Source organism: Lynx canadensis, chromosome C2, assembly GCF_007474595.2.
Source record: "Lynx canadensis isolate LIC74 chromosome C2, mLynCan4.pri.v2, whole genome shotgun sequence".
Classification (NCBI taxonomy): domain Eukaryota; kingdom Metazoa; phylum Chordata; class Mammalia; order Carnivora; family Felidae; genus Lynx; species Lynx canadensis.
Window position 1 is genome coordinate 41,215,315 of NC_044311.2, and position 144,179 is coordinate 41,359,493.

Here is a 144,179-nt window from a genome sequence, read left to right on the forward strand (position 1 = left end):
CGTTACATATCCACATGAATAAAAGCAGGATGTTACCAAAAGATGGCAGAGTAGTAGAGGGACCCAATGCTTGCCTCATCCCTCAAACCCACAGCTAGATGAATATCACATCATTCTGAACACCCAATAAATTGATCTGAGGATTGAGAGGACAAACTGCACAACGATAGCGAGAAAAGAGGGCACATCATGGAAGGTAGGAGGTGAGGAAATGTGATTTGGGGAGAAAGGAATCACAAGCGTGCGGGAGGGGAGGGGAAACTCGGTCACGGAGAGAAGAGAGAGAGGGAGACAGAGCATTGTGCAGAGGACTGCACACGAAAACCCCTCCCCAAACCATTGACTACAAAACCAGAGGGGCTGATTATCACAAGTTTTTATAAGCAGCAGTGCGCACAGTCTGAAGTTTTAGAAGTCTGCGCCATCACTGGGGTGGAGCTTGGCAGGCACAGCAGTGCTCCTGTGAAGACCGAGGACAGGAGCGTACAAGACACTCTGAGGATCCCCTGGGTCACACTGGGAGAGACAGTTCCCTTTCCTGGAGTGCATTTGGGAGATATAGCACTGGTTCTTGGGACAAAAAAGCTTGTGGGTGCCACTAAGCTGCCTGGTTCATTCGCACAGGGGCAGAGGCATGTGCTGAGGGCACTTAGCCAGGACACTGGCTTTTTGCTGCATTTTACTCCAAACTCCGAGCCCTTGTACATTCATGCAACTGCCCTTCTGGGACAAAGCAGCACCAGCCACAGTGCAACAAGACCCTCCCCCAAAGGATCACCATAGATCTTCTCCGTGCCGGGTCCCTAAAATTTGGAGTTTTGATACCAGATGGTACTCCTGAAATTAAAACACAGGAGCACTGTGCAGCTGGGTGGGCAGATGGTTCAGATAGACAGGGTGAGGGCGGGGAACCGAGGGATCCCTGGAATACACAAGCGGAGATTGGTCGCTTTTCTGTGAGGGCTTCCTGAACAGTGGCAGGTGCAAACTTCCCTCTCTAGGGACAAGAGTGGGCTGACACCATTTTTCCTCCTATCCATCAACATGGAGGGGCTTCAGTGGGCATCGCAGAGCCCAGAGTGGAAGTCTGAGCTGCTTACACGAAGCCGCACCCCACTGTATTCTGCAGGTGCTTCTGCACCAAAGCAAGTTGCCTGAGAGCCAGAGCAGCAGTGGGTCACTCCCCCAGAGACCAGTACAAACCCCCCACCCCCGCACACACCAAGTCCACTGACCATGGAGTGCTGCAAAAGTTCAACTCTAGTGTAAATTGGGTCTAGCCTCTTTTAACAAGCAGACAAAACACAGCTAGTTACAACTTGTCACACACTGGACAAGGTCAAAATACTCCCCACTGCAGTCGAGGAGAAACTCTGAAGAGGACTGACCTGAGGGAAAAAGTGGTCCAACACAACAGCAGAGTGCACACAACATACACCAGAGACACTTACTAAAGTGTCAGGCCCTGGTCAGCATATGACCTCTTCTTAATATAGCCATTACTCTCAGAAGCAGGAAACATAATAGGCTCCTAACACAAAGAAGAGAGAGACCTAGGCAAAATGCCAAAATGGAGGAATTCATCCCAAAAGAAAGAACAAGAAAAGGTCATGGCCAGGGATCTATTCAAAACAGATATAAGTAATAGGCCTGTACCACAATTTAAAACAGCAAACATAAGGATACTAGCTGGGCTTCAGAGAAGCATAGATGACACCAGGGAGTCCCTTAATGTGGAGATAAAAAACCTAAAAGTAGCCAGGCCATAAAAATATGCTATAACTGAGATGTAAAACCACTTAGATGTAATGACCACAGGGATGGAAGAAGCAGAAGAATAAGTGCAATAGAAGATAAAATATAGAAAATAATGAAGCTGAAAATAATGGGAAAGAAAAATATTGGATCACAAGGGTAGACTTAGGAACTGAGCAACTCCATAAAGTATAATAGCATTCATATCATAGGAGTCTCACAAAAAGAAGAGAGGGAAAAGGAGGCAGAAGATTTATTTGAGCAAATTATAGCTGAAAGCATCCCTAATCTGGGAAAAGAAACAAATATCCAAATCCAGGAGGCACAGAGAACTCCAATAATCAACAAAAGGAGTCCAACCAAGTCATATTGTAGTAAAATTTGCCAAATACAGAGATAAGGAAAACATCCTGAGAGCAGCGAGGTAAAAGAAATTCCTAACTTACAAGGGAAGACAAATCAGGTGAGCAGCAGACTTATCAACAGAAACTTGGCAGGCCAGAAGGGAGTGGTATGATATATTCAATTTGATGAAGGGAAACATATGGAAGCAAGAATACTTTATCTAGTAAGGCTGTCATTCAGAATAGAAAGAGATAAAGAGTTTCCCAGATAAACAAAAATGAAAGGAGTTCTGATTACTAAACTAGCCCTGCAAGAAATACTAAAGGGGACTCTTTGAGTGGGAAAGTAAGGCCAAAAGCAACAAAGAGGAGAAAGGAACAGAGAAAATCTTCAGAAACAACAACTTTACAGGTAATACAATGGCATTAAATTCATATCTTTCAATAATCACTCTGAATGTCAATGGACTAAATGCTCCAATCAAAATAAATAAAGTATCAAGATGGGTAAAAAACAAGACCCATCTATATGCTGCCTACAAGAGACTTTAAACCTAAAGGCACTTACAGAATGAAAGTGAAGGGATGGGGAAACTTTATCATGCTAATGATGGACGTCAAATGAAAGCTGGAGTAGCCATACTTATACCAGACAAGCTAGATTTTAAACCAAAGTCTGTAAAAAGAGACGAAGAAGGGCACTATATCAATATAAAGGAGTCTATCAAACAAGATCTAACAATTGCAAATATTTATGGCCCCAACTTGAAATACCCAAATATATAAATCAATAGATAACACACATAAAGAAACTCATTGATAATAATACAATACATAGTAGGGGACTTTAACATAAATGAACAGATAATCTAAACAGAAAATCAACAAAGAAGTAATAACTTTGAATGACACACTGGATCAGATGGACTTAACAGATATATTCAAAATGTTTCATCCTAAAGCAGCAAAATACACATTCTTTTTGAGTGCACACGGAACATTCCCCAGAATAGATCACATACAGGGTCACAAATCAGCCCTCAACAGATACAAAAAGATTGAGATCATATCATGCATATTTTCAGATTACGATGCTATGAAATTTGAAGCCAACCACAAGAAAAAAATTGAAAAGACCACAAATACATGGAGGTTAAAGAACATCCTACTAAGTAATGAATGGATTAACAAGGAAAGTAATGGATAAATGAAGAAATACATGGAAACAAATGAAAAGGAAAACACAACAGTCCAAAACTTTTGGGATGCAGCAAAAGCAGTCATAAAAAGGAAGCATATACAATTACAGGCCTACCTCAAGAAGCAAAAAAAGTCTCAAATACACAACCTAACCTTACACCTAAGGGGCCTAGAAAAGGAACAGCAAATAAAACCTAAAGCCAGCAGCAGAAGGGAAATAATAAAGATCAGAGGAGAAATAAATGATATAGAAACAAAACAAAACAAACAAACAAAAAAACCAGCAGAATAGATCAATAAAACCAGGAGCTGAGTTTTCAAAAAAATTAATAAAATTGATAAACCTCTAGCCAGACTTATCAAAGAGAAAAGAGAAAGGACCCAAATAAATAAAATCACGAATGAAAGAGGAGAGATCACAACCAACACCACAGAAATACCAACAATTATAAGAGAATATTATGAAAAGTTATATTCCAACTAACTGAGCAATCTGGAAAAAAAGGGATAAATTCCTAGAAACATATAAACTACCAAAACTGAAACAGGTAGAAATGAAAAATTTTAACAGACCCATAACCAGCCAAGAAATTGAATCAGAGTCCATGGCCAGATGGTTTCCAAGGGGAATTCTACCAGATATTCAGAGAAGAGTTAATACTTATTCTTTTTAAACAATTCCAAAAATAGATATGGATGGAAAACTTCCAAACTCCTTCTATGAGGCCAGCATTACCTTGATTCCAAAATAAGACTAACACCCCACCAAAAAGGAGAATCACAGGCCAATATCCCTGATGAAAATGGATGCAAAAGTTCTCAACAAATTACTAGCAGATCTGATCCAATAGTACATCAAAAGACTTATTCACCTTAATCAAGTGGGATTTATTCTTGGGCTGCACGAGTGATTCAATTTTGCAACTCAATCGAGATTGACGACATTAATAAAAGAAAGTGTAAGAACCATATGATCCTGTCAATAGATGTAGAAAAAGCATTTGACAAAACACAGCATTCATTCTGGATAAAAATCAAAGTAGGTATAGGAGGAACATAGCACAACATCATAAAGGGACCCATAGCTAATATCATCCTCAACGGGGAAAAACTGGGAGCTTTCCTCCTAAGGTCAGGAACACAACAGGGATGTCCGCTCTCACCACTGTTGTTCAGTGCAGTAAGTTCTAGCCTTAGCAATCAGACAACAAAAAGAAATAAAAGCCAACCAAATCAGCAAAGAAGTCAAACTTTCACTATTTGTAGATGACATGATGCTTTATGTAGAAAACCTGGAGGACTCCACCAAAAAAACTGCTAGAACTGATACACAAATTCAGCGAAGTCACAGGATATAAAATCAATGTACAGAAATCCGTTGCATTTATACACATCAATAATGAAGCAGCAGAAAGAGAAATCAAGGAATTGATCCCACTTACAATTTCATCAAAACCCATAAGATACCTGGGAATAAATCTAACCAAAAAGATAAAAGATCTTACTCTGAAAACTATAGAATACCTATGAAAGAAATTGAAGAAGACACAAAGAAATGGAAAAACATTCCATGCTCATGGATTAGAAGAACAAATATTGTTAAAATGCCTATGCTATCTAAAACAATCTGCACATTTAATGCAACCCCTATCAAAATACCACCAGCATTTTTCACAGAGCTAGGACAAACAATTCTAAAATTTGTATGGAACCAGAAAAGACCCCAGATAGCCAAAGCAATCTTGAAAAAAAAAACCAAAACAGGAGGCATCACAATCGCGGACTTCAAGCTATACTACAAACCTGTAATCATGAAGACAGTATGGTACTGGCACAAAAACAGACACATAGATCAATGGAACAGCATAGAAAACCCAGAAATGAACCCACAACTAGATGGCCAACCAATCTTCAACAAAGCAGGAAGAATATCCTATGGAAAAAAGACAGTCTCTTCAACAAATGGTGTTGGGAAAACTGGACAGCAGCATGTAGAAGAATGAAACTGGACCATTCTCTTGCACCATACCCAAAAATAAATTCAAAATGGATAAAAAACCTAAATGTGATACAGGAAACAATCAAAATCCTAGAGAAAAACACAGGCAGAAACCTCTCTGACCTCAACTGGAGCCACTTCTTACCAGATACACCGCCAGGGGCAAGGGAAATAAAAGCAAAAACTGAACTGTTGGAACCTCATCAAGATTAAAACCTTCTGCACAGTGAAGGAAACAATCAACAAATCTAAAAGGCAACCTATGGAATGGGAGAAGATAGTTGTAAATGAAATATCTGGTAAAGGTTAGTATCCAAAATCTATAAAGAACTCATCAAACTCCACACCCAAAAAACAAATAATCCAGTAAAGAAATGGGCAAAAGACATGAATAGACATTTTTCCAAAAAAGACATCCAGATGGCTAACAGACACATGAAAAGATTATCAATATCATTCATCATCAGGGAAATACATATCAAAACCATGATGAAATGTGACCTCACACCTATCCAAACAGCCAAAATTAACAACACAAGAAACAATAGATGTTGGCAAGGATGCGGAGAAAGGGGGACCCTCTTACACTTTGGTGACAATGCAAAGTGGTGTAGCGACTCCGGAAAAGAGTATGGAGGTTCCTCAGAAAGTTAAAAATAGTACTGAGCAATTGCACTACTAGGTATTTATCCAAAGGATACAAAAATGCTGATTCAAGGGGGCACATGCACCCCAATATTTATAGCAGCGCTATTAACAATAGCTAAATTATGGAAAGAGCCTAAATGTCCATCTATGGATGAATGGATAAAGAAGATCTGGTGTATATATACAGTGGAACATCACTAGGCCATTAAAAGAATGAAATCTTGCCATTCGTGAGAATGTGGATGGAGCTAGAGTGTATTATACTGAGCAAAATAAGTCACTCAGAGAAAGACAAATACCATAGGATTTCACTCATACGTGCAATTTAAGAAACAAAACATGAACACAGGTAAAGGAAAAAAAAAGAGAGGGAGGCCAACCATAAGAGACTCTTAACTATAGCGGACATGCTGCAGGGTATGTTGGTGGGGGCTTGGGCCAAATGGTGATGGGTAGTCAGGAGGGCACTTGTTGTGATGAGCACTGGATGTTATATGCATATGATAAATCACTAAATAATAACTCCTGAAACTAATATTACACTATATGTTAACTACACTAAAATTTAAATAAAAACTTGAAATACTAAAAAAAGAGCAGGATGATACCTTAACAAAAAGTCTTAAAAGTGCACACATACACACACACACACACACACACACACACACACAAGCCAATACAACTGCACATTTTCTTTGTTTAGAATCTTTTCTGTGTAGTTCAGAAAAAAAAAGATAAGCAAATCTTAAAGTAGGTTGGTTTAGTTGGCTGAAAGGAGGAAGGATTAAGGGTGGAGAGGGGTGGAGGAGTTATTTGCTTATTTATTGAGTTGAGTAGGGGAAATCAGCAAAGGAATTGAGCCAGTTGTTATAAAATTTAGGAATATTGGGGAAGAGAGATAAGTACTGTAAACTTTTAGATCCATTTCCTGAGCATTAGCAAGGTGATCTCTCTTCACTTCTTCCTCAAGTATTCAAACTTTTTAAAACTCCTTTACATACAGAGAAGATCTATATTGCTCAGTGAGTTCTGGAGTACCATTTTGGAGTATTTTGTTTCACAAATGAAAATACAGGAAGCCCAGTTAATTGTGCTTTTCATACAAGCAATGAAAATTTTTTTTTCTGTGTGTAAGTGTCAGATATTGCCTGGGACAATCTTTTACTAAAAATGGATGTCCTCAATTTGAATTTAACCAGGCATCCTGTATTTCATCTAGCAACCATATCCATCTGGCTAAGACAGAGATAAAACAAAAAGTTTATTTTCTCGGATTACTTGCAAATTGGAGGAAAGTTTTCCAGAGGTTTTCGGGAAGTAACAGCTGTTCCCAAACTTGGCTGTCCGTTGGAACCAGATTCTGGTGGTGTTGCTCTGAGATTCAGCCAGGACATGGAATTTTTCCAAGCATTCCAGGGGACACTAATGTGCCACAGTGAGGAGCTGGTGACTGATGTCCATGGTTCTCATCCTGCACAACACAAAACAGACCTAAGGATTTTTTTAAAAGTACCCATAGCCAGATCCCACCCCAGAGCAAATAAATCAGTGTGTGTATGGGAGCGGGGGAGGAGCAGGCCCCTTACACTGCAATTTAGGAAAAGCTCCCAGTAAATGCTAATGTTCCTTTAAAAGCTGGAAGCCCTAAATTATAGCTTAAACTATGGCATCCTAAGGAGGGCCATCTATAGGAAAGTTTTAAAAGTTTATCTTTCGGGGCACCTGGCTGGTTCAGTCAGCTAAGTGTCCATCTTTGGCCTAGATCATGATCTCACCGTTCCCAGGTTCAAGCCCCGCTTCAGGCTCCGTGCTGACAGCTCAGAGCCTAGAGACTGTTTCAGATTCTGTGTCTCCCTCCGTCTCTCTCTCTCTCTCTCTCTCTCTCTGCCTCTCCCCCACTCACACTTTGCCTCTCTCTCTCTCTCAAAAATAAACATTTAAAAAAATTTTTAAAAATAAAATAAAAAACGTTTATCATTAATATTTTAAACTAAGAAATTAATATTTATTATAATCAATTCAAGCCATAGAAAAGTACCTAGGGGCACCTGGGTGGCTCAGTTGGCTAAGTGTCCGACTTCGGCTTAGGTCATTATCTTGTGGTTTGTGAGTTTGAGTCCTGCATCGGGCTCCGTGCTGACAGCTCAGAGCCTAGGGACTGTTTCAGATTCTGTGTCTCCCTCTATCTCTGCCCTTCCCCCACGTGTGCTCTGTCTCTCTCTCTATCAAAAATAAATAAATCTAAACTATGAAATATTTATTATAATCAATTCAAGCCATAAAAAATATCTAAAATAAAGATGAGTCTCCCAGTTCTACTTTCCAGAGGTATCCACCCTCAAAATCTTGATCTGTTTTTCTTACACCAGGCATATAGGGAGGAGGAGAGAATCAATGAGAGGCACATGATATGTGTTAGTTATCTTTTGAAGAAGTTGCCACACTTCATTTTTTTTAACTTTTTAAATGTTTATTTTTGAGAGAGAGAAAGAGTGTGAGCAGGGGAGGGGCAGAGAGAGAGGGAGACACAGAATCTGAAGCAGGCTCTAGGCTCCCAGCAGTCAGCACAGAGCCTGATGCGGGGCTTGAACTCATGAACCCCGAGACCATGACCTGAGCCAAAATTGGATGCTCAGCCGACTGAGCCACCCGGGAGCCCCCCAAAGTTGCCACACTTCACTTTTAATGTACCAGAACTTTGTCGTGTCACCACTTCAAGGAAATAGTGTGTTTATTCCAGGCTTCACTGTGAACCAGTGAAATCAGGAGCTATAGAAGGGGAGAGGGAGGGGAGTCTTGAGGAGACAAAACAACCTCTACCACAATCATTTTCCACTCCTGATATTTGGGAGCATTCCTGGCCATCCTCTGCCCCCTCATGTACTTGCCTCGGGGAGCGGGGATGAGTTACCCAGCTAGCAAGTTTGGAAAAGGAACTGGGCATAAGTGGCTCAATCCATCCTTTTTGTGTCCCTGTGTGGGGGCAGCTTGTCTGCAGAAAGCACACGTTCCTCGCTCCTCTGTGGGTAAGTTTACAGGGGCAAGCCTCCACCAGGGAGCCTTCTGGTTTTCCAGCTCTACCTGAGACAGAGAGGGCAATTGTGATTCTACACCATTCTGTAAACCTATTGTTGCCAGAGAACATCACGTGTCCTTAAAACAGCCTTATCAGAATAAAAGTAATTTGTTTCCTTCCTGTATCCACCTTACAAATGAATTCATTCACAAAGTAATCTCTCAAAACACCAGTAATATAAACATAGTTTCCCTTTGAAAGTTATAGAGCTATCAGTGAACAAAATAGCGTAAGTTTTCCCTGATTTCCATTTCCACAAAGCCATATAGAATGGGGAGAGATACACAAAGACACAAAACACGGAGGAAAATAGAATTTTTTTTTTTTTTTTTTTTTTTTTTTTTTTACTGATAGAGACAATAATAGCGAAGCAATTGAAGGGGATAAAATAGACACTGAGCACTACCAGGAATACAGCTGACTGTCATCCCATAAGCCTGATTCTTGAATAAAATATTCCCCATCCAGCTATGTCATCTGTATGTCACCTGCCAGGCCAACGGGCAGACTAGGTCACATCTAGGCAAGAGTGTGCTCAGTTGCTTATTAGCTTTATTACCTTTCCCGACTTAAGGTAATGGCCTGATTGTCTTTACTCAACTGATACTCCTTTTGAACCAACAATTACATTGTTGGTTTGTAACAAACAACAAATAAGCATATATTTATATATAATGTATAAAAATATATAAGCATACTTATATACTTATATACTTACATATATATATATATACACTTATATACTTATATAAGTATATATAAACTATATATATACACACACTATATATATATATATATATATACACACACACACACTATATATATATACACTATATATATGTAAGTATAGTGTATATAAATATAAAGAAACTGAACTCAGATGTAATTGGTGACTACAGAAGATATTGTATCGGTGGATGAATGGATGACTATAAAAACTTTTATGGGACTCATGAGATAAACATTTGAAATGTTTTTGCTGTTGTAACATACTAATCCAGTTTCTTCTTTCTAGTTAGGAGACCTCTGAGAAATTACTCTGCTTTCCTGAGGTAGACTCTGTAAGTATGCGCTTAAAATGATTTAAAACATTGGAACACAGAAGGCGGCGCCGCCAGACGCGGACCACGACTCCGAGTCCGCCGCTCCCCCTGCTGCCAGGGCTCCTGGCGCTGGGCCTGGGGCGCGTCTGCTGGGCTCCGGGAGCAGGTGCGAGCCACCAGCCTCGGGGACGCTCCCGCGATGTGGACCTCGACAAGTGCAGGGACTGCACGTTGTGCCCCCAGCGACTTCACAGTGGCTTCTGCGTGGGCTGCTCCCCAGATCCTCCAGCCTCCCGCCCCTTGCTGCGGCCCATCCTGAGGGGCGCCCTGAGCCGAGCCCTTGTGCCGGGACTGCTTTCTGGCTTCCTGGACTGGAGCCCGTGCTGCAGGGTAGAGAAGTTGACGACTCCCGTGGAGGGGTCTGGAGGGAAGTGCTGTCCTGAAATGACGCTGATCTAGGGACAGCCCACTCACCTGCCAGCAGGAGGCCCCACCCACTCATCATTCATTCATTCATTCATTAATCCATTCATCTGGAGCCAGCCCCTGTCCCCCGAACTCACCACCCCCACAGATAGCCCCACAGACAGCCAGAGCCAGATGCTACCAAACACAGAGGTGTGGACGGAGAAGGGAGGAACGAAGCACCTCTCCAGGCCTGGGCCTCGGCATCAGAGGAGCCTCACAAGGTGTCTGATCACCCCGACTCTGGCGCCGGGATAGAAAAGGAGACCTGTGCTGGCTCACACCAGACAGGTGACACCAAGGAACCTCGGCATTTACACAGGCCGCCCACTCTAACTCCCCCCCCCTCCCCCCGTGGCCCCGGGGACCAGGCTGACCTAAGGGACAAACACAACACCAGGTCCCACCCGCCAGGTGTACTCAGCCTGGGAGGTTAGGAACCTGTTCCTAACACTAGGGGGCTGGCCCCAAGACACTGCTCCCCGACTCTCAAACGAGCGGGTATTTCTTTATTTTGGGGAGAAAGTGTGGAGAGAAGAGAAAATTTATTAATAAAATAGTCTTTAACTTAAAAAAAAGACTAGATTTAGAACAGCAGTGTGTTTTTTTGTTCTGTTTTTTGTTGCTTACAATTCCAATGTTATGAAAGATGTTGCATCACAATGTTTTAACTCGCTGTTAAATTTGGGGGGGGGGTGGAAGGACACTGGAATAACAAATGGAGGTGTGTGCTTTTACTTCTGGTTCTACTCCTAATTCCTGATGTAACTGTGGGGAGTACATGAGCCTCTCTCTGTTCCCTCATTTCTATAGTAGGATGTAGAGCACATAGTCCTTAGTGCCCCTTCTAACTCTAGCAGCCTTGGATTCTTTCATTAAAACTTCTAGATTAGTACCAATATCCTCTTGGCTGAAGAAAAAAAAACATGAGCCTAGTTTAGTGAGAAGCCCATGGGCCAGTGCTGCCCCCTGCAGTGGACTGACAAGGGCGGGGGGGGGGGGGGGCTGCTAGCTAGATCAACATTTCATCATTCCAATTGCCCTCTCAGTCACTCTCCATGGGCGTATTCTTGCATAATCAAGAGTTTTAAAAACGAATTTGTTTGTTTTTATCAGTTATAATGAAAACAATTAAAACCCACATAAGGTATGTTTAATAGCTATTAGCTAAGATAATTTGAGTAAACATGTCGTTAAAACTACTCAAGGAACGGACTCTTTTCCATAATTTTCCAAAATTCATATATCTAAGCCTGGATTACAGAAGAGCTGGTTCCATTTTAGACGAACCTTTTTGATCTAACATTATTAGAGACATTCAACATAATGTTGAATGTGAAGAGAATGTGAAGAGGAGAATCTGGAATGCAATCCTATGATGATAGATAATACACTTCAAATAGAAAATAAAAAAATTAGTTGTAAATTAAGTCTAACACATAGTAGTAATATAAAAGTTCAAACTTATTTTAAGTTTTGTCTTTGTGTTAAAGCATTATCCCATGAGTACTTTATAATAAAATTGTGTGTTGTTAAAAAAGAAAAATAGATCACTGGGGTGCCTGAGTGGCTCAGCTGGTTATGCGACCACCTCTCAATTGCGGCTCAGGCCACGATCTTGGGGTTGGTTAGATGGAGCCCCAAGTAGGGCTCTGCACTGACAGCACAGATTCTCTCTCCCCCTCTCTGCCCCTCCCTTGCTTGTGCATATACACACGCACACTCCACTCTCTCTCAAAAATAAATAAGCTTCAGAAAAAAGGCAAAAAAGAAAAAAGAAAAATAGACCAGTTCCATTACTGCCAATGTTGCAAAGATCATCTTAAAACCCTTTTGCCATAGAATGCCTAGAAAGCCTAAAGTATAACCCAAAGCTATGTAAATGCAAAGTGTAACTCCTAAGAGAGTAAGAGGATTTAGTAAAGGTCAAGATCATGAACAATCTGAAATATCTATTAAACACAGACTGATACTTTCTCTGTAGCCCACAGAAAAGAGTTACCAGTCTTTATTGGCCAGGGGCTTAGATTTCATCTATCAAGACGAGACAGGAGATGAGCCATGGGCTTAAAGCGAAGGTGTGGCATGGGGCGCCTGGGTGGCATAGTCGGTTAAGCGTCCGACTTCAGCCAGGTCACGATCTCGCGGTCCGTGAGTTCGAGCCCCGCGTCAGGCTCTGGGCTGATGGCTCGGAGCCTGGAGCCTGTTTCCGATTCTGTGTCTCCCTCTCTCTCTGCCCCTCCCCCGTTCATGCTCTGTCTCTCTCTGTCCCAAAAATAAATAAACGTTGAAAAAAAAAAATTTAAAAAAAAAGCTAAGGTGTGGCAGAAAACAGAGACTACCACTAAAATGGGAACTTTCAAAGAGACACATTACATTGTAAAGGAACTAGAAAAAAATTCACCTACTGGCAAACAGAGATCAGGGAAAGCTTGGCTGTTTTGGCTTGTACACCGTAGGTATAGAAAAAATTGTTCCCTAAGAATTTGTAACCAAGATTTATGCTCACTGTTTTGGTTTTCATATTTAAAATAAATACATGAGTTGGGAAGCACTAAACTAACAGAATAACATAAAAGTGGTCTTTGGTTGGACACACCACCGGCATACCAGCAGAATCAAAAGCACATCTCTAGGAGAGAACCAGACAAAACCCCTCAGAGCCTCATGGGCTTTCCCTCCATCATCCTAAACTTGAGAGAACCATTTTCCTCTATTTCTGTTTCCCTGTATTTCTGAGTCAACATACAAAGAAACCACATATCGCACAACAGAGGAAAGAAGCATCGGGGACAGTATATTGCATGTAGCCTTTGGAGTCACCTGCAAATAATCGTTCTACGGACATAAGCTAGCTGGGTCACCTTATGCAAGATACCCAAATCTCCATTTTCTGATCTGTAAAATGGGAATTATTATAGTACCCTATTTTACAGGGTTTGAATTGAATGAGTTAGTCTATAGAAAGTCCGTACAACCAGAATGCTGTCTGGAATATAGGAAGAACTAGAAAGAGATCCTATTATCATCACCATCAGTCATTAGTTGGTTACATTACACCCCCTGTCTCGTGATTGGGCTGGTTTTCCTCTATGTGTGCCCAGACGCATATTTGTCTACCCTGCAATTATATCTTGAGGTGAACCCAGCAACTACACATCTCAACAGTATATGAGTTCATATGACTGGCTCTCTTATTGAGAAGCAGCAGCAGAACTAAGAATTGCAAGAAAATTTAATGGGCCATCATGAAGCTAGCTGATTACAGAATGTTTTTAGAATACACTATTTACTTTGTTTAAAATTTTTTAAATGTTTATTTTTGAGAAAGAGAGAGACAGAACGGGAGCAGAAGAGGGGCAAGACAGAGGGAGACACAGAATCCAAAGCAGGCTCCAGGCTCCGAGCTGCCAGCACACAGCCTGATGTGGGGCTTGAACCCACGAACCATGATATCATAGCTGAGCTGAAGTCTGATGCTTAACTGACTGAGCCACCCAGGTGCCCCTACTTTTTTAGTTATTACATGAAGAGGCACCACCACCACCCCAACCTTAGCACCCACCCCACCTCTGTCACCACCACCACCCCAACCCCCCCAGTGAACACTCACCACCCACCCATTCTGGACAACTGGGAAGGAGGATGAGGAGAGAAGGCTGCCTGACCAAATTTCTAGTTGGACCTCAAGACTGGGCAGCTCTACAAGCCCTTGCATTGAATACCACCTGCTGTGCTCTCCCCCTTCCAGGGGCTGTTATGTTTCTCACCTTTTATACATTCAATTTTCCTTCATTACAATTACAACTGGAGAGCATGGAGATTCAGTGGCGTCCAATCTCTTTCTATTACCTCTTGACGAAGTTTGTTTCTTCCTCTGAAAAAGGGGTATTGGATGTTTATCTCATGATGCGGTTGTGAGAATCAAGTAATATACATTTTCAGAAAAAAATTATTTTATGCAATAATTCTTTAAACGTGTGCTGCAATTGCACACTTCCTTGCTTTATCCTTGCTGAGGGATAGAGGACTACCTTTGCATTTCTGTCTCCTTGAACGCCTAACAGTGCCATACACACATTAGAACTATTTTCACTCACTCAACAAATATTTGTTGAGCATCACAGAGGTACCACTCTCTTGGGCTCTGTGTTTACTGTAATAAAAAAAAATCAACCCTGGTTTTGTGTGATGAAAATGTGCTAAATTGACCTTTTCGATTGTATTCACCGTGTACTCAGCTGGCAGACAAGACCGTAAAATGTAAAATCTCACCTCCAGCAGGGCCAGGAAGTGTACTTTGGCAAATGACACAACCTGCCCATCTAAACTATCTGATTAAATGGGACAGAAAGAATTAAATGGCACCTGAGATGTTACTAGTGACATGGCCTCTACTGAATGTGCCAACATCCCATTGAACACAGGTCCATGGTCCTCAAAGATGTGTATGTAGTTTTGAAAAGTCTGTCTCCTCAGTTAGCCTGTGAACCCTGAGGATGGTAATTATGTATTTTTATCTTTGCATTTCCCTCTGCCTTCAGGAATAAACCAGTGCCTGGATTTAGCAGATGCTCACTAAGGTTAAGTATTAGTGCAATGAAATACTGGAGAGGAGGGTATATATTTTGAATGGTCAACCTTTTTACTGGCTACTATAGTAAATATTCCAAAAATAAATCCACTGATTGTGTTGTTATTCATTAGGCAGATCCTGAGTGAATGCCTATCACGTGCTATTATTAACCATGCTAAATGTTATCATGTAGCATTCTAAGCTGCCTCACTCGACTACACTTGAAATGTATCATTTTGTTTTTCTCTATTCTGGGATTTACAATTTAAGATGCCTAGAGGCAAATAAATGGGAAACAGACTCTGAAGGTCAACCAAATTATGGGAAAAGATCCATGTTCAATATTAGTTATCACTAGTCGAAGAGTTGAATTTGGTATTAGTTTATTAAATCCAGACCTATGGGTTTTCCAAGTTTGCATCTTTCAATATAAGTTAAATTAAACTTATATGGCAGGTACTGAAAAGTAGCCAGTTGTCCCAGCACCAGGATGCCATTCTCTGAAATCACTGTTTATTCTAGACTTGAACTTAATTTAACATCTAGTTGGTTGAAAAATTCAGCTAGCAAATTAGTCTGGTAACCAGTTTTTGTGTAATTTCTGGTAAATCTGATTGTTAAAATTGTTTTAAAATGCATCCTTCACTGACAGCGATAAATTCTAGCAGCTTTCCTGCATAATATACTCCTATTGATACCATACTTAAAATTTAAATATGCTTTGAGTAAGGTATAAGAAATAAGCATTTATAAATAACTTCGTTATATCACAAAGCTAGTTACTACTATAAAACATTACAAAAATGACTTTATTAGAATTAAACCTATATAAGAAAACAAGGACCCTGAATGCAAACCTGACTGATAATTAATAAGAAATTACTTCACAAATTCCTTTGAAGTATTAAAAAAACTGTTTTAGTCCATTTTGACTGCTGTAACAAAAATCCCATAGAGTGGGTGGCTCATAAACCACAGAAATTTATTTCCTGCAGTTCTAAAAGTCCAAGCTCAAGGGCCCAGCAGATGCTGTATCTGGTAAGAGTCCACTTCCCAGTTCATGATGGTGGTCTTTTCACTGTGCCCCCACGTGGTAGAGGGGCCAAGGAGCTCCTTGCCTTTCTTTTATAAAGGTACTAATCCATGGGGCACCTGGGTGGACCTGTTGGTTAGGCTTTCGACTCTTGATTTCAGCTTAGGTCATGGTCCCAGGGTGGTGGAATCAAGCCCCCTGTTAGGCTCCATGTTGAATGTGGAGCCTGCTTTTGAGATTCTCTCTCTCTCTCTCCTTTTGCCCCCTCCCCTGCTCACACACAATCTCTCAAATAAATTTTTTAAAAAGTATATAAAGGTACTAGTCCATTCATAAGGGTTCCACCCTTCACCCTCACGTTCTAATCATCCCCCAAAGTCTCACCTCCAAATACATCTCATTAGGGGATTAAATTTCAACATATGAATTTTCGGGGACACAAACATTCAGTCTATAGGATTCCATCCAGGTCAGGACAAAATTTCATTTCCTTCTCACATGCAAAATACATTCATTTCATCTAAACAGCCAAAAAGTCTTAACTTGCTCCAGCATCAACTCAAAAGTCTGAAAGTCCAAAGTCGCATCTAAATAAGATATGGATGAGACTCAAGTATGACTTATCCTGAGGCAAAGTCCTCTTCTTCTGTGAACCTGCAAAAACAAACAATTAAGTGCTTCCAAGATACAATGGTGGGGCAGGCATAGGATAGACATTCTCATTCCCAAAGAGAGAAATAGGAAAGAAGAAAGGAGTGACAGGCCCCAGGTAAGTCTGAGACCAAACAGCACAAACAACATTAAACCTTAAGGCTCAAGAATAATCTTTGACTCAGTGCTTTGTCTTCTGGGCCCTTTGGGGTGGCCGTGGTACCCACAGGGATTGGCAGAATGGCCTTCCCTGCAAAGACTCACCGCCTGGGCCCTGTGGATCTCCAGGGCTGGGGTACCAAGCCCAAGGCTCTCCCAGATGGCCCTGTCCCTAGAAATCTAGGTGAAGGTAGCCATGCTCCCTTGGCTTGTACACTATGAGCATAAACAGAAATGGGGCCATATGCGCCCGCACCTTCTGCCTACACCCTCTGGACACGTGGCCACTGAATCTCATGCCATACCAGGGCCCAGCAGAGCCACATCTGGGGTGGCGGAGAAGCATGGTGAAAGAGTGCGGAGAGCAGAGCCCCCCATGTAAGGTAGTGTCAGGTAGTGTGCAGAAAGGTCCCACAGGTGCTGCAGGCCCCTCCTTTGGATCACTCAGCCTCCTCAGCCCTTGTCATCGGGGTCTGTAATGACAGCAGCAGCTCTGTGGATCACTGAATCGCCTTCAGGGTCATTCTTACATTGTCTTGGAGAATAGTTTCCTAGCTTCTGTTCAGAAGGCTCAACCATATTAATTTCTTTATCAGTACCTTGGCCACATCCTCAATGTTCTCATTTTTTGCTATATGGATAGGCTGCAAATCTTCTAAGTCTTTAAGTTCTACTTCCTTTTGTTTAACAATTCTGCTTTTAGGTTACTTCTCTCTGCTTGCATTTGACTGTAAGAAGTCAGGGGGACCTAACTGCACCTTCAACACTCTGCTTAGAACTCTCTTCAGCTAAACCTCTAGTTTTATCACTTGCAAGTTCTATGTTCCACAAAACACTAGAACATGAACACAATTCTGCCAAGTTCTTTGCCCCTTTGTAATAAACAGGGCCTCTCCTCAAGTTTCCAACAACATGTTCCTCATTTCCATCTGAGACCTCATCAGAATGCTCTTTACCAATTCATGTTTCTACCAACATTCTGTTCAGGATTAGTTAGCTATTCTCTAAGAATACTGAGGCTTTCTCTATATCTATCTTTTCTTTCCAAGCTCCCATCAGCATCGCCTTTAAAGTTCTGTTAAAATATCTAGGCTTTTTCTAGAATGCATCTCAAAATCCAGCTTCTGCCTATTACCCAGTTCCAATGCTGCTTCCACATTTGTGTGTTATAGCAGCACGCTCACTTCTCAGTACCAATTTCCGTCATAATCCATTTGGGCAACTGTACAGTACTGGAGACCAGGTGGCTTACAAAACAAATATTTATCTTTCACATTCTGGAAGCTGGGAAACCCAAGATCAAGGTACTGACAGATTACAAGGACACTAATCCCATTCATGAGGGCTCCACCAAGCATGTCCTATCACCTCCTAAAGTCTCCATCTCCAAACACCATCACATTGGGGTAATTCATAAATCTGGGGGGAAATACAAGCATTCAGTCTATAGCAAAGACTCAATCACAAGTCAAAAAATAAAACAGTATTTCACTATAAACCATATTATATTTATTTAAAAGCCAAAAACAATATGATGAAGCATTAAAATACAAAGAAAGTAGCTTTTTTTTAGTGACTCTGATCAATTTTACACAATGAAATACCATTAAGAAATATAGAAACTATAATATGAACCATAGTTCATATAAAAAAATAAGACACATAGTATTACTTTTAAAGAAAGAGGGATAATAACTGTAAGAGACAACTTAATGCCATGAAAACTTTGAACAGAAACTTAAAATGTCATATGTTAAATAATCTTTTCTTAGCATTATGCAGCAGGTCTTGGGATGTAGGGATGCGGGCAAGTAAAAATGAAGTTTGTACAGATAAACTTTCTCAATATTATTGTCTCATTTCCTATATAAAATGTCAGATATTATTATAAGAAATAATATATATGTCTAAGACTGCAATCATATTTTCAAATATAAGGTAATTGTACTTTTTAGACAAGCAGCAGTTTAACATTTTAAAAAAAAGCTAGCAGTAGCACCTAAATATAGAAATTACAAGAAACTGAATAAAACAACTTTACCATGAAAAGATAAATATAATTGTAAAATGAAGCACCTTTCTTTGACTTCAACAGGAATTGTGGGCAAAGGCTGTCATCCCCGAGTAATCCCATCAGAGAACACTTAGAGTTGCTTTATTTAACAAGGAGAAGAATACATTTCATTCTACATACTGGCTGTGTTGAAAAAACACAGTCCATGTCCAGATAGGAAGGTAGAGTACAAAAGACACAGGTTGATTCATCAGCAACTATTCACCAATACACTGTGCTCTTAACTAGCTAATAACGCTTATACTGTAACTATGTTGATTCTACAGAATTTTACTGTTAAGCTATAGTTCACAGAGAAGTTTTATTATCTTCTTTGCACAGGCAGATTTATCTATCATCTAAATAAAAAGCAGCTAAGAAATATTTAAAAACGTCAAAATTCGTAGTTTTGCTTTTACGAAGTGCTACACAGAATGCCACATTTCAAAATTTAGAAACCCAACTTCAACTCCTGCAGTTAGAAAAACATGGTGATTATCAGTGATCTTGAAAGAAAGAAAAATAAAAACTATCTCCTCTGTGTCACACCCCATGAGATACGAAAGTTCAATAGGCAACCTTTGAGATTTGGCCAAAATATTTCATATGTAAGGCATCTGTGGCCAAGAGAGATTAAACAGATTAAACACAAACTCCTCATAAGGACACTGATGTCTCTGAGTTGCTCAGAGATCTAGACAAGCTGTGGCCCTTGTCACCTCTTTTCCTGATAGGATGACCCCGACTCCATGTCCAGGCAGGTCCTGATAGACCACGCTAGTGAATGAGGGAATAGGTATGGAAAATAGAACCTTATGATTTTTTTTTTTTTTTTTAATTTTTTTTTTTTTTTCAACGTTTATTTATTTTTGGGACAGAGAGAGAGACAGAGCATGAACGGGGGAGGGGCAGAGAGAGAGGGAGACACAGAATCGGAAACAGGCTCCAGGCTCTGAGCCATCAGCCCAGAGCCCGACGCGGGGCTCGAACTCACAGACCGCGAGATCGTGACCTGGCTGAAGTCGGACGCTTAACCGACTGCGCCACCCAGGCGCCCTAGAACCTTATGATTTTTAAAAAAATGTTTTGTTTGGTAATAAAATCAAATTTTCCACTGAAACTTATAAACTTTCAGAACAAGGTTTGATACATATGCACAAATAAATTTTTCCTTGTACAATAACACACAGTATTTCTGCCTACCTTCCTTTTTGTTTTAAAGGTCAAGAGTATTATTCTTTTCACTTAGAATCAAATTTATCTTCGGTAACAGGACAAGTTGATGGAGAGGACAGGTTGGAGAGGGTTGGGGATAAAAGCTGTTTTATTCTATCTCAAAGACTGCTCTAAAAAGCTTGCCATTTCATGACCCATTAATGTGAGAGCCCTGGGATTCATTTTCCCTTATCTCAGCGTAAGTAAAGTGTTTTCAAGCTCATTGTATTATGTTTACTTGGTTAATGAGTTATAGCTTTTTCAAGGTGAACTCCTAGTCTACCATGTAGACAGAGAGACAATCAATTAAAACACATGGTTCAATCAATTAAAACACGTGTTCTTGCCCTTACACTCAGCCTACCTGTCAGAGCTAATACCCAGTAAAAATGATCTGCAAAAGCAGATACATATATTTGCAAATAATTCAGGGGATTATAAGCCCAATCCAACTTCTCTAATTTTTTTTAATTAACCATAATTGTTGATTTGCTGTGTCCATCTATCTTGATGAACGTCGTGGTGATCTTTCAAAATACATGAAGTCCTGAAATTAGAAAAAAAAATACATATATATATATATATATATATATAATATATACATATATATATTAGAGAGAAAAAAGAGACAACTGTATGTATACAGATGGATACATAATTAGATGCAATGCATAAAATATTATCCTTTATAATTTATCAGGCAATCCTCTTTCTAGTTAAGAATAAATAAATCTAATGAAATCTTTATGAAGAGGACCTAATATGAAGAGCAGCAATTAAAAACTTGGAACTATTGGTAGCCAACAACCTTTCCATTTGGGGGTACCAGTTAACTAAATTTTCATTGTTAAAAAGATGAAAAACTTGACAATCAAAATTAAATGTTAAATATACCAATTGCAGTACATTAACTACATTTTTAAGGTAAATATTTTCCATTTCATTTCTATGCTTTACTTATGAATATTAGCCATTAATCAGCCAGTAATACAGCAAGGGAACTGTGCCTACTAAATCTAAGGAAGATACAACTCCAAGGAGTACAATGACAGACAGGCAATAAGGTGGAGGGAAAGGAAATCAGCTCTGGAGTTATTTTATTTTCTCAAGAAGTCAAAGGACAGGCATCTTTAAGTAATGAGAAAGACAAATAACATGCTGTGATGACAATCACACCCACTGGATGTCTAATATTCTTCAAGCACTCTTCTGGCCCCTGTACTCAGATGATAGCTAATGTTCATCACCCTGAAAAAATCTAAGTATTTCTATCTCCATTTTACAGATAAAAAGAATGAGGCCGGGAAGTGTTCAACACTTTGCAAAACATGTCACTAGTAAGTGGTAGAGACAGGCACTGGCCTAGTTGCAAATGTTATTGCCTTTCTATTACACTACACTGCATCTCATTGGAAAGAATAACTCACTCAAGACAAGTCAAAAGTAAAAGGCTTACAATGAGGAAGCAGGCTCCAAAAATCATGGCTTTCATCTTCACATCCATATCTAAAGGGAAGTGAATTTCAAACTGGTCAGCATCGCCCATTGCTGATAACAGACCGTTCCACTTCCTAATAATACTGCCGATGTTGGATACACCATCAAGGGATTTGACCTAGAAAGAGAAGCATGTGACTTAATGATGATTAAAAAGTACTATACGTTTCATTCTTCTACTTAGAAGCACTTTACACTGAGATAAGCATAAATACAGTACAGGAAATTAATAACAGTAATAACATAATTTCAAATAGGGAATTATGGCCAAGATGGGTTAGGTGCCTTGCAACTGGTTAATAACTGAGCTGGGATCAACAATAGCCAGGTTAGCCAGGGAGCCCACCTGTCCATCAACTGATGAAAGGATAAAGATGTGGTACATACACACACACACACACACACACACACACACACACACACACAATGGAATACTACTCAGCAACGAAAAAGAATGAAATCTTGCCATTTGCAACAACATGGATGGAACTAGATGGTATTACGCTAAGTGAAACAAGTCAGAGAAAGACAGATATCATATGATTTCACTCATATGTAGAATTTGAGAAACTCAACAGATGAATATAGGGGAAGGGAAGGAAAAATAAGATGAAAACAGAGAAGGAGGCAAACCATAAGAAACTTTTAAAGACAGAGAACTGAGGGTTGCTGGAGGGGAGGTGGGTCAGGGATGGATTAAATGGGTGATAGGCATTAAGGAGCGTACTTTTTGGGATGAGCACTGAACATCATATGTAAGAGAGAACTCACTGAGTTCTACTCCTGAAACCAAGCCTACACTGTATGTTAACTGACTTGAATTAAATCAAACAAAAAATCCAAAAACCAGAACTGGGGCATATCTGACAGTTCTCAGGCCAATGCTCTTGTTTTCAAGAGCAAATGAGGTATGATTTGAGGGAGGTATGATTTGAATTGATTTTGAAATTCTTCTTCATATAGTAAAGGGTGGGAATTGGGGATTGGGAGGGAGTCTCTACAGTCTAGAGAAACACATGAACAAAAGTAAGGAAGCATAATTCTACATACTTCACAAACTTCATATAATCAGTCAAGTTTTTGTGGGTCAAATCCACCCTGTTGTATGTCAGAATTCCGAAGAGCTTTGGCTTCTCAAAGGGGGACTCAGGCACTTGCTAACTTTTGGCGATCAGAATGATCCTATATACTCTGCCCCTGAAATGTGGCTACATTTTCTATTTCTCTACAGTGGTCTTTTAAAAAATAAGCAATGCCTGAAGAACTAAAAAGGTTTATTGGGTGTCATAGAAAATACTTGAATGAGCAACTTTAGATAAAGAGCCTTGCTGAATTGCAAGACATCTTCTAAGAAGCTCAGGAAATATTTCTAAGAATCTCCTTTGTCAAATTCATAGGATAATAAGCAATCATTTTGTAGTCAGTGAAATAAAGGCAAAACAGGAGGATTTTTCATTTTTCTGAGAAAATGTTATAATCTATTATGAGTTTTATCTATGTTATCAGTGTTATCCTGTCTCTTGAGGACACAGACAGACTTCCACCATGCAGATAGACGATTTGCACAATCTCGGGGTGATCCATATGTTCTGTGATCTGTTGGGCACTTTCATTGCTCAGGACCTGTATCCCAATCCTGCAAATCTTTGGTAAAAATGGTTAATTAAATACAACCAAGAACAAAATAAATGGAATCTACTGGGCTATTTTCTTTCAGGTTTAGTGTTTTACATGGGTCCTTCTCATCTTCATCAAACACTGAAATCATAAACAAAGTAGCTCACATTTTGGGAAACATTAAGCAATCCACCAACAATAATTTGCAATGATTTGATGTCAACCGATAACTCTTTCCTCCTTCTACTTTATTCATTCATGTGAAAAAATAATCTAAAACCAAACAATTCTAAGGTCTGTCTGTACATGTTGAAAAAATACTAATAATGTTATTTTTACATTTACCTCAAAAACAGAATCTGAACCACAGCCATAGGTTGAACATGGCCCACGTACTCGCATCACATTTTCTTTCTTCTCATTCTGGATGCTGTAAACTGCCCTGCACAGGTTCCAGTGTTCTGCAACAAAGCCAATGGTGACACCAGGAGGACACTGCACCTCCAGCTGCAAAGAAGCAGTGACAGAGGGAAGGATGCTACATATATACCCGTATGCACACACACCGTACGTTCTTCCCTCATGCAAGGACTGGAAAAAATGTTAATGGTACAGACTCCTCCATTGTACCCCAGGCTATTTCTTAGGGGTGTGTGTCAGTGAAAGGCCTTGAGAGGTGAGGTCACATTTCCCTTTGGGACAGACTTACTGCTTGTTATACAATGATCGTTTCTCCAAGCTCAGTGTTTCTCAGCTGTATGCACACCCGCCCGCTCCTCTGAGTTAACCCCAGAGAACTTGGGCGCAAGGGGTCTATACCAACATCCGGCTCCTGACGCTGGTACTGCTTCCTGTGCTGTAATAAGGTTCTCTGTCTCTGCTCTAGGTGCCTCATGTCTTCTGGCACGGTCCGTGACAAAGTAACAAGGTAACTTCCTAGACTTAAATCCCAGACATGACAATTGTAATAGAAAAGAGAAAGACAAAAGAGGCATTCTGTAAACTGTATACTGTGGAAACAAAGGATGTGTGTATGAATATATAAAGCCATTTTTACAAGTTTTAAAATTGTCCAGTACCCTGTTTTAACTAATCATCTTTATAATATTCCTTTGTGAAGAACTAAGATCTTCATATTTAATAATAACATGAGCCATAAAATTAAATTATTTAGTAAAAGCTCAGAGTTGATGGCTCTTCTGGTGTCATTTATACTTTTCTAACAGTTTTGAGTCCACTGGGTCTCAAGGGCAGGACTACATAGCTTCACAAACTGCCAAATCAAGGCATTATTTAAAAAAAAAGTTATTATTGTTCACATATATACATTCAAACATATACATAAGCATATAAATTTGATAACTTCCTAGGATTAAGATCTCATATAAGTTTAAGCCTAAGGGGGGAAAAAACTGTAAACAGGTAAATTAAAAAAAATTCATTTGAGAAGAAGAAACCCAACTCATCAATACGAAGAATTCCTTGTATCGTCAAAAGGGTTGAGGATTAAAGGTGAAGATTCATCTCAAATTTAAGGCTATTATAGGGCGCCTGGGTGGCTCAGTCGGTTAAGCGGCTGACTTCGGCTCAGGTCATGATCTCGCGGTCCGTGAGTTCGAGCCCCGCGTCGGGCTCTGTGCTGACAGCTCAGAGCCTGGAGCCTGTTTCAGATACTGTGTCTCCCTCTCTCTGACCCTCCCCTATTCATGCTCTGTCCCACTCTCTTTCTTAAAAATAAATAAACATTAAAACAATTTAAAAGAGAAAAAAAAAAAGAAGTGTGGTAAATTGTATACCTTTTGTTTCAGATTCTGTGTCTCCCTCTCTCTGACCCTCCCCTGTTCATGCTCTCTCTCTCCAAAATAAATAAACGTTAAAAAAAAAATTTAAGGCTGTTATTACAAACACAGTAGTGAGAGAGAAGATATCTGGGAACAACAACTAACATTCTCTGAGCACTGTACTACCTGCCAGGTACTGTAATGACAGTTAACATACATTTACTATTTAATCCTCAAAGCAATCCTGCGTGATGGTACCATTATTATCTCCATGTTATAGGACATCAAAACACAGAAAGGCTTGTAAATAAACTAACATTCAGGAAGTGCTGGTACTGAACATAATCTGTCTTTATATATCCCAGTAATCCCATGGGATATTATGCATAGTTATGTACGGAAGTACTGAGGCCCAACGAAGTTAAATAAATTATACCAACATAAATAGAAGGCATATCTAGAATTCAAAATTCTGGTTGACCTCTGTCTAAAGCTGCGTCTTTTCCCTGCAGCAAACAACCTTCCTAGAGCCTCACAGGTTGTAGAAGAGGAACCCAGCTGTAACTCAGAACATCTGCTTTCCAGTTCCAGTGCTTGGTGGAGCGTAACACGCTCATCAGGTGCTTAATTTTCTGAGCCACCCTTTCTTTACCTGTGGCAAGGTGTGGATTGGGATGGACAGTGTACAGTTATCTGAAGTCTCTTCCAGTTCTAGGGGCGCCTGGGTGGTTCAGTCGGTTAAGCGTCAGTCTTCAGCTCAGGTCATGCTCTCGTGGTTCGTGAGTTTGAGCCTCTCATCGGGCTCTGTGCTGACAGCTCAGAGCCTGGAGCCTGCTTTGGATTCTGTGTCTCCCTTTCTCTCAGCCCACCCCTGCTCACACTCAGTCTCTCTCTCAAAAATAAACATTAAAAAAAGAAGTTTTTAAGTCTCTTCCAATTCTGAAAGTATACAATTATGTCTAGGGACACCTTATCTGGGGTTATGTTGGTGCATTTAGACAAATGTGTGTGACTTCTGTTCTAGGTAACAGATACATTTCTAACTCAGTAGACACAACCGACAGAACTGTGGTCACCAAATAATCCTGATTTGAGCCTGAGCCCCAACTAGCACCAGAAGACAAGAACCCACAAGAAAAAAAACCTCTGTGATTTTCCTCAGGTGAGACAATTTGGCGGCCCTCCTCCCCATCCCCCTTCACCCCCTCGGCTCTCTTCTTTCAGTCTGACCAGCAGAGCCAGTGAAAACCCCCTCATGTGTCATTCTGGAAGGAGCACAGCGATGCTGTCAAGAGTTGGATCAGGAAGAGACAAGGAATTAGACTTGTGTTCTCTGACCTCTTGCCTGGTGGAGGGACAACAGAAGCAACAGCAGGTGCATCTGAAAGGCCTCTGCATGGTCATGATTTCTCGGCCCATAAAGTCAGTGACCCGGAGGATGAAGGGCCTTAGTGTCCGATAAGCATTTCTGGTAAAGTCGTCTGTGTCTTCATTTACGATGTAAACCATCTGGTCCAGGTTGTTTTTAATATCATATCCATTATTAGTTTCAAAAGATGTGATCACTAAAAAATAGAATGAGAAAGCCACTTTAAATTAGAAGCAGTTAAAATGGGCCTCAAGAAGTCCTTTTGTAGTATTCCTTAGGTGCTTAAAGCAAAATAGCTTTTTAAAATTTTGAAGTGAACTATATTCAATTGATTAGGACACCAAATAATTCACTTGCCCAAAAAGTATTCAGTAATTTTGAAAATTTTAAATGAAGGTCAGTATAAAACGATTTAAAAAATTTTTCCACATAAAAGCAAAGACTGAAACTATACTCCTGGTATATCTGAATTCAGAAAGCTTTCATTAAAAAGGCATTTAAATAAAAGTATACTTTTTACCATAAATGAATCTGCTCATGAAATATACTGAGATGACTAGGGTCATTACCAATTGCAATAAAGAAAGTCAGAGACTGTATGTGGTGGTCAAATGAATGTGTGGAACTGGGGATAAAGTGAAGGTTAATAATCAAGTGAGGATGAACTGAGACCAGGCATTATGTTGACTGTGATTCCTTTTTCTTCCAAAGCAAGGGCACTGGACTAGAACTTCGCAGATTTAGATTCTATGTCCAGCGCTACCACTCATTAGCTGACTGTGGTGCCTCTGGCGAACTCATTTAGTGTCCTTGCTCCTTCTTTTCCTCTTCCATTAAAGATGAATATGTAGAATATGGTATGGGGGTTGACCAGATAAAATGTAAGTCTTTTTCAAGTCTACGAATGTATGTATCATGTATACATAGGTGAAATTATACAAAATAATTCCCTTTCTTACTTTTCTGAAAGGGTAAAAGAAGACAGTCTTTTCACTTCGAACCACTAAGAAATGACCAATATAAATAAAGAACAAGATATTGGGTAATGCAAATTTCCACCTGATTCAAATTTCCACCTGCTGAACACTAACAAAATTATACATACTTTCCAGAGGCTCAAAATGCTGAAGGACGTGAATGGTGTCCAGCTGTTGGGATAGAACAAAGCAATTAGGAAAAAATAATCACAGAATTAAATCAATGTTAGAAAAGGAACTGATGAGATGGGTATAAAAAGGTTATCAATTGATACCAAAATATCTTTTCAGCATTGAATGGAATAAAAAAAAAAAATTAGTGAAAGTAGCCTGTCTGCACCTGTTCCGCAGAGGAACACAGGAAAACCAGTGTTCTCCAGTTCTATGTTAAAAGACAAACAGTTGCCTGGTATATCAGAAAATCATTTTCCTGCTGCAGTCACAGCATCCAGAAGAAGCTGTGTGGACGTAGATTGTTTCTAGCTCAGTCCCAACTCACTGGTCTTATCGACACGTCACTCACAGACTGGAGTTGCTGGGGAAGTTCAAGACAGTTTAACGTGGACCAACCACACAGTAGGCTATTTTCTCAGTGGCTTACAGAGAGCAACTCAGCCAGGGACCTCACACAGGAGTATCTAGTTTTATCTTATTTTCACAGGTACCTCTGGAAGATGTTCACACACTGACTTCCAATCATTTGAGCTACTAATGCCAGGGTCTTCCCTAGGTGCAGGCTTTAATTAAAGGAGAGGGTCCACAAGGGCTGGAAGCATGTGATTATATTAGGGCAAAGGGGAGGAAACATTCTGGGATGGGATCTCTTGAAAAGGGAGCTGGGAAAACAACTAGATAAACTTCTACCTTAATGTCACATAGGAATCACCCTAAAGTCAGACAGTTTGTTGGGCTCATTACCTGATAGAGTTGAGAATATTCTAGCAGAAAAGAAGAAACTTCTTTGAAGACAGAGTAATCACATCTATATAATTTTATTTTTAATTTTTTAATGTTTACTTATTTTTGAGAGAGAGAGAGAGAGAGCGTGTGTGTGTGTGCATGAGCGAGCTGGGGAGGGGAAGAGAGAGGGAGACAGAGGATCCGAAGCATTTTCAATGCAGAGCCCAATGCAGGGCTTGAACTCACTGTGAGATCATGACCTGAGCCAAAGTTGGGACACTTGACTGAGCCACCCAGACCCCCCTCTATATAATTTTAGATATATAGATCATTCCTAATCCCTGAGACCAGCATATCACCTGAAATGTCATATTTCTCCAAGTATTCATTGAATACAATGGCTAATAAAAGAATACGTGAATGTGGTAATAAAGGAAGTTAAAAATAACCAGACATAAATGTTTTGTGGTGTTTAACTGATTACAGAGGGTATGGAGAGGATACAACCCTTCCTTCATTAAAAAAATTTTTCTGATATAAAAACACAATCCGGTGAGGGGGTGTAAACACATCTTATAAAATACCAAAAGTGGTCACTAAGATGGTTTATAGTTCCTTTAAAAATCCAGAATTAAAAGTCAAAATACTGCTGATAAAAAGCATCCACTGCTGAGTACAATATTCTAAAGAAATAATGCCTGTTAATATAAAAGAAGTTTGTCCAGAAGACACTATGGCTGTTAAGGAGCAGTTCTCTAACAAATTGGGGGAGTCACTGGCCACGCCAACCCTCTAGAAAGAATATAATCCTGCTACTTTGGATGCTCCAGAGTATTGAGAGTCCCGATAATGATTCATGGAATCCGCACAGGACACTGCAAAAAGGATAGGATAAGGAAAATGATAAACCAATGAAGGGCTGTTTGCATACAAAGTGTTTCCACTAATAACATCCACACAGCTACCACCTGTTGGATGGACCCTGTGTGCCAAAAATAATAAGCACAGTATAAAGCTTTCCTTCTTAAAAATTCTCCTAACAACCCAATAAGGTATGTATTGCTAGTACTATTTTATTGATGATGAAATTCAAGCACCAACAGGTTACAGAAGTTACTGAAGGCTGTAGAGTGAGGAGGGACGACAGCTAGAATTTAAAACCAGGTTGGTCTGTCTCTAAACCTGTTTTGTTTCCTTTCTCACTTATTTTTTTTTTATTCAAAACAAACCTGAACAAAGAAACAGAATTCATAAAATGTGTTAACTTCTGTCAGAATAGAAGAAATTAAGAAACTGTTTTTTAATATTTAGATGAACAAAATTAAAGTTATACATTTAAAAAAAGAGAAATGACTGCAGATCTTGGATTTCTAAGGACAATTTCTATACTTATCATCTAGTTTAAAAAAGGAACTTTTAAAACGTGATTAACTATAAAGCATTTTTTAAGCTTCTGAAATAACGTAGGGGTTTACTCTACCACTGTACTTGAATGGTGCTGTAGTTTGTCAATATTTTGCCAAAACAAAAACTGAATACAATTTTTGGCTCATGTGAAATCTCAGTTTTTGTGATCCAACTGTTTCGACTTTGAAATATCAACACTATAACACTGTACCTATGGTTCTCAATGCACAGGATTCAGAAGGTCCCTGTCAATATATAAAATGGAAAAGAGAAACACATCAACTCCAAGGAGTATTTGGTTGGTTATGTGGGGAGACATGTGTTGAACTGGCAAGTCCCTTGCTTATAAAGTATTTCATAATGTCTTTACTTATTTATTTTTAATTTGCATCCAAGTTAGTTAGCACATAGTGTATTAATGATTTCAGGAGTAGATTCCAGGGATTCATCCCCTACATATAACACCCAGTTCTCATCCCAACAAGTGTCTTCCTTAATGCCCCCTCCCCATTTAGCGCATCTTCCCACCCACAGCCCCTCCAGCAACCCTGTTTGTTCTCTGTGTTTAAGAGTCTCTTCTGTTTTGTTCCCCTCCCTCTTTATGTATTATTTTTGCTTCCCTTCCCTTATGTTCATCTTTTTTGTATCTTAAATTCCACATATGAGTGAAGTTATATGTCTTTTTTTTTTAAGTTTATTTATTTATTTTTGAGAGAGAGACAGAGAGAGAGTGCACAAGTGAGGGAAGGGCCGAGAGAGACAGAGAGAGAGAATCCCAAGCAGGTTCCGCATCGTCAGTGCAGAACCTGATGTGGGGCTCGAACCCATGTACTAGGAGACCATGACCTGAGCTGAGATCAAGAGTCAGATGCTTAACAGACTGAGCGGCCAGGCGCCCTTCCTTTTTCTAAAATCAAACATGATTCAATAGGTTCTAAGTTATTTCCAATACTAGCTTTATCTTATTTTCATTAAGCAATATTTTTGAGTTTCTGACACGTGGTTTTAAAAACACCATCTGGAACACTGATTTGACGTACTGCCCCAGTTTCTGATCTGGATACCCTGGTGCCTCCAGAATGTGCATAGAGGTGGAAAATAAGAATTCACTGTGTTGTGGGAAGAGATCCTCTGGAACTTGGCCTGAAGCAAAACCCTTGGTAGGTCTCCTCTTTTGATTTACATTTTATGTTTGGAGGGTGGCAGGGAGTGGCTAATGAAAATCAGGGGTAATGAGAAAAAAGGATGGGCAGAGACCCCCAGTGATTCACTCACGGTCTGTTCTGTTCTCTCTGATGTTGTTTTTCCTGGTGTTAACTCTTCACTTCTATGCAAATGAGAATTGGCATCTTTGATAGTTTTTCCTCTAGTCCTGTTTTTGAAACCGCCTTCAACAGGACACCTTGCAAATCTTAAAATTCAACATACATCCTTCAGAAAACCGTGCCGATCCCACCAAATACATTCCTGTATTCCTCATTTCCCCTTCACATTTCTGAAATGAGTACCACAACTCCCATGGTCTCACAAACTGGACCTCTGTCATCACTGACCTGTCACTTTCATCTACTCTATCTAGCTTTGTATCTCTTCTTGTCGGATCCCCAGTCATACTTCATAAGATCATCATTTGGATTTGTGAGGACTACCTGGGTTAAGTATTCCAGACCAGGAGGACAGTTTGGTATAGGAGGAGGCCCTGGCATCCATGTTACTGAAACAGGCTGATTTGACATATGGTATTTGCCAGGCTGGTACCGGATAGGATGGGCACCACCAGCTGGCTGGTACGAGAAGAAGGTACCGGGCTGCTGTGGGCTGTTGTATCCCATAGGCAAGCCTCCTGCGTAGCCTGCAGGTGCAGGGACAGCTGGTCCAGGGGGTCCTGTATCCAAAAACAAATGGAAGTGTTATACACTATTAACACTATAACACAGCAGAAGTTAGAATGACCTTTTCCATAACAAAGACAGGTATCCCACAACATCCACTTAAGAATAAAACATGATCCATTTTCTGAATGTGTACCATGTACCAACAATGTACTCAGGGGCTTCACATATTACCTCATTTAATCCTCTTAAACCTTAGAAGACAATTATGCTACACAAAGGTACAGAAATAAGATCTGAAACATCAAGTAACGTGTTGGCCTCTCTCTGTATTAGGTTCCTCCTTTGGAGACATCAATAATATACCTACTTCATTAGGTTATAGTGGGCTTAGCCCAAGACCTAGTACATAATTGGTATTGTACACTGATGTTATTAAGGTCATTGAGATAGTAACTCAAAGGGGTGCTTTTTTTTTTTTTTTAATTTTTTTTTCAACGTTTATTTATTTTTGGGACAGAGAGAGACAGAGCATGAACAGGGGAGGGGCAGAGAGAGAGGGAGACACAGAATTGGAAACAGGCTCCAGGCTCTGAGCCATCAGCCCAGAGCCTGACGCGGGGCTCGAACTCACGGACCGCGAGATCGTGACCTGGCTGAAGTCGGACGCTTAACCGACTGCGCCACCCAGGCGCCCCAAAGGGGTGCTTTTAATGATGGCTCTATCATTCCAGAACAGTTTCATCACCCCACAAAGAAAATCTATACCCATTAGCAGTCATTCCCTATCTTGTGCCCCAGCCCACGGAAACCACTGTCACTACCAATTTGCCTAATCTGGACATGTCATATAAATGAAATAACGTAACATATAGCCTCTGTGTCAGGTCTCCTTCACTTTGCACAATGTTTTCAAGGTTCAAGTGACCATGTGGTAGCATGGACTAGTACTTGATTCCTTTTATCGCCGAGTAATATTCCATTGCATGCACATAGCACATTTTATGTATCCATTAATCAGCCAATGGACATTTGGGTCATTTCTACTTTTTGGCTTTTGTAAATAACGCTGCTGTGAAATTAGTGTACAAGTTTTGGTGTGAACCTAAGTTTTCAATTCTTGAGTATATACCTAGGAGCGAGAAACTAGCCTTAACTTTTAGAAGAAACGGCCACCCTGTTTTCCAAAGTGGAAATTCACTGGTTAATACTCCTACTGCTGAACTCATTTATTAGTGCTAATTGTGTGTGCGTGTGTGTGTGTATTCCTTATGATTTTCTATATATAAGATCATGTCATCTGCAAACAGAAATAGGTTTGCTTCTTCCTTTCCAATGTGCATGACTTTTATTACCTTTCCTTGCCAAACTGTCCTGGCTAAAACCTCCATACAATGTTGAACAGAAGTGGCATGAAGAGATATCGTCTTGCTCTTGACCTTAGGAGAAACACTTTCAGCTTTTGCTATTAAGCATGATGTTAAGCTGTGGGTTTTTCATAGATGACTTTTATCAGGTTGAGGAAGTTCCCTCCTATCCCTAGTTTGTTGAGTGTTTTTTGTCACGCAGGATGTTTCATTTTGTCAAATGCTTTTTCTCTATCTACTGATATGATATGATTTTTGTAGTAATATTCCATTAATATGGTACATACACGGGCTGATTTTCATATGACAAACCAACTTTATCTCATATTTGGGATAAGCGGCACTTGGCCATGGTAATAATTCCTACCACATATTGTTAGATTTGGTTACTACATTGTTAGTATTTTGTGGAGCATTTTTACATCTATATTTATAAGGAATATTAGTCTATGGTTTTCTATAGTCTTCTTCTGATTTTGCTAATAGGGAAATACTGACCTCACAGAATGAATTGGGAAGTGTTCACTGTTCTGTGTCTTGTAAAGGACTGGTATTAAAATCTTCATTAAGCATTTGGTAGAATTCACTAATGAAGCTGTCCAGGCCTAGGCTTTGTCAGAATTTTTTTTTAAATATTTATTTTGAGAGAGAGAGAGAGAGAGTGTACATGCGTGCACATGTACAAGGGGGAGGAAGGGCACAGAGAGCAGGAGAGAGAGAGAGAGAGAGAGAGAGAGAGAGAGAGAGAGAGAGAGAGACACCCCCAAGCAGGCTCCACACTGTCAGCAGAGAGCCCTATGTGGGGCTTGAACTCATGAACAGTAAGATCATGACCTGAGCTGTGATCAAGAGTCTGTTGCTTAACTGACAGAGCCACCCAGGCGCCCCTATCAGAAATTTTTAAATGACTAATTCAATCTCTTTACTTGCTATATAGCTCCATTCAGGTTTTCTATTTCTTCTCGGAGCCACTTTCAGTTGTTCGTATATTTCTAGGAATCTATTTCTTCAGGTTTTCTAGTTTGTTGGTATACAATTGTTCATAGTATTCTTTTACAATACATTTACATTTTTGTAAGCTTTTTAGTAATGTCTCCATTTTCATTCTTGATTTTAATATTTTGAATCTATGTTTTTTCTTGGTCAGTCTGGCTTAAGATTTCTATTTGTTGATATTTTCAAAGATCCAACTTTTGGTTTTGTCCATGTGGCCCACTGCTTTTCTTTTTCACTATTTTATTTACCTCTACTTTAAATTCTATTATTACCTCCTACTTAAGGTTTGGCTTCTTTTTTTTTTTTTTTAATTTTTTTTTTTAACGTTTATTTATTTTTGAGACAGAGAGAGACAGAGCATGAACGGGGGAGGGGCAGAGAGAGAGGAAGACACAGAATCGGAAGCAGGCTCCAGGCTCTGAGCCATCAGCCCAGAGCCCGACGCGGGGCTCGAACTCACGGACCGCGAGATCGTGACCTGAGCCGAAGTCGGACGCTTAACCGACTGAGCCACCCAGGCGCCCCGGTCTGGCTTCTTTCTAAGGTGCAAAGTTGGGTTGGTGATTTGAGATCTTTTTTTAAAAAAAAGTTTTCTAATGTTTATTTATTTTTGAAAGAGAAAGAGATAAAGTATGAGTGGGTGAGGGGCAGAGAGAGAGGGAGACACAGAATCTGAAACAGGATCCAGGCTCTGAGCTGTCAGCACAGAGCCCGATGCAGGGCTGGAACTCACGAACTGTGAGATCATGACCTGAGCCAAAGTCGAACTTGCTTAACCAAGTGAGCCACCTAGGTGCCCCTCCTCCTTTTTAATGTAGATGTTGATAGCTACAAATTTCTAAGCTGTTTTAGTTATATCCCATAAGCTTTGGTATATTGTGGTTTCATTTATCTCAAAGTATCTTCCAATTTCTCCTGTGATTTTTTTTTTTTTTTTTTTTGTCCTTGGTCATTTAAGGGTGTGTCAATTTCCTCAGATTTCCCAAATTTCCTTCTATTTTTATTGATTACTAACTTTAGTCCATTGTGAAGTCTGTATGATTTCAGTTGTTTTAAACGTATTGGGATTTGTTTTATGGCTTAATCAGTAGCTCTATCCTAGAGAATGTCCTATGTGCACTCGAGAAGAATGTATATTCTATTGCTGTTGGGTAGACAGTTCTATATATGTCTATGTTTAGTTCGCTTTATAATATTGTTTACAGCCTCTAGTTCCTCTTTCATCTGCTGCTTAGTTGTTCTATCCATGACTGTAAGTGGGGTACTGCAGTCTCCAACTGGTATTTATTGAATTGTCTATTTTGCCATTTAATTATGTCAATTTTTGCTTCATACATTCTGGAGCTCTGTTTTCAGATGTATACAATCGTTATGTCTTCTTGATGGACTGACACTTCTGTTATAAAATGTTCTTAAACTCTATTAACAATTATTGCCTTAAGGTATATTTTCTCTTATGTAGGTATAGCTATTTCATTAATTCTTAACAACTGAGAAACATTGTTTTAATACAGCATTTTACAATCTGTATGTACATTACTGGGCTGTAAAATCAATTTAATGATTCACAATTGCAATTTTTAAAATAAGATTTACTACATTAGAATGAAGTAAAAAAGAAAAAAATCAAACTGTATTGCCTGTATGCTGTATACTCACTGAACTGAGTGCTGCTTGGTGAAATGTTATATATAGCATATATATAATAAATATTATATAAATATTGTTACATATATACGTGTGTGTATATTTATATATATATATATTTATATATTTACATATATATTTATATATATTTACTGTGGGTCATAGTAGGTTGTCATCCAGAATGCTTGAGGGGGCACTCGGATGATTCAGTCAGTACAGCATAGGACTCTTGATCTTGGGGTTGTGAGTTTGAGCCCCACATTGGGTGTAGACATTACTTTAAAAAGAAAGAAAAGAAATTTTAAAAAAAAGCATGTTCGAAAGCCAGTGATTTAAAGACCCTTTTGTTTAACCAATGTAAAGAAAGAAAAGATTCTATTCTAGAATGGAAAAGATGGAGACGTTACAAAACTATGATGCATAGAAGTTTGTTTTCACCATGGTTAGAAATAGTTTTGTGGATACTCTCCTCAAAGGCAAAAAACAAATCTTATCTAAATATAGGTTAAACTAAGTGTCTCTCTGAAAATTGCTATTTATTAAATTACTGCTTATAATGTGTATATATGCATGTATCTGTGTTTTCTTATACATGTGCTCAAAAATTACTAGATGTTGGTACAAAAGACAGCAAGGAGTGTTAGAAGGCAGGATTCACCTCATGTCTAAGTAAGTATGCTAAAGGGAACAAAATGAAGATAGTTAAGCTTGGGCTGTGATGTTGAAGCCCCCCCCACTGATGGTGTCCTATTTCCCAAAGTAACCCAGGCGTTGGGCACTGTGGGTCTACAGACTGGGGAACTGGTATCTTTTTGTTATCAAAAAGCAATGCCACACAGCTGTGTAGGGCAGGGACTGATTTTCCTTAAAAATGGAAACAGTCCCTTAGTAGCTGTTCTTTGAAAAGCTCACTCTTACAGAATTAAAAGATTTGAAAGATCAGGTTAAGGTGGAGAGTACTCTCTCTCAGAGAGCCCAGAGAACCAGGTACTGAACACCATGCACCCTAGGAAGGAACTCCTGTTAGAGGAAACTATGTTTACTATTTTTATAAGAGGGAGAATAGTTAATACTTACTGAGCTTTATTATGTTCCAGGCACTGTTCTAACTACTTGACATCACCCTTCTATGGTAGGGACTATTATGATCCTGAATTTACAGAGGAAGAAATTGAGGCATAAGGAGGTTAAGTAACTTCCTAAAGAATCAATGGTGTCAATATGTGACAGAGTCAGAATTAAAACTCAAGCATTCTGACTGCAGATGCCCCCTTAATTAAAATACTCCCTTTAGATCAAAGGCTAGGTAGAGGCTAGGAACATCCAAAACAGGACTCTATGGATGGCCTTGGCACTATAGACTGGAAGAGCAACTCTAGCTGGCGGCTGTTTTTTTTTAGGCCTTAAGTTCTGTACACACACACACACACACACACACACACACACACACACACCTCTCCTGTGGGATGTCATGGTACAGGAAAAAACAGCTTAGCTAGCAGAAAGCTGGCTTCAGAAAGGGTAAGAGGTGACCAGCATAGAGGCAAAGCTGTGGTCTGGGGTCTGCCAATGCTGACGAGACCAACCACTACCAGGAAGGGACACTCCCCCAAACTTCCAGAAGTTGTTTGGGATGAGAAATAAAGAAAGGTGACACTTTCTGAGCAAGGCAAATTGGACAGAGGGTCAGAATCTGGTGAGCTGGGCATTAAAGGGGAGAGTGGCTTCTGAAGCTCATGAAGTCTGGGACATTTTGGTTACTCACAAAAACCCCACTCATGAGCATCATGAATTGTAGAACTATTTCTTCCAATACTCACTGAGAACAAGGCTATGAAATAAATCAAGCATTCCTTTATTTGGGAAACATGCCACAAGCCCATTTCAAGGATGTGCTGCTGTGCCTGCTGCTAGAAACAGAAAGAGGTAGAAAGACACGTCTGTCTTCAAGGACGTTCAGTTCTGTGTTAAATACACAGATTAAAAAATAAAAAGTGAATGGTTATCATGAAGCAAGTAACTTGTGCGATCAGACGTGGATTCACGGTGTGCGAAGAGATTATAGAGGAGCAGTGCCTAGCCTAGGCAGAGGAGGTACCCTGTGGGGCTAGTGCTGACAGGTTAGACCCAGCCGGCACCTCCACAATGGGCAAAGGTTTTATGCAGGGAGTAGGTGCGAAATGAACAGCTGCACAGGGGAAACCTATAATTGCAGGGGGGCAAGGTTATATATGGAGACTGAGCAGACAAGGCTAGAAAGGAAGGAGGGAGTGATGATTATGAAGGATCTATACGCTGTTCAAAGAACCTAAACCATACGCCAATAAAAGAGAAAGTGAAGTGATCAGACTTACACTTGGACCTTTGTGGATGAGGTTAGGTTAGGCAGGAGGTGCCTGCTGCGGGAGGGCCAAAAGAAGGCAATGTAGGAAGTCTAATAAGCAACACTGAATGGACAGTCCCATCTCAGTAACAGACTGGATATGAGGAAAGATTCTCACATTCTGACATGGGTCCCTGTGGCCTCCAGAAGAGAGAAAGAATACAGGGAATGTGTTCCGGAGCAAGACGCCCAAGCTTTATTGCAGATCACTTAGCTTGAGATCTGGGGTCCTTCCAGGGATAGTGGTCTACAGGCAGGTGGAAATGCAAGTTCAGACCACAGGAGACTGATATGGGTGGGGGCTAAGGGAGGCTTAAAGTCAAAGGAATTAAGGGCATTAAAGACAAATACTTTATAGTAGTTCAAGTTCCTTCATGTTAATTACAGGGATCTAATTTGCATCTGTCATCATAGATTAAGTACATAATTCAGCCACTAGGTGGCGATCACAATGAATTTTTGTTACTATATTTCATAACTGAAAATTCAGTTGTATACTCTACTAGATAATGTTTTTCAATTTATCTAGTCATTTGATTTAAATGACATATCCTACTCTCTTGCTAATTTTTTTTTTGATACAGAGGAAAAGACACTTTCTCAGATGAGCAGAACATGGTTACAATCAATGTTACTTAAAAATGGTAGAGGGATGCCTGGGTGGCTCAGTCAGTTAAGCGTCCGACTTTTGGTTTCAGCTCAAGTCATGGTCTCACAGTTTGTGGATTCCAGCCCTACATCAGGCTCTGAGCTGACAATGCAGAGCCTGCTTGGGATTTTCTCTCTCCCTCTCTCTCTCTCTCTGCCTCTCCCCTGCTCAAGCTCTCTCAAAGATAGATTATGTAGATCATGTTGACAGTCACTGAAGTAAATTTAGAGAAATGGTCAGATATAGCATGATTATAATTTAGGACTGTCAACATTGTGGACTTAGGAGTTGAGCTAGTAATGAGGGGTTATATTGGACCAGATCTACACAACATGCATATTTATGAGGGAAAGGGGAAAAGGAAACCCTGCTGTTTTCAGAAAACACCTCAAGGTTTAACTGAGCTCCATGGATCTTGTGTCTAGAGCCAAAACAACATTTTACCATGATCCTGTGGGTACTGAAGTTTCTTCTCCTCTCTCACAGACTAACTCAATGGTTTCCACCTCTAAATATACACTTAAATATATATTTAGAGAAATATTGCAGGCTGCCTGGGTGGCTCTGTCGGTTAAGTGTCCTACTTCGTCTCAGGTCATGATCTCACAGTCTGTGAGTTCGAGCCCCGCATCGGGCTCCCTGCTGACAGCTCAGAGCCTAGGGCCTGCTTCAGATTCTGTGTCTCCCTCTCTCTCTGCCTCTCCCCTTGTCTCTCGTTCTCAAAAATAAAGATTTAAAAAAATTTAAAAAAAGAAATATTGCTACACTTCATCATTTTCTAAGTCATTAAAATGTATTTATGTAGAATCCTATTTCCTTCCTTACTTCAAAAGTAAGTGTATTTCTAATTTAAAAAATTTTACATTGCCCAATTACTTTCTTTTTTAAAGTTTATTTATTTTTGAGACAGACTGATAGAGTGCAAGCAGGGGAGGGGCAGAGACAGAGAATCCCAAGCAGGCCCCATGCTGTTAGCACAGAGCCTGGTGCAAGGCTCGAACTCACAAACCACGAGATCAAGACCTGACCTGAAACCAGTCAGTTTGATGCTTAACCAAATGAGCCACCCAGGTGCCCCACTTTCTAAAAAGACTATAATAACTCAAATTTCTACTAATATTATGAGCATCCATTTCACTGAGTCACCAACAAGTAAATTCAAACTTCTAAAGATATTAGTATAACTCCTTAGCACCCAAGGCCATTTACCTCCATTTCTCTTGCATTTGATCCATGCATGTCTCATACCGGACCTTCATAACCTCATGCTTTTGTACAGATAGTTCTTTTTTTTTTTTTAATTTACATCCAAGTTAGTTAGCTTAGTTAGCATATAATACAATAATGTTTTCAGGAGTAGATTCCAGTGATTCATCCCCTATGTATAACACCCAGTGCTCATCCCAACAAGTGTCTTCCTTAATGTCCCTTGCCCATTTAGCCCACCCCCCCATAGCCCCTCCAGCAACCCTGTTTGTTCTCTGTATTTAAGAGTCTCTTATGTTTTTGTCCCCCGCCCTGTTTTTATATTATTTTTGCTTCCCTTCCCTTATGTTCATCTGTTTTGTATCTTAAAGTCCTCGTATGAGTGAAGTCATATATTTGTTTTCCTCTGACTTATTTCACTTAGCATAATACCCTCCAGTTCCATCCACGTAGTTGCCAATGGCAAGATTTAATTCTTTTTGATTGCCGAGTAATACTCCATTGTATATATACACCACATCTTCTTTATCCGTTCATCCGTCAATGGACATTTGGGCTCTTTCCATACTTTGGCTACTGTTGATAGTGCTGCTATAAACACAGGGGTGCATGTGTCCCTTCAAAACAGCACACCTGTATCCCTGGGATATATACCTAGTAGTGCAATTGCTGGGTTGTAGGATAGTTCTATTTTTACCTTTTTGAGGAACCTCCATACTGTTTTCCAGAGTGGCTGCACCAGTCTGCATTCCCACCAGAAGTGCAAAAGAGATCCCCTTTCTCCACGTCCTCGCCAACATCTATAATTGCCTGAGTTGTTCACGTTAGCCATTCTGATAGGTGTGAGGTGGTATCTCCTTGTGGTTTTGATTTGTATTTCCCTGATGATGAGTGATGTGGAGCATTTTTTCATGTGCCTGTTAGCCATGTACAGATAATTCTTTCTGCCAGGCATGGTTCCTTCCTCCTTTTCTTTGAGTGAGAAATTCCTCAGCAAGCCAGAAAAATTTGACTTCCTCAGTTAGGTCTTCCCTCAAATCCTTGTTAGAGCCAGTTACTGTCATCTTGGCCCTACAACATCTTCTTCATGTTTTCATAACGGAGCAAAGAGAATGCCAACAGGATTTGTACAACCTCCTTCCTCAGTAGCCTACAAATATATTCTAATTGACATCTGGTAAACTACTTGGCACCTCGGAAGCTTCCAATACTTATTTACTGAATCACTCAATTAATTACTCTTAAAAGCAATCTTAACTATTATCGTTTTCTGGAGAGGTGAAAAGAACCTTTCTGAATATTTAACTCACCTGGTACAAAATGGGAATTATAGTCAGGAGGTGCATCAGGCCTTTGATCAGGAGACTTTATCTGATTGTCCTTCTCATCTGCAGGTTGCTCAGGGGCTGTGGGGATCACACCTTGGGAAAGGGAGAGGGGACATGATTTACAATGGAAGTGATAATGTAACAGAATATATTCATTTTTTCTTATCCATGAATCTAACTATGAAACACACTACTATATTTTAAAGACACATGATTCTTTATGTATATTAGCTTTTAACCTCTTAATATGTATTGATGAATTTTCAGGCTGACTATAGATTGAAAAAAAAACTAAGCGATTATTCACATTGTGCTATGATCAAAGCAACACACTTTTACGTTAGTGGTCTGGCTGACTTCATGCTGATTCCCACCTACTTGAACTCCTTGCACATTTGCAAAAACTGTTTTCCCCACTGTATGTTATGGAGAACACAGTCATATATAGAGTGAATCTTATTTTTTCCCTAACCGCTTTTGGAAAATGACTGTGTTTAAATAAATTCAAAACATAACATGATAAATACGTAATGGCTTACGATGCAGTGGTACCACACATAACTCATTTAGAGGTGGTTTAATCTACCTCTCCAGTAAAAGCAACCTTGCTTGCTGTAAATACTGCAAGGGAGGAACTGAACTCACTTTCCATAACGCTATCTTGTCCTCTTGTTGCAATCAGAGAAATGTCTCCTTGTATGCCCTACAAGGAAAAATTCTGAATCTCTTCACCAACTGACTTTTATTGCAAGAAAAGCCCAAGTCCCATAAATGTGGTGTTTCTTGCCTTCTGTCATCTCCTGCATTGCTGGGAAATGCAGGCCTGCTTTTGAGCCCTCCTCTATGCGGGCAGACTGTCATCACAGGTTAATTAAGATTATACTCCTCTTTGCAGACTTACTTTCTTACTTTTGTTTCCTTTACTTTATTTTCCCCACATATTTGAGAGATCTTTCAGTACATATGTGCCCACATAACTCCCTTTTAATCCTTTTCTGCCAAAGGTAGATAGAAATGTTCATGTGTATAAATGAACATATACATGTTTTCTCCAAATGCTAACAATAAATAAATAAATAAATAAATAAACCTCAAAAGAAAATAAACTCCAATTTTTTAGGAAAAAAATCACACAATTCACATTTGAAAATAAAGCATATTAAAATTTATTCATAAAAATTTACCTGACATTTTGAAGAATTCCAATTAGTCCTGAAAAATAAAACATTTTTTTAAGTTTATTTATTTTGAGAGAGAGAGAGAGAGAGAGAGAGAGAATGAGCAGGGGAGAGGCAGAGAGAAGGGGACAGAGGATCTGAAGCAGGCTCGGTGCTGACAGCAGAGAGCCCGAAGTGGGGCTCGAACTCCCGAACTGTGAGATCAAGACCTGAGCCAAAGTTGGATGTTTAACCGACTGAGCCAACCCAGGCAACCCCAAAATAAAACATTTTAATACTTTAAGATATTTGTATGGTTACTATTACGACTTAGTGATACATGTAAAGATCTGTAATTTTTTTAGCTGTCAGTTACCTTTCATTCATTCCTTCATCAATTCAACAAATACTTACTGAGCACCTATTATGTATCAGGCACTATTATGGATGTTGAAAATATAGCAGTATGAAACTAATATAACACTGTATGTGAACTATACTGGAATTAAAATAGAGGAAAATAAAGAAAGTATAGCGGCAAACCAGATGGGCACTCCTGAAGCTTATATTCTAGTGGAGTGAGACCTAAAAACATGTCAAATACATAAGTTTAAATTTAGATACAGATAGTAAATTTAAATTTAGTTTTAGATAGTCACATAATTTACATTTGAGATAAATCATAATAATGTGTTCACAAAAGACCTATATACCTGGCTGACATTTTTGAAGAGTTCTAATGAGTACTAAAAATAAAATGTTTTAAAGCTCTAATATATTTACACCAACTTATATATACATTATTACTTAGTAATACAAGTAACAGGTTTTGTGGGGTTTTTTAAGTTTATTTATTTGAGAGAGCACACACATGTGAGCAAGCGAGGGAGGGGCAGAGAGAGTCCCAAGCAGACTTCATGCTCAATGTGGAGCTTGATGCGGTCTCAGTCTCACAACCATGAGATCATCAGATACTTAACCAACTAAGCCACCCGGATGCTCCATTTTGTGATTTTTGTCTACAAAAATTACATTTTGTAATTTGAATTACATTTGTAATTCATTTGTATTTTTCAATTACAAATTCAATTACATTTGTAATTACATTTGTAAAGTGAATTACATTTCAGTAAGTTTTGTATTAATTCAACAAATATTTACTGAGCACCTATTGTGTAGGCACTACTATAGATGTTGAAAATACAGTAATAAACCAGAGAAACAGTTGTCCATCATGCTGGAGATCCTAATTTAGTGCCATGAGATTAAAAACACCTTAACAAATATTTCAGATTAAACTGAGGTAGTACAGTTATAAAGAAACAAAGTAAACAGTTCAGGAAAAACATGGATGGCAGTCCCAGGAGGTTCAGGGAAAGCCTCTCCCAGGAGGTAACTCTGAGCTATGTGAACTACAAAAGGCGGCATTACACTAAAAATGTAGGAAGAGAGTTGTAGGACAACAGGAAATATGTGCAAAGGCCCTGAGGTGGCACTGAGTTCGGAATACTCAAGGGTGACAAAGAGGTCAGGTATGACTGGGACACAAGGAATGAGGAGAACGGAGGGAAGAGATGGAGACAAGCCTGATCACACCTGAAGGCTGAGGCAAAACATCTGCAATTTGCTGTAACTGCAGCTGGGAAATCTTTGGAGGACTTTCATCAGTGGAGTGATGAGATCTGATTACACTTTATCTTGAGGGGGCAAGAGTGGAAGTACGCAGTGAAGACGGGATGGCAGCAGTAATCCAGGTGAGCCCGATGCTGGCTTAGACAAGCAGGTAACATGGAGAGGGTGAAATGTGGTCAGAAGCAGAACCTGCAGGAGTTTCTGATGCACTAAGAGGAGTCAAGACTGGGTGTCAGTGTTCAGGCCAGGGTACCTGAGTTGATGACAATGCCATTAACTGAACTAGAGAGGAAGATGGTAGGGAAAATGGCGGGGACTGGGGAGGGTAGGAATCAAAAGTTCAGGGGCGCCTGGGTGGCTCAGTCGGTTGAGCGTCCGACTTCGGCTCAGGTCATGACCTCATGCTCGTGAGTTCCAGCCCCGTGTTGGGCTCTGTGCTGACAGCTTGGAGCCTAGAGCCTGCTTCAGATTCTGTGTCTCCCTCTCTCTACCCCTCCTCCGCTCATGCTCTGTCTCAAAAATAAACAAACATCAAAAAAATAATTTTTTAAGTTCAAACTGGGCATGTTTTAAGAGACCAAAATAAGCTTATTTCATTTAAATAAACAGTAGATATATGTAAACATTATGAGAATAACTCAAGAGAAATAAACCAGAAGTTGAGATGGGATTTGAAACAAGGGGTGGGGAGAGATTTCAGGAATTCATTCAAGATAATAAAAAAAAAAAAATAGTTATTATCAGGGAAAGGAATTTTAAGATATTTGAGTTCTGGATGGTAACAATTAACAAGGAGAACATCAACAAAGGCTATTATTTACTGAATGCTTATCTAATGTCAGACAACAGGTTGAGCACTTTCCATGTATTATTTTTAATCATATTATCTCGCTCATACATAAATGGTCAACCCTGCTAAAATCAAGTACTTCTTAATTCAAAGTTTCTTTTGGATTTTCTTTCCAACGTTTCGACCTATTCATTAGATCACAAAATGTGGTCATTTGTGGTCACTGTGAACTGAGTAGCAGCAAGTCATCAATGCAGAGTAGGTATGTCGAAGAAACATCAGATCACCATATAAGACAGTAGTCAATATGGATACTGAGTCGACTCACTGAATACCACCATGGCATAAGCCAGTGTGTAGATTTCCAGCTCACGTGACTGTCTTGCCAAGCATGGGTCAAATACCATCAACCTTGTACTATTTCCACTCACATCTGGAACTTCAGCTAGTTGTACAAAGTCCTATGTGTCTTAAAGGCTAAAAAAGTATTCTGGGGCACATCAAAAAGCCAGACCCAATTGCAGACCAACCAAGGAGGACACGGAATGGATCCTATACCTTCAGTGATGGTAACTTCTGGTATTTAGAAAATGACCACACCTTTCTAGAATCTTAAATTCTGGACACTCCTAGGAATATACCCTCAAGTGACTCTTATACATTTACAGAGAAGGTATATACAAAAATGTTGACAACACTGTTCATATTAAAATAAATTCAAAACATCCCTAATGTCCATCAATGGTACATTGAATAAATAAATTCTGCTACATTCATATGATACAAGAGCCTACTGTAGTGAAAACAAACTATAGCCATACACATCAAGAGAGATGAATCTCAACACTACTACGACACTAACCAAAAAAAAAAATGCCATTGGAGAACACATATATATCATTTAAGAGTGTTCAACAGTGGAAAAGTGAAACACAATATTTTTTCTCTGATACATATATGGGGGAAAGTTTAAGGAAATGTTAAGGAATACACAAAATTCAGGAAAATGGTTTCATATGGAGATCTGGTGTGGGGCAAGTGCTCAGTAGTGGCCTACAGGGTCTTGATATTCCTCCTAATCTAGTTCTAACAGGGTGGTGGAAACAGGAGTGATAGGTTCTCATTAGTCTTTAGAAGGCACATATTTGTTTAAATAGGCATGTGTCTGACATGACTTCACAATAAAAAAGAACTATTTGACAGTTACATGTGGGAATAACCTTCTAACTAAACATATGCTTTTCCTTTCTACCTTAATCCTGGGAGCTGTACACCATGAAGAAACAGTGATGGAGACAAATTAGAACAGATTAAGTGCCTTAATGAAAAGGAGTGAATTGTCCATCCATCCATCCATCCATCCATCCATCCATCCATCCATCCAAAGTATCTATAGTGGCAAACGGTAGAATGCAAAAGCAGAAAATTTTAACAACTGCTGAATTTAAGTCAAGATAGAGATTTGAATATTTTTTATCTTCAAGATAAAAACTTGAAAGAAGAAACACAGAATTCTGGAGCCCAAACATGAAGCAGTACCTCTGGGGTCCAGGTCGGGAAATCTGTACTTTTAATACAGCCCCAAGGGATCCTTGTGTTCAGGCTTGTTTGAGGCTGATCTTGTGCAAAGAAAAATAATAGCTCTCAACCATGCCAGGCAGAACTTAGAATTCAAATCTGATTTAAGTGATTGAGTAGCAACTTGAAAAAAAAAACAATCTTTAAATTTTAAAAAATTTATTAAAATCTTTTACAAAGCAACAAACATCAAAATCAAATGTATGTACATACTACCTCACAAGCTGCAGGTGTTCACAGAATTCATTTACCTCTCCTCTCCTTTGAGATGCTCATTTCTTTTCCTTTTTCACCCCAAATTCTCTTCCTGCTGTTATAAAATTTTACTATACGGCTTTATCCAGAATGTTACATAAGGCAGGATAATTTCCAGTTGGTACGAGCATGAATGTTGTAACTTAATCCTCCCTTAACATTCAATGGATTGTTTTCAGATTTCCCAATCACCGAGCAAGGACAAAAAGTGCCATAGGTTGACAGGAGGCTGAGTTTTGGCTTTACATCAGATGGAATTCAGATTAAAAAACTGAACTGTGTCTCCATAACAAGTCAGCGTGACGTGGTCCCAAGAGTTATGAATTCCAAAGGTCTTTTGCATTTTCAGGGCTTAGGCTGCATACGGGAGAATCTAAGCCAACTGGCACGTAATAAAGAGGGAAAGGAGACGTGGGCTGGATAGGACGAGGTGGTTTGCTGTTTTGCAAGGCAGCCCTGATAGCGTAAGTGGAATCCTACAGCAAGAGAGCATTTACATGGGTTCCTCTTGCTGTGTAGAACATTGCAGCTGTGCTGTATCTTGCTCGTCAGTTCCACCTTTGTGAACAGTGACATACTGGGAAAGCTCAATGAAACCACAAGGTCCAGAGCCATAACATGGTTATTTGAAACTTCAATCATAAAACTGAGAATAATGAGAATAATGGTCAGCTTTTTACAGTTGAATGTTTACTGGAATCTGTCCTGGCATCTTGGCAAGGGAGCCTCTGGACATGTGATAATCTTGCAATTTTCTAGGCAGAAGTCTTGGAAATTTGCTAATGCAGACTAAGACCTCGGGCTCTGCCCGTTTCCAGTGCCTTCAACCATGAGAGGAGAGAAGAGCAAAGCAGGAGGTCACTGTCTGTGCAATTCCTCTGTTTCTTCCTGGAAGGGCAGGAGAAACAGCTGGTTCCTGCAAAGTCGTAGTCCATCTACCACAATTGTCCATTTGGGCTTAACATGGAACTTCTAGATGACATCCTTTGTATTCAAGGTAGGAATACTTGAAGGAGAGACTGGTGCACACCAGCACACTTCAGATAGTATGAACAGTGGTTCAGATAGAGACAGATCCCAGGTATCCCTAACGGCTACGTGACTCTGAATGACTACTCTGCTGTTGGGTTATCTGTTGTGTCATGGGCAGCATGACAGTCGGATCAACCTCCAAGAATGAAATGGTACACTCAGCACTTAAAACAGTGCCTGGTACATAGGAAATCCTCAACAAACATGCATTATTACTATAATTTCACTAAGTAAAATAAACCAGCTGGTGAAGAGACCAAGAATAAGTTTCAGCATTCAAATGTAGTACAAAAAAAGAGCTGTCTGCCATTCAGACATTTAATATGCATTACTAAGCATCCCTGGTGAAGATTTTATACTGGGTTTCAAGCTGACACCGATAACTCCCCATCTTCTGCCACCAGTGAGTATGGTTCTAGCAGACATGATTTTACGAGCACTGTAATGAGTTTCAAATTGGAAAGGACTAGGAGAAAATGGAGGCATTGCTAGAGGGCTTTTCTATTTGTAGCTAAATGAAAGACAAATGAGTTAAAGTACACCTTACATGTTCCACAGGATTTGCTTTTACTTTTTAGTAAGGTAGTGACATTAATTATATTATTCAGATGAATGGATTTGTCCAGTAATTGACTTTAAAAATAGAAGACAAAGTTATGTTAAAGACATCTTCTAAAAATTACAATATTCATTACAGCTCCAAGATATAAGTATTGAAGTTATTTTTTTTAATTATCCTGCATTATGAAAAACTGAGTATTTTATGTCTATATTAGTGTAATACTTCATGGTATATATTTGAGATAATATATGTGTACATGGTTAGAAGTAATATTACATTTGATTTATTTGAAAGTCTTGATAAAACTTAAATGTAAATGTTGGTTTTGGTTTTTTTTTCAAACATTCATACTTTGTAAACCTCTTATTTCACAATAATCCATGCTGGGTAGATATAAAATAATATGCTAATAATCCTAGGAATGTATATATGGTTTGCTTTAAAAATAAATATCTATTAGGCTTTGATTAATCTCTCACATATTAACCATTTTTTTCCATTTCCATAGGAAGTGATGACTACTAACTTTCGGTTGTTACATATAACTTAGTGATATATATGAAAGATTTTGTCTGGCTTTTGACCCAGGATCTGGGAGAAACTTCCAAACCCTTGGGATCTCCTGCGTGATAGGAGTGTCTTTTTTTTTTTTTTTAAATGTTTATTTACTTTTGCGATAGAGAGACAGAGTGCCAGCAGGGGAGGGGCAGAGAAAGGGAGACACAGAATCCGAAGCAGGATCCGGGGTCTTAACTGCCAGCACAGAGCCCGATGCGGGGCTCAAACTCACGGAACTGAGATCATGACCTGAGCCAAAGTCTGACACCTAACAGGCTGAGCCATCCAGGCACCCTAGGAAATATCTTTATTAATCATGGTAGGCCCTTGGATCACACTTAGGATTATGCTAAGGAGATGTCACTGAATGGGGACTGATCATACCAGAAATATCACCATGTGATTAAGAGGGTGGTATTTTATTGATCTCATGACCTCTTGGGAGATGGACGGGGCTCTAGATTTAGTTCAATCACTTGCCAATGACTCAAGTAACCATGGCTATGTAATGAAACCCCAATAAAAACTCTAGCCATCGAGGCTTGGGCAAGCTTCTGGTTGGTAAACACAACTGTATGTTGGGAGGGGACGCATTCTGACTCCACAAGAAAGAGGCATGAAAATTTCAATTTGAAACCCTAAATGACCTCACCCTATGTGTCTCTTCATTGACTGGTCTTGATTTTTATGCTTCATAATAAAACCCACATTGTAAATGCAACACTTAGAATTCTGTGAGTCATTATAGTGAATGATCAAACCTGAGGTGCTAAGAACCCCTAAATTTGTAGCCAGTTGTTCAGAAGTGTGGGTGACCTGGGGATCTCTGAACTAACGGGTATCTTATGGGGTGGCAGTTTTATTGGGTATTGTACCTTTATATTCACGCAGTCTGTGTTAACTCTGGGTGGTTAGTTTCAGAACTGACCTATACTTAAAAGAGTTTTTGAAAAGTTGCTAAACTATTACAAATAGAAGCACATATATATATATTTCTGATTACAAAAATAAAACATCATTTGTAAAACATCAGTAAGTATAAAGAAATGAACAGAACTCTTAAGGCAACCTTCCAAAAATAACTATTCTTAAAACGTGGGTGAACGTCTTGTGTGTGTATGCATGCATGTATGTCTTTGTTTCTGTGTGTATGCATGGGAGGGGTTTTATAATAAATATTATTAGAAATACTGTGAACAAATATGTGTTTAAGTAGAAGGTACCAATAAACTACCTTAACTTATTCAAACTATTCAATTTTTATTCACACTTTTCTGGTATTATGACTAATGTTACATGATTTCCATTTGCATAAATATTGGCACAAACTTCTGACTATTCCCTTATAATTAAATAATTTAAGAAGGATGTGTATTCTACAGGTCAGTGTTTTTACAACTTAGGAAACATTTTGCCAAGTTATCTTCTTTTTAGCAAGGCTCCTTCAGTTTAAACCCAAATCATGTGAGTGACCATCTCAGTGTTAATAAATACCATTTTCCTTTAAATTTTACCAATTTGCTAAGTGAAAAATTTATTTTGTATTACCTGCCATTAAACATAATTCCTAATTCAATAAATTTTAAAAATAATTTGTTTCCTGAATTTCTTGAGAGACAGAGAGAGAGGGAGGGAGAGAGAGAATCTTAAGACAGCTCTGCCCTCAGGTGGAGCCTGACACGTGGCTCGATCTCACAACCTTGAGATCATGACCTGAGACAAACTCAAGAGTCGATACTTAACCCACTGAGCCACACAGGCACCCTTTGAAAGAGAAATTTTAACTGGTATGGTGTATTATAGATTTTAAATAATCACTAATGCAAAAATATTACAAAATAGCAGGTACTCAAGTACTGTATGAAGGAACTTTTATTTACACATTCAAAAGGACAGTTCATTCTTCCTTTTTAAGTGACCCTTTAAATACCTATTGCTAATTAAACATATAAAATTTGTATTCACTTCTTTGAAGAAACAAGACAAAGACAAATGGACATTTAATGCACGCCTACAGAAAGAGCTCCCAAAATTGGAGGTTTAAAAGCAACAGATGCATTGTTTCTATTTAGCTTGCCCATGGATTCTGGATTGAATATTAATATAACTAATGCGATTACCTTTCTGAAAGAGAGAAAATCCAAATTAACACATGTTAAAGGTACCCTCTGTGAAATCACTGCTAAAGAAGAAATTACTTCCAATCAGATTTGACAGGAATACCCAAAAATATGGCCTCTGAGGCTCCTTAAATCTTATACATTTAGGGTTTAACTAGGTTTTCTGCAGTAAATTCACTAGACTTGTTATCTGTTCTTTTGCCCCCCGCTTTTTTTTTTTTTTTACATTTTTTTATTTTACATTAAGAGATGAAAAAGGTTGGGCTACCCAAGAACTGATCATTATGTTGTTTTAATTTTATTTTTTTAATTTACATCCAAATTAGTTAGCTTATAGTGCAACAATGATTTCAGCAGATTCCTTAATGCCCCTTACCCATTTAGCCCATCCCCCCTCCCACAACCCCTCCAGTAACCCTCTGTTTGTTCTCCATATTTAAGAGTCTCTTAGGTTTTGTCCCCCTCCCTGGTTTTATATTATTTTTGCTTCTCTTCCCTTATTTTCATCTGTTTTGTCTCTTAAAGTCCTCATATGAGTGAAGCCATGTGATTTTTGTCTTCCTCTAATTTCGCTTAGCATAATACCCTCCAGTTCCATCCACGTTGTTGCAAACGGCAAGATTTCATTCTTTTTGATTGCCGAGTAATGCTCCGTTGTATGTATGTATGTATGTATGTATATATATACATACATACATACATACACACCACCTCTTCTCTATCCATTCATCCATCGATGGACATTTGGGCTCTTACCATACTTTGGCTATCGTTGACAGCGCTGTTATAAACATTGGGGGGCATATGTCCCTTTGAAACAGCATATCTGTGTCCCTTGGAGAAATACCTAGTAGTGCAATTGCTGGGTTATAGGGTAGTTCTAGTTTTAATTTTTTGAGGAACCTCCATACTATTTTCCAGAGTGGCTGCACCAGCTTGCATTCCCACCAACAATGCAAAAGAGATCCTCTTTCTCCACATCCTCACCAATGTCTGTTGTTGCCTGAGTTGTTAACGTTAGCCATTCTGACAGGTTTAAGGTGGTATCTCATTGTGGTTTTGATTTGTATTTCCCTGATGATGAGTTAAGTTGACCATTTTTTCATGTGTCAGTGGGCCATCTGGATGTCTTCTTTGGAGAAGTGTCTATTCCTGTCTTTTGCCCATTTCTTCACTGGATTATTTGTTTTTTTGGGCGCTGAGTTTGACCGGTTCTTTGTAGGTTTTGGATACTAACCCTTTATCTGATAAATCGTTTGCAAATATCTTCTCCCATTCTGTCGGTTGCCTTTTAGTTTTGCTGATTGTTTCCTTCGCTGTGCAGAAGCTTTTTATTTTGATGAGGTCCCAGTAGTTCATTTTTGCTTTTGTTTCCCTTGCCTCCACAGACGTGTTGAGTAAGAAGTTGCTGCGGCCAAGGTCAAAGAGGTTTTTACCTGCTTTCTCCTCGAGGATTATGATAGCTCCCTGTCTCACATTGAGGTCGTTCAGAACTGATCATTATTTTTACAGCCAATGTTTCAAATCAGAATCTGATCTATTAATAATGATCCTTTTTTATCTTTAAATTGCATTCAATAGGCAGTACACAGATACTAATTTCATAAAAAGCTTTGGGTACTAAGCAGCAGCTACAAGCAGAAACAGTTTTGAAAAAGTAGGGGCTTTAAAGGGGATTAAATTTTGGTGGAAGCCCTACTAGAACGTAAGTCTCCTAAAGGAAGAGATTTTTACTTATATAACTCCTTACACATTCTGGATCATGACAGAGCACAGGATTTATGCATTTTACAGGCAACAGTTTCCCTGCATTAAAAAAAAAAGTGGTGTATATTCTAAATAAATTTAGAATTAAATTAAATTTCCTTTTTTTAAAAATTCTTTTTTAATATTTACTTGAGAGAGAGAGAGAGAGAGAGAAAGCACAAGCAGGGGAGGGACAGAGAGAGGGAAACACAGAATCCAAGGCAGGCTCTGAACTGTCAGCACAGAGCCCGATGTGGGGCTCAAATTCGAGCTGTGAGATCATGACCTGAGCCAAAGTCAGACGCTTAACCGACTGAGCCACCCAGGTGCCCCAAATTAAATTTCTTTATGTGAAGGCTTTTTTGAATGTTAGCTGACTCACATGGAGATATTTTCCCTAATTTGCTCATTTTTGTCACTTTTGCACTAGTCTATATTATTACATTGTTCTGCTCACAGTATAAATTATAAAATGAAATTCTCTTGACCACATGTGACTTCTACAACCCTGCTATGTAGAAGCTACTGAAAATGTTAATCTATTTATACACAACATACTACTTACCTATATTTTATATGTTGCACACTTACCTATATTTATATACTATTTATATGTTACATATTGAAATACACCAGAATACTAAGCCACAGTGCTGAAAAGAGTAAGCAAACCAGTCATGTTTTTAAATTCTCAAACAGAAATCATCATTACATTCCTATTTAAAACTAACTGGAATGAGGCCAAACAGAAAACATGATTTTTTTCAAGTAAAAAATTTTAACACTTTTTAGAGAAAATTTAAAGTACTCTTTAAATTAGCAGTTAGCTATAGAGAATTGTGAGGTTATGTACTGATTAAGACCCCTAATAAACTGGCATAATATGTTTAAAACACTCAGTTTCACCGGGTTTCAATTTTAGATATCAGTTACTAATTATCTAGGAGGTGCCAGGAACTTTGTGTATTTTGAGTGAGGTGGGTATTATGGTTTTCATTACACAGATAAGGAAAGAGAAGCTCAGAGTTTAACCTGTTCAAGGTCAGTTTTACAAACTGGGGAAACTACGTTTTAAAACACCCTCATCAGAGGCCACACTACTATTCTAAACACCACTGAAAATTGCCTTCTGTCTCCTTGTTGCCCCCTCTCTCCTATGCCATCCCCCTCACATTGCTTTCAAATTATCCAGCTCTCCTACTATCCCCTATAATATGAAAATTAGGCCTTTCTACTGAGCTCCCTGTCAACTTCCATTTTGTAAGGTTGTTGAAATATATTTTGAAAAATATTTGAAATGTATTTTGAATATATTTAAAATATATTTTGAAAAAAAAATGATAGGTTACATGTTCCAGTTCTGGGTAAGATCTAGTAAACCTACATCACCCTCTCTCTCCCACTGAATACAATTAACTAACCTAGACAGAATGATTTGGCAGCGATTTGAAGACTCGGGAAACCAAATAGTAGCAAGAGCATGGGAGAAGAAGGCCAGAATTGGAAGTACCATAAACTGGAATCAGGCTCCTGATCTGTCTCTGGTATCCCTAACCTGATATATTTCAAGGCAGCCCAAAGCACAGCAGGAGGCACCAGGCGCAGAGACAGCTCCAGGACAAGCCCTCTGCTCCTGGCTTGAGCAGCAGGAAGGGGAACTCCTAAAGCTCAGAAAGAGTTGGAGAGTTTCCCAATACTTTTTCTTTTTCTCCACTTGCTCATGCCCCAGATCTTGACAATCCTACTGTGGAGAAAGGTGTGATTGCATCCAAGGAGGCTCACAGGTGCCTGGAATACTAAGAGAGGGAAATCTTCCCCTGGATATAAGTACCTGGGGTCCCAAGAGGATGCGGTGAAACTTCCCCCTTGGTTTCTTTTCTCTCTGTGCCCTTTAACTTGGCCTTGTACACAAGTTAATTTGTGGGAAGTACACAGCAGAGAAAGGTAAATAAAATTTCATTTTTCGGGTTCAATAACTGAAAAGGAGGCCGAGAAAACTGGTAAGGAGATGGTAGAGGAGAAGCTTCAGAAAGTGTCCCAGTAAAGTTATTTATAAACTTCTGCATTCATCCCTGAGTGATGCACACATGGATCTGATACTAACAAAAACTTAGAGAACTGAAGGGAGACCACAGCCCAGGTCTCAGGCTGGCCACTGCACTGCAGAAGAAATCTAAATAGCAGGGCCAAGACTTTGAAGATCAAAACCGACACTCACATCGCAACGCACAGAAGGTTGGTAGAACCTGTGGCCTGAACCCAAACGGGTCAACAGCCTGCCAGAACAAGAAGAAAATTGATTTCCTCCACAGCATCTAAATCAGACTCAGAACTTTTTTAAACATAATATTCAAAACACATTATCCAGGATAGAGTACATGTGTACATAGAACCAGAAAAGTCTAAACTCATGTGGGTTGAGAGCCACCACTAAAAACACTATTCCCAAGATATACTCCAGAACGCAGTAACAGATTAAATACTACAAAAAGATGGAAATAATGCTGAAAAAGACAGGAAATGAGACACAGAGGAATGAAAAAGAAAACAGGCAGGTATAAATTATAAATATGTCAATAGTTACATTAAATATAATGTACTAAGCCTATCAATGAAAAGACATAGATTATCAAAATAGATAAATGGATATGTTCTTATAATGATCCAATTACATGCTTTCTGAAAGAATTCACTTCACATGTAATGATAAAGTAGACTAAAGGAAAGAAGATAGAAAAGATATACCAAGCAAACATGTGCAAGAAAGATGGAACATAAAACAAATCAAAAACAAGTAGCAGCTGAGTGTCATCAACAGATGAATGGATAAAGATGTGATATACATATAAACCGTATGTGTGCACGTGCATGTTGGAATATTATGCAGCCATAAAAAAAGATGAGATCTTGCTATTTGCAACATGGATAGACCTAGAAGATATTATGCTAAGTGAAATGAGACTGAAAGACAAATACCATATGATTTCACTCATATGTGGAATCTAAAAAAAACAAATGAACTAACAAAAGGCAGAAACAGACCTATAAGTACGGAGAACTGGTAGCTGTCAGAGGGGAGGGCGGGGGCAGGAGATGGGCAAAATGGGTGAAGGGGAGTGGAAGATAGAGGTTTTCAGTTATGGAATACGTAAGTCACAGAAATAAAAGGCACAGCATTGGAAATATACAGTCAATGATACCGTAATAGCAGTATATGGTGATAGATGGTAGGTACACTTGTGGTGAGCATAGCAAAACGTATAGAGATGCTGAATCACTATGTCGTACACCTGAAACTAATGTAACATTGTGTGTCACCCATACTCAAAGTAAAAAATTTAAAGAAAATATTGGACATAAATCCTACCTTAATGGGCATGTATTAAACAATCCAATCAAAGGCAGAGATTAGCAAAATAGGTATCAAAGAAAAAAAAAAACATGATCCAACTACACACTGCATGCAAGAGACATCATTTAGATTTAAAAACAAATAGGTTGAAAGTAAAAAAAAAAAAAATCAAAAGTACATACCATGCAAGCAAGTGCTAACCAAAAAGGGCAGTGGCTATATACTTTAAGACAAAAACTATTTTAGGAGATAAGGAAGGATATCTTATAATAATAAAAGGGTCAATCCACCAGGAAAATAGAACAATCATACACATAACAAGAAAGTCACAAAATACATACAAGCAAAACTAGACAGAATTGAGAGAAGAAACAGGCAATTCAACAGCAACAGTTTGAGACTGCAATACTCTATTTTCAATAATAAATAGACCAACCAGGCAGAAGATCAATGAGAAAATAAAGGACTTGAACACTTCTATGATCCAACTAAACCTACTACTCATTTACACAACACTGCACCCAACTATAACAGACTAGATTTTTCTCAATGTATATATGGAACATACTCCAAGGTAGATCACTCATCAGTCCATGAAACAAACCTCAATAAGCCTTACAAGACTGAAATCATATAAAAAGTGCTCTGAAAATTACAGAATTAAATTTAGAAATCAAAAACAGAACAGAATTTTGGAAATTTATAATATGTGGAAATTAAACAATACGCTTCTACATAAGCAACAAATTAGCAAAAAATTCACAAGGAAAATTAGAAAATGCTTTGAAATGAATGAAAATAAAAAGACAAAATGCCAAAAAACATGAAATGCAGCTAGCACCATGCTTAGAAGCAAATTTATACTAGTCAATGCACATGTTTTTAAAAAGATGGCTCTCAAATCAATAACCCAAGCTTCCACCTTAAGAGCAGATTAAAACCAAAGCAAGCAGAAGGAAAGAAACAGTAAAGATTAAAGTAGAAAGAAATAAAATACAAAACAGAAAAAAAAATTAACAAAACCAAAAGTTTTTGCTTTGAGAAGATCAACAAAAGTGACAAACTTTTAGCTGAACTAATGAATAAAGAGAGAAGACTCAAATTACTAAAAGCATTAACAAAAGGAGGCATACTGCTATTGACCTTACAATGAAAAACAAAAAAAATTATGAATATGAGCTACTATATATCAACAAATTAGATACACTAGATAAAATGGCCAAATTACTAGAAAGATATACTCTACCAAAATTAACTGGAGAAGAAAAAGAAAATCTGAATAGAATCATAACAAAAAATTGAATTAGTAATCAAAAAACTTCCCACAGAGAGCCCAGGCACAGATGACTTCTTTGGTGAATTCTACCAAATGCTTAATAATAAATACTAATCCTTCATAAACTCTTCTAAAAAATAAAAGTGAACATACCCCACCTAATTCTAAGAGTCACTGTGACCATGATATAAAAACAAAAGACATCACAGAAAAGAAAGCTACACTAATACCCCTTATGAATATAGACATAAAAATCCTCAACACTAAGAAACCGAATCCAGCAACACATAAAAAGGTTTATACACCATGACCAAGTAGGATTTATACCAGTGATAAGATACTGGTCTAATCCAGATGGTAAAAAGACACATGAAACCATGCTCAATGTCACTCGTCATCAGGGAAATACAAATCAAAGCCACACTGAGATACCACCTCACACCGGTCAGAGTGGCTAAAATGACCATATCAGGAAAATATAGATGCTGGTGAGGATGTAGAAAAGCGGGAGCCTTCTTGCCCTGTTGGTGGGAATGCAAACTGGTGCAGCCGCTCTGGAAAACAGTGTGCAGGTTTCTCAAAAAAATTAAAAATAGAACTATCCTATGACCCAGCAATAGCACTGCTAGGAATTTACCTAAGGAATACAGGAATGCTGATGCATAGGGGCGCAGGTACCCCAGTGTTTATAGCAGCACTTTCAACAAGAGCCAAATTATGGAAAGAGCCTAAATGTCTATCAACTAACAAATGGATAAAGAAGATGTGGTTTATATATACAATAGAATACTACTTGGCAATGAGAAAGAATGAAATCTGGCCATTTGCAGCAACGTGGATGGAGCTGGAAGGTATTATGATAAGTGAAGGTATTATGATAAGTGGAAGGTATTATGATAAGTGAAACAATATGATAAGTGAAATAAGTATTATGATAAGTGAAATAAGGCAGAGAAAGACAGATACCATATGTTTTCACTCATAGGTGGATCCTGAGAAACTTAACAGAAGACCATGGGGGAAGGAAAGGGGGGAAAAAGTTACAGAGAGGGAGGGAGGCAAGCCACAAGAGACTCTTGGATACAGAGAACAAACTAAAAGTTGATGAGGGGTGGGGAAGAGAGGAAAGTGGGTGATGGGAATTGAGGAGGGCATTTGTTGGGATGAGCACTGGGTGTTGTATGGAAGCCGATTTGACAATAAATTATATTAAAAAAAGATACTGGTCTAACACACAAAAATTGAGGAATGATTTAATAAGAAAAGTCAAAAGCACCACAGTCACCTCAATATATGAAGAAATGTATCTGACAGAATTCAAAACCTTATCTGATTTTTAAAAAGTCCAGTCAACAACCTAGAAATGATATGAAACTTCTTTAATCTGATAAAAAGCATCTATACAGTGCCCCACTGCTAACATTACGCTCAATGGAGAAAGACTGAATGCTTTCCCAAGACCAAAGAACAAGACTAGAACATCCACTTTCACCACTTTTATTCGATTGTACTACAACTTGTATACAGGGCAATTAGGCTAGAAAAAATACAATAATGGAAGGTATCCATCCAGACTGGGAATGAAGAAATGTGACAAGTCTTGCATTAAGATGCTCCTAGGAAATCCACTAAAAACTATTAGAACTAATAAATAAGTTCAACAATGTAGCAGAACATAAAATCAATACACGAAAGTCAAATGTGTTCTATACACTGGCAATGAACAATATAAAAAAACCAATTCCATTTACAATAGCATCAAAACGAATAAAATACATAGAATAAATTTGACAAAAAAAGTGCAAGACTTGTGCATTGAAAACTAAAAAATAATGTTGAAATAAATCAAATAAGATTAAATAAAAATGCAGATATCCCCAGCTCATGGATCAGTCAACATGATACAGTTAAGGTGGCAATACTCCCCAAATTGATCTATAGATTTAACATAATCTCATTCAAAATTCAAGTTGCCTTTTTTTAGGAACTGACAAGCTATACATAAAGTTCACATGGAAACAAAAGAAAACCGTAACAGCCAAAATAATCTTGAAAACGAAGAACTAAGATGGAGACCTCATACTTCCCAATTTTAACCCTTACTACAAGACCACGGTAATCCAAGTAGTGTGGTACTGGCCAATGACAGGCAAAGACCAAACAAACAAAACTGGGTGCCAAGACCATACAATGAGGAAGGAACAGTCTGTTCAACAAATAGTGTTGTAAAAACTGTACATCTATATACAAAAGAATGAATATAGACCCTTACGACATCTGATACAGAATAATTCAAAATGGACCATAAACGTAACTGTAAAAGGTAAAACTAAGAAATTTTAGGGGGCACCTGGGTGGCTCAGTCGGTTAAGCATCCAACTTTGGCTCAGGTCATGATCTCACAGTTCAAGTCCTGCATCGGGCTCTATGCTGACCGCTGGGAGCCTTGAGCCTGCTTCAAATTCTGTGTCTCCTTCTCTCTCTGCTCCTCCCCCACTCATGCTCTGTCTCTTTGTGTCTCTCAAAAATAAATAAATGTTAAAAAAAAATTTTTTTTTAAAAGACAAAAATGGGAGTAAATTGTCATCACCTTGGGTTAGGCAATGGTTTCATAGATATGACACCAACAGAATAAGTGACCACAAAAGAGAAAGAAAGAAATTGGACTTTATCAAAATTGTAAAAGTTTGTAGTTCAAAGAATACCATCAAGAAAATAAAAAAATAATCCACACAATGAGATAAAATATTTATATATCATATATGTGGTGAGGGACTTTTATCCAGAATACAGAAAGAACGCTCATAACTCAATAATAAAGACAAATACCCCAACTGAAAAACAGCCAAAAGGATTTGGACACTTCTCCAAGGAAGATATATGAATGCTAATAAGGATGTAAAAAGATTTTCAACATCATTTGTCATCAGAGGCATGCAGATCAAAATTACAATTACTTTTCACATCTACTAAGATAGCTATAATCAAAAAGAGACGATAAACAAGTGTTAGCAATTATATGAAGATACTGGAAACCCTTATTCACTGCTGGTGGAAATGTAAAATGGTGCAGCCACTCTAGAAAAAAGTCTGGCAGTTCCTTGAAAAATTAAACACAGAGATGAATACAGTTAATACAGTAAACATATGACCCAGCAATTTTATTCCTAGGTACATACTAAAATAAAAAAAAACACTTTCACAAAAACATCATCATAGCAGTATTATTAAAAATAGCCAAAGAACAGAAAAATCTCAAATGTCTACCAACTGATAAATGGATAAATTCATGGCTGCAAAAATCTGTGAATACAATAAAAATCAATAAACTTCAGATGCCGTGAATTTTATGCCGTGAATAATATCTCAATAAAGTTATTAAAAGAAAGCTGGATATTAATATTCCACTAGATTTCATAGCAAAAAAAAATTATCAGAGATAGAGGACCATCACTCACAAGTGGAAGTCAATATACCAACAACACACAGCAATCCTAAATGTGACTGCGCCTAAAAAGAGGACTTCAAAATCCATGAAGCTAAAACTGACAGCATTGAAAGGAGAAACAAAGTCCCAACTGTAGTTGGCAGACTTGAACACTTCCTGCTCAGGTAATCTACAGCACCAAGTGGGGAGAAAGTCAATAATGATACTAAAGAACTAGAGCATCATCCTCAACCTACACTGACATTTGTAGGGAACTGCACTCAACATCAGAATGCCCACTCTTTTCAACACATGGGACCTTCACCCACACAGACCATTCTCTCTGGGTCATAAAACAAACCTTTAAAAATCACAAAGAATTTTTTTCTTAATTACCAAGGATTAAAATCAAGCAAAGTGTGTTTTCTGATCATACTGTAATGTAGCTGGAAATCACTGAAGAGTAACAGGAAAATCTCTAACCACGTAAAAATAAAAACAACTCACTTCTAAATAATCCAGAGTCAAAAAGGATGTCTCAAGGGAAATAATATTTTGAACTGAATGAAAACAATAGTTCATCAATGTGAACTCTTGAGAAGTATGTATATTTTTTAAGGATTTTATAAACTTAAAGTTATTCATATAGCAACTTCCCCCAAGACTGACCTCGTGTGGATTCCAACTACAGTTAATGTAACTTCCTAGTATAGCTCCGGTATACTACTATTTTTTATTCTCTACTTGTAAACTAATTGATTTATGCTGTCCATTTAAATTTGGAGAACCACTTTAAAACATTAATAGACAATTTCCTTCTCCCCTTAAAAATGTGATTGCACCATGGCAAGTTTATCAAGGTCAATCGCTTTCTGAGATTTAGCTATTGCAATGATTATATATTAGAGTCCAACTGTGTGGGGTCAATTCTCACAATAAAATATTCTGCAAAAACACTGCATACCTAGTTTAGGTTAAGGACTTTTCACATATATCACAAAGCAAATAGCACCATGAACCCAGCAAAATCCACCTCATCATGCCTCAATAAAGTTATCACCTGTTTAAATATACCTAACTATCCTTCCTTGGATAAGGACCTAACACTTACCATTTGGGAAAGGAAAGAAAAAAAAAAAAATTAAAACAATGAAATACTTTTCTACTGTGAATATTTAATTATTCAAATACAGAAACATGGGTATGTACATATTATAAACAATGAAGAAAGTGATACCAAAAATCTGGGACATAATCAAATTTGCGGGTCCTTTATTCTTTTTTACTTTGGGAAAACTTTTCAAAACTTTTATAAGTATATAAGCCTCCAAAATTATAATACAAATACAACTGAGAAAATAAAATTGAAATAAAAATTAACACTTTCTCCAACCAAATATAATAGAGGTGTTTTGTGTAGATTATTTAGCTGGATCTAGTTACTAAGGATATTTTTAAAGTAAATATTCTTCGATTACAACATTAAATCAAGTAGGTTTTAAAAAACTTGTATTAACATGGTATTCAAAGCACTTGACATAGAAACTTTTAAAAGATTTATTAATAGAATATGCAACTTTCCTACAAGAATTTTCAAAATATTAACTCACCAGATGTTAACATTTCCAAAGTAAATGTAGACATTTATCTACCTTCTTAAACCAATACTGTTAAGGTTATTTAAGAAAGTCAAATTGGCTAAACACGTTATTAACTAATATGGTCCAGTTTGTTCTTGTGACTGTTAAAATTAGGCAGTTTTCATCACGATGAAATGAAAAAAAATGCAAAAATTTCATAAAGAGAACTTCAGTCACACACAGAACACACACACAGACAAGTATGAAAGTTTGAACAAATTGATTTCCAAAGTTCCTCCCCACACAAAAATTCTGTACCTCAGCAATCAAGTACAATAATTCTCAAGGAAGAGGGAGTGGGTGTATAAAAGAAATCCGAAACTATTCCAAATATGCCATAGAGCATATCAGACCAGGTGATGCTGATGCTGCTGATTCAGGATCATACTTTGAGAACCACCAATCTAGGGGACTTCTTCCAGTGTATGAGGTTTGAAACCATTTCCCAAGTGATTTTGATATACCCCTCACCACACACCCACCCACCCAAAGTTACAGATCTACAACATCTCTTTTGTCAGTAAAAATTCATCTTCAAAGGGAATCATTATCTTAATACTCAATTAAATCTTCAATTCACTAATGTAATACCTATCTAAATTTTTCCTCAAACCTCATTTGTACACCCAAGTAAATTTCTTCTAAAGTTCAAAAGAAATCCAAAATACGCTATAAAATTTTTTTAGGTTTATTTATTTTGTGAAGAGGGGGGGCAGAAAGAGAGGGAGGGAGGATCCCAGCAGGCTCTGCAGTGTCAATGTGAAGCCCAGTGTGGGGCTCAAACTCATGAACCACGAGCCCATGACCTGAGCCAAAGTCAGATGTTTAACTGACAGACCCAGGCGTCCCTTGCTGTAAAATTTTTAAGTGATACATTTCACTCTCATAGAAGGAATATAATCTAATAGATTTTATAATCCAAATTGAAAAGAAAATAAAAAGAAATAGAACTGAAATAGAAAATACTCTCTTGTAGTGTATCTATAACTATGGAGATCTCAGGTGCACCAAAGATGAAATGTTTTACTCACCCTTCCAAGTTACAATTCTCTTTGTAGACTTTCAGCCAAAATTTTGGCTCTTGTAAGTATGTATAATTATGTTGATTCGCTTTATGGGTTTCTTGGTTACTAGGGAACTGGACAGATGAGTGGGTTCAATATGAATGGATTAAAGTCCAATGATTATGAAGATTTCAGTCATTTCCTGTTCCACACCTTGGCAACTTAATAAGCTGCTGTCACATAGCTAGAATTAAGAAAACTATCCTACTCGCAAAGCAATTACAGAGGCTTGCACTAACAAGATAAACCGAGGTCTGTTATTTGGGAATAAAATATGCAGTAGAAATTTTTGTATTTGTCCCCAGTAGAAATGTCCCAAAGGTGCACAGAATCCCTCATTAAGACTATTTGTAGAACATCTATTTATTTAATTAAATCAGCCCTACGGAGAAAATGTGATTAATTTCCACTGGGAACAAATACAAATGGTGGCAAAATCTAATCTATTTATATTATGTTTTGAGAACTTATATAAACATATTTCTTATTTCAGCCACATGGTTCCTCCTAAACAAAGGGTTTATGGTGGGATATTTCCTTCTTTTTAGCAGATAAGAATCTTGGAGGCTGGTTATTTGGCTTTATTTTAAAATAAAAGAATGAGATTAAATGGAAGCAAAGTGATAGCCACAGTTCATAAATATCTTTAATTAAACATATTAAATTAGTTTAAATCATTTAAAAGAATATTAGGCCTCTCCATTTTGGCTTTCAAGGGTAAAATGTTTTTTTACTTAGAGTACAAAAAATATCAGAAGAGTAATATTAGCATACTATTTATACAACGCATTTAAGAAAACACTACCATGCCAGTTACGATACCTGAAAGATTACCAGAGAATGCCTTATTGCCTCATTTTCTGGCTAGTCTTCTAGTATTAAAAACTAACAAAACAGGATAGCATGTGACCTACAATGAAATCATTTCGATAAGAAACCTTACATTTATAAAAACATATTTGAAAATAGGTATTATCTGCGAACACTGGAATTGGAATTAATCAAGCACCAAGGGGTACATGTATTTATAACACAAAAAAGTAAAAATCCCTCCTACGTAGATCCCCATTTTCCATTTCAAAAGGCAACGAGTTTGTCTTCCAATAGATTATCCAAGTATACACAAACTAATAATATGCCTTTTAATACAAATAAGCCTTCCATATACCTTTCTGTATTTTGTTTCTTCATTTGTTAAAGTGTCTTGATGTTGACTACAGTTCATATAACCTTATTCTTTTCAATAGCTAGACAACAGTTTATTTATTTTTGAGAGAGAGAGAGAGAGAGAGAGAGAGAGAGACCCAGAATCTGAAGGAGGCTCCAGGCTCTGAGCTGTCAGCACAGAGCCCAATGCAGGGCTCGAAGTCATGAACGATGACATCATGATCTGAGCTGAAGTCAGATGCTTAACCGACTGAGCTACCCAGGCGCCCAACAACAGTTTACTTAATTGGCCCATTTTTTTTCAAGTTTTTGTTTAAATTCCATGGGGCGCCTGGGTGGCTCAGTCGGTAAGCATCCAACTTCAGCTCAGGTCATGATCTCGCAGTTCCTGAGTTCGAGCCCCCCATCGGGCTCTGTGCTGATGGCTTGGAACCTGGAGCCTGCTTCGGATTCTGTGTCTCCCTCTCTCTCTGCTCCTCCCCCACTCACACTCTGTCTCTCTTTACAAAATAAATAAACATTAAAAAAATAAATAAATACAATAAATTCCAGTTAGTTAACATACAGTGTTATATTAGTTTCAGACGTACAATACAGTGATTCAACACTTCCAAACAGCACCCAGCGCTCATCATAAGTGGACTCCTTAATCCCCATTATCTGTTTCATGCCCCACCCCCATACGCTTCCATTCTGGTAACCATTTTAATTGGCCTATTAATGATGAAAATTTAAATTGTTTCCAAATATATGTGATTAAAAACATGCTGATATATACTTCTTTGTATACCTGTGTATTAAATTCCTGGAAGCACAGCTGCTGGCTCAAATTTTGTGCATTTTATTTTGACATGCATTGTCAAACAGTACTCCAAAGAATTTGAATCCATTCACATGCGAGACAAAAATGTGTTAAGATTCCTACTATGATATTTTTTTTTTAATGTTTATTTATTCTTGAGACAGAGACAGAGCGTGAACAAGGGAGGTGCAGAGAGAGAGGGAGACACAGAATCCGAAACAGGCTCCAGGCTCTGAGCTGTCAGCACAGAGCCCGATGCGGGGCTCAAACGCATGAACAGTGAGATCATGACCTGAGCCAAAGTCGGATGCTTAACAAACTGAGCCACCCAGGCACCCCCCTAGTATGATGTTTTAACAATATTTTTGTTATTGCCAATCTGAAAGGTAAAAACATTTTATTTTACAAATCTTATGAGGAAGTTGAGAAGTTTTTATGTTTAAAAGTAATTTTTATCTCCATTTCTGTGAACTGTCCAATGGTCATTTCTCCATTTTTCTGTTTGCTATTTTTTAAAGATCTTTTTGCTATTTATATGAATAGTATTAGAACTTTATGAATTTTCTTCCCAAATTTGTCATTTGTTTTTTCTGTATTTTTGCCATACGTTTTTACTTTTTATACTCCGATTTTATTTTTCTTTTTAAGCATCTCTCTCATCCTGAAGTACTATAAAGGATAATTTTAATTTTAATACAATGCTGACATAGATAGAACAGGAACATTTCTGCATTTTTGTTTACAAAAAAGTTAACAGGCTGTGAAATCCCTCGGGCAAAAGTTTTTAGTTATATGCCTCTAGGAAACATCATAGCACTCAACATTAGGGATGGAGATAAAGGAAGGCACTTTCTTTTTTTTTTTTTTTTTTAAATTTTTTTTTTCAACGTTTATTTTTATTTTTTGGGACAGAGAGAGACAGAGCATGAACGGGGGAGGGGCAGAGAGAGAGGGAGACACAGAATCGGAAACAGGCTCCAGGCTCCGAGCCATCAGCCCAGAGCCCGACGCGGGGCTCGAACTCACGGACCGCGAGATCGCGACCTGGCCGAAGTCGGACGCCCAACCGACTGCGCCACCCAGGCGCCCCAAGGAAGGCACTTTCAAAGGAAGAAGCTGAAAAGGGGCATTCAAAAATGAAGTAAATGAAGAGAACAATATAGAAAACTCTGTGAAGGAAAATATGTTTTTTCTACATTGAATGACAACCAATATATCCAGAAAGGAATGATTCTATATAAATTACTAATTACACTTTCAGGATCTTTATTATTTTGTAATTTTTCCTACTACAATATCATTTTTCTTTAGACATGTATACATTATAGAACTAAAAGGGGGCACCTGGGTGGCTCAATCGGTTAAGTGGCCGCCTCTTGATTTTGGCTCAGGTCTTGAAATCATGGTCCTGAGATCTAGCCTGGGTATGGAGCCTGCTTAAAAACTCTCTCTCCCTCTCCCTCTGCTCCTCCCTCTTCCCTCTTCTTCTCTCCCCACCCCACCCCACACAAGCAGGGGCACACGCACCTGCAGGGTCTCTCTCTATCTCTCTCTCAAAAAAAAAAAAAAAGAAAGAAAGAAAAAGAAAACATGAATATGCAAAATATAAATTATTATGTAGAAAAATGTTACTGTATATGTATTCTATATATATGTGTATACACACACACACAAATATATACACACACATACATACTGTGTTTCCAATTGTTTTTTGTGTTCCAAAGTATAATATACTTTGGACATATTTCTACTTTACACATTATCCCTCCTTTGGATATACCATAAATTATGTAACCAAATCCCAATCAACAGTTATGAAATTGTTTCCAGGTTTTCTGTTATTAGAAACACTACTCTGAACATCTTTGACACATTTATTTGTACATTGAACAGCATGATAAATTCCAAGAAGTGAATGAATATTTGAAAAATTTAATAGGGGCACCCGGGTGGCTCAGTCGGTAAAGTGTCCAACATCGGCTCAGGTAAGGATCTCACAATCTGTGAGTTCAAGTTACACGTCAGGCTCTGGGCTGACAGCTTGGAGCCTGGAGCCTGCTTCAGATTCTGTGTCTCCCTTTCTCTCTGACCCCCCTCCCCACACTCATGCTCTGTCTCTATCAAAAATAAACATTAAAAACCATTTTAATAAAAAAAGAAAAATTTAATAGCTATCACCATTAAAAAGTTTTATCAATATATTTCCATTAAGAGTTTGTTAGAGTGTATTTCTCTCAGCACATTATCAACAATACTGAGTATTATCAGACTTTCAAAATCAGTAAAATGTGCAAAAACTGTCTTACTTTAATTGCACTTTTTCTGATAATTAGCCTGGCCGAGTCTTCATATAGCTTCTCATTTGCATTTCTCTTGCTTTGAAGGACTCTGTATAGTCAAATTGGGTTGTTGATTTTAAAAGTCATTAATGAGAGTTCTAGGCATATTAGCATAATTAGTTCTTTTTCTGTTAACAGCGCCCCAATTTGTATGTTTTCTGCGTGCAAATGTTCGTAAAAAGAATCATGTTCCTAAACAGGCTGCAGGTTTGTGTATTAACCTCAAAAAATGTTTTCCCCAAATGCTATGCTTACAACTATTCATTCAGGTTTTCTTCTTTTACTTTCAGGTTTCACACATTCAGATTCAAATTAGTGAGTCATCTAGATTACATGTGTGTGCAAAGAATGAGAGATTGTTCCAGTTTTATTATGAGTTTTCCCCAATACCTGATTATTTAAGCATGATCAATTAATTACATGTCATTTCTTCCCCACTACCAGATTTGAAATGTATGTTTTATAAAATGGCAGCACTCCGTTACGCTTAAATCTGTCTCTGTAGTTTCAGCGATTTTTCTGGTCTAGTCCCTATTCCATTGCACTATAGCTTTGATTATCCCTTTTATCATACAGTAAGGTATACATACTGTTTTTCCACATGAACTGAACAGTTGATTTAGAAACCAAAAAAAAAAAAAAAAAAATCAGGAATCTAATTTATATATTCTCTTAGAGAAATTATACCTTTTTTAAATGTTTATTTTTGAGAGAGAAAGAGAGACAGAGAGAGACAGAGAACGAGCAGGGGAGGAACAGAGAGAGGAAGACACAGAATCCTAAGCAGGCTCCAGGCTCCGAGCTGTCAGCACAGAGCCCGAGGCAGGGCTGGAACTCACTCAGCAACTGCCAGATCACGACCTGAGCCACCCAGGCGCCCCATGGCACCTACATTTTTAAATATGCAATATAAAATTAAAAACTCAAGTTGTTGATTCTAAGGGAAGATAAAAACACCAGAAAATAAATGAAAGAAAAATCTGTCTTAAAACATAAACGTTTCACTTTACAGAAACAACGCAAGTACACCCCGAAATAAATTACATCTCCCCAGTGAGCCCGCATTTTTACAATGAGAGAAGGGTCCTCTTTTGCAACCCCCGCCACTCTGCCCGCCAAACGTGCGAAGTTACTACAAAACCCTTCACCTGCGAACCAGCCTAGCCTCCGTGAGTGCTGCGCCAAGGGAATGCCTGCGAGAGCGGCAACGGGAGCCTGATCAGGCAGGACCCGGCCTGAGGTACAGAGACCCGCGGGTGGCGAGAGAGACCCGGGCAACGCACCTTCTTCCCGCAGGAGCAGCTAGAAAGGGGCCAGGGAGGGCCGGGAAGCGCAGCCAGCTCTCCCAGAGCGCGTTATTGCTGCGGCACAACGGTCTCCCCACTCGAAAGCTTTCACCCCGGGACCAATGCGGCAGACGTTAAGGTCCAGGGGTCCCGAGCCCCAACTCAGGGTTGGAAAGAGGTCTCTGCTTGTCCCGCCTCCTCTCGCGGCGGCAGAGGCGCTTCGCAATCCCGCGCCACCTGCGGGAGCAGCGCGCCGCGCAGCGGGCCGCCGAGGGCCAGCCCAGGACGCCCGCAGGCCCCGCCACCCCCCGCCACGCAGCTCGGCGCCCACCGCCGGGACCCCGCTCTTCGCCCGCCCTGCAGGCCCACTCACCGCCGGGCCCGCCGTCCGCTCGGCACCCGCGACGCCGGGCCGGGGTCTAACTTTCCTAGCGGAGCCGAGGAAAGAGGAGGAGCGGAGGAAGGGGGCAGGAAGAGGAGGGCTTTCCAAATTAAAAACAAACTAAAGCCTGAAGGGGAGGGGGCGGTGCGGGGCTCGGGGGCGTGGTCCCGGCTCGCCCGGACCCTCCCCCGGGGCGCGCGGCCGCGCGGGCCTCCGACCCCGCCCCCCGCGCTCCGCGCTCGGCGCCTCGGGTCGGTGGTCCCGGGAGGCGTGGGCTTCCGAATGAGAAAGGAGAGGGAGGGGGACCCGGGGAGAAAGGTTGCCGCAGCTCTAGAGTGAGGGGAAGAGAAAGGTAAGGGCAAGTCGAAGGTTGCATCTAATCAGAGACGCAGGTTCCACAGCCTGTGAGGAAGAGTTTTCCTGACCGAGATTACAGAGCATGGAAAGGCTCTTTCGCAAGAGCCTGTTAATTTGCATCTGCTCCCACCCCCAGACCCTTGGCTTGGAGAATTGGCCTTGGCAATGCAATACTAGCTGGAAACACAGTGCCGTCCCAGGCATTTTGTTTTCTTTTCCACAGGTTTGGAAGAGGCCAACTTGATGTTGGAGGGAGGGAGTCCGGGAATGAGGGGAGGGGAGCAGGGTTGCCTAGTTTTCTGACCTTTGGAGAAAAATGCCATTTGTTAATTACCATTGTTAGGCACAATGCTTTTTTTTTTTTTTTGAAACTCCTAGGGTTCAGGTTTGTGGTGGTCCCTGGGGAGAACAAGTCACTGACTGGAGCTAGGGGAGTCTAAAGGCCCCTAACGTTATAAAAAAAAATTCAGAACTGGGCAGAAGTGAATTACATTAAGCACTGAGAAGTACTTGGCAGTGCTCCACTATGGGAGAAGTTTGGAAAGGGGAAGGCATATGGGAGGGGAGTTCTGGAATTTTCCATTTTCTTTTGTATGTATGCTATTTTGTTACTATGCATGTAAGAATAGATTTTAAAAGTTCATATTGTATTTCTCAGTAATCATTGCACAAGGCATTACATAAATACAGAAAGAAAGCCACATGGAAAGCATAAAAGAAACTAGTGCCAAAACTACAGCAAAATATAACACTATTTATTAGCTTTGTTCTAAATTCACAAGAGTGGTCGAGAAATTGAGCTTATGAATGCAAATATCCACAATGGCCACATGAAAGATGACAAACAATTCAAAAGCAAGACATGCCTTGTGAAACACACTGATTTGAGGTGGAGGGAGGGAGAAATAATGGAAAGTGTGTCTTGTGCCCAAATCAGAAGTTTTGAGGGGAATAAAAATGATTCAAACCCTTGTCTTTCTGAAATTCCTAATCAAATGATATCTCTACTTGAATACTTCGAGTGATGACAAATTCATTATTCTTTTGTACTAATCCTATTAGAGTTGCTCTCCTCCTTTGCTACACCTCTTTGTATTATTTTGTTTGTACCGGTTGTTCTTAAATCACCACCATCTTAGAGTTAATATTGTACATCTTCATATAAAATTAAGAAATTTGCAACCGGGCTTTTTGGTTCCTCAACACTATGTGCCACTGCTCTCATGCTTAACCTGCACACAGATTATAGACCTCAGAATAAAATGTTATGTTTTGATAAAGTAGTCAGCTGTCTTTTACAGAGATTGAGAAAAGAAAAAGGTAACTTTTATATTTACTCACATATGTATAATTTTTGCTTTTCATTTTTTCTTGTAGATAGAGACTTACCTCATTTCCCTTTGGGATGGAGAATTTCTTTTGGTTATTTCTTGTAGTATAGGACAACTCCAGACAAATTCGCTCAGCTTTTTTAATTTAAAAATATTTTTATTTTGGGGCGCCTGGGTGGCTCAGTCGGTTAAGCGTCCGACTTCAGCTCAGGTCACGATATCACGGTCCGTGACTTCGAGCCCCGTGTCAGGCTCTGGGCTGATGGCTCAGAGCCTGGAGCCTGTTTCCGATTCTGTGTCTCCCTCTCTCTCTCTGCCCCTCCCCCGTTCATGCTCTGTCTCTCGCTGTCCCCAAAATAAATAAACGTTAAACATATTTTTATTTTATATACATTTTAATGGTATCTTCACTGGATATAGAATTTTGGGTGAACAGATTTTTTTTTCTTCCCCTACAATTTACAGTTTTAACCTCCATTTTATCTGATGGGATTCGTATTACTGATTTTTGAGATGAAATGTGTCAGCTTTGGTTTTCTGCAGTTAGTTTATGATGTGTGGTTTTCTTTGTATTTATCCTACTTAGTTTCCTCTGAGTGTCATAGATAGATAGGTTGATAGTAGTTAAACTTTCAACCATAATTCCTTTAAATTACTTCCCAAACTGATTCTTGTTCTTTCCTTTCCTCCTGTGAATTCAATTAAATGTATATTAGACTACTTACTGTTACTTCATTGGTCACCAAGACTTTATTTACTTTTTTCCGATTTTTTTTCTCTCTCCTTCTAAATGTTTATTTTTTTTTTGAGAGACACAGAGAGAGCATGGGAAGAGAGGCAGAGAGAGAGGAGAGGGAGAATCCCAAGCAGGCTCTGGGCTGTCAGCACGGAGCCGCAGTGCAGGGCTCTATCTCACGAACCATGAGATCACGATCTGAGCCGAAATCAAGAATCCAACACTTAACCGACTGAGCTACTCAGGCACCCCCAATTTTTTTCTCTCTAAATTGAATAATTTCTTTTTTTTTTTTTTTAATTTTTTTTTTCAACGTTTATTTATTTTTGGGACAGAGAGAGACAGAGCATGAACGGGCGAGGGGCAGAGAGAGAGGGAGACACAGAATGGGAAACAGGCTCCAGGCTCTGAGCCATCAGCCCAGAGCCCGACGCGGGGCTCGAACTCATGGACCGCGAGATCGTGACCTGGCTGAAGTCGGACGCTTAACCGACTGCGCCACCCAGGCGCCCCTAAATTGAATAATTTCTATGGTCTGCTTTTCATAATTTACTGGCCTTATTTCAATCTGTTGTTAAGCTCATTACAGATATTACATTTTTCAGTTCTTGTATTCCTATTTGGTTCTTTTTCACAGCTTCTATGTACCTGCTGAGATTTCACACCTGTTCATTCATTTTGACCATCATTTTCTTTAAATTATTGAACATATTTATAATACCTGTTTACTACTCTGTTCCAATATTTGTTTCACCTTGGGATCTATTTGCATAGGTACCTTTTTTTTTTTGACATAGCCACAATTTTCTGTTTCTTAGGATGTATATTAATTTTTTATTGTGTATAGGATATTGTGGATAATTATTGTAGAATTTCTGATTTTTGTCTTCTTTCTCTGAAAAGGATTAATTGTTCTCAGACATGTAGCTGAAGGCAGATCATCTTTAACTCCTGGACCTTTGGTTTATACTGTGTTAAGGCCAGTCTATCAAATGTCTGAAGGTTTTACCAAGCCCCACTATCCTTGGCAGTCCTCATATTCCAAACTCTATTTCCTGGCACTGAACAGCAAAAGAAACCTCTGTCCAGTCCTTTCAGCTGTTACTTTCTGCTGTCATCACTGGGGACTCCCCAGCACATGTATAGTTCAATGGTCAGTCAAGAATTATAGGGTTTTTTACAGGCGAATGTTAATGTTCTTCCCTCTGTATCACCTTACTTTCTGATATTACCCTCAATGCGCAGCCTGAAATCTCTTCACTGACATCACAAGTCAATAAAACTGAAGATTCTACTTGAGTTGTAGCTGCCCTGCACCTGAGGACTGGGGACTGTCCACAGGGAAATGGCTGTATAAACATGGATCTCACTCAGTTATTATAATTCTCTTCTTTTACTGGTCAAATCCTCAACAGTTTTAGACTGCTTTTGACAGCTCTCCAATGTCTTCAAGTAATTGTTTCAGGTTCATTATTATCCATGGGATAGTTATTCCAGTACAAGCTAACGTATCTTTTTTTTTTTTTTTTTTTTTTGAGAGAGACAGAGAGAGAGAGTGAGCCAAGTGGGGGAGGGGTAGAGAGAGGAGGACAGAGGATCCTAAGGAGGCTCTGTGCTGACAGCAGCAAGCCCGATATGGGGCTTAAACTCATGAACTGCGAGATCATGGCCTGAGCCAAAGTCAGACATTCAACTGACTGAGCCACCCAGGTGCCCCCAAGCTAACTTATCATTACTGAAATTCTAACTCTCACAGACTCATAACATTTTCAAGTATTTCATTGCTAGAGAAACCAAACTGTTATAAAGTTCTTTTTATTAAAATCTATATCCACAAGACATTCTTTGTTTTTGCTTGCTTCTACTTTTTGTTCCAAAAGATAATATATTTCTTCCTTTAATTCAATAGCCTTTTAAGTTTTTGTAAATTGCTATCCACTTTTCCTTAAATATTTTCTTCTGAAGACTGAACGCTCTTTCTTTTTGCTACTTCTATTTTTTCATGATTGCAGATTCCTTACATTGAGATTAGCTTCCTTAGAGTTATTAATTACTTTTTAATAGTTGGTCTGATACTGTGTAACACAACGAAATATCAATAGGACCCTATTATTGAGGCCCAATTATGTTAGCTTTATGGGCATAGTAACCATTTCTAGTATATTTGTGGTGATTGAACCCCAACATTAGTGACCCTGGAGTCTGTCTTTTCATTGTATACGACAGAAATTTTACTTATTAGTATTTGGTAGATGATCTTTTATTTCCTGACCTCCGTTCTTTAGTCCAGTAAGGTCTATGCATAAGATATAAGGGAAATGGAACCCAAAGAATTTTAACAAAAGAGTAAACAAAAATCATAAGAAATGAGAGTAGGCTGGGGCACCTGAGTGGCTCAGTCAGTTAAGTGTCGGACTTCGACTCAGGTCATGATCTCACGGTTCATGGGTTCTAGCCCCAAGTCAGGCTCTATGCTGACAGCTCAGACCTGGGGCTGCTTCAGATTCTGTGTCTCCCTCTCTCTCTGCCCCTCCCCCGCTCACGTTCTATCTCTCTCTGTCTCTCAATAACAAATAAACATTTTTTAAAAAATGAGAGTGGGCTGAAGTTGGGGGTGGAAGGATATGAGCATGGTGGAGAAAGGCTTTTCCCAGCAACTAAAGTATTCCTTGATTTTTTTTTTTTTTTGCCAGCAAATAATATTAGGTGAATTGCCCAGATTTCAATGATCATCCTCCTAGCTACTCTCAAAAATTTTGGAGTCAGAGTACTCCATGGTCCCTACAGTGTTCATACATTATAACATTGACCATGAAAATGAACTTTCCTTCCAACTAATCAGTGTAAAGAGAGTACTTGTACAACTGGAAATATTTCTATTCGTGTGCAGCATTAGATACGAACAGGATGCCAGCAACAATATGCTTCAGGGTAAAGTTTCTCATTGTCAGATTTCTCCTTATGGATGGACTTGTTACAAATGTTGTGTTTCAAACTGACTTCTCTGGCACATTAACCAGGAAAAGTCAGTAAAAACAGAAATCCTTGTAATGAAATTGTTTCTCTCCAGAGTGCACATAATGGAAGTTTTTTTGCTCTCTTTGGAATCTTACCTGCTGACTTAGGGCTAATTTAGGGGGGTCTCACCCAGAAACTCATTTAATGGCAATTTAAGAACACAATGTGGTTAGCCATTTATAGACAGTATCATCAAACCAGCTCTTTAAAGCTATAGATATAGAGTCTGTACGGGCAACCGACTTTTTATTTTAGAAAGAGAAACTTGTATTTTGCCTATATAATTTCATTTTCTTCATTAAATCCATTTAGGTCCACAGCTTTATGACTAAAATTAGAGGTAGCCTATTAAGGTTAATTTGAATCTGTATTTTGTTAACCTTTTGTGTTAGCTTTTTTCTTAGATTTTGTCATATACATTGACTTTTTTATGTCTACTTTTTTAACGTCTACATTTATGTCACTGATACAACTGCTGGGATAAATAAAGAATTTGCTAAGTTACCACTAGAGGCTAATTTCAGGATGAAAGAAATTCGGTAATTAATACTTTTGATAATTGTTCAACCAGCTAAAAATCCACTTAGACTGTCCTGTTATATAGCCACTTTTTTCTTTCTTGCCCAAAGCAATTAAAATGAACATTTGTGCTACATGTATGTTAAAAACAATGTTCATCATGGTGGTCCCATGATCTCTCTATAGTAACAAGCAGGAAAGGAAAATGTGTCCACTTCATAAGTTTGATATTTGAGAACACAAAATTGTTAATGTTGTTTACCACTCCTTTTGCTAAATGCTCACATTCTATTATTTAAAAAATAATACTATAAATTTGCCTGAAATTGATATTGTAGTGTATTGTGCATTGAATTGTATCCCCCTAAAAGATCTTAATGCCCTAATTTTTGGTACTTGTGCCTGTGATCTTACTTGGACATAGGGCCTTTATGAATGTAATCAAATTAAAGTGAGACCATACTATGGGCGCCTGGGTGGCTAAGTCGGTTAAACATCTGACTTTGTTTGGCTCAGGTCATGATCTCACAATTCATGACTTCAAGTCCTGCATTGGGCTCTGTGCTGACAGCTCAGAGCCTGGCACCTGCTTCACATTCTGTGTCTCCCTCTCTCTCTGCCCCTCCCCTGCTCACGCCTGTCCCTCTCTGTCTCTCAAAAATAAACATTGACAAAAAAATTTAAATGCAACCATACTAAATTGGAGTGGTCCTAACCCAATGACTAGTGCCTTATAAGAAGAGAGAAATTGGAACACAGAGACAGACGAAGGAAAGCACCATGTGACAATGCAGGCAGAGATCGGAGTGATGTGTCTATAAAGCCAAGGAGCACCAAGGATTGCTAGCAACCTCCAGAAGCCAGGAGAGAGGTATAGAAGTGATTCTTCCTCTGAGTCTGCAAGAATGAATCAACCTTAATAACACCTTTTCTTCAAATTTCTAGCCTCCAGAACTGTGACAGAATAGAATTCTGTTATTTAATGTGATCTCGTTTGTGGCAATTTGTTAAAGCAACCAGAGAAAATTAAAATAGAACGTGTGTGTGTGTGTGTGTGTGTGTGTGTGTGTGTAAGATTTCTATAAGTCAATATTGCACTTTTTTTCTCTGTGGAAATTGGGAGAGTTTGCCTTTCACTAGTTTTCTGAATGTTCACATGTTCTATGATGTTGAAAATATAATTGACGGTGGTTTCAAAGAAACATTTACATGTTATTTTGTGCCCATGGATGTAGTTTATATGATTTTAAAAGCTTGTATTCAAGGTGCTTGCGTGGCTCAGTTGATTGAGCACCAACTTCGCCAACCTGAGCATGGCTCAGGTCGTATCTTGCGGTTTTTGAGTTCAAGCCCCGCATCAGGCACTGTGCTGACAGCTCAGAGCCTGAGCCTGCTTTGGATCCTGTGTCTCCCTCTCTCTCTGCCCCTTCCCACTTGCACTCTGTCTCTCTTTCAAAAATAAAATGAACATTTAAAAAAAAAACTTAAAAAAGCTTGAACTCATTTATACCATCTATTCAAATTTTCTTTGATACATGAAGTGGAAAGTGGGTTGCATCTTCAAGAATACAGCAATAAAGAATGGAAAAGAATGACTGAAGTGTTTGGGGCAACACATGAAACCCTAATCAGAATTATTTCAATATCACCTAAAGGAAGCACAAATAAAAATGATTTATCAAGAAGAAAGAGAATTTCAATCTTACTGAAGTAAAATTATACTAAAAAACATGGGGTGATTTTTAAAAAAATATATCTCAAGGAACCTGGGTGGCTCAGTTCGTTAAGCCTCCAACTCTTGATTTCAGCTCAAGTCATGATCTGGTTCCTGAGATCAAGCCCTGCACTGATCAAGCTCAGCATGGAGCCCACTTAGGATTCTCCCTCTCTCCCTCTCTCTCTGTCCCTCCCCCGCTCGCTCACTTGCAAATAAATAAATCAACATTAAAATAAATATTAAAAATATTTATATTTCTCTATAAACAAACAAGTCCACAAGATGTTTTGCAGGAAGAGAGAATCTAGAGCCAGAAAACTAAAAAAGTTACAGAAGATTTGGAGTTGAATTTACACAGTGAGGAATATAAGCTCATACTCACACATAATTTGGAAAGCTAATAAATTCAACCTTTGGAGTTCTAATAAAATGAGAGTTGAAGCACACATCAAATTGGTATTCTGTTATCATTTCATTCAACAGATATTTTAAAATTATCCTGGGGCGCCTGGGTGGCGCAGTCGGTTAAGCGTCCGACTTCAGCCAGGTCACGATCTCGCGGTCCGGGAGTTCGAGCCCCGCGTCGGGCTCTGGGCTGATGGCTCAGAGCCTGGAGCCTGTTTCCGATTCTGTGTCTCCCTCTCTCTCTGCCCCTCCCCCGTTCATGCTCTGTCTCTCTCTGTCCCAAAAATAAATAAACATTGAAAAAAAAAATTTAAAATAAAAAAAATAAAAATAAAAAAAAAATAAAATTATCCTGAGCCATCTCTTTGGGTTCCTTGGAAATCAAACTAAGGGACAAATAGTGGGGTAATGCCTCCATTTGAAAGCACTAAACTTGAAAAAAACATTTTTTTTTAATGTATAAAAAAACAGGAATAACAAACCTGATTCAGAAACATGTGTTCTCTGTCTTACATGTAGGAAGCCATGGGTAAAAGAGACTCTGGGTTGCATATAGGTGATGGAAATTTCCCTCGTGGCCTTAATAATGCAATAATTCCTGCCTGCTTCCCAACTAGCCTCCACTTGCTCCCACTGCACCTCTGTGTTATGGGATGCTAGTCACTCTCATTATCAGTTCTTAGTTTCACATCTCTTCCACATTAATACTTTTCCACCTCTACTAAGCTCCAGGGGTTAGGTGAATATACCATATCTACAAAGAAAAGCAAAAAGAAATCGAAATCCTTGACCTGTAAAGGAAAAAAAATGGGATTACTGTTATCTTCCATTTTTCAAAAATACCTCAATCTTGCTACACTTTCTGGTAGAGAAGGGCAGAGGAAGGACAGGGAACAGAGAGGCTATGTGACACAGAGAGGTAGCCTAAATAGTTTGTCCAGCAGTAGACAGTTGTAAAGTGTCTTTAAGGCTCATATTTCAATAAAAATGTAAATCTACAAGACAATTTGAAGAAAACAAGTCTCATTAAATTAGTACATTGATGGGGCGCCTGGGTGGCCGCAGTCAGTTGAGCAGCCAACTCTTGATTTCGGCTGAGGTCATGCCCTCACGCTTTGTGAGATCGAGCCCTGTGTCAGGTTCTGCGCTGAGAGCACAGAGCCTGCTTGAGTCTCTCTCTCTCTCTCCCCCTCTATACCATGCCCAATCCAAGTGTGCTCTTTCTCCCTCTCCAAATAAATAACTTAAAGAAAAAAGGTTAGTACATTGATGTGTTCATTGAATTGTATGAGAAAGACTTTGGAAATAGTAGTCCATCATTTTACAGTGGAGGGAGATAATACATGCCTATTGGACCAAAGAATTAAGATTTCTGAATGCATGAGAAGTGTACTGAACAACACCACAAGAGGAGAACACTATAGCTTCATAAGAGTACATCCAACAGACCTCCTGACTTTCAGTTTAATTTGTATGGAGTGTACCTGTCAGATGTACCAGAAGATGAAAACAAGTGCAGAAGTTTCGTGGAGAGACTAGTGGAGAGACTATCCAGTTGGGCTGCAGAAAATCTGTGCTGATTCTTTCATTAATTTGGAAGAAGTCTGAGCTAAGCCAAGCACAGCGCTTGACACATAACTAGCACTAAATTATTTGCAGAACAAAAGAATGAATCAAAGTAAGGAAGTAAAGAGGAGCACCCCTAGTTAAAATGACTGTTACTTGCTTGGGGAAGTTTATGAAATAAGCAACCAAGTTACATTAATTCAAACTATAAATTATTTAAGCTAAAGAGAATAGAATCTGAATAGTATCAGTTGAAAATTTATCTTTCCTGAGGCACCTGGGTGGCTCAGTCGGTTGGGCGTCCAACTTCGGCTCAGGTCATGATCTCGCGGTCTGTGAGTTCAAGCCCCGCATCAGGCTCTGTGCTGACAGCTCAGAGCCTGGAGCCTGCTTCGGATTCTGTGTCTCCCTCTCTCTCTGCCCCTCCCCTGCTTACACTGTGTCTCTCTCTCTCTCTCAGAAATAAATAAACATTAAAAAAATTATTTTTTCTTCCCTGCTTTAAATTTCATTTACAGTCTTGACAATAGATTTTTGTAAATTACAACAAAATTACATCTTTATGTTTTGGAAAAAAACACCAAAAAAAGAATACAAACATTTAAGTTCCAGTTTGATCTGTGACAAACCGTTAAATCTTTATTCTTATTTGTCATTGACATAATGCCAATGCTCCTCTTTCAAAGAAACTTTTGATGATTTAAGACTGAAGCTCCTATCAGCAAAGTTTCTTTTATTTATTTATAAGATTTTTTTTTAATTATTATTTTTAAGTAATCTCTACTCCCAACATGGGACTGGAACTTACAACCCTGAGGTCAAGAGTCTCATGCTCTGCCTACTGAGTCAGCCAGGCACCCCAGCCCAGTTTCTTCACATCTGAATCTCCATGAATTAGTATAATCCTGGCACTTTAGCCAATTAATAAGTACTTGTTGAAGATTTCACAACTGAATAGTAATTCAAATGAAACTTTTCAGCAACATGGAAAAGAAACTTCTCTTTTGAATCTTTCTAGCTCCTGGTTTGATTAATTCTGTGTTATACTTTTTCAGATTACCTGGCCATCATTTCTGAGCTGATAGAATCAAAAATGTCTGTCAAATTTACAAAACAATATTTCCTCCCAGTGTGAGAGTACATTAAAACATTCCTTACTTTGGATACATTACTCTTCTTGGCTGTTTGGAAGCAGTGAATCTGTCCACCTATAAGAAAACAAAAGAATTCCCCACCTTTTAATCAAAGGATTCTTGATCTCCTAAAAAAATAAACAAAAAATGAAAGGTTTGCAGATATCCATAAATGTTTGACTCATTGAATGGCACCAAAAGAGAAATTTCAGTCAATGAAAGAGGAAGACACCGTTAAAACAGAGGGAAGAGGAAAGATTAATTCTGGAGTGCTAGCAATTACTCCATTAAGTCCACTCCAATGGACTCCAATGAATCCATTAAAAGCAATGATAGCAAAACCAAAATGTAGGGCTGCTAAATGACCATTTTGGTAAAAGAAGTAAAATTTGGTATGACCCCATTTGTTGAGTTCTAAAAATATATATATTAAAAATTTAGTAAACAAATTTTGATTGTTCTGTTTTATGACAGATTCCAGAGAATTGAAATATACTATACAAAAATGACTAACCAATCAAACAAACTAATACAGTGTACAAAATCAGTTGACTGTGATGGAAACCACTCTGACTTCTAGAGAATGTTGGCCAACCATGCAGATGGCCAGATACACAGTCACATCGAGTGTTGAAGGAAATACAGTAACTGACCCCTGGGTATGAATGTAAGAAAAGTGAACATCATCATCTCAGAATGAAGGAATTATGATTGTTTTTATTATTTGAATCAAGGGAAATATTTGGATTTACAATACTTACCTTTACTTTATGACTAAGCAAACTGCTGGATGTTAACAGGCAGAATCTAAATTATGTGAAGATGCCCTTTGCAAACATAAATATCTATCTCTCTTAGTGATAGATTAAGAAAGACATTAAGGTAAGAAAACTGAGTGATGTGAACATTGCTTCTTCTTAATTTGGATATAGCGAGTAAGTTACCAAGTTAAAGAGAAAGGGGTTTATAGAAATGAAATTAAAAAGAAATTATGTCCAAACCAGATTGAATCTTGCAGTGCATGAAGTGTATATCAAGAATCTATAGCAAATACCAGAAGAAATATGTGAAAAGCTCATCAAAGAATGAGAAAAACAATAAAGATTTGGCTCAAGGTTTCAAAGGGGGGAAAAGGAGTCAAAAGAAGTTTTTAAGAAAATCTGACAAAATCAACACTTGGAAGATTGTACTTTTCATGTAAAAAAAATAAAAATTTCATTAATTTTTGGTGTCCACCTTTCTATAAACTTACATGTTCCCTACTTAAAAGGCAGATAGAGGTGGTAGAAACATCATGTTCCTGAACATCTGCAGAAACTGGTAACACTTAGGAAGTAACTGTAGTCATTGATCTCTGGACAATGGAACCTGGGAAATTCTGCAGTTTCTTATGCTCAGTGTTGAAAACCATGAAACTGAGACTCCTACTAAACTAATACAATTACGTATATTTTGTTTGTAACCCTGAAACTGAAGGTGTTTACCTTTGAAAAAAAAAAAAGCAAACAAAACAAAACAAACAAACAAAAACCTCTGGTCAAAGGAATGACAATTCAGAAATGTGCTGTAAATGTCTCTCCGAGACAACTGATCAAAATGTAACATAGCATTAAAACAATTTTTTTTAATTTTCCATAAAGTTTATTTATTTTGAGAGAGACAGAAACAGCATGTATGGGGGAGGGGCAGAGAGAGAGAGAAGGAGAAAGGGAATCTCGAGCAGGCTCTGTGCTGCCAGCGCAGAGCCCAATGCAGGGCTTGAACTCACTAAACCATGAGATCATGGCAGGGCCAAAACCAAGAACCAGTTGCTTAACTGACTGAGCCACCCAGGCACCCCAGCATTAAAACATATTTTAATGAAATATGGCACCTACGATATATTTTAAAATTCTGGTGGAGTACATCAACTAAGAATTATTTATTGAACAGATACAGGGGTATCTTTCAAGCCCTCATTGTAGATGCATTTGGGCCTCCGCAACTGTCTAAAACCATGGTTCTCAAAGCTGGCTTCCCTGTAGACTTACCTGGCAAGATTTGTAAAAATATCAGTGTTTGGGCTCCCTATCCACAAAGATTCTGATTTAATTGTTATGGTGTGGACCCCAGAAACTAACGACTAGGTCTACCTCTAATATTTTGGGGAAACAAGTAAATGCTCTCTCCATCTCTTGTCTCTCTGTATTTTCTATTGTTCTTTTTGTTTGATTTATTTATTTTATTAAGGTCTGGCTTTCTCTGCTTCTGTATTCACATGACAGAAAACAGTCCCTGAGTCAATCATCTGTGATAGAAATGCTGGTCATCTTAGGAAAGTATGGATGCTTTTCTAGTACGTATAGGCAAAGATGTAGAGAATGGTAGGTGGCTGGCTTTAAAAAAAAAAAAAAAAGAAAGAAAGAAAGCCCAATAAAGCAGGTACTGTTCAGTTATAGAGAAATTATCTTGGATCTCTAACTCTCCTTCCTATGCTGACATGTGAAATACGACATTTCAACACAACTTCTGTACTTACATTTTCTTACAATATTTTTGAAAAAAGTATTAAAATTCATAGGTACACTGAAACTTTACTAATAAAATAATTGTTTCCTTTAGGTGTAATTCTTTAGTAGTTTTCATGAAGAGACCTATTTCTTCTGCTGTGCAGACATAGCACCCCTCATTGTGAACCATCCTGTTCCTGGATCTCAGTTTGCTTGTTAGCCTCACTGAGGGGGGTGGTGACAAGGTGGAGGGATGGGGAATAAGGAATGTGAGAGTGTGAGAGAGGAACATGATTTTTCTTTTTTTGACTACCTAGTAGAAACAAACCCAAAGCTTTTCTAAGTAGATCTGCTAATCTTTAAGCAAGAGTTTTGTCATCTTTATTATTGTTGATGTCTCTCAGACTACAATATAATCTCCTCCCACATTATGTTCTTGAAACTAGTCCTTCCTTACTTTGTAATCCGTCATCAGAAGAGCATTCAGGCTTGGCTTTTCACAGTTCTGAAACCACGATTTGTGCCGTTAGAACAAAATACAATCTGGTTTTCTTTACTGCCATGGGCACTTTAGCCTACACCTCTGCATTCATTACTCTGCTGATGGGCTTTGGCAAAGCAGGGAGGGGTTTTTGCAGTGTCCTTGGTACAATCACAGCCTTCCAGGAACATTAGAAAAGCACTCATCCTGGCTTCGTTTTGGCCTGGGTCAAGCCATAGCTGTAGCCATTGTGTCACAAGAGATTATCACCCTCAATAAGTCCCTACTTGGAAGTTGTTCTCAAAGCAACTTGGTTTTGCTGTGATAAACAATAAACACTGTCAAGAATTGCAGCCCTGAGATCTTAAGGGAGTCTGACATTCTTTGACCAGTGAGTCTAATTACCATAATTTGAAGCTACCAGTGACGAACTAAGAGCATCACCCATTCCTCCCTCTGCCCATCTCTGCTTAAGAAGCATTAACTGACTTTGAAGTATTTCTGTTTAAAAAGTCAGGCACTCATCTTTCCCGGAACACCAGGATAATTCTTCACTTCCCCAACTGAGATTGAAATAAATGATATCACTATAGTTTGCAAAAAAGCAATTTTACTTCTTCATGAACAAAACACCAGTTACTTCTCAATATAGTCCAAACATATTTTTTGTATATTTTTAAAATAATATAATTGCTAACCCTATCTCTTGGCAAAAGTCTTTTAGCAATGAAATAGTTGGGCAAAAATCACATGATGGAATCAAAAGGGGTTCATGAAAAGACTCTCACTTTAAGTTTTCAAAAAACAATACTTGGGGCGCCTGGGTGGCGTAGTCGGTTAAGCGTCCGACTTCAGCCAGGTCACGATCTCGCGGTCCGTGAGTTCGAGTCCCGCGTCGGGCTCTGGGCTGATGGCTCGGAGCCTGGAGCCTGTTTCCGATTCTGTGTCTCCCTCTCTCTCTGCCCCTCCCCCGTTCATGCTCTGTCTCTCTCTGTCCCAAAAATAAATAAATGTTGAAAAAAAAAATTAAAAAAAAAAATTAAAAAAAAAACAACAAAAAACAATACTTAATGATTACACAAGTCTTCAGAAACTCCTTTTGTATACTTTATCTTCAATCTTCATCAAGCTTAACTTAAATCTGAGAAAACAGAGAGGTAAAATAAAAAATTTATGAGCTTGTTGTATGTTGTTGAATGAGTTCTTGAATGTTGTTGTAAGAATTGAATCCAAATACTCTGACTTTAAGTCCGGTGCCCTTTTCACTATGTCACGTGACATCCACTGAAAAACAAAGAAACAAAACCCTAGTTAGTAAACTGCCAAAATCCACGCAAAATAAACAAAATTCCAACTGATTCCATACACTCCACGCTCAGTATGGTTCAGTCATCTCACGTGGGTGCATGCAAACTTAATCTACATTAGCAGATAGATGTCCAGTGTCCAAGCAAAGAAGGTCCCAGGCAGTTCACCTGTCCTCTGCAATGCAAAGAATGTGTCTGAAATATCATTTAGTTCCCAGAGCCTCATCTCAAATAGAGCTGCAGAATGTAAAGTGTCTTAAAGAGTCAGTAGAGTGAGAATGCATCTGGATATAGCTTCATTTGAAAAGCAGCTAAAGCCAGAAATATTTACACTGGAAAAATAAAGATTTAGGAAGAAGAAAGGGCCAGTTGTTTTGAAGTATTTGAATTACATAGAAGTAACTTTGCATTGCAATGTGTTGGTGCTAAAAACAAGGAATAGAATTTTCAGAGGAGGACAAATGATGTTCCTTCAGTATACCACTTTCCAATCATTACAGCTCTCCAGAAGTTTCAAAGGACCACCTCACGAACAGGGTTCAAAGGGTGCCAGGCCAGTACATTGTACAGAAGATTCCAGACCTGCCCACCTCCACCCAGCTCCCAACAGTTTAACCCAAGAAGGAAAGACTAGAGAGGTTCACTTGTTAGTGCAAGAGATCATACCTAACACTTTGACCATAGAAAGAGTTTGCCTACAAATACTTATAATAATGATTATAATAATGCTACTTGCTGCTGCTGCTGATAATGAAGATAGGAAATCATACCAGTCATTTGAGAAGCTGAGTATAGCACATTGATTCTCTGGTTCTTTACCATTTTTTTTTTTTTTTTTTTTTTTTTTTTTTTCAAAATAATACCTTTGGATGTTCAGGAGACAGACTGAAAAGCAGAGGCTCAGTTAATGCCCTCAATTTAGAACTACATCTCTAAGAGAGACAGTGCCCTTGAGCTAAAAATGTAATTCTTGGCTTGGAGTATCCTGGCAGAGATTAGAGCAGACAGCTGCTCCTGTATGCTGCTCTCCATTGAAACAAAGCTGTGTGATGCTCACCGAAACAAGTCTTGAACTGCTCAGCCCCGCTGTCTCAACAGGTCCCCTGGAACCGAGGATTTTGTAATACAGCTTTATATCTTTGCAAAGGTTCTGTGGCCTTTGAGTGCTTCTGCCTTTGTTGGGTGGTTTTGTAAACAGTGACTGGATGTTAGGTCCCCTGGGTTAGAGGCAGACAAGATCAGTCCTGCCACTCGACAGGCGTGTGCCCCCTAGATGTCCTCCCTTGCAATAGTAAAATGTCAGTAATGCTTGCCGCACTGGCTTGTTTGAAGGACTGAGGTAATCACATGCATAAAGGATTTAGCATGACGTATAACAAATAAGTGCCGCAAAGATATTCGTTGTTTTAATCACATTCATACTCATTGTTTCAAGCAAGAGTGATTCCACAACCTTAGATAGTTCTGCGAAGAGTCCAACTACAGTTTTGTTGTGAACAGCTAAGCCTTTTTGCCTATTGCTTACAATAAAGTAAGGTTTGTTGAACAATATGATCTGTTATACAAAAGTCATCGTAAAATAACAATAAATGCTACGTATCGGGATATAGAAATTGCTTCGTGTTAACTTGTGGCTTTTTATTTTATCAATTTCTTTGAAATATGGGAAGGTGAGAATAAAGAGACATTGTGCCATTGGACCAAGATAAATATAGTTTTGGGTTCTGAAGCAGGAGCTTCTGGGAGTGTGATGACTGGAATTAGCTCCCTTCCCTCTGCCACCGAATCCTATGTGTCTGTTCTTCCTGAGTCAGATGGAAGCTGACGTTTATGGGAGTCTGTGGGCCACTGAGGCAGTGTGTTCCATAGTGGCCTTGGTGTGGAAGCTAATGCACGACCATGAACTCTTGGGCCGGATCAGTCTCTGAAGCCAGGGTTCCTATACTAAAGCCAAGAAGAAACTGAATCATGGGCAGATCCCTCCTGCCTTGTGTGCAGGAGAATAAGAATAGAATGAGTCATCAAGAGGTTTTCTTGAGGGGCACCTGGGTGGCTCAGTCAGTTAAGTGTCAGACTTTGGCTCAGATCATGATCTCGCAGTTCATGAGTTCGAGCCACACATCGGTCTCTGTGCTGACAGTTCAGAGCCTGGAACCTGTTTCAGATTCTGTGTTTCCCTTTTTCTCTGCCCCTCCTCTGTGCGCGCTCTCTCTCTCTCTCAAAAATAAATAAACATTAAAAAAAAAAAAAAGGTTTTCTTGAGGTGTTACAGTAAAGAAAGGTTGACTTGCTTGCTTTTATTCTACCAGTCTCAGAGGAGAAGCCACAGACCCCATAGTGACCCATATGCCCTAGCAACTCTGATCTCCTCCCCTATTCCTCTCTCACTCACTTGCTTCTGCTCTGGTCACACTAGCCTCTTTCTGATGCTTAAATGCCAGAATCACACTCCCACCCCAGGATCTTTACAATCATTACACCCTCTGTCTTTCTCGAATATTATGTAGTATAGTTATTTTAAATTCTTATATTTATGAATGCATTTATTAAATTTATTTTCTGCCTCTCCCTCTTTTCTCCCATATTATCTTCATTAGTCCTAGAAAAGAAAAGAGTAAAAAAAATAAATAAAATTTTATGCACAATAGGGGCACCTGGGTGGCTCAGTCAGTTAAGTGTCTGACTTTGGCTCCAGTCATGATCTCGCGATTCATGGGTTCGAGCCCCGTGTCGGGCTCTGTGCTGACAGCTCAGAGCCTAGAGCCTGCTTCGGATTCTGTGTCTCCTCTCTCTGCCCCTCTCCTGCTCATGTTCTCTCTCTCTCTCTCAAAAATAAAATAAACATTATACAAAAAAATTTAAAAAAACATTAAAATTTTTTAAAAAAAATTCCATGCACAATAGAGACAACTTTGGAATCACTAAATTCTATTCCTGAAACCTTTATTACACTATATGTTAACCTACTTGGATTTAAATAAAATCTTAAAAAAAGTAATACGTTTAACAAGAAATGGATAGAACCTTCATGAAGAAGACTGAAATTTCAATGCTTGTTGTAAAATATAGGAAATGTAAGCAATGCTTTTCAATGGGAAGACTCAAGATTTCAAAAATCAATACATTTAAAGTTAATATATTAATTTAATACAAAAAACACTTAACTTTTAAAAAATTGCTAAAATGATCTTCAATTACATGAAGAAAAATACTAAATGCCCAAGAATAGCCCAAGAAAACACTGGAAATGTAGTTTAATATATAGTTCACAGTAATTGAGCTATTGAATATTTTTTTACAATGATTCAAATGATTTTGAAAACAATGTCTCTTAGCTTCCAATAGCAGATTTCTTTGTAAGCAATTATATATACTCACAAATATATGACAGTTGTTAAGTTTGCTAACCTATTTTCTTTAAAAAAAATTTTTTTTTTTAGTATTTTTATTTATTTTTGAGACAGAGAGAGACAGAGCATGAGCAGGGGAGGGGCAGAGAGAGAGGGAGACACAGAATCTGAAGCAGGGTCCAGGCTCTGAGCTGTCATCACAGAGCCCGACGCGGGGCTCAAACTCATGGAGTGTGAAATCATGACCGGAGCTGAAGTCGGATGCTCAACCGACTGAGCCACCCGGGTGCCCCTTGTTAACCTATTTTCTACTCTACTCTTGTTCAATTCTCATAATATGTTTCTTCCTATCATAATTATACTGTGATGAGTTTTAAATTTGGGGGACATAAGACTACCAGAAACAGGTTTGTTTATAGGCTCTAAAAAGAAATAATGCAAAATAATAGAACATTTGAAAATGGCTACTTCCAGTGAATACACAGAATTTGTTTGCTTTCAATGTTTGTATATATTTTTCCTGTTTTTTTTTTTAAGTTTATTTATTTATTTTGAGAGACACAGGGGCTCAGTGCTCTCAGCCCAGAGCCTGATACAGGGCTCAAACTCATGAACTGTGAGATCATGACCTGAGCTGAAATCAAGAGTTGGATGCTCAATCGACTGAGTCACCCAAGAGCCCCTATATTTTTCTTGTTTAAGTGTATGTTACCTGTGGATTTGGTGCCTTCCATGTTATTATGACAAGAAAGAAACTGTCCGTTCCCCACCCACTGAATTTAGTCAGATATTTTAGTCAGAAGTCAGTCAACTTCTCCAGGCCATTGATTCTTGTTAGGTTCATAATGGAAATATTTTCAATATTTTTCTGGTTGTGAAAATGATCCAGACATATTATAAAGATTGAAACAACACAGAAGAGAGGGAGCTAATGTGTCAGATGGAAACACACTCAAACACACACAAATGCAGGATAGAAGAAAGGGCCCAAGGCATTCTTAATTTCAAGAATATATTTACCACATACAAAACAAACAAGTCCAGTCTGGAGACATGTGAAATTCAGATGTGGTAGCCTGGTCCCATTGACTCGATCTCAATTAGCCGACATGTGCCAATATACTGTGCCAACCTTTGGACCTTAGGCCATATAGAGAGATAGATAGATAGATACAGATAGATACAGACAGACAGCTATTTCCAGATATATAGATATTTCTTTCTGGATTGAGAACATGCACCAGAAACCACCTAGCCTTTTGAAATGTCCACCTCCAATATCTTCAACTCTTTCTTTTTTCTTTCTTCTGCTTAGGCAAAATTTAGGCTTTGCCCCTGATCTGAAAAAAAGTACCCTGTTGTCTCCATTTCTCCCTATACACCATGGAGACTTTTCTCTTCTTCTCGACTGAAAAGCATTTCTATCTTATTTTCCATTCATTTCTCAACTGCTTGCAATCTGGCTTGCTTTCTTAATTCTCCATGGAAATGATTCTGGCATAGTTCACGAATGACCTCTGTATTTCCAAATTCAATGGAAACAATTAAGTCTTTATTTACTGACCCTTCATGGCTCTCTGCTCCTTGACATCACACCCTCCTGGTTCTCATACTTTTGCAGTTCTTTGCCTCTTTCACAACTCCCCCCCCCACCACCACATAACCTCTAAATGTCCATGTTCCCTAGGATACATTACTTGACAAATCTTTGTTGGGTAATCTCACCTTTTCAAATGTTTTCAGTGACTACCCTTGTATTGAAATTCCCAAACCTCTTGATTCCACAGAGAGCGCGTCCTCAGCTATAGACTCATATATCCAATTGCTTACTAGACATTCCCATCGGGGCCTGGCAATGGCATCCCAAATTCAACGGATTCAAAATAAAATTGATTTTATCCCAGGCATGTTTTTCTATGTTTCCTGTTTTGATTGGTGGTACTATAATGCACTTAGCTAGAAATCAGGAGTTTTCCTTGAAACTCACCTTCCACTAACTAACATCTAATCAATTGCTATATGTGTGTAGATCTTGCCTCTCAAATAATTGTCCTCTTTTCCTTCTTTAATACCACAAAGGTATGCAAACTGTCTTAATGATTGTCTTAATCATTGTCTTAATGATGTCACCAAAATACAATTCAAACCACATTAGTCCCCTGTTTAAATCCTTCATTGCCTTGGGGCACCTGGGTGACTCAGTCAGTTGAGCTTCTGACTCTTTTTTTCTTTTTCTTTCTTTCTTTCTTTCTTTCTTTCTTTCTTTCTTTCTTTCTTTTTTATTTTTGAGAAAGAGAGAGACACACACACAGAGCGTGAGTGGGGGAGGGGCAGAGAGAGAGGGAGATACAGAATCTGAAGCAGGCTCCAGGCTCTGAGCTGTCAGCACAGAACCCAACGCGGGGCTCGAACCCATGAACCGTGAGATCATGATGACCTGAAACAAAGTCGGACGTTTAACAGACTGAGCCAGACTGAACAGACTGTTCCTCTTTTCATATCATCCCCTTATTTTGGAATCTTCTTCTACTTCCATCCCTCTTCTATTTCTGCCCTTTACCTGGGTAACTGCTATACAAATCTTGGCTCAGGCCTTACTCCCCAAACCTTTCCAACTCCTCTCTGCTATTCTTCCTTCATCCCATTGGGTTAAATCCTCTTTTTATGGATCCTCCGGCACCTCTCCCTATCATCATCCTCACACCGTATGTTACAATTAGCTTTGTGGGCTCATGGGTAGACTGTGTCCAAGGTGGCACCTGTGTAATCCCAGTTCTTAGCACATGGTTGGACAGATGTATGGTATCTTTTACTAGATTTCTTGAATAGTCACTTAGTGAGTGCCAACTAAATGGAAAGTTATCACAGGCATTATCGTCACCAAGGACATACTGTTTGTTCCATTTTTCTAATTTTCACCTCTTTTTGATTAAGATCCAAGAACATTTGAAAATGTTTTGAAAATGAATTAACAATACACTGAAAACTAATTAACGATCCACTGAGTACATATTTGTTAAACAATGTTTGTGTGTCAGCTGGTGTGGTAATTGCTTCCTCCATTACTTTGGTACACATCCAAAGAGGAGGTTAAAACCATTGTTTTATTTAACCACGTTTACACATTCCTGTTCCTTTACCTTGTAGAAGTTTTCAACAAACTCAGAACGTTCTTGGGCATAGGAGCAACTATGATACAATCTACCACAAAATTAGCCATGGCTGGACATGATCTAATAATATCCATTATATGTTTATTTTACATTGTAATATTTATTTGTGTTCTGCCAGACCTGAGCCAAGTCTTAAATAATCTGCTTAAATGATTGGCTTGAGTAAATTGAGTCATGCCTGAGCTTCATACTGGTCAAGAAAAAAAAAAAAAAAGGAGATGTATTAACAACTACATTTCATATGTCTTTCAAAATAATTGTAGAACAAAAAATTAGTTTAGGTAATGATTTAAAGAAAACATTTTTATATGAATCATATCATTAAATTCAGAAAAATATGATTTGGGGGGATATGCTTTTGATATTCCTGAGGACTCTGAATACCCCGGACTGGAAAATAAACTCTTCACTTTCTCATACCAGCGGGTGGGTGCTAACATCATCATGCTTTCCAGATCAAGAAAACCGGTGTAATCCCTCTGCTGCTCTCTTAGATCTACGATGTCTTAATAATAACTGGATGATAATGCTGGATGCCATAGCTGAGAGATGCAATTTCACTTTTAGTTCTGTATATCCACAAAAATTTTGTGTTACCACTAAAGATCTTAGGATTACTAGGTACACAGATTCCTGTCACGTTCTTTCTCTTTGATTTTCTATCTGGCCCAACATATACTTTTTAAAAGACTTATTTCGGTAGATTTTTCATACCATGAAAGCCACTCTTTCAAAGTGTGCTGTTCGGTGGTTTTTGGTATATTCAGAGAGTTGTGCAACCATCACCACTGAGCAGAGATAATAAGCCCCAAACACACAACATTCTGGCTGTCATCCCAGCCCATCCCTACTCTTATGTTCCTGGACAGCTAACTCTTAAATTCCATCTCCATCTGTTTCCTGACCTTTGATCCTTTTTCTCATTTAACACTTGCTTCTACCCTGGAGACCTGGCATTTGTATTTTGTCTCTGATTTCTGACAGTCATTAAGGACTTTGACTTAGAATCGCTCGCCAGCTCTCTCTCACCAGTTACTTCTGGGACTTCTCTTGCTTTAGCTGTTCTTTACAAATCTATCCATGCATACAACCCACCCCAACCACTCCAGCCAGTTAGCTGTTTCCCAGAAGAGGGTCATTCAAACATTTTGCTTCCAAGTTTTGTTTCTTGGGACTCAGCTCTTGATGAAGCTATAGCAACATGAATGAGCTCAGAATCTCTCATATGGCTTGTGAATCAAGAGCTGAAAGAAAATAGGGATCTTGTTTAGGAGAAATTTAGGGCATTCCTTCAGAAACTGGGAATTGCTTCAAAACCAGGCACATAAAGATATGAGGTACAACCCGGTGAGGCACAGATGAATTGCCTGTGGATCCTAATTCTAGATTACCCCTCAAGGCTTTGCATGGATATATACTGCTGATTCTTAGCACAGAATGAATCATATCTCAGAGTTCATATTGGAGATGAGAGGGGGTCTTTAGGGAGCCCTTGTAGTTGTCACTTTCACAGGCACATTGCTGATATTGAAAGGACAGGGGCCAGAGATGCTAGACCTCCTGCAATGCATAGGACAATTGTGCACAAAGAATGTTTGTTGGCATCCTGAATGACTTTGAATGCCTAGTGGGGGGCATGAAAACAATATGTGTTTAATTATCGAGTGTATCAAGTATTTCATCAGTCTGATAGGTTGAAGACTACAGACTTAAACCATTAACTGTCTGCAGTTCTACTACCTTTGGCCTTACAACCTGCACTAACAAGTGACTTCGGTCACAAACCCTGCCCTGCCCTCCCCTCCTGGCAACGCCCTGAACATCAGCCTGAGTCCTGATGGGGAGATCCCTCTTTACCTTTCCCTCAGAATAAACTGGTTATGTGGCCCAGGAAGAGCTATGGTCAGACAGTTGTCCCAGCACCTCCTGAGCTAGCAAGTGAGTTTAAGTACAGCTAGAGAGTGGGAGCAGGGACTCTGGACCCAGATCAGCTACTTTTGAACTCCAGCTTTGCAACTTACAAACAGACCTTGAGGAAATCACAAAACTTCCCCTTTCCTCAGTTGCTTTCTCTGTAAAGAATAGGCAATATTGGTACCTGTTCTAGAGGTGTGTTGCAGGATTAAATGTCAGTAAATATAAACTGCCTGTGAGAGCATCTAGTACAAAGTAGTATGTCAACTATTGTTATTCAGGAACCTACATCACTGATGAATTATCCTGGAATAGGAAGGTCAAATGCCACGTCAATTCTCATCATTAGATTTGTGACTTTGGGCATTTCATTTCAGCCATCTGACTTTGTGTTTCTCATTGGTAAAACGAGATGAATAATTCATGCCCCTGTTATCCAACAATGACTTAAGGTCTATCTTGTAAAGGCTGGGGGCACACAGCAGCAAGCATCGCATAATGCACATGGGAACTCAGAGTGTCAGCAGGAGCATGAGTCTCCTGTTTTTGCAATTTCCTAGAGGAGTGTGCTTGGACAGCAGGGCTGGGTACTGGCAGAAGTACTCGCCCTTTGCTGCTGTCTCTTTTTAATGGAGAGAACATAACAGTGATCTTGCTCAGGGAATAGATACCTTGAACCTTGGTGCCAGTTTTTTAATGATGTACCAGAAAATCCAGCTTTCTAGGACCTGGAGACAGTGAAGGAAGTTGCCATACTACCCAGAGAGAGAGGTCCACAGGCAGGAACCAGTACTCCTATTTTTCTGTACAGCAGTGACAGATAAAACGTAGATAGATTTTTACAACTGTTAAGCACTATGTACGTTAAATGTATCTATGAATATCAAAAAGTAATGGTGAAAGATTACCATGAAGAATACAATATGTGGAATATATAATGTCCATGACATTATGTTCTTTAATCCCAAATACATAACTTTTGTTTAAACAAGAAATATTTCTGATCTTGAAATGATTTTTACGGTTAATCAAACTTGTGCTTGGCAGGTTACAACTGAGATGAGGAATGAAACTGATGGCCAAGAGGGGAAAAATAAAGAAGAGAAAAAAAAAGTGTTTCAGTTAGTGTAATTCTTGTTCTGAAACTAATAGCAAGATTTCTAAATCATTAATTTTCATAATTCTTATTTAGTAATACACGTAGTTATTTGTAGAGTCACCAGAATAAAATTCACACGTGTAATTTACGTGATGCTGGAACTTGCAATAGAAGCTTAATTTGCAGAACTACACTTCAGTGAGGAAACTGAAAATAACTTGCCCCAAACCCAGGAGCTGATAAGTGATGGAGCCAGGACTCAGATCTACATTTATTACATTCCGAAGCCTGTAATTGCCTACACCAGACAGAAATGGGGAATACTTCGCTTGCTTCAATATTTAGAGTGATACTGTCCTCTGGCCAGGACTGGCTTCCAGGACCCCAGAGCAAGTGCAATTGCCCAGGGCACCACATGTGATTTAAAGCCTACTGTTGCCTCCTTGAAATTCTTAATAATTTTAATCAAGGGACCTAGCACTTTCAGTTTGCCCTGGGCCCAGAATTATGTAGCTGGTCCTGCTTCTGGAAAAGTCCTGCACAGCTTTTTAAAGAGTCTTCATGTTTGCAATGAGTGTCACAAAATCTAGACGTATCAACTAGCATAATTGTTCCTGAACATCTTTGGGAGTGACTCATTTCTTTTCATTTTGGTAAAACAGCTTCACCTCTCAGACATCAGTTTTCTCTTTTTCTTTTCTGGAATTCTCCAAAGAAAGGCACCCCACTGGTTTTTTCTATAGTTATCTAGAATGGTCTTTTGGCTTGAGCAAACCACAGGACTTGAGACAAATGTAACTTCCTCTAGTTTCCTGAAGGGATATGTTGACCCTTCTCAGCAGTTATCTTCAAAATACAAAAGCTGAGAGATAGGAAGAGAGAGAAACTATAACACTGTTTCTGGACTGTCTTCTACCTAGAAAGAGTGTATTAATCTCTCATTGTGTTCCTACAGCACCTGATATATACCTTGTTAATCGCCTTTATCACCTGGGACAGGTTTAAATGTGTTTCTCCTCTAGTAGACTACTTTAAGTAGTAGAACATATTTTTGTTCATTTTTTAAATCTTTGGAGCACCAATATTTAACAATATTTTAGTGAAGTGTTTGGTGAAATTAAATGAATTGCCAAATTTCTCCCCATATTTCATGACTTTGGCAATTACATATTTCAATCCCAATTATTTGTTTTTCATATGAGTTTACGTGAAAAAACTTACGTGTCCCCTCCAAAAACTTAATGAATCCCCAAAATTGATGTGTAAGTGCTTCATTACCTAAAAGCAATGTTTACAATTAGTTTCTGCCTCTGCTGCCTCTGGGTTTTATTTTCCCAACATGATTTACCTAAAGCTTTAGCTTAAGAGAAAAATGAGCCACTGATTAAATTAATGTCTTATCATAAGACAAAGTGAATTACTATTAGCATAAATCCTTCTTCAACATCATTTGACAAAAAGTACTGCTAGTTATCTAGCCAATGCTAGATAAAGACATATTCCAACTAGAGTTGGAATATGGCACTCACATTAAACAAGAGTATCTTTTGAAAGACAGTGTGGTTGAGGTCATCTTTCTTGTAGAAGAGGAAGATTTTTGTGCATCACAACACGTAATTTTCAAAATTGATAGGATCAGGGTCCAAACTCGCCAATCAAAATCCTGTGAATCTTTAAAAAAATTTAAGAGGAAATAGCAATGCTAATCTGACAGTGTTCTTTCAGGAAATAAAGCATGATTAGCATACTGCTCTGCTAGGGCTGCCATAATAAAATGCCACAGACTGGATGGTTTAAGCAACAGAAACTCATTTTCTTATAGCTCTGGAAGCTCAAGTTTCAAGATCAAGGTGTCCTCAGAGTTGGTTTCTTCCCCCCCCCTTGTTATTATTTTTTAATGTTTATTTGTTTTTGAGGAGGCAGAGCATGAATGGGGATGGGGCAGAGATACAGAGGAAGGCAGAGAATCTGAAACAGGCTCCAGGCTCTGAGTTGTCAGCATAGGGCCTGACATGGGGCTTGAACTTGGGAATGGTGAGCAGTCGGACACTTAACCGACTGAGCCACTCAGGCTCCCCCATCAAAGTTGGTTTCTGATGAGAACTTTCTTCCTGGCTTACAGATAGCTGTCTTCTCTCTGTGTCCTCACCTGGGTTTTCTTCTGTGCACATGTGGAGAGAAAGAACTCTCATGTATCTCTTTCTTTTTATAACACACCAGTCCTATTGGATTAGGGCTCCACCCTTATAACCTCATTAACCATAATTACCTCTCTAAAGGCCCTATCTCTGGGGCACCTGGGTGGCTGTTGTTAGGTTAGGTGTCCAACTCTTGATATTGGCTCAGGTCATGACCTCACGGTTCCTAAGAACAAGCCCCATGTGCTGTTAGCGCAGAGCCTGCTAGGTATTCTCTCTCCTTCGCTCTCTGCCTCTCCCCCATGTGCACACAAGCTCTCTCTCAAAATAGATAAATAAACGTTAAAAAAATAAAAAAAAATAAAGACCCTTTCTCAAATACAGTCACACGGGGGGTTAGAACTTCAACATATGAATTTTGCAGGGGCACAGTTTGGTCCATAACAATCCCTAACTGGTTTGATGAAGTCAGAACAGAGGTAGGTTGGGGTCAGCTTGCACAGGCTCACAAGAACCAACTGTGAGCATCTCTTCCTAACTCTGCACTCAGTGACTTAAAATCTGCTTAAGTAGGAGTATTGACACTATCAAAACCATCAACCACTACCATTCAACATCATTTAAGATACATTATCACTGAATGCATAATCATATATAACAATCACCATTGTATAACAACAAAACTAAATAATAATGTCAACAAGCGTTGCAGGTATACGTATTAGCGAAACACTAAACATTTGGAAATTGCAAAACAAATAAAATCTTATATGCATTCTCTCTGACTAAATTTACTTTGAGTATTGTGTTCCACTTGACTAATGAAATGGATTTTATTAATAAAACAACAGATGCATTGGTTTTTCCCAATATTTAATTGTAAAAATTTTCAAATACACAGAAAAGTTGAAATACATTACATCAAACACTCATATATCCATGATCTGGATTTTACAATGATCATTTTACTATAGTTGCTTCATCATCCATCTATTCCTTCACCCATCAATTAAAGCTTAATTTTTTTAATGTATATCACAGTAAGTTGAAAACACCAATACACTTCTACTAGATACTGCAGCATGCCTGTGATTAACTATTATCCAATATTTGTATTGGGTTCCTTTTTTTCTTGAAAGGTAAAATTTCTATATGGTAAAATGTATAAATCTTAAGTGTACCACATGTTGAGTTCTTACAAATATATTCACTTGCGTAACCTACACCGTTATCAAGATACTGAATGTTAGCCTCGGCACTGAAAGCTTCCTCATGCTCCTTCCAAGTAGAGTCCTGCCCCACCCTTTACTGGCAACAACTGTTTTGATTTTTTTCTTACCATAGAAATTTGTTGCCTATCAAATTATTGATTCTATACATGGAATCATACAGTATGGACTCTAGATATGGAGCTTTTTTTCTTTCATTCAGCAGAGTATTTTCGAGATTAGTCCATGCTGTTGTATGTACCAATAGTTCATTCTTTTTATTACTATGAAGTGTTTCATTGTTTGAATACAGTACAATTCTTTATCCATTGTCTTCTCACGGAAACTCAAGCTCTTTCCAGGCTTTAGCTGTTATGAATAAAACTCTCTAAACATTTTTGTACAAGTGTTTTTGCAGACATATGTTTTCATTTCTCTTAGGAATTGAATTACTGTGTCAAAAAATAAACATATGTTTAGTTTCATAAAAAAATTGCCAGAGCTTTTTCCAGTGTGGTTGTATCGTATTATATTCCCATCAATAATGTATGAGAGGCATAACTACTCTACATTCTCTCCAACAGTTAGGTCATTAGTTAACCCATTCTTTTTTGTTTTAACCATTCTGATGAGATGTCTGGGTATCTTTTCATGATTTTAATTGACATTTTCCTGCCATAAGCAATACTGAACATTTTTATGTGCTTATTGGACACTTGTACTTCTTAGCCAAATGTCTGTTGAAATATTTTGCTTACTTTGATCCATTTTTTGTCATTTAATTATTAAGTTTTAAGAGCTTTTTAAAATATATCGTGACTACCAGTCTTCTATCAGATACATGTTTGTTAATATTTTTTTCTCTCTGAGTAACCTATACATTTTTAAAAATGTCTTTTAATGATAGAAGTTTTTGTTTTTCATGAAGTCTAATTTACTTTCTTGCTTTTACAGTTATTGCTGCAAAATCTTTACTTAGGTCAAAATTACAAAGATACTAAACTATGCTTAGGTTTTAGGCTTTATAGATTTAGCTAATATATTTTAGCTTGAGTTAATTTTTGTGTTTGGTATTAGTCGTTGAGGTTAATTATTCCCATATGGATATGTAGTTGTTCCAGCCATTTGCTGAAAAGATTTTTCTATCCTCTTTGGATTCGTTTGGCACCTTGTCAAAACTTAATTTACTACCAATACATGACTGTATTTCTTGATTCTCTATTCTGTTGGACTGATCTGTGTATCAGCCCTATGCTAGTTCCATGTTGTCTTGTTTACCATAGCTTTACAGTAAGTCTTGAGGTTAGCAAATGTAAGCCCTCCAGATTTGTTCTTTATAAAGATCACTTTAGATATTCTAGGCCATTTGTGCTCCTGCATAAACATTAGAATCAATTTCTACCAAAGCACCTGCTGGGATTGTGTTGGAATTGAACTCAATCTATAGACCAATTTGGAGTGAATTGATATCTTAATGACCTTAGGTCTTCAAAATCAATAAACTTCATTATGTGGACTCTAATTATTTAGGTCTCCTTTATCAACTTTCATCATTGTATTACAGTTTTCAGTGCAAATGTCCTTTATATCTTTTGAGAGATTATTTCCAAATATTTTATGATTTTTGATGCCAACATAATAGAATTATTTCTTTAATTTTATTTTCCAACTTTTTTTTTGTTATTAGTATATATAAATGCAATTGACTTTTAGTTGTATACTGTGACCTTGCTAGCTCATTTATTATTTTTGGTATCTTAATTGTATTTTCCTAAGTTTTTTCTATGTTAAAAATTATGTCATATACAGATAGAGACAAGTTTATTTGTTTTTGAGTTTTAGGCCTTTTAAATATTTTATTGCCTTAGAGCAATCAGTTAGGACCTCCAGCATAAGGTTCAGTAGAAATGGTGGGAGTGGGCATCCTGGCTTTTTACAGATCATGGTGGAAAAGCACTAAATATTTCAGCATTAAGTAGCTTCTTTGATGCCACTTGTCAGGTTGAGAAAGTTTTACTATTCCTACTTTTCTGAGAGTTATCATGAATAAACTTTGAATTTTGTCAAATGCTTTTTTCAATCTATTGAAATGATCATAGTGACTTTGTCTTTTATTGTTAATATGGTGAATTACATTGGTTGACTTATGAATGTCAAACCAGCCCTGCCTTCTTAGAATGAACTTCTCTGATCAAGATGTATTCTTCTGCTCTCTAAATCACTCGACTTGATTTCTTAGTATCTTGTTAAAAATCTTTTGTGACTTAGTTTATGAGAGATATTGGTTTAGAGTGTTCCTTTTTTGGTAATATTTTTGTCAGGTTTCAAATCTAAAGTTATACTGGCTTTATAAAACCAATTGTAAAGTGTTTCTCTTCTCTGTATTTTCTCAAAGAATTTTGTAATATTGGTATTATTTCTTAAGTATTTGGTAGAATTAATCAGCGAACCATCTTAACCTGGAGATTTCCTTGTGGAAAGATTTCAATAAGAAATTCAATTCCAGGGGCGCCTGGGTGGCGCAGTCGGTTAAGCGTCCGACTTCAGCCAGGTCACGATCTCGCGGTCCGTGAGTTCGAGCCCCGCGTCAGGCTCTGGGCTGATGGCTCGGAGCCTGGAGCCTGTTTCCGATTCTGTGTCTCCCTCTCTCTCTGCCCCTCCCCCGTTCATGCTCTGTCTCTCTCTGTCCCAAAAATAAATAAACGTTGGAAAAAAAAAATTAAAAAAAAAAAAAAAAAAAAGAAATTCAATTCCAGTATTAGACACAGGCCATATACATTTTCTACTATATCCTGCATTAGTTTTGTGAAGTTGCATAGTTATATTTTCAAGATATTTATATACTTTATCTTGTTTATTCAATTACTGATAATCATAATTTCTTTTGCTTCATGGTAAGTCTAGGTAGGTTTATTTTGTTGAGGTTTTCCATTTATATTTAAATTTCATTGAGTTCGGATATATTTATTTTCTTCGTTATGTGTACTTTGAGTTTTTACTTCCTTAGGTGGGGTCTTAAATGGTTCCCTCTAAAGAAATTTTTCTAATATAAATAGTTTAAGATACAAATTTTCCTGAAAGTACTATTTTAGCTGTACCACACAAATTTTGATATGTTGTATTATTATAATTCATTATCCTTTCTCTTTTGATTTCTTCTTTCTTCCATAGATTAGAAATAGGGTGTTTAAATTTTCAAATATTGCCAGTTTAAAGATATTTTATGAGTAATTTATACTTTAATCCAATAATGCCAGAGGGTATACTCTAGGATTTCAATTCTTTTAGGTTTACTGAGACTTGTTTTATAGCCCTGCATACGATATATCATAGTGAATATATCATTTATAATTGAAAAGAACATGTATTCTGTAGTTCTTGGGAAATATCAATTAGGCTTAGTTAATAGTGCTATTCAGATCTTGGTTATCTATCTATCTATCTATCTATCGTTCTCATTGTTCTATCAATTACTGAGAGAGAGGTTTTTTAATCTCCAACTATGATTGTGGAAATGTCCATTTCTTCTTTTAATTCTTTCAAATTTTTTCCTGAATCATAAGGCTGTTTTCAGGTATACTGAAGATTGCTGTATCTTTCTATATTATATCTTTATTCAAGATATAGAATATTTTATTATTATGACATGCCCTTATTTATCTTTGATAATATCTTTTACTTAAATACAACTTTTTGTTATATTGATATCATTTCTCCAGCCTTCTTATGCTTACTGTTTTCTTGGTACATTTTTCCATTCATAAATTTCAGTCTTTCTGTATCTTTAAATTTTTATTTAAATTACAGTTAACATATAGTGCAATGTTAGTTTCAGGTGCACAATATAGTGATTCAACACTTCCATACAACAACCAGTACTGATCACAAGTGCACTCCTTAATACTCATCAACTATTTGACCCATCCCCCCACTAACCTCCCTTCTGGTAACCATCAGTTTGTTCACTGTAATTAAGAGTCTGTTTCTTGGCTTGCCTCTCTGTTTTTCCCCTTTGCTCATTTGTTTTATTAAATTCCATACAGGAGTGAAATCATATGGTATTTGCCTTTCTTTGACTTATTTCGCTTAGCATAATACTCTCTAGCTCCATCCTTGTTGCTGCAAATGGCAAGATTTCGTTCTTTTTATGGCTGAGTAATATTCCATTGTATATTTACACCACATCTTCTTTATCCACTCACCCATTAATAAACATTTAGGCTGGCTTCATAATTTGGCAATTGTAGATTATGCTGCTATAAACACCAGGGTGCATGTATCCCTCTGACTTTTTGTATTCTTTGGGTAAATACCTAGTACTGCAATTGCTGGATCCTACGGTATTTCTAACTTTTTGAGGAACCTCCATATTGTTTTTCAGCATGGCTGTACCAGTTTGCATTCCCACCAGCAGTGCAGGAAGGTTCCCCTTTCTTCACATCCTTGACAAAACCTACTGTTTCCTTTGTTGTTGATGTTAGCCATTCTGACAGGTGTGAGGTGATATATCATTGTGGTTTTGACTTGCATGACTTGCATGATCCTGATGATCAGTGATGCTGAGCATCTTTTCATGTGTCTGTTGGCCATCTGGATGTCTTCTTTGGAAAAAATGTCTGTTTATGTCGTCTGCTCATGTTTTAATTGGATTATTCATTTTTTGGGTGTTGTTATAAGTTCTTTATATATTTTGGATACTCTTTATCAGATATGTCATTTGCAAATCTTTTCTCTGATTCCATAGGTTGCCCTTTAGTTTTATTGATTGTTTCCTTCACTGTGCAGAAGGTTTTATTTTGATGAAGTTCCAACAGTTTATTTTTGCTTTTGTTTCCCTTGCCTCAGGAGACATATCCAGAAGGAAGTTGCTATGGTCGATGTCAAAGAAGTTATTGCCCACGTTCTCTTCTAGGATTTTTATGGTTTCAGGTCTCAAATTTAGGTCTTCAATCCATTTTAAATTTATTTTTGTTTGTGGTGTAAGAAAGTGCTCCAGTTTCTTTTGCATGTTGGTGTCCAGTTTTCCCAACACCCAACATTTGTTGAAGAGACATTCTTTTTCCCGTTGGATGTTCTTCCTTGCCTTGTTGAAGATCAATGAACCATATAGTTGTGGGTTCATTTGGGGTTTTCTATTCTGTTCCATTGATCTATGTGTCTATTTATGTGACAGTACCATAATATTTTGATTACTACAGCTTTGTAATATAACTTGAAATCTGGAATTGTGATGACTCCAGCTTTGCTTTGCTTTTTCAAGGTTGCTTTGGCTATTCAAGGTCGCTTTGGCTATTCAAGGTCTTTGGTGGTTTTTGTATCTTTATTTTTTTTATAAGGAATTAAAAAAAATTTTTTAAACGTTTATTTATTTTTTAGAAAGACAGAGACAGAGTGTGTGTGGGGAGGAGCAGAGAGAGGGGGAGACAACAGAATCCAAAGCAGCTTCCAGGCTCCAAGCTGTCGGCACAGAGACTGACATGGGGATCAAACCCAGGTGCCATGAGATCATGATTTGAGCTGAAGTTGGACGCTTAACCAACGGAACCACCCAGGAGGCCCTTGTATCTTTGTTTTAAAGTGTAACATCTATACGTAGTATATAGTCAGTTCTTTTTTTTTTTATCCATACTGAAAATTTCTGGCTTTTAATAAATCTATCAAATGTTTAGTTATATTCATATCTAATTTTTAGTGTTTTTTTTTTCTGGGATAACAGTACATACCCTTAACTTTTCACAGCCTATTAAAGCTAATATTATAGTACTTCATATTAATGTAGAAACACTAAAAATATGTGGGTCCATTTAATCATTTTTGTGACAATTGTCATATGTAGAATCTCTTCTATATGTTACAAATTCCTCTGGGGTTATAATTTTTGGTGTAATTATTCATAAGAATTTAAAGGACTTAAGAGAAAAAGGTCTTTCCATGTGCCATTTCAATGATCTTTATTCCTCATGGATATACAAGTTTTCAGCTGGCATAATTTCCCTTCAGCCTGAAAGACTTTCCTTAGCATTTCTTGTAGTCCGGGTATAGTAGTGACAATTTCCACTTTACCTTGAAATATCTTAATGCCATCTTTATTTCTAAAGCATATTTTCACTCAACATAGAATACTAGACAACAGTTTATCCTTCACTACTGAGTTTTGTGAGTTCTTTATCTGTTCTAGATAGTTGCCCGTTTTGGGATATGTAATTAGCAAATTTTTCTCCCAATCTTAGCTTATCTTCTTACTTTCTTTACAGACACTTTTGCAAACCAGTATGTTTTAGTTTTGATGAGGTCCAATTTATCAATTTTTTCTACATGTATTGTGATATTGTTGTCAAGTCTAAGAACTTTTTGCCTAGTCCTAGATCTTAAAAACTTTCTCCATTTTCCTAAAAATTTTATAGTTTTACATTTTTACATTAAAATATCTCATGCATTTTGAGGTATTTTTGTGCAAAGTATGAGGTTTATGCTGAGATTTATATTTTTGTCTGTGGATGTCCAACTGCTCCAGCAACATTTATTGAAAAAGCTAGGGGCGCCTGGGTGGCTCAGTCGGTTAAGCATCTAACTTTGGCTCAGGTCATGATCTCACAGTCCGTGAGTCTGAGCCCCATGTCGGGCCCTGTGCTAACAGTTCAGAACCTGGAGCCTGTTTCAGATTCTGTGCCTCCCTCTCTTTCTGCCTCTCCCCTGCTCACACTCTCTGTCTCAAAAATAAATATTAAAAAAAAAAAAAAAGCTATCCTTCCTCAATTGAACTTTTTTTTTTTAACCTTTGTAAAAAAATCAGTTGAATAAATTTGTGTGGATCTATTTTTGGATTGCATATTCTGTTCCATTCATCTATGTGACTGCCTCCACCAATACCACACAGTCCTCATTAGTAGAGCCACATATTAGGCCTTAACACTGGGTAGAGGGAGTTCTACCTCTTTGTTCTTTTTCGTAATTTTCTTTTCTTAGCTCTTCTAGGACCTCTGCTTTTATATACAAATTTTAGAATAAGCCTGTCTACAAAACAAGTTTTTTGGAAACTTAAGAGGCATTACATTAAAATTATACATCTATATGGGGAGAATGCCTTTACTATGTTGACTCTTCCAATACAATGTAACAGTATACCCATCTCTTTATTTATATCTTTGGTAACTTTCAGCATACAGATCTTGTGCATGTTTATGAAATTTATGAATAAACTGTGAGTTATCATTCTGCCTAAAATCAAGGCCTGGAAAAGACTACCTAAGTCTTATCCTCCTTGGAGTCATTGTAAATGGTATCATATTTCTAATTTTGTTTCCTACATGCTCATTCTTAGTACATACAAATGCTATTGATTTCTATAGCTTGATCTGCGTCCCGTGACCTTTCTGAACTCAAACTCATTCATTAGTCCTAGGAGTTTTGCTTAATTGGTATGTAGACTTATATTGGGATTTTTCTTGCAGACACACATGCCAGCTTCTTGAAACTGTGGATTTACATATTTTGTCAAAACTTGGGAAGTTTTTAGTCATTGTTTTTTTTTTTTTTTAATACTCTTTCAATCTCTATCCTTTTGTCCTCTCTGATAACAAATATTTTGGGTTCTTTGTTATGGTCCCATGGGTCCTTGAGGTTCTGTTCATTTTCTTTTCATCAATTTCCTCTTTGTTGTTTGGATTGGGTCAGTTACATAAAGTTCATAGATTCTATCCTCTCTCATTTCCACTCTACTACTGAACCCATGTAGCATGTTTTTTGTTTGTTTGTTTTTAAATTTCTGTTACTGTATTCAGCTCTACCATTTCCATTTTGGTCCTTCTGTTTCTGTGCTGAGATTTTCTATTTTTCCATCTCCTTGAAGAGAATTTGTAATTGTTTAAGGAATAATTTTTATGATGATTGTTTTGACATCTTTGTGAGATCATTCCAATATATGATTCATCTTGGTGTTAGTTATCAATTAATTTTCTATCCTCATTCAAGTTGTGATTTTCCTGTAATGAGTGACTTTTAAAAAATTGTATCCTGGACATTTTGGCTTCTTTATAAGGAGGCCCTGGGTTCTTTTTAATTTTTTTGTTTTAGGAGGCAGTCCCCTGTCTATCTCTGGCCTAATTCTATAGGCCATGGTTCCAATAACCCTATTATTTTCAGAACCAATACAGTGCTATTTTGCTATCTGCTGCTTGTCTTAATTTGTGACCTGCAGTCGTCACTGGTCCCAGCTGTAGCTGTTTCAAGAAGTTGAAGGAGCTTCCCCAGGCTGAGTGCCTCTTGCCTATAGAGAAGAGATGCTCTAGCACATGGGACAGTGAACATTTCCCAGGTTGGGTGTTTGTCTTATTATGATACCTTTTGCCAGTGTTGCCAGCTAAATGACGTTTCCGGGCTCGGGAGAAGAGTCTCATGCCCTGTGGGAGATAAGAGCACTTCATGGTCTAGACACGTGTGGTGGGATCCCCCTGGTTGATGTCCTATAACTACCTGATGTCTCTGGGAGGAAGAGCACAGTCTCAGGCCTGAGAGGGAAGAAGAGCACTTCCTCTGGCTATTTAAAGTCAGGGGCTCTTCCCAATCAGTCCCTTGTGATTCAATCAGTGTCCCCCCGGCACTGCGGATGGGACTCCTGATCAGTCAGGAAGAGAAGTTTCCCTACCTGGGCCACACTCTGTTCTAGGCTGCCATCAAGAAATGCCAGAGCTGGAAATCTTCTTATATTGGGTGGGGACTGTAAGATACCGGCTGCTGTATTGTTCCCCCCCACGCCCATGCTGGGGTCCCAAACAAGTTCCCCATTCTTTACCAACTTTCAGTTATCGTTTGCTGTCTCTTCAGTTTCCTCCAGAGTTTATAATGGTATGTAGTAGGGAAGAGCATGAGGAGACAAATCTATGCCATCCTGTACAGACCAGAAGTTACATTTAACTTTTCTAGCATCATTTTTATGACTGCATAGTACTAAATTATAAAGATATGCAATTAACACATAAAGTGAAGTCTTGATGTATCCTATCTTTGAACAGGGTTGCATTCAAAGGAAACATATTTTCAATTCCAAGAGCACTTCAAAAATAATGTGCTTTTTATCAACGAGGAGCCAGACTTTTATGAAGCATGTGTTATATTTGAGTTACACAGAAAATTTAAAGGTCTTCTAACTTCTGTAGTCCAACATTTCATCATTTCTTTGGAAGATACTCTGAACTGAGGTTAAGGAGAAAGAAAAAGGAAAGAAGATGAGACAAGGAGGCGAAGGAGAAAAAAAAAAAAGTCAGAGGAAGAAGATAGGCAGGAAGTTGGAGGCCTAAAAAAATAACAAAGAGCTCAGTGGAAAGCTTATGTGAGGAAGATCCATGAGAGATAAGGGAAGGAAGGCAGTCAACAGGGAAATGGGAAAAACGGTAACAAAATTCACATGGTGTTCTTGTGAACACCAAGAAAAGGAGATTAGGACATAGAGACACCAGATTCACGCCTGCACAGATGACCATGTGAACACAGTGACAAGGTGGCAGCCATCTGTAAGCCAAGGGGAAAGGCCTCAGAAGAAACCAAACCTGCCAACAGTTAACCTTGAACCTCTAGCTTCCAGAATTGTGACGAATTACATTTTTATTGTTAAGGCCACCCAGTCTGAGGTATTTTGTTATGGGAGCCCTAGCAAACTATACCAGTTGCACAACTCTGAAAAGATACTAAATACCACTGAATTGTATACTTTAAATGGGTGAAACTTATTATATAGAAATAAAATCTTAATAAAGCTGTTTCTAGAAAAGTACCATAGGCGATTCCCTCTCGCAGAAATGGTTACAAACTATGGGCTAGACCATGTTAACAAACAGTCCTGACATTTCTGTGCATGGCCCTGAACTCAATGCTGCTAGGTTTTGGGTTTGATCAGATGCTCAAGGACCTCACAGTCCACTGTATAAAACTGTTCAAGAACCAGAAAGTGTGACTACTGTTTTGGAGTGAATCTAAAATTTGAAGGGCCAAAGCAGATAAAATTTTGCAAGCCCTCATTAAGAAACATACTACAGAATTATGTGTGAAAGTGAGTATTGCTTTAGATTTATAAAATAAATCACAAATTTTACAAATTGAAAATTAAAAAAACCTGACGAATGCCACAATCATCCTCCAATCCAGAAATATTTTTATTCATTACAAAATTCAAAAATCAAATTGCAACTGTTTATGAACAAGTAACATAGAAAATGGTAAAGCAGGGGCGCCTGGGTGGCGCAGTCGGTTAAGCGTCCGACTTCAGCCAGGTCACGATCTCGCGGTCCGGGAGTTCGAGCCCCGCGTCGGGCTCTGGGCTGATGGCTCGGAGCCTGGAGCCTGTTTCCGATTCTGTGTCTCCCTCTCTCTCTGCCCCTCCCCCGTTCATGCTCTGTCTCTCTCTGTCCCAAAAATAAATAAACGTTGAAAAAAAAAAAAAAAATTAAAAAAAAAAAAAAAAAAAAAAGAAAATGGTAAAGCAGCTCAAATGATTGCAACTTGACTTGGCTGATTTTATAACTTTTCCGTTACTATGTAATTCATTATTGCAAATATAACAGCTTAAAACAACATACAGTTATTATCTCATAATTTCTGTGAGTCAGGAGTCTGGGCACAGCCTAGCTGGGGCCCTTGCTTAGGGTCTTACAAGTCTACAATTAAGGTGTTAGGCTGCATTATCCTCTGGAGGCTGGACTGGGTGAATGTGTACACAAGCCTTTTCGGTTTGTTGGCATAATTCACTTCTTGGCTGCTGTGTGACTGAGGTGTCGGATTGCTTGCTGTCAGCTGAAGGCTATCTGCAGTTCTTTGCCACCTGGACCTCTCCCTAGGTTCACGTACGGTGTGGTAGCTTACTTCTTCAGGTCAACAACAGAGAAAAATCTTTCTCTAAGACTTTTCAGCTAAGGTAAGAATGACATCCCATACCTTTGTTCTATACTGTAACCTAATGAAGAAGGAGATACCCCATCTCATTTTAACATCCTATTGTTTTAGAGCAAGTCTTGGGCCCTGCCTACTTCCAAGCTGTGATAAGTGGTGTCATAAACTGATGTAATTGCAATGTGCTGGAAATTATTCAGTAAAATTATGCAATTACCTAGGTTAATGGCAAGATTATGTATTAGACATCACATCATGGCCCATAAGAACCTTGTATGCTCTTGTCTGCTGTACTTGTTTGCTCTTTGTGTGAGGGCAAGTTATTGAGAGGTATCAGCCTGAAGCATATATATGAGAGAGAGAGACTCAAACTACCTGGAACGTGAACCAGAGCATCCTATTTTGTGCCAGGCTTTGGGTAAAAGAAAAAGAAAGACTGTAGTGATTCAAAACAGGAGTGAAAATGATATGAAAATATAAAAGAGACAGAGAAACCATGAATACACAAGAGGTAAGGATTCCATGGATGAGCTGCCCTCATGCGGAAGCCCTCTGCCAACTTCACGCACGGGCCTACGAATAACACAATATTCCTGAATATTTTTAAGTCCCCCTGAACGAAGGGAAATGACCAGGGAATCCTGTGGAAGACTGTGGGTATAAAAAAAGAGAATGTCATACCTGTCCATCATGTTAATAAACATTACCTAATACTGGAACTTCAGTTTTCTTATGTACAAAATAAATAAAATATTATTATCTGTAAACAATATTTTATCTATGAAGTAATACAAAAGTTTCTCCTAATGGTCAAATTCTCTGATTGTGTAAATGCTCTCAAATATCCTTATTGTACTCTGAAGAAAGTTTGTCACATGTTTGAGATGTAGAAAAAACTGAATTATGGACTTTCAACTTAGAACAAGTCCTCAAGAAAACTAATATTGGGGAAAATAATGTTGGAAAATTAACCTGAAGAATATGCGGTTTGTTTACGTAAGTACCCACAGAAAGAATTATAGTTATTATTTGAATTAAATATTGACAACTAGAAATACATCACAAATATTCACCAGTACTGTAGGACAGCATCTATTTGCTCAGTATGGAAAATGCTAGATTAGATATATACCCAATATCCAGAAGTAATAAAACTTTACTTTCTCATTATTTTTCTAAGACATTTATTTCCCACTTAGAGCACTTATGCATTATCTGAAAGCTGTAAACAATGTTTATAGTGTAGTGTCATTTATCTAAATAGAGTTGAGAATCACAGATACATTAATAATATAAATAACAGTAATAACAGTAAAACATATTTATTTAATCATTATGAAAACCCTAAAGAGAGGGAATTATTACCCTTACTCACCAATGCTTAGGGAGGCTTCATTAAGGGTTTTGTACCAAAAGGACAGTGCCAGATTATCAAACCCAGGTCATATTTGGATTTCTGAAGCAAAAATAGTATCATTTTACATATTTCTTACATATAATAATATGATTATATTCAACTATTTATATTTATTCCTAATTCCCAAAGAATGGATGAAATCAAACCACTACTAGAAGAGAGATTTTGCTGTTGATTCTCAAAATACTGATTCCCATAACGCATTGGGGCATGAACATAAACTTTGCACTTCTTTCTTCAGTTGAAAAAGACACATCAGTTCCATACTTCACATGTGGCAGTATGTGAACTGTACAATAAAACAGGACAATGCTAGAAACCAAGAAACAAAAACGGACCTACCCGTTGATAAACTGGTTTCATGGATCTATGTTCCTTGAAGCCAGAGACCCTGTGGTCTCACATGTTATCAACATTCAGGTGTCTCACTCACCTGTACTGGAACACTATCTGCCTGATCACTTGGCAGAATTCTAGAAGATTTTTTCCACAATTTGACTAAATGAGAAGTTCTGGGATACTATACACATTAATGAGGAGTATGAAAAGTCAATTCTTTCTCTTAAGGAAGTGCTTAACTATTACTCAACCACATTTTCAATAAGAAAATGTAGTAAATTATTATTAGTTCAAATCTGTGTTTCCATTGCATGAAGCTCACACTTTTTCATTCTGCCAATCCTAGTTCTTTCCTACATTCTTAAACATGTGTTAAATATTGCTCATAAAAATGCCATGTGTGGTAAAACTAGAGAGTCAGTCCCTGGATATGAGTAGCAATTTTATAACACAGCAAAGAACAAAGGAATCTGGTGTATATTGTCCTGCAATTTCATGTATGCACAACTTAGAAAAACTCAAAATACAAAATATAAGCTCACTACTGTTTGGATTGGCCTTCCTCATCTTTAAATTATTTCCCAGTATTGGGCAACTAATGCTTACTACAAATTCAATACTACATAGCTTTTAAATAACTTCATAATAATACTTTTGCAAAATGATTACATCTCATCAAAGTAATCCCATACATACATACACACACACATACACAAATCAGATGCAAGAAAAGATCTGTTTGCTTCTTTTTTAGCAGAGCTTTACCTTGAGGTTGGTGGCATAAAGAACATGCAAGAAGTCTTTTTGCCTTAAATAAGCAGTAATCCTACAGAAATTTCTTAGACAATAAAAGGATTAGTTAACTAGTTATTTTGAAAAACATGAATTCTTATCAAGAAAAATGCCGTTGTTATGGAATTCAAGAAAATATTCCAAATAATGTCAACTTAATTATCAATGTTACATAAACTTAAAACAAAAAACAAAAGAAATGTTACATAAACTTCCTAAGTACTTGTACTTACATGATTTTTGTTTGATAAGACTTACCTTTTTAATTATATAGAAAATGGCACATTAACAATTTCATCCATCTTTTACATAATTACTATATTTATATTCACATATGCATATATACACACACAGAAAGAAAATAAATTTACTACTTAAATTTTCAAAATTCTTTTTCCAACAATCATTAGATTTTGTTCACTAAGACAACAGTTCTCAAGTGTGGTCCCCAGACCAGCAGTATCAGCATTACATTGAAAATATTTAGATGTGCACAACCTCAGACTCTCCTCTAAACCTACTGAATGAGAAACTGTGGAGATGGGCCCAGCACTCTGTAATTTATCAAGGCCTCCAGGTGATTCTGAGGTGCTGTTGAGGTGGAGAACCACTGCTCTAAGACATCTTTAGCTTAAGGGTTAGTTGTAATGAAAGCATTTCTTCTGTTGATCCGAAATTGAATAGAAAAAAATATTTTTAAGTATTTTTTAGAATGGGATAGCAATTAAATAAGCTAAAAAACTGAACTATGCAGGTGTGATAGAAATCTCAGATATCAGGCTAATAATATAGAGTATCCTTTCAAAAGTAAAAGAAACATAATAAGAGCTAATGCCTTCGCATTGTTTGCTGTCTGGGTGCCAGACTTGGTCCTAAGCACTTTATTTATAAGATATTTAATCCTCAAAACAACTCATATAGCTTCGTACTGTTATCCTGCTCATTTTACAGATGGGAAAACTAAGGCATGGAGAGGTTCGCTGTGACTGTCCAAAGCATGCACTTGGTAAGAGGAAAAGTGAGGCACAGAGTAACAAGTGGCAGAGCTGGGATGCTAATTCTATTTTTTTAATGTTTATTTATTTTTGAGAGAGAGAGTGCAGGCACAGGGAAGGGGCAGAGAGAGAAGGGGACAGAGGATCTGAAGCAGGCTCTGTGCTGACAGGAGACAGTCCAATATGGGGCTCAAACTCATGAACCGTGAGATCATGACCTTAGTCGAAGGCAGACCCTTAACCGACTGGACCACCCAGGCACCTCTGGGATGCTAATTCTAATTGGATATTTCCGTCGTCCCTAATCTTAATTATGAGGAAATTTATTATAAGCTTATAAAAAATTATTTTAAGTACTTAATTTTTATTAATAGACCATTTGTTTCTTTGTTTCTGAAAAGTAGTGCATAGGTATAAAAATACTATTTGTAGATGAGTGAAAATGGAGGATTTTGGGCCTAATCAGAACAATCCAACTGTTAGGATTTGGCCAGCAAAGTAGTTTGCTTATTTATTTGTATTTGAGGCATTAGATTGGGCTGCACTCCCTCCCTCCGTCTCTGATGTCCTATATTTGCAGCACAAAAAATTCTGGTTCAAGTAAACAAAAGCCAAATCTGAATCATAAGAATGGTCACAGCCCCTCAATCAACTGCCAGACTTAAGCCAGTTTATATACTCAAAACCCCATGAGTGAAGGGGGGACCAGGTCCTGTTGAGGAAAGACCCTGAGATATTACTAAAAATATTTACTATTAGGGGTGCTGGGTGCCTCGGTTCATTAAGCGGCTGACTCTTGGTATCAGCTCAGGTCATGATGTTAAGGTCATAAGATCAGGCCTCTGCACTGGGCTCCACATTGAGCTTGGAGACTGCCTCAGATTCTCTCTCTCCCTCTCTCTCTGCCCCTCTCCTGCTCGTATGTGCACTCTCTCTCTCTCTCTCAAAAAAAAAGAAAGAGGTTTTTTTTGTCTTACTGTTAATATTTCTTTCAGACTTCCCCAAAGGGACCTATGGCCTTTTACCAGCATAACTAACTGTGTGCATTGAGGAAAAGGAAATAATCCGACCATTTGGGGACTACTTGTCACTGCCTCTGAACTAATTCCACAAGACCCAAAACGTCACTGTGGCCATCAGTCAGAGCAGAGGCTTAAAAGGTCAGGTGGTCGATGGAGTTTTAACTCAGTCTGTCTCTCAATGGGAGCCCATCCTGTGGTTATTCCCCAGCTCCAGAAAGCACAGTTGGAAGATATATTCAGCAGCTGGCACAATTTCCAAATTGGTTCCCTGACATGTGGAACGAAGGCTACTATGGTGGAAAAAGCCAAGTTGGAGCTACTATGGCCTCCTCTACTCAGCAAAATAGTAAGCCAAAAGCATTATTCCATTCCTGGAGGTATCACAGAGATTAGTGCCACCATCAAGGACTTGAAAAAGAGTAAGAGTGGTGATTCCCACCACATCTCCATTCGACTCACCTATGTGGCCTGTGTAGAAGACAGATGGATCTTGGAGAAGTTCAGCGGATTATCATAACTTTAACCAGATGCTGACTCCAATTGCAGCTGCTGTACCAGATATGGTTTCATTGCTTGAGCAAATCAACCCATCTTTGGGTACCTGGGATGCAGCTATTGATATGGCAAATGTCTTTTTCTCTATCCCTGTCCATAAGGTCCACCAGAAAAGCAGTTTGCTTTCAGTTGGCAAGGCCAGCAATACACCTTCACTGTACTACCTCAGGGGTATATCAACTTTCTAGCCCTATGTCATAATTGAATTTACAGGGATCTTTATCTAAACTCTTTCCTTCCATAAGACATCACACCAGTCCATTACATTGAGGACATCATGCTGATTGGACCTAGTAAGCAAGAAGTAGCAACTATTCTAGACTTACTAGTAAGACATTTGCTTATCAGAGGATAGGAAATAAATCCAACAAAAATTGGGTCTTTTACCTCAATGAAATTTCTAGTGGGTCAGTGCTATAGGGCATATTGAGATATCCACTCAAAGGTGAAGAATAACCTGTCGCATCTGGCCCCTCCTACAACAACAAAATACATGCACAATGCCTAATGGGACTCGGGATTTTAGAGGCAACATATTCCTTATTTGGAAGTGTTACTCCAGTCCATTTACTGAGTGACCTGAAAGGCTGCTAGTTTTGAGGAGGACCCGGAACAAGAGAAGGCTCTGCAACAGGTCCAGGCTGCTATAAAAGTTACTCTGCCACTTGGGTCATATGATCCAGCACATCCAATGGAACTTGAACTGTCAGTGGTAGATAGGAATGCTGTTTGGAATCACTGGCAGAATTCACCTATAAGTGAATTTCTCTGCAGGCCCTTAGAATCCTGCCATCCCTTGCAGAGAAATACTCTCCTTTTGAAAAATAGCTCTTGGCTTGCTATGAGATTGAGTAGAGGCACCCAGTCACCATGGGACATAAACTACCCATCATGAATTAGATGTCACCTGACTTACCAAGCCATAAAGTTGGATGTGCCCTGCAGCACACTATCATCAAATGGAAGTAGTATATGCAGTGGGCCCGTTCACCACCACTGCCATGTTCCTCACCATCCTGAAGCAGCTGGCTTGATCAAATGATGGAGTGGCCTTTTGAATACTTGGTTATAGCACTAACTAAGTGGCAATGCCCTGCAACTCTAGGGTAAGCTTCTCCAGGAGGCTGTATATACTTAGAATCAGCATCTAATATATGGTTCTGTTTTTCCTACCATCAGGATTCTTGAGTCCAGGAATCAAGGGGTGCAAATGGGAATGGCACCACTCACTATTATCCACAGTGACCCATTAGCAAAATTTCTACTTCGGTTTTGCAACCTTATGCTCTGCTGGCCTAGAAGCCTTAGTACCAGAATGAGGAATGGTTATACCAGGAAACAAAGTAATGATTCAATTGAACTAAAAGTTAAGACTGCCACTCTGGCATTTGGACTCTTCATGCCTTTAAATCAACAGGCAAAGAAAGGAATTAGTGTGTCAGTTGAAGTGAATAATCCTGGCTACCTAGGGAAAATTGGACTGATATTCAACAACGGAGGGAAGGAAGAGTATCTCTGTAATACAGAAGATCCGTTAGGGCATCTCTTCGTACTACTGTGGTTGTATATTAAAGTCAATGGAAAACTAAAATGACCCAATCCAGACATGACTACTAACGTCCCACATCTTTTAGGAATGAATGTTTGTGTAATTCTACTAGGTAAAGAACCACGACCAACTGAGGTGCTTGCCGAAGGCAAAAGTAATACAGAATAGGTAGTAGAAGAAGGTAATTACAGATGTCAGCTATGACCACAGAAGAGACAAGAACTGTAATTGTTATGAGAGTTCCTTCTTACTTTGTTATAAGTTATGTGTATGTGAATAGGAAATATATTTGTTCCCTTATACTGTAACAGGCATTGACTTATTACCATGATATTTAAATATTATTAATTTTATATCATGGTATTTAAGTTACAGGATATCAGGGCAAAAGTAAACATCACTTAAGGACTTTACCTTTTCTTCTGGAATGGGTTAGTGCATTTTCAATGGTAGGTAGTATAGTTGTATCATGTTAGGTGACATGACCTTGTTATTGTCTATATTTGGAAATTACGTATGGTTTAAGGAGATGTGTATGGGTGTTAAGTTGACAAAGAGTGGACTTGTGATGGTTAATTTTATGTGTCAACTTGACAGGGCCACGGGATGCCCAGATATTTGGATACACATTCTGCGTGTGTCTGTGAGGGTGTTTCTGGATGAGATTAATATTCAAATTGATAGACTGAGGAAAGCAGAGTATTGCCCTTCTCAATGTGGTTGGTCTTCATCCAATCTGCTGGCTGTCTGAATAGAAAAAAAAAAAAAGGTAGGTTGGGGGAAATTTTCTCTGTCTGCTTCTCTGAGCTGGGACACCAGTCCTCTACTGCAGTCAGACTTGGACTTGAACTGGACTGTACCATCAGCTCCTCTGGGTCTCTAGTTTGCCAACTGCAGATTGTGGGACTTCTCTGTCTTCATAAGCATGTGAGCCAATTCCATGTATTTATTTTGTCTCTCTGGAGAACCCTAATAAAGATAATTTCTGAGATTTATCCATCATCCAGGTTGTACTGTATATCAGTACTTTCTCCTTTTTGTCACTGCATGGCATTTCATTCTGGGAATACACTTTTTAAAAAAATCTATTCTCCTAGGGGCGCCTGGGTGGCTCAGTCAGTTAGGCGTCTGACTTCGGCTCAGGTCATGATCTCATAGCTTGTGAGTTCGAGCTCCAAGTCGGGCTCTGTGAGCCTGCTTCGGATTCTGTGTCTCCCTCTCTCTCTGCCCCACCCCTGCTTGCTCTCTGTCTCTCAAAACTGAATAAACATTAAAAAAAATGTTTTTTTAAATCTATTCTCCTACTGATGCACATTTTGGGATCTCTGCATTTGGGGCTATGAATACAGTTGCTAGAAACACTGAATATAACCTTTGGTAAACATTTGTACTTATTTTTCTTAAGCATCTATCTAAAAGTTAAGTAGCTGAATCACAGAGTACTTATATATCTGGTTTTATCAGATACTTACAAATGACTTTCCAAAGTGGTTGAAACAATTTGTGAGAGTTCCAGTTGCTCCACACTTTCACTAACACTTGTTTTCAGTCTTTTTAATTTTAACCATTCAAGGCGGGCAAATTGTGAAGTAAGTAAAAATATATTTTTGATACCCCTGCCTATGTTCAACTAAGCAACTCCACTGTATGTCTTCCATTTCCCTTATCCCTAGGGCCTTCCACTGCCTTTATGCAGCTGGTAGATTTACCCTAATTTCTACTTAAGATGTTAGTTGATAAAAATGACAAATTAGAAGCCAGCAAGCATCATTAATGTAAAGATGCTGTTTCTTTTTTTAATTTTTTTAATGTTTATTTATTTTTGAGAGAGACAGAGTGTGAGCATGGAGGGGCAGAGAGAGAGGGAGACACAGAATCTGAAGCAGGCTCCAGGCTCCGAGCTGTAAACACAGAGCCTGACATGGAGCTCGAACTCACCAACTGTGAGATCATGACCTGAGCCGAGGTCAGTCTCTCAACTGACCAAGCCACCCAGGCGCCCCTGAAGATGCTGTCTTAAAAATGTAACTAGTTGCCCACATTAATATATCAATTTCACATAACATTCTGTATTGCAGGTTGTTTTGAAGAAAAATAAAACAAAAATTAAAAACCAGGACATTTGCCAAGTCGTCATTAGTGCTATTTACAAACTCTTTTCTTTCCTTCCAAAAATATTCTAAGATTGCATCTTTCTGCTCATTTGAAGTTGGTTGTTTCTACATGGCTTGCACTGACCAATGAACTGTGACTCCAAGTGAGATGTTCCACTTTCAGGCAGAAAACTTAAGAACCAGTGTGCAAGTTGCCATGTGCACTTCCCCATGTCTTCTTAGCACTTACATAAGATTAGGTCAAGATAGAATCTGTACTAGCACAAGTCCTTGAGAGACTGTGATGAGCAGAGGTGTTCTGATAACTTGCACTTGGACACACAGGGTAAGAAAGGTACAAACAGGGACGCCTGAGTGGCTCAGTCGGTTAAGTGCTTTCTTTGGCTCAGGTCATGATCTCCTGGTCCGTGAGTTCCAGCCCTGTGTCGGGCTCTGTGCTGACAGCTCAGAGCCCGGAGCCTGTTCAGATTCTGTGTCGCCCTCTCTCTCTGCCCCTCCCCCACTCACGCGCACATGCGTGTTCTCTCTTTCTCTCTCTCTCTAAAGTAAATATTGAAAGAAAAAGTTGAAAAAAAGAAGAGAACTTTTTGTTTTCTTATAAGTCACTAAGACTTCGGTGTTGTCATCACAGCATAACCTAGCCTACCCAGAAAGGCAGTCTGTCCATGTAAACCTCACTCTGGGTGAGTCAATTTGCTTATGCTAAATATCTGGGTCCCTCTTTAAATACCATCTGTAGTCTCCAGTTTGCAGCAGTTCCTGGTAATTCTTCCTCGCTCATTTATTTCCCTTATGAGGCCTCTAGGAATTTTGTTTTTAATAGACTATTTTTCAGAGCAGTTTAGGGTCACAGTAACATTCATGAGAATAGATATATAGATACAGATATATATCAAAATGAGTATATTTTAATAAAAGTATTTTTTAATAAAGAAGCTATAAGCTAGTACTGTCCCTTTTAAGGCTTGTTTTAGTTTTATGGTGAGGAAGGCAAAAGGCAGCTAGCAGCAATAAATTTATAAAACTATGTAAGTATATTTTGTCATTTTAATTATTCTCTATGGCATCCCTCATCTCCCTATCCTTGCACAAATAAGAGTCTCTAACATTGTTTATTTTCTAAATCTGTTTTATTTTTAACAAAACAGAAACAGCGTTCAATGAGTGTTAGCTACGACAACTTAGCAAACACACTCTTGAAACTTTCAGGAAAAACATGGTTTCAGCATTTTTTCCAAAATAAATTTTTCTGTGCCTCGGAATGTAAAACAGTTACCATAACATTTATTGAATGAGGTTTTACCTAATCAAACATTAACGGAAACAAACATCTCCAGAGGATCGGAATTCCATACGAATTCCCCAGGGCAGAAACATCACATATGTCATCTCAAATAGAAAACGAGGAAGTGTCTTTTTAGCTATTGCCAGCCGTTAATAATTCACATGAAGAAAATTATTTTAACTGTTACACTGGTGTTTGAACATTCTGTCTTATGTTCTTGACACTAAAATCTGTGCACCTTTTTAACAATTTTATCACTTCCAGTTCTGGCAAGGTTGCAAAGTAGATAATGTGCAAACCTAAAAGTGCTAATGAAAATATAATTAAAACCTATTGACATGCAAAGTCAAGCTCCTAGAAAAGTTCTAGTAATCTGTGGAGCTAAAGGGAAAAATCTGAAAATCCTGCGTATTACACAGAGGCTGACACGTCTTTGGCTTCTGAGAGGTGCCAATCCTCCTTTAGCCAGGGGATTTGATTTCTCCAATCATGGCAGGGCAGTGGTGGGGCCTTGGGCCTGAGCAGCGGGTGTTGTGTACTCTATCATTGATCTCCAATAAGGTGGGAACCCTCAAAGGGAGACAACCCAGTATAAAGGGTAGACTAGACAACAAGGATTAAAAAAAACCTCGACTGTTTTGGCCTGCAGGGCCAAATCTAAGAACCGCAGGAAATTTAATGGGCAACCATTACACTGTCTAATTACAGAACACGTGTTTAGAACTTGCTATTTATTTTTTTATTTCTTTTCCAAGCTTACATAGAGATTTCAATACTTAGAGATTTTGGCAGGGAAAATTTGATCACTGAGAACTCATACATCAAGATGTGCACTCATCATTTAGGGGTTTATATTCAAAACACACACATGACTTGGGAATCTCCAAATTGGAAGAATAATATAACACATGGTCTTCCATTGGTTACATCATGGGACACCAGCAGAAGCAAGAGCAAGCCTGTCAGAGAGAGCACACCCGCAGACAAGCCGTCCTCGGAGCCTCATGGGCTCAGCCTCATGGTTCTAAACTTGAGAGTGCGTGAAGTAACCTGCCACCATTTTACTCCATTTCTGATCTCCTGTGTTTACACAGAAAGAAACTAAATACCCCACAGATGAAAGACGACACAAGGCATAGTGGTTTAGGGTGTAGCCTCTGGAGACACTTTCACATAACTGTTTTGTGAGTGACTTTGCACAAGATATCTAACCTCAGTTTTCTCATCTCTAAAAGGGGAATTATATTTTTTAAATATTCATTTATTTATTTTGAGAGAAAGAGAAAGAAAAAGAGAGAGAGAGAGAGAGAGAGAGAGAGAGAGAATACACCAAGCACTGTGAGCACAGAGCCAAAATTAAGAGTCGGACGATTAACCAACTGAGCCACCCAGCCACCCCTAAAAGGGGTATTATCATAGTATCTATCTAATGGGTTTGTTATATGAATTAAATGAGTTAACATGTGGAAAGTAGTTAGAACCATGCCTAGAAGGTAGGATCACTGGAAAGGACAGCTGCTCTTATCATTAGCATCACCTCAGTCATCACTGCTGCTATAGGTCACTGGTTACATTATTCCAACTATTCCATGATTAGGATGTTTCTTCTCTAAATTTGCCCAGATGCATATCCTTCTGGCCTGGAATTAAATCTTGAGGTAAACCTAGCAACTACACATATCAAAATGATATGCCTTTGCGCGACTGGCTCCTTTGTTGAGAAGCAACAGAACTAAGAACTGCAAGAAAATGTAAGGGACTACCATGAAGCTAGCTAATTACAGAACATGTGTTTAGAACTTACTACTTATCTGTTGTTTCTTTTTTAAGCTATACTTGTATATAGATTTCCAGTGCAAATCATTTGCGTTGTAAGTGTATTCTATTAACGTACACGCATTTTGGTTCCTTAGAATCCAGAAAACGTTACACGCAAAAATCCTCTAAGATATACACATGGTTGAGTACATTGGAGGTAGTGTTTACCTCAAGAGTGGATGCATCGAGGTCATCCCAGACCCAGCACCATCTCCTGCCCCCACCACACACACCAGTGGCCACTGACCACCAGACTACTCGGGAAACTGGGAGAACATGGATAGGACAGCAGGTTGCCTCACCAGGCTTCTGTTGGGGACTTTTGAGACTCATTAGCTCGACAGCTCTCGTGTCAGCTAATTCCACCTGCTCTGCTTCCCTCTTCCAGGAGCTCTCATGTCTCTTTCTTTCTGACTCCCTGCATTGCAATTACATCAGAGGGAAGAAATTCCTCAGCACCCAATCCCCTTCCTATTAACTCCTGATAAATTTCAGCTTTGTCTCTGAAAAATGAGATTAGTAGATACCTGTCTCATGATGTGGTGCATATGTGCAAAATGATGAATTTGCAATTATTTTGTATCAATGCTTTTTGAGTTTCACACTCTAATTCTGTATTTGCTTATTTTACATTTGGGACAGAGTACTATGCTGTATACCTTCGAGTCTCCTTAAATACCTAGCATAGTATTTTAAATATTTCATACTGCTGTATTTATACGTGATTTTGCAAACCTCATTTCACTTACATGGAAAAGTGTACTGAAACAAGATCATTCTGAGGTTGGTTAGTCCATGTAGAAAACACTCTGAAAACATTTTAATATTAGGTTACCTCAAAAGCAGAATCTGAACCCCAGCCATGGGTTGAACGCGGCCCACGCACTCCCATCACTTTTTCCTTCTTCTTGCTTTGGATGCTATAAAGCGTCCTGCACGGGTTCCAGTGCTCCAGAGCAAAGCCAGCGGTGACACCAGGAGGCCACTGCATTTCCAGCTGCAAATGGGCAGAGGGGAGGAAACGACACAGACATGTACTCATGTACACACCACCTAGATGTGCTCTAAGCCCTTCAAGGACTAGGGAAATTACTGCTGGGCAAGATAGTCCTCCGTGGGCCTCTCGTACTCCTCCCCTTCTCACTGTGCGTGCCAACAATGCAAGGCCTTGACCACTCTTTCCCTTGGCCATTTGTCAGGGTTGACTTTGCAGGGAGCAACCTTAAGGGATGAGGTCACACCTTCCTTCAGGACACAGAGGAGGACTAAAGTTCCTTCTCTAATTCTATGGTGGGTGTGGTTATGAAGAGGATTTTTGTGGTGAAGGAACTGTCAGGTATCTGTATCTTGGCGGTAGAAAAAGGAATCTACACAGGTGACCAAACCTCCCAGGACTGAAAACGCGCGCGCGCACATACACACACACACACACACACACACACACACACACACACACACGAATACAAGTACAACTGGAGAAATGAGAAAAAACAAATCTATCATTGGATAAATGTTCCATAAATTGAGTATTTTCTAATTTTGATGAGCTTTGCCACATCATGGCTTACTGTAATCTTGGAAGGCTGCATTATAGGATTTGAGGAAAAAAGTCATAAATATGAAGAATTCCTTGTATCTTCAAAAGGACTGAGGGTTAAAGGTGAAGATTCATCTCAAATTTAAGGCTGTTATTACAGGGCGCCTGGGTGGCTCAGTCGGTTAAGCGGCCGACTTCGGCTCAGGTCATGATCTCGCAGTCCATGAGTTCAAGCCCTGCGTCGGGCTCTGTGCTGACAGCTCAGAGCCTGGAGCCTGTTTCAGATTCTGTGTCTCCCTCTCTCTGACCCTCCCCTGTTCATGCTCTGTCTCTCTCTCTCTCTCTCAAAAATAAATAAATGTTAAAAAAAAAAATTAAGGCTGTTATTACAAACACAGTAGAGAGAGAAGATATCTGGGAACAACAACTAATATTCTCTGAGCGCTGTACTACCTGCCAGGTACTGTAATGACAGTTAATATTCATTTACTATTTAATCCTCAAAGCAATCCTACGTGATGGTACCATTATTATCTCCATGTTATAGGACATCAAAACACAGAAAGGCTTGTAAATAAACTAACATTCAGGAAGTGCTGATACTGAACATAATCTGTCTTTATATATCCCAGTAATCCCATGGGATATTATGCATAGTTATGTACGGAAGTACTGAGGCCCAACGAAGTTAAATAAATTATACCAACATAAATAGAAGGCATATCTAGAATTCAAAATTCTGGTTGACCTCTGTCTAAAGCTGCGTCTTTTCCCTGCAGCAAACAACCTTCCTAGAGCCTCACAGGTTGTAGAAGAGGAACCCAGCTGTAACTCAGAACCTCTGCTTTCCAGTTCCAGTGCTTGGTGGAGTGTAACACGCTCATCAGGTGCTTAATTTTCTGAGCCACCCTTTCTTTACCTGTGGCAAGGTGTGGATTGGGATGGACAGTATACAGTTATCAAAAGTCTCTTCCAGTTCTAGGGGCGCCTGGGTGGTTCAGTCGGTTAAGCGTCAGTCTTCAGCTCAGTTCATGTTCTCGTGGTTCATGAGTGTGAGCCTCTCATCGGGCTCTGTGCTGACAGCTCAGAGCCTGGAGCCTGCTTTGGATTCTGTGTCTCCCTTTCTCTCTGCCCATCCCTGCTCACACTCAGTCTCTCTCTCTCTCAAAAATAAACATTAAAAAAAGAAGTTTTTAAGTCTCTTCCAATTCTGAAAGTATACAATTATGTCTAGGGACACCTTATCTGGGGTTATTTTGGTACATTTAGACAAATGTGTGTGACTTCTGTTCTGGGTAACAGACACGTTTCTAATTCAGTAGACACAACCAACAGAATTGGTCACCAAGTAAACAACCCTTATCTGAGTCTGACCCTCCAACTAGCACCAGAAGACAAAAGCCACAAGAAAAAACCCTCTGTGATTTTCTTCAGGTGACACAATTTGACATCTCCCCCCCACCCCTTCCTGCTCTCTTCTTTCATTCTGACCAGCAGAGCCAGTGAAAACACCCTCATGTGTCATTCTGGAAGGAGCAAAACGATGCTGTGAAGAGTCAGATCAGAAAGAAACAAGGAATTAGACTTGTGTTCTCTGACCTCTTGCCTAGTGAAGGGACAACAGAAATAACAGCAGGTACATCGGAAAGGCCTCTGCATGGTCATGATTTCTTGCCCCATATAGTCAATGACCTGCAGGATAAAGGGCCTTAGTGTCTGATACACAGTTTTGGTAAAGTCTTCTGTGTTTTCAGTTATGATGTGAATAATCTGGCCCAGATTGTTTTTAATATTGTATCTATTATTAGTTTTAAAAGATGTCATCACTAAAAAATAAAATGAGAAAGCCACTTTATTTAAAAAAAATTTTTAATGTTTATTCGTTTTTTGAGAGAAAGAAAGTGTGTGTGTAAGTATGTATGTGTGTGTGTGGGGGGGAAGGGCAGATAGAGAGGGAGACACAGAATCTGAAGCAGGCTCCAAACTCCGGGCTGTCAGCATAGAACCCAAAGAGAGACTCAAACTTGCAAACTGCGAGATCAGGACCTGTGCCAAAGTCAGACGCTTAACCGACTAAGCCACCAAGGTGCCCAAGAAAGCCACTTTTAACTTAGAAGCAGTTAAAATAGTCTTCAAGTATTTGTCTAGCATTTCTTAGTGTATAAAGAAAAACAGCTTTTTCAAAATTTCATTGAAGCATATGCAATTCATCAGAACATCAAAATATCTTATAACCCTTGTAAGAATTTAAATCCTTTGGGATTTAGGGGCATCTGGCTGGCTCAGTTAGAGGAGCATGTGACTCTTGATCTCAGGGTCATGAGTTCAAGTCCCACATTGGATAAAGGATTACATAAATAAATACAAATTAAAAAATAAATCCTTTGGGATTTAAAATATTTAAGCTCAGAGCACGATCATTTTAAAATGTTTATTCACATAACAGGAAAGACTGAAATCATTTTTTATAAGATATTCATGTTTTCTATAATACTTGCATTCAGAAAACTTTAGTTTTAAAAATATTTTAATGTCAGGATGAATTTAAAATGTTGTAACTGAGATACAAAATAAACTAGATATAGTGACAGCATGAAATGAAGAAGCAGAGGAGGGAATAGGTGAAACAGAAGATAAAATTATGGAAAATAATGAAGCTGAAAAAAAGAGGGAAAGGAAGTTACCAAATCATGAGGGGAGACTTAGAGAACTAAGCAATTGCATGAAATGAAATAATGTCCATATCATAGGAGTACTAGAAGAGGAAAGTGGGGAAAGGAGCAGAAGGTTTATTTGAACAAATTATAGCTGAGAACATCCCTAATCTGGGGAAGGAAACAGACATCCAAGTACAAGAGGCACAGAAAACTCCCTTAAAATCAACAAAAACAGGTCAATACCATAGCATATCATAATGAAACTCACAAAATACAAGGAAAAAGGGAGATTTCTCAAAGTATCTAGGGACAAAGGATCCTTAACTAACAAGGATAGACACATAAGGGTAGTAGCAGACCTATCCGCTGAAACTTGGCAGCCCAGAAGGGAATGGCAGGAAATATTCAATGTACTGAATAGGAAAAATATGAAGCCAAGAATCCTTTATCCAGCAAGGCTGTCATTCAAAATAGGAGAGATAAAGACTTTCCCACAGAAGCAAAAACTAAAGGAGTTCATGACCACTAAACCAGTCCCACAAGAAAGTTTAAGGGGGACTTTCTGAGTGGAGAAAAAAAAAAAAAAAAAAAAAGACCAAAGCAGCAAAGACTAAAAAGGATCAGAGAACATCACCAGAAACATCAGATCTACAGATAACAGAATGACACTAAATTCCTATCTTTCAATAATCAATCTGATGCAAACAGACAAAAGGCTCCAATCAAAATACACAGGGTAGCAGAATGGATTAAAAAAACAAGATCCATCCATACGCTGTATACAAGAGACTCATTTTAGACCTAAGAACACCTGCAGATTGAAAGTAGGGGGATGGAGAACCTCTATCTATCTATCTATCTATCTATCTATCTATCTATCTATCTATCTAGATGGAGAACCATCTATCATGCTAAAGGAGGCCAAAGGAAAGCCAGACTAGCCATATTTATATCAGACAAACTAGATTTTAAAACAAAGACTGTACCAAGAGATGAGGAAGGGCATTATCATAATTAAGGGATCTATCCATCAAGAAGATCCAACAATTGTAAATATTTATGCCCCCAACTTGAAAGCACCCAAATATATAAAGCAATTAATCACAAACATAAAGAGACTCAGTGGTAATAATACCATAATAGTAGGAGATTTAATATTCCACTTACAACAATGGACAGATCATCTAAGCAGAAAATAAAAAAGGAAACAACAGCTCTTAATGACTCACTGGACTGGATGGACTTAACAGATCTATTCAGAACATTCACCTTAAAGCAGCAGAATAATATTCTTCTCAAGTGCACATGGAACATTCTCCAAAACTGATCACAAACTGGGTCACAAGTCAGCCCTCAATAGGTACAAAATGACTGAAATCATACCATGCATATTTTCAGCTCACAACGCTATGAAACTTGAATTCGGCCACATGAAAATATTTGGACATCCTAGTAAAGAATGAATGGTTAACCAGGAAATTAAAGAAGCAATAAAAAAACACATGGACACAAATGAAAATGAAAATACGACAGTCCAAACCTTTTGGGATGCAGCAAAGGCAGTCCTAAGAGGAAAGTACACTGCAGTTCAGGCCTAATCAAGAAGTTTTTAAGAAAGGTCCCAAATATTCAACCTAACCTTACACCTAAAGGAGCTAGAAAAGGAGAAGCAAATAAAGCCCAATGCCAGAAGAAGGGAAATAATAAAGATTAGAGCAGAAATAAACAATACAGAAACAAACAAAGAAACAGTAGAACAGATCAATGAAACTAAAAGCTGGTTCTTTGAAGAAATAAACAAAATTGATAACCCCCTAGCCAGACTTATCAACAAGAAGACAGGACCCAAATAGATAAAATCACGAATGAAAGAGAAGAGATCACAACCAATACCACAGAAATACAAACAATTCTAAGATAATACTACGAAAAATTATATGCCAACAAACTGGGCAATCTGGAAGAAATGGACAAATTCCTAGACACTCACCTACTACCAAAACTGAACCAGGAAGAAAAGAAAAAATTGAACAGACTCATAACCAGCAAAGAAATTGAATCAGTTATCAAAAATCTTCCAACAAATAAGAGTCCTAGGCCAGACGGCTTCCCAGGGGAATTCTACCAGACATTTAAAGAAGAATTAATACCTCTTCTTCTCAAACTGTTGCAAAAAAATAGAAATGGAAGGAAAGCTTCCATACTCATTCTATGAAGCCAGCATTACCTTGATTCCAAAGCCAGAGACTCCATTAAAAGAATTACAGGTCAATATCCCTGATGAACCTGGATGCAAAAATTCTCAACAAGATACTAGCAAATTTAATACAAAAGCACATTAAAAGAATTATTCATCGTGATCAAGTGGGATTTATTCCTGGTTCAATATTTGCAAATCAATCAATGTGATACACTACATTAATAAAAGAAAGGATAAGAACCATAGGATCCTCTCGATACAGAAAAAGCATTTGACAAAATAGAGCATCCTTCCTTGATAAAAATCCTGAAGAAAGTAGGAATAGAAGAAACACACCTCAGCATCATAAAAGCCATAAATGAAAGGCCCACAGCTAATATCATCCTCAATGGGGAAAAACTGAGAGCTTCTCTGTAAGGTCAGGAATATGACAGAGATGTCCATAGTCACCACTGTTGTTCAACATAGTATTAAAAGTCCTATCCTCAGCAATCAGACAGCAAAAAGAAATAAAAGGCATTCAAATTGACAAAGAAGTCAAACTTTTACTCTTTGCAGGTGACATGGTACTCTACATGGAAAACCCAAGAGACTCCACCAAAAAATTGCTATTGCTGATACCTGAATTCAGCGAAGTTATAGAATATAAAATCAATGTACAGATATCAGTTGCATTTCTATACACCAATAATGAAGCAGCAGAAAGAGAAATCAAGGAATCAATCCCATTTACAACTGCACCAAAACCCATAAGATACCCAGGAATAAACCTAACCAAAGAGGTAAAATATCTGTGTGTTGAAAACTAAGAAGACACAAAGAAATGGAAAAACATTTCATGCTCCTACATTGGAAGAACAAAATATTGTTAAAATGTCGATACTACCCAAAACAATCTATACATTCAAAGCCATCCCTATCAAAATAACACCAGCATTCTTCACAGAGCTAGAACAAACAATCCTGAAATTTGTATAGAAAAAGAAAAGACCCCTAATAGTCAATGTAATGAGAAAAAGAGAGGCAAAGACAGAGGCTTCATAAATCTGGACCGTAAGCTGTATTACAAAGCTGTAATCAAGAGAGTATGATACAGGCACAAAAACAGACACATAGATCAATGGAACAGAACAGAGAACCCAGAAATGGACTCACAAATGTATAGCCAACTAATCTTCGACAAAGCAGGAAAGAGTATCTAATGGAATAAAGACAATCTCTTTAGTAAATTGTGCTGGGAAAACTGGACAGAGACATGCAGGAGAATAAAACTTTCCCATACCATTCACAAAAATAAATTCAAAATGGATACAGGACTTAAATGTAAGTCAGGAAGCCATCAAAATCCTAGAGGAGAAAACAGACAACAACCTCTTTGACATTGGCCACAGCAACTTCTTACTTGACACATCTCTGGAGGCAAGGGAAATAAAAGCAAAAATGAACTATTAGGACCTCTTCAAGATAAACGCCTTCTGCACAGCAAAGGAAACAATCAGCAAAACTAAAAGGCAACTGAATGAATGGAAGAAGATATTTGCAAATGACATATCTTATAATGGGTTAGTATCCAAAATCTATAAAGAACTTATCAAACTCAACACCCAAAAAATAATAACCTAATAAAGAAATAGACAAAAGACATGATAGACACTTTCCAAAGAAGACATCTGGATGGCTAACAGACACACAAAAAGATGCTCCCTATCATTCATCATCAGGAAATACAAATCAAAACTACAATGAGATACCACCTCACCCCTGTCAGAATGGCTAAAATTAACACCTCAGGAAACAACAGATGTTGGCAAAGATGCAGAGAAAGGAGAACCCTTTTGCACTGTTGGTGGCAATGCAAACTCTGGAAAACAGTATGGAGGTTCCTCAAAAGTTAAAAATAGAACTATGCTATGACCCAGCAAATGTACTGCCAGGTATTTATGCAAAGGATACAGGAGTGCTGATTCGAAGGGGCACATGCACCTGAATGTTTTTATAGCAGCACTATCAACGATAGCCAAAGTATGGAAAGAGCCCAAGTGTCTATCAACTGATGAGTGGATAAAGATGATATGTTACACACACACACACACACACACACACACACACACACACTGGAACGTTACTTGGTGATCAAAAAGAATGAAATCTTGCCATTTGCAACCACCTGGATGGAACTAGAGTATATTATGCTAAGCGAAATAAGTCAGGCAGAGAAAGACAAATATCAAATGATTTCGCTCATATGTGGAATTTAAGAAACAAAATAGATGAACATAGGGTAAGGGAAAAACTAAGATCAAAACAGAGTGAGAGGCAGACCATAACAGCCTCTTAAATACAATGAACATACTGGGGTTTGCTGGAGGAGAGATGGGAGGGATGGGCTAAATGGGTTGATGGGTATTAGGCACTTGTTGGGATGAGCAGTGGTTGTTATAATAATAAGTGATGAACCACTATTACTACCCTGTATGTCAACTAACTTGAATTTAAATAAATAAATTTTAAAAATATTTTAATAAAATTATACACTGCATCACAAATCATTCAGCACATGCAATGTGGTAAGATGATCAAGGTCATCACAAACTGCAGATAGAAAAAAGAACCAAGAAGGCCTTATGTCATAGCCAAATGAATGTGTAAAGTTGTTGCTTTAAGGGTCAGGAACACTTTACTGATGAATAGAGGACAGATTTCATGTTTATTGTGCTCATTTCTTCCCCCTTCCAGTGAATCTAGATTCACTTGTCCCTCACTAAGTTCCTTAGTTTCTCTATTCTTTTCCCCCCTTGTCTATAATATCTATGATGGGGGCAGAAAGAGGGAACAAGTGTAGTGGGGGTGACCAGATAATATGTAAGATCTTTTTCAATCTAGATCTAATAATAAATGATTTATAAATAAATAAAATTATACACAAAAATTCCCTTTTTTAGTTTCTAGGACAGTCTTTTCTCTTTGAACCACTAAGAAATGGCCAATATGAAGAACTGGATATTCAATAATGCTGATTCAAATATTGCTGATCACCACTGAAGTATACATATTTTCCAGGTGTTCAAAATGTGGAAGAATGGGTATGTTGTCAACTAATGTGATAGAAAAAAGTTAATTAGGAAAGTTAGAAACAATAGCATTAAAACAATTAGGCTTAGAGAAAAAACTGATGATATATTACAACGTAGCAATCAATTTTTAACATATCTTCAATGTTAATTACTTACAAATATATTTTGTCAAGTGAAATTAGCCTATTTGCACCTGACCACATATAAGGAGAGCTGTCTAGATAGGAAAGGCGCTTTCTTCCACTCTACTACTTCTTCTACTCTAGAAGACTAAAATATTTAATAATGTTTCTAATAAAATTTCAGAAAATCATCTTCCTGCTACACTAACAGCATCTAGAAAAAGCTGTGTTTACACAGATTGTATCTAGCTCAGTTCCTATTCACTGGTCTCATTAACATGTCACCTACAGATGAGTTGCTCAGGAAGTTCAGGATGGTTTAACACGGACCAGCCACATACGATGCTATTTTCTCAGTGGCTTAGGGAGAGGAATCAGCCAGGGTGAACCTCACACAGGAGTATCAAATTTTCAAGGTGCCTCTGATAGATTAACATTCTGATTTTTCTGTTCACTTGAGTTACTACACACCAAGCTCTTCCCTACGTGTTCCCTTGTAATAAGAGGAGGGTCCAGGAGGGCAAGAGGCTTATAAACAGGATGAGAGGACAGGACAAGAAACTTTCTGGAATGTGTTCTCCTGAAAAGGGAAATTCAGACTATCATTAGACAGATTTCTCACCTTAGTCTTACTAAGGGATTACTCCCAAGATTCTTGAATCCTTCTAGCGGAAGAAATCTCCTTGAGGACAGACTGATCCTACCTTACACAATTTTCTGTCATTCCTAACTTCTGAGCACAGGACATGGACTGAAATGCCCTATTGCCTTAAATATTTTTTGAATGAGTTATGAATGGTTTTGAAATGAACAAAATTGAAAGTGACTTAACTGGACATAAATGTTTAATAGTATACTTAATTACAAGAGAGTAATCTATTTTTCATTCAAGACTTTTCCTGTATGAAAGCATAGCCAGGTGAGGGGATCCAAACATGTCTCATGATTTTTCAACAGTGGCCACCAAAATGATTTACAGTCCTATTTAAAAAAAACTCCAGGATCTTAAAATCTAGGGCTAAAAGATAAAAAATATTCACTCTTTAATAAAATGTCCACTGGTAGGCAAAAAAGCCTAATGAAATGAAGCCCTTTAACATGGGAGAAGTTTACTAATAAAACACTGTGGCTATTAAGGATCCATTCTTTTAGGAGCTAGTGGAGTCACTGGCAAATTCCAGGCTCAGAAACCATGTAATCCTGCTGTGTTAGACAGAATTCCTGTGAGGAGTCCTGGTAATTTCATGAGATCTCGAGAGTCTAGGGAAAATAGAGCAAAATGACTGGGTGTGTACCTTGCATTCACACCCAAGGAGGTATTTCAACTAAATAGCATCATTACTGCCTCATCCATTCAGCGGTTCCAGGAACTCTGTCACACATTAACAGTTCCCAGAACCACCCAATAGAGTAGGGAGAATTAGTAGTATTTTGTAGAAGAAACTGAAACATCACCTAGTTATGAAATTTGTTCAAGTTTATAGAACTAGGAGGTGATAAAACTACAGAATCAAACACTACATTATCTGGCCCTAAACCTTGTCTTCTTTTTTATTTGTTTCTGGTTTTGTTTTTTAACTCACGCATTTCTGAAAGGGATAAGTGAATCCATCATATCATTTAACCTTTGTGAGGGTAATGGAAGAAGCTGAACACCTTTTTTTAACTTTAATAAACAATTTTAATGCTGTGCAATTTTAAAAAAAGGGGAAATGGTCTAGGAGACCACAGACTTACAAGGTCAAATTCTTATATTATTGTACAAGCATAAAAAAGATTTTCTAATATTTATTAACTATAGGCATCCAATAAGCTTCTAACATAGTTAAGGGGTTTACTCTAGCACTTTAATGACTTCATGTATATTTTATAGCTATTTTATAAAGGGATAGTTTAATAAAATTCTTGGCTCCTACAAATTCCAATTTCTTGATCCAATTTTACTGCATTTCGCACATCATCTCCATAGCACTGTATCAATAGTTTTCAGTGCACAAGATTAAATATATAGAACTGCAAAGAGGAACTTGTCAACCTCAAGGAATATTTTATTGATCACATGGGAAGAGAAGCATTGAATTAGAGTTCCTTGCTTATAATGAACTTCAATACCTCCTGTTTCCAAAACAAAAAGAGCCAGGATAACAGAAGAGTTTCCAATACTAGCTGTATCTCAGTTTCACTAGATACATTTTTTGAGTTTATGCTATTTGAGTTTATAACCAAATCTGCTTATCCCTTGACTTTAGGACCTGGGTTTCAGAGTGGGTTCACAATTTTTAAACAGAGTTTAGGGGATCACCACTTTACGGTAGAGGGCCTCATGGACTTGGCTTGAAGCTATGTATGCTTGGTAGGCACCTTATGTTTACTTGGTAATAATAGATTTTTATGAGGGCTAGAGCAGGTGATAAAATTATGGGTGGTGAGGGAAAGCAAGGGGCCAAGGCACCTGATGAGTTTGTCACTAAATGTTCTGTTCCTTCATGTTGCCTTTCTTGATGTTTAGTCTTCCAATTAAATGACACTCCAGTTAGGATCTATGTCGACTTTTTCTATTCCTACTTTTCTAATTTCCTTCAAGAAGACATCTGAAATATCTTACCACTCAACATTAATCCCTTATGAAAACCATACACAGTCTTCCCACGAAAAATATTCCTATACTTACGCTTCCCCTTCACAAATCTGAAATCAGGACCACTGCTCCTACAGCCTCACAAACTGGGCCTCTGTCATCACTGACCCACCACCTTTGTCCACTCTATCCGGCCTTGTGTCTCTCTTCTGTTGGATCCTCAAGGTCATATTTCACAGGAAGATATTTTGGATTTGTGTGGAGTACCTGAGCTACTAAGTCTTCCAGACCAGGAGGGCAGTTTGGCACAGGAACTGGCTCTGGCATCCATGCTGTTGGAGCAGACTCATTTCACACTGGACATCTGCCAGGCTGGTGCTGTACAGAATGGATGCCACCAGTTGGCTGGTACAAGGGGAAGGCACTGCGCTGATGTAGACAGCAGTATCCCATTAGCAAGCCTCCTGGGTAGTATGCGAGAGGAGGGACGGTAGGTGCTGGGGGCCCTGTGTTCAAAAACAAATGAAAAAATTACATGACTGTAACTACAATATATTGGAACTTAGCATAAATTTTTACACGGATGTTACATGGGTCACATGGAGGCTTCCTAGAAAGAGTCAGAGCTTCTATTTTCTGAGGGAAAGGAATACCACATCCCAAAAACGTAGTAAGGGGATTTCCAGATTACTAACTCATTGAATCCTCTTAAGCTTTATGAGATAGTCATGCTCACTTCACAAGTGCAAAAACTAAGGTTGAAGAGAGGAGGTAATTTGATAGCCTCTCTAGGCCCATCTCATAAGGCTGCTGCAGGGTTAGCACAGGACGTGGCTTAAAGTGAGCTCTGCACAAAGTTCTATTTTTATACTCTTCATACTATTGTTAAGTTTACATAGATAAAGCAAGTGGTAACACTGCGATTTGAAATCACATCTTGACTTCAAAATGGTGATCTGAAGACTATGCTACATTGCTGCTGACCCCGTCACTTCTTTATATCCTCACCATCTGGTTCTCACACTGATTTCCTCCCAACGGGGGGTCTGTTAAATTCTAACTTGGTCAATGTAAGTAAGGTCACAGTCAAGGAAACCAGATTTCTTTGAAGAGTCACAATACTTAAGAAGAGAAGCACTCGAAATCATGAATTGGCAGGAGGGTTCCATCAAGGTAGGACTTTAGATTTTGCTTCTTTTATTAAATGTCTCTTAAAAGAAGCAATAATACCACACCCCTCCCTCAGCCAGGATGGATCAGTGCAGGCCTAGTAAGGAGGCTGATCTCCTGCCCAGCAGTGACAAGGATCTTATTTCTAGAATGAAATAACATCTCTGCAATCATCTCGTAGTTTTTTTTTTTTTCAAACTGTGAACTTTTGCCTCTTCTTTATACTTACTGGTACGAAGCCTCATCCAGTTGGGTTTACTGTAGTAACTTCTCAACTAGTTTCCCTTTTCTTGCTTTCTCTCTGTTCCAGTGTTTCCTTCACACTGGCCCCAAGAGCTATCTTATCAAACATCCAATCACTTACTCACTGGACATTTATTGAGTGCCCTTTAGGCACCAGACCATGTGCCAGAAGCTGGGAAGAAAATGATGAAAAAACAAACTCAAGTATCTGCTTTAAAGCTTTCTTTTAAAAGTCTATTTATTTATTTTGAGAGAGTGTGTGCGCACAGAAGGGGCAGAGAGAGAGAGGGAGAGAGAGCGCGTGCGCGGGAGAGCACATCCCAAGTAGGCTCCGCACTGTCAGCACAGAAGCCTGATGCAGGGCTCGATCCCACAAACCGAGAGATCATGACCTGAGCAGAAGTCCAACACTTCACTGACTGAGCCACCCAGGCGCCCCTAAAATCTTGATGTCCCACTTTGGTGGCTCAGTTAAGCACCTACTTCAGCTCAGGCTGTGATTTCACGGTTCCTGAGTTTGAGTCCCACATTGGGTGAACACAAGCCCCACTTTGGGTGAGCTCTGCTTCTCCCTCTCTCTCTGCTCCTTGTGGGATTCTCTTTCTCTCTCTGCCCCTCGCTCACTTGTGCCCTCTCTCCCCACCAAAAAAAAAAAAAAAAAAGTCTTGATGTCCTGTTAAAAAGCATCTACAGGCTCTCAAAGGCTCCAGGATAAGATCCAAACTACTTAATCAGCACTGGAAACCGGTCACCCCCACCTGCGCACTTCTGCCTTTTGATCCAGTCGGCCTTCCTCAAGCCCCAACCACACCACTAGGCCTTCATGACCTGGTGTTTTTTGGACAGGTTTTTCTTTCTCCCAGACATTCTCCCTTCCCCACCTATTTTTTGATTGAGAAACTCCCTACCATGCCAATAAAACTTGACTTCCTCAGGTAGGCCTTCCCTTTAACCCCACAGTCAGTTACTCTGTCTTCTGGGTCCCTACAACATTCTCTTCACATTTCCATAACGGCATGCAGAATACCATTAATGTTTGTACAACTTCCTACTCCAAGCGATGTAAAGGCAGGAATGTTCTACTTGACATCTAGTAAAGTATTTGGTATCCAGTAGGTACTCAATATTTATTTATTGAAACAATCAAGTAATTAGCTAAATGAGCAACTTAACTCTTAGTGTCATTTTCTACAGGGTGAAGAGATTCTTTCTGGAGATTTAACTTACCAGGTATAAAATGGGAATTCTATTCTGGAGGGTCATCAGGTATTGTAACTGGTGAATTCAAACGGCATCTGTGGTTAGGAGCAGCATGAGGTACTGGATCCAAGGACTTTGTTTTATTGTCAATGTCATCCATCGGTTCATCAGTGTTTGTGAAGACCAGCCTTGGAGGAAGAGGTCATGCCCAACTGAGAAATGGAATGATGTATTATTGAAAATACTATTTTTTTCTTATTGGTTTGCTAAAACATCAGCGTACGTGATCATTGTTAAATATACTACTCTATTTCTTACAACATACACGACACATGCATATGATATACTAGGCATGAATTCACATATATGGTAAATTGTTAGGCTGAACACAGAGTAAAAAACTATGGCTGAGTAATTATACTGTGCTTGTGATTAAAGCAATGAACTCTCAGGCTGGCAGTTCGGCTGCCCTGATACTGACTTTTATTTACATAGACAAATTCCTTCCAACATAGCAGAAATTGTTGTCCTATGATGTAGTATTGAGAGCATGCCATATGTGGAGTGAATCTGATTTTTTCCCCACATCCTCTTTGAAAAGTGGCTGTGTCAGAGTAAATCCAAAACAAAACAACACAAATACTTAACGGTTTTAAAAGCGGTTTGCCATTCATAACTCACTTAGAGGTGATTTAGATCACTTCCCCAGTGACTCCTATTTTGACTTATTCTTCCTAAAACAACCTATGTCACTGTAATTACTGAAAGGAAGGTGTTGAGGTCACGTTTCATGTGACACCCTGTCCTTTCATTGAGATTGGAGACACTGCTCCCTGACCTCAGTGTGAGGAATGGCTCAGTTTCTCTGAAAGAACTGGTTGACTTTTAACTCCTAGAAAACATAAGTACCATAAATGTAATATTTCTCACCTTACATCATTTGCTAGAAAACTCAGGGCCCACTTTTCAGACCTCTTCCATCAAGGAAAGCTTTTTATTACTATCACCTCTTGTGTTAGACTTTTTTTTCCCTACCCTTAATTTTCCTACCTCATTTTTCTCAAGTATTTTAAGTATCTTTCTTTAGACGCAACCAATATAAGTCTCCTTTAGTCCTTTCTATGCCAAATATAGGAATATAGGAATGTTCATATTTATAAATGAATGGACATATTTACATTATCCAAATGTTAAACAATAAAAGCAATTTCTAAATGAAACAAACTGAAAGTGCTATTAAGGAAAACAATCCTATAATTCACATTTAAAACAAGGCATAATAGGGGTGCCTGGGTGGCTCAGTTTGTCAAGTGCCTGACTGCGGCTCATGATCTCGCAGTTCATGGGTTTGAGCCCCGCGTCAGGCTCTGTGCTGACAGCTCAGAGCCCGGAGCCTGCTTTGGATTATGTGTCTCCCTCTCTCTCTGTCCTCCCTGGTTCCTGCTCTGTCTCTGTCTCTCAAAAATAAATAAGCATTCAAAAAATAGTTTTTAACAAGGCGTAATAAAGTTTGTTCACAAAAGACATGCTGATATTTTTGAAGAATTCTAATGAATACTAAAAAAATAAAATGCTTTAATGCTCTAAGATATTTATACAAATTTATATATTATGTATATACTACTATTATTTCATGATACATGTAACAAGTTTTATGATTTTTTTTTGTCTCCAGTTACATTTCATACATTTTTTCATTAATCCAACAAATATTTACTGGGTACCTATTGTGTAGGCACTACTATAGATGTTGAAAATACAGTAATAAACCAGAGAAACAGTTGCCCATCATGCTGGAGATTCTAATTTAGTGCCATGAGATTAAAAACACACTAACAAATATTTCAGTTCAGGTAGCACAATTATAAAGAAACAAAGTAAACAGTTTAAGAAAAACATGGATGGCAGTCCCAGGAGGTTCAGGGAAAGCCTCTCCCAGGAGGTAACTTTGAACTATTTGAACTACAAAAGGAGGTATTACACTAAAAATGTAGGAAGAAGAGAGTTGTAGGACAACAGGAAATATGTGCAAAGGCCCTGAGGTGGCACTGAGTTCGGAATACTCAAGGGTGACAAAGAGGTCAGGTATGACTGGGACACAAGGAATGAGGAGAATGGAGGGAAGAGATGGAGACAAGCCTGATCACACCTGAAGGCTGAGGCAAAACATTTGTGATTTGTTGTAACTGCAGCTGGGAAATCTTCAGAGGACTTTTATCACTGGAGTGATGAGATCTGATTACACTTTATCTTGAGGGGGCAAGAGTGGAAGTACGCAGTGAAGACGGGATGGCAGCAGTAATCCAGGTGAGCCTGATGCTGGCTTAGACAGGCAGGTAACACTGGAGAGGGTGAAATGTGGTCAGAAGCAGAACCTGCAGGAGTTTCTGACGCACTAAGAGGAGTCAAGACTGGGTGTCAGTGTTCAGGCCAGGGTACCTGAGTTGATGACAATGCCATTAACTGAACTAGAGAGGAAGATGGTAGGGAAAATGGCGGGGACTGGGGAGGGTAGGAATCAAAAGTTTAAATTAAGACATGCTTAAGAAAAGGCCAAAAGAAGATAAATAAGTAACAGAAAATGTTGTGTATGTTTGCAAGTGTACATATTTTTCTATTATGAAAGATGTTTTTACATCTTAAAAATATAAATGTTCTGGCTGGGGAGAGACTGACCCTCTCAGGGCTAGCCAATTCTTAGAAATAGCAAAGGGCTCTGACAGGAACATGCCTTTGATACAAGCTAACTGCCCCAGAGCTCTACCTACTTCCTTTATCCGGCCTGTCCACCCCAGGAGATAACATTCCCTCACTTTAATCTTCCCGGGGCCAGGACCAGGTAACTAGAAGCTATTCTTTGGCTTAGAGTTTGCCAGAATTATTCAAACCAGCCATTCCTCAGTTGTTTGCCCTGCATTGCCTTGCCCTCACCCCTCCACCATGGTCCTGCCAAACACCAATAAAGGCCATAATCTAAGGGCTGGCTCTTCTAGCTTCTTCTGCTTCTTCCTGATCACAAGTGGTGTTCCTTCTGTGGCTCTGCATTGTGTCCCATGCCTCTCATTTCTAAGGAAACTGCACCACTACTTTTCTTTCAAAGGCATTAACCTATGTTGTCAGTCATCTTTATAAATTAAGACGAACATAATCTTTTTGCTCGTGGAGCATTTGTGTCACTGTTGATGGCTGCTGACTGATCAGGGTGGTCACTGCTGAAGTTGGGGTGGCTGTGGCAATTTCTTAAGATCATGAAGTGTGACCCATCGACTGACTTTTTCTTTCACGAATGATTTCTCTGCAACATGTGATGCTGTTTGATAGCATTTTACCCACAGCAGAACTTCTTTCAAAATTAGTCATTCCTCTCAAATCCTGCCACTGCTTTACCAACTAAGTTTATGTAATATATTTTTTTAAGTCCATTTATTTTTTTTAGTAATCTAAAAATCTAAAAAATCCAACATGGGGCTCAAACTCACGACCCCGAAACCAAACACTGTATGGTCCACTGAGCCAGCCAGGCACCCCTACGTAATATTTTAAATCCTTTGTCATTTCGGCAGTTTCATGGCATCTTCACCAGTAGATTCCTTCTCAAGCAAAAAAGCAAAGAAGCGCATTCATAAGAAGTAACTCATGTGTTAAAATTTTAATTCAAATATAGTAATAATTTAAATTCAAATATAATAATATAATTCAAATACAATAATTTATTTGAATGTTAACTCAAATATAATAATTTATTTGAATGTAATTCAAATATAATAATTAAAAAAATGAAACATTATGAGAATTACCAAAATGTGACACAGAGACATAAAATGAGGAAATACTGTTGGGAAAATGGCACAAATAAACTTGCTCAACAATACAGGGTTGCCACAAACCTTTAATTTGTTGGGGGAAAAAAAACAGTATCTGCAAACCAATAAAATGAAGTATGCCTATATATAATCCTGTTCTCCAAAAAAAAATTAAGACCAAAGCACAAAACATATTTATAAGTGAACATTATGAGAATAACTCAGGGTAGGAAACTAGAAGTTGAGATGAAATTTTTAAGAGGGAGAGTGTGCAGATTTAGTTAATTCAATCAGGCAAGGAAAGAAAGTGAGGTTATCATCAAAAAAATGAATTAATAGTATTTCCAGATTTCTGAAGATGATGACAAATAACTAGAACAATACTAACCAAGGCTATAGATTAGTGAATGCACAGCAAGGGTCAGGTAAATGGCCAAGCAATTTGCATATCATCTCTAATTATAACATGTCTGTAAGGTACAAACTATTATCCCAGTTTTACAGATGACAAAACAGACTCAGAGCAATGAAACAAATTAACGATGTGCTTATTAAGTGATCAAGCTCACTAAAGTCAACTCCTTCTCAATCCAAAGCCTATATTCTTTCCACTATGCCATCTTGTGGATCAGAATTTAGAATGTGGTCATTTGTGCTGTTCAAGCAAAGTGGAAAGTCACTAATGTAGAACAGGTCAAGGAAGAGCATGTGAGTGATCATTGTGAACACTGAGTTGACTCAAGAATGTTGTCATGAGGTAAGCTAGTATACAGATTCTCAGTCCCAATGTTGTCCCCTAAGTATGGAACAAAGAGACCCACTAGGCTTGGACGATCGCCGCTCTGTCCCTTAAGCCTAAGTTACTAATACGGTGTCTCAAGAGGTATAAAAGGATTCAGCCAAAGGAATTCAGGACATTGGTCCTACCCTCCAATGACAGGAATCCCTGGGATTTAGAAAAACAATCATATCCTTCTAGAACCTTCATTCCTGGACATCCCTAGGTACATACTTTTGAGCAACTCTTGTATGTGGTACACAGAGGATATATATAAGAATGTTCTTGACACCACTGTGCATATGAAGATAAACTGAAAACATTTTTATTGTCCATCAATGACAGACTAAATAAAGTTTAGTCTAATCATGTAAATACTACACTGCAGTGGAAACAAATTAGAACCACACCTATCATCATGGATGAATCTCAAAAATATAACATTGAGCAAAAAAAGTAAGGCACTAAAGAGCATGTATGATTTTACTTTTATGTTTAAAGGCAGAAAACTAAATATGTTTTTCAGATATATACATGAAGGTAAAACTTTATAAAGAAAAGCTAGTGACATAACACAATAACCAGTCAATGTTTACCTGTGGGGGAGTGATGAGGAAAAAGGGACTCTAGTTTCCTGCTAATGTACTAAATCTTTTTTTTTTTTTTTTTTTGGACACACTGGTTTTTTAAAAACTTTTTTTTCTTCCAAGATTTTATTTAAATTAAAGTTAGTTAACATATAGCATATAGTGTAGTATCGGTTTCAGGAGAATTTAGTGATTCATCACTTACATATAACACCCAGTACTCATCCCAACAAGTGCCCTCCTTAATGCCCATCACCCATTTAGCACATCCCCCACCTCCCTCCCTTCCAGAAATCCTCAGTTTGTTCTCTCTAGTTAAGAGTCTCTTATGGCTTGCCTCCCTCTCTTTTTTTTTTTTTTTTTTTTTTTTTATTAAATTTTTTTTTTCAATGTTTATTTTCATTTTTGGGACAGAGAGAGACAGAGCATGAATGGGGGAGGGGCAGAGAGAGAGGGAGACACAGAATCGGAAACAGGCTCCAGGCTCTGAGCCATCAGCCCAGAGCCCGACGCGGGGCTTGAACTCACGGACCGCGAGATCGTGACCTGGCTGAAGTCGGACGCTTAACCGACTGCGCCACCCAGGCGCCCCCCTCTCTGTTTTTATCTTAGTTTATTTTTCCTTCCCTTCCCATATGTTCATCTGTTTTGTTTCTTAAATTCCACATGTGAGTGAAATCATATGATATTTGTCTTTCTCTGACTTTTTTCACTTAGCATAATACACTGTAGTTCCATCCACAGAAGGGAAAGAATATAGAGCAGAAATAAATGATACAGAAACCAAAAATTACAGATCAATGAAACTAAGAGCTGTATCTTTGAGAGAAGTAACAAAATTGATAAACCCCTAGCCAGATTTACCAAAAAGAAAAGAGAAAGGACCCAAATAAATAAAATCAAGAATGCAAGAAGGGAGTTCACAACCAATACCACAGAAATACAAATCATTATAAGAGAATATTATGAGCAACGATATACCACCAAATTGGGCAATATGGAAGAAATGGATAAATTCCTAGAAACACATAAACTACGAAAACTGAACCAGGAAAAAATAGAAAATTGAATAGACCCATAATCACCCAAGAAATTGAATCAGTAATCAAAAATCTCCAAACAAGTAACAGTCTAGGGCCAGATGGCTTCCCAGGGGAATTCTACTGAACATTTATAGAAGAGTTAATACCTATTCTTCTAAAACTGTTCCAAAAAATAGAAAGGGAAGGAAAACTTACAAATCCTTCTATGAGGCCAGCATTACTTTGATTCCAAAACTAGACAAACTAGACAAAGACCCTATTAAAAAGGAGAATTACAGACCAATATCCCGGATGAGTAAGAACGCAAAAATTCTTAGCAAGATATTAGCAAATCGAATCCAACCGTACATTAAAAGAATTGTTCACATTCTTTTTTTTTTTTTTTTTTTTTAAATTTTTTTTTCAACGTTTATTTATTTTTGGGACAGAGAGAGACAGAGCATGAACGGGGGAGGGGCAGAGAGAGAAGGAGACACAGAATCGGAAACAGGCTCCAGGCTCCGAGCCATCAGCCCAGAGCCCGACGCGGGGCTCGAACTCACGGACCGCGAGATCGTGACCTGGCTGAAGTCGGACGCTTAACCGACTGCGCCACCCAGGCGTCCCAGAATTGTTCACATTCTTAAGGACAGGGAAGATGGGTTGTTATTCTGTAAAAGATACATATATGTTTAAATACATGTTTTCAGATGTATGACTTTACTTCACATTAAACAAGAACCATTTGACAGCTACATGTTGAGAGTAATGTTTTTCTAACTAAAGGTTTGTTGTTACCTTCGAGGTTAAGTTTAGGAATTTCTAACTTCTAGGGATTCATAATGAAATTTATTAGAATAGATTTTAAGGGGCCTATTTCTATCTATCCATCCATCCATTCATATATCCAGTAACTTACCATAATTTTAATGACCAATGAATCTAGATAAAAGTACAGATTTGAATTTTTTAAAAAATAAGTATTATTGAGAAAAAATGCAGAATTCTGTACTCTAAGTCTTAGGTAAAAATCTGTATTTTTATCAAGAGACAGCACGTAGTTCTTATAATCAAGCACGCCTGAAATTGATAAAGAAATTTAATAGTTCTCATAAATTAACAGCTCTCAATTAAATCAGTCAGAAATTAGAATTTAAACCTGATTCAAGTAAAAACTAAACCAATCTATAAAGATGTTCTAAAAATCAACTAGTATCAATGAATTTAAAGAAAGTAAAATAGACCGGCACACTGCCTCGTATGCTGCAAATGCTTATGGTTTAACCTTCCCTCTCCTTCGAGATGCCAATTTTTCCCCACCACCTAGTGTTCTCAATTCCTTCTTATACAATATTTCTTTTACAATCTCAGAATTTGCATACTACCTGTTATTATAACAACATGTCTCTATTTAGTTAGCATGTTACATGAGGCAGAATAATTTCCAGTTGACATAAGCATACATATTGTCAACATAATTGTTCCTTAACATTCAGCGGTTTTTCAGACTTCTCCATCTCTCAGCAAGAGCAAAAAGTGCCACAGGTTGAAAAGGGGGGGGGGGGAGAGCTAAGATAGCAGAGTAGCAGGAGGACCCTAGACTTGCCCCAGACCTCAAGCACAGCTAGATAAATATCAAATCATTCTGAATACCCAAGAAACCAATCTAAGGACTAACAGAACAAACACATCTGGGGCACATCTGGGAGAGGCGGTATTGCCATTTCACTCCCTTACCCCTCAGCACAGGTGCAGAGACACCTGCTAAGGGCAGCTAGCCGGGACACTGGCTCTTTGCTGTGCTTTACTCCAAACTCCATGCCCCTGTGCTTTGGTGGGACTGCCCTTCTGGGACAAACCTGCATCAGTCCCAGAGTAACGAGACCCTCCCCCAAAGAACCAAGAACGAAGCGAGGGTCCCTGCCACGCCAAATCTCTAAAGTTTGGAATTTTAAAACTCAGTCGGCCTGCCTGGGATAGAACACAGGTGCACTGTGCTACCAGGCCGGCAGATGGCCCACACAGTCATGGTGAAGGCAGTAATCTACGAAACGCCTGGGACACAAACAGGGGAGATTATTAGCTCTTCTGGGAAGGCTTCCCAGGCAGCAGCAGGTGTGCACTCCCCTCTGTGCGGACTAGAGAGTTGGCTGGAGCCATTTTCCTCACCGCCCCTTAGCATAAACTAACTTCAGTAAGCAGCACAGTGCCAACAATGGTGGTCTGAACTACCTACACCAAGCCCTGCCCCCTATGCTCTGCTCATGCTGCTTTTCTCAGGCAAATGTGTCTGACAAACAGAGCAGCGGGTCCCTCCCCCAGAAGACCAATACAAGCCCTTGCATGCACCATGTCCACTGACCACAGAGTGCTGCAAAGCTTCAGCTTTAGTGGAAAGAGCAAGCGGACCAGAGAACACTTAATTAAAACCTGCCACACTCTGGCCAAGGTCCAAACACTCCCCACTGCAGGCAAGGGGAAATTCTGGAGAGGAGTGACCTAAGGGAAAGAGTAGCCAAAACACAGCAGCAGAGTGCACACTGCATACACTGGAGACACTTCCTGAAGGCACCGGGCCCTGGACAGTGTATGACCTCTGCTTCATAAAGCCATTACTCTCAGTAGCAGGAAATATAAAAGGCTTTCCTACTACATAGAAAAAGAGAGCTAGAGAAAATGCCAAGAAGGAGGTATTGATGCCAAAAGAAAAACAAAGAAGAGGTCACAGCTGGGAATCTAACTGAAACAGACATAAGTAATATGCCTGAATCAGAATTTAAAGTAACAACCATAAGGATATGAGCTGGGTTAGTAATAGTAAAGACCACTTCTACAATGTCTCCATTTTATTTTAGCCCATTCCAGTATTATGTTTAGTGTAAAACAATGCTCCTGAAACTTTACCTGCTAGAATTATAAACAGCAGAGGTGAGGAGGAAGTTAGTGGTGACAGCAGGAGGGAAGAAGGAAGGAGCCATGAGGCTGGACAGGACGAGGTTGGTGAAGTTATGGTTTGCTGCTTTTGCAAGGCAGCTCTGATGGCATAGAAGGCATCCCTTCTATGAGAGCATCAACATGGACCCCTTGCTGCATCCAACACTGCAGCTGCTCAGTATCTTGCTTTTCAATTCCAACTTTGTCAACAGTGATGGGCTAACA

At 38.5% G+C, this 144,179-nt stretch overlaps 1 protein-coding gene and 1 pseudogene across 1 annotated transcript; both read right to left on the reverse strand.

Moving 5' to 3' along the window:
• Positions 1–18,445: 18,445 nt before the first annotated feature.
• On the reverse strand, positions 18,446–69,417 carry PLSCR4 (phospholipid scramblase 4). Its single transcript, XM_030329961.1, has 10 exons — positions 69,333–69,417; positions 42,358–42,385; positions 41,156–41,266; positions 31,415–31,650; positions 27,587–27,629; positions 26,451–26,677; positions 23,677–23,838; positions 21,674–21,832; positions 20,066–20,764; positions 18,446–19,814 (listed from the first exon to the last, which is right to left on the reverse strand). Exons 2-9 carry the CDS (start codon positions 42,362–42,364, stop codon positions 20,720–20,722), a joined length of 990 nt encoding a protein of 329 aa, XP_030185821.1. The 5' UTR covers positions 42,365–42,385; positions 69,333–69,417; the 3' UTR covers positions 18,446–19,814; positions 20,066–20,719.
• A 14,266-nt stretch (positions 69,418–83,683) lies between these two features.
• Positions 83,684–144,179, reverse strand: part of LOC115523719 — a 71,262-nt pseudogene continuing 10,766 nt past the window's right edge.

What these genes read in the sequence shown, in the direction of transcription:
- PLSCR4 (XM_030329961.1), bottom strand. An exon ending in TAATTCCCATTTTGTACCAG is followed by an intron (nt 31,651 to 41,155) that starts GTGAGTTAAATA and finishes TTTTGGATACAG; the next exon opens with GACCCCCTGGACCAGCTGTC. An exon ending in GCATTTTGAGCCTCTGGAAA is followed by an intron (nt 26,678 to 27,586) that starts GTATGTATAATT and finishes TCTATTTTTTAG; the next exon opens with TGATCACATCTTTTGAAACT.